Source organism: Durio zibethinus, chromosome 18 (genome assembly GCF_047325235.1).
Source record: "Durio zibethinus cultivar Kanyao isolate XHJ-2024 chromosome 18, ASM4732523v1, whole genome shotgun sequence".
NCBI classification, from domain to species: Eukaryota; Viridiplantae; Streptophyta; class Magnoliopsida; order Malvales; family Malvaceae; genus Durio; species Durio zibethinus.
Genome location: NC_143179.1, coordinates 1,304,418 through 1,448,596, shown reverse-complemented (window position 1 = coordinate 1,448,596; position 144,179 = coordinate 1,304,418). Strand labels below are relative to the sequence as shown.

Genomic DNA, 144,179 nt, shown 5'->3' with positions numbered 1-144,179 from the left:
CCTTACGGTGTTATCCCAATCGATTCTGTAAGACCTTCAGACATGATTTGTAAGACCTCCGGGCATAAATTTGATTTACGATATTATCTCGATCGATTCATTATTTTTCGACTTATGGTGTCATCCCAATCGTTTTGTCTTTTTAAAAAAAAAATCACGATTTACTTTCGGATAAAATCATTGTCTTTGTCTTTGCCCTATTTCTAATTCTCAGTAATGTGCAAAGAGAAGCAACTGTAGATATCGATTTTGTTCGGGTCTACTATTTTCATTTCACTATAATATTAATAATAATAATAAGTACATATATATTTTTTAAAAAATAATTATTAATTATTATTAAAAAAAAGAGAAAATAAGAAAAAGACAAAAAAAATAAAAGTAGGGTGGCTGGTGGGGTACGGTGCTACTGCTGCCCCCGACCAGCCCCCTGACCAGCTCCCTGGTCAGCCCACCTACAACCACCCTATAGCCACCAAAATCCCTTTTTGAACTCCTTAAAAACTCCCTACTTCTTTCCCACGAAGCTCTCTCAGACCCCCTTCCCAAAAAGCTCTCTCGGACTCCCTTTTTCGAAGCTCTTTCGGACACATGGCCCCTCATTTCAACAAGCTTTTGAATACCCAAAATCCTAGCCTCCCACACTCAGAAAAACTCAAGCCTCTCACGAAAACCTATACCCAAACAGCAAACCAAAAAATAGAAACAAAAAAAACAAAGACAAACAATCCTCCTCGTATGGAAGAATCTCAGCGCCGAGCTCCTTGCAATAACAAAAAAAATCAGATCAGCCTTCGTTTTACAAAAAAAAAAAGAAAACAGCAAACTCAAAAAAGTTCAAACCCTGATCTACACCGATCGGGGCTTATTCTCTCGAAAAAGATCTCGGATCTGAACTTAGGAGGTTGAGAAAAGCATCGCGATGAATTTTGGTAATTTTTCAGCGATCGACGACCACCGACAGTGATCGCAGGCAATGACCCAGACGGCGGCCGGCGCGATGGTTCGGCGACCGGACGGCGAGAGCTTTGGAGCTCTCCCCATTTTTTCTGAAAACAGAAACCAAATGAACAAAAAATTTTTTTTTCAGTTATATATAAAGGACTAAGGAGCAAAACGACGTCATTTTAGGTGAGGAGGATCCGCGCGTTGACCCGAATCTGACCCGAGATCTGCGTAAATTGACCTGCCAACCCGCTTCAGCCAACTTTGAACCGGTCCAAAAAAATCGTCAATGAATCGGTTTGAATCGATCCGAACCACTGGACCGCTGACTGAACCGCAGAATCGGTCAGACCGGTCCAAACCAGCATTGACCGGACTGTTGACCGTCCGATTTAGGTAAAAAAATTTTTTTTTTTGAATTTTCTAATTTTTTATATTATTATTTTTGTTATTTTAAGTATATTTTTATATTTATGCATGATAAATTTTTAAATTTGTTAGAATAAATGTTTAATTGTTTTAATAATAATAAAATTGAAAACAATTAATAACTAAAAATATGTATTAAAAATACACAAAGAAGTAATAATAATTTTTATTATTTTTTCTGTCTAGATGTTGGAGGGAACAAAAAAATATTTTTTTAAAAGATAATTTCGCCTAGATGTTGGAGAATTATTATGAATAAATTTTCATAAAAAAAAAACACATAAGAAATTTTTAATTAGTTTTAAAAAATTATAAAAAATTGAACATGCTCCAAAAGTCCGCCTAGATGATCGAGATTTTTAGAGATGTTCGCGTTTTACTTAAACCTTAAATACTATTTTTTAATTTTCAAATCCTAAAATTCGAAACCTTTAAAAATTCAAAACCCTTAAAATCAAACCGCCTAAAATCCAAAATCCCCCAAAATTTGAAATTTCAAACCTTTAAACTCTTAAATCTAAAATCCCTAAAATCCAAACCCTTAAATCAAAACCCCAAACCCCAAAACCCAAACCCTAAAATCTCCAAACTCTAAAATCAAAACCCTAAACCTTCCATATCCTAAAATTCAAGCCTTAAAACCCTTTAAACCTTAAAATCAAACCATCAAAACCTCTACTCAAGCCTTTACTCAAAACCTCCTAAAAATCCTAAAGACACTTGTGAAATTTTCATTTGAAGCAATTCGTTCCCGAATGCCACCTAGATGATGAGGTATTTAGAAAATTTTACTTCGTTAAGTCTTTTCACACGATTTCTTAATTCACATTAATAATAAGATTAATAAATAAAAATATAACAGTCGCACCTAAGCTCTACCTAGATATTGAAGAGTCGGGGTGGTCTCATTATACTTAAGAATCCAACTCTTAAATTACATTTCATGTTACATGACATTCATTAGCATACATACGTTAGCATGTTATCATCGATAATTGTCTACATTATTCTCTCTTTAATTTACTGTTCGATGACAAAATATTTTATAGTAAAAAAAATTAATACTTTTTTTTAAAAAATCTTTTTGTGATATTATAAAATAAAATAAAAATAACATTTCGAAAAAAATAATTCTTGGTACTCTGCCTAGATGTTGGAGAGTCACTAACAATTATTTTCTATAAAGATTGTTATTTCATTTTAAGGATTATTGTGCTAAATCTTAAGCAAAAAAAATTATTTTAAATTCTGCCTAGATGTTGGAGAATTTTAAGATAATTCTTTAACTTAAATATTTTCACAATATTTTTAAATAAAAATTTTAGCAAAAATATTTTTAAAACGAAAGGAATTAATATTAAATTTCAAGTCAAAATCATTTTTATCCAACACCGAAAATAACGCATAGTTGAATGGTACCAATTTATGGGCGTTGTGGGGGTGCTAATCCTTCCTCACGCGTAACCGACTCCCGGACCCAACCTGATTTTTCGTAGATCAAAATTTATCTTTTTGATAAACTTTAAACTTGTTTTTATAAGTTTTATTAAAAGGATAAATTTTTAGGTGGTCAATCACACCCTAACAAAGATTGGTGGTGACTCATTTTATTTTTCTCGATTTTAAAACTTTATTACATCTGACAGTCCTAAAACCATTACGACATTTGATAAAATATGTCTTTTAAGAAAAATCTAAACAACAAGGATTAAAACATACTTAGAAATGAAAAGTAATGGTAAAAAAAAAATTGAATGAAAAACAAATTAAGGAGCATCTAATGACTCATACATTCTAGAACAAACAAATTATTCAAAATTTTCATAAAAATTTTAAAAATAAAAAAGTATTGATTTTAATTTCTTAACATGTGGATGCACATATTATAAAAATATAATAAAAGAAATTATGCATTTTATATATAAAAATTATAAAAATATAATAAAAAATTTTGTGTATCTCACATATTAAAAAATCATTTTTTTTGTAAAATAAAGGTTAAAAAATAGAGAAATAAAATTAACATTGAGAATATAAGTAAAGAATAAATTTTCTAATTTATATGTTCTAATTTATATGATAATTGGTCATTTTAAATTTAAAAGCAATCAAATAATAAAGAATTCTTATAGAATCTCTAAAATATATATATTTAAAAATTTAAAATTTAAAATGACATATATTTATATTATTAAAAAATTTATTTTATAATATCATTACAGTTGAGATTTTTAGATTTAAAAAATATATATTTATATTGTTAAGAAACTTTTTTTAAAAAATAATATATCACTATATTTGAAAATTTTAAATTGAAAAAATTATATATTTAGATTATTTGGAAATATATTTTTTTAAAAAAATAATATATTTAAATAAAATTTTGTTACTAATACTTTAAAAATAATTAAATTGACTTTTTATTTAAATTTGAAAGTTTTAGATAATTATATAATTTTTAAATATATATATTTTTAATAAATATCTTAAAATTAAAAATTAACTTACATATCATTATGAAAATAGAAATTTTTAGAAATTTTTTTACGTATAAAAAAAATCTATCTAAATTTTCACGCAAGTAAATTTTATAAATTTTTATATTTGTTATAATATAATATTATATATAATTACTATAAAGTTGAAAAAGGTTAGGTTGTAAGATATTGATTAAAATAAAAATAAATTAGAAGGAAAAGGCATGAAAATGGAGATATGAGAATAAAGAAAAAAATAAATGTACTTTATTTTTCTTTTTTTTTTAATTCCAAAAGACCATTATTTTTGTATTTAGAATAAATTTCTACCAAATATTAGGAAGATTGTACATTGTATTTTTTAAAATGAAGAAATATTTGTATTATCGAGCATTATTAGGGATGACAATTGTTTTTGCTATTTTTTAATTTTTAATTCACTTTTCACTCAAGATTTTACAACTGCTGAAATCCCGACAAAAAAAAAAAGGAAGACAGCTGCGGAAATCACTGTCAAAATTAATACTGACAAGGTCAGGACTCAGTCGAGGAGGCAGGGCTTAGAAAGAAACAAAGCAAGAGCATAGTATATCAGCAAGGTGTAGTTTCTACAACATTATTCTCTTCAATATCCCAATTCATTTGGAGAAATTAGAGCAATATATTTAATTTTCTTCATTATCTTTCTTTGGATAGGTAGATCTAATAATCTATTTCAGATAGATCTAATAATCTATATATTAGTCTTATTTTATGATAAAATTATATGTTATAATTTATATTAATAAAAAAATATAAAATATTTTTTATTTTATTAAATTTATATATTTTTTATTAAAAATTTAAATTGTATTATTTTTATATTATTTATATTACTTTTTGTAATATTATTATATTATATTTTAAATTGTCATGCGAGCTTTCTATTAACTGAGCCATCAGTGTTAAATTTGACAGTCAAAAGCAATATTTACGGTGAACCCTCTACGTGGGGAATTTTCAAAGGGTGACGAAGGCCAATTTACTAATGTACTGGACATATGAATAGAAGTCATTAAATGTGGGTGGAAATTTGGGGTATGTTTTTGTTAGGAATTTTCTCCATTCATGTGGAAACTTTATATCATAGTTTTATATATATATATATATTTAAAATTGTTATATTTTAAATTTTAATATTTTATTAATAAATATGTAAATATTAACAACATAATTTCTTCTCATAAAAACTAGAATGATTCCCGCTTTGCATGAGATTTTTTAAAAAATTATTTATTAAAAATGTTTAAATTAAAATTTATTATAAATAATAATATTATAAAATAATAATAGCAATAATAAAATAAAAATAAACCCACGCATGCAAATAGAGAAAAAATAAAGAAAGATTTATCTACCAAGAATCTACATTGAATTGCTATATATTGAGTTCTCCATATCTTTCTTGTTCTAATTTTCGAAGTAATCTAATTTTACTGCTTGTTTGACTTTGCTAAATCTAGGAGTACTGTTGAAATGTAGATCGATTGGCAGTAATTCAACCTACTTACCCTTTAATCAACCCATATTATTTAACCCTAAATTGAAGTTAATTTGTTTTTCTATTTTTGAACGCTAGCATATGCTTTGTAATTGCATATGCTAAATCTAGGAGCACTGTTGAAATGTAGATCAATTGGCAGTAATTCAACCTACTTACCCTTTAATCAACCCATATTATTTAACCCTAAATTGAAGTTAATTTTTTTTTCTATTTTTGAACGCTAGCATATGCTTTGTAATTGCATGCATATGTTTGCGCTGACTTCTTTTATTTTAATCTATGCAGTAGCAGAAATTTGTACATGTACAAAGTATCAATATAGATAAAATCATATCGAAATGCACTTGAAACTTATAACATGAAGGAAAAAAATTATTATGTACTTAAAAGCCGACTATACAGTAATTTGCAGAGAATGCAGCAGAAATCACAATGATAATCAACAACATATAGGGAGAACCATATATATATATATTTATATATTATTGATAAAATAGTATGTCTTCTAAGAAAATCCAAACAATAAGGATTAAAACATATTTAGAAATGAAAAATAATGGTAACAGAAATTGAATGAAAAACAAATTAAGGAGCATCTCATAACTCATGAGTAATTCAAGTTCTTTGTCGATGAGGATGGTCCTAGAATTTTAGGTTTCAATTAGTTTAAGTTCCATCACATTTGAATTTCATCTAATTTTATGTTAATTTTAAATACTATAATTTTTTTTTTTTTGCTCAGCCAATATTTGATTTCATTCATAAAGAGAGAATCACAAAAAGTAGCCTTTGATTTTAAATATTATAAATATTCATTTGGTAGTAAAGAATAATGCCATGACGACAAGTTTTTGTAACTTATATTCCTAAAATATAAAATAAATATGAAAATATATCATTTGACTGCAATATTTTAATGTAGCATTATCTATTATCCAAAAGTTTATTAAACAATATAAATATTACGAAGTCGAAAAAAGATTAGCAGTTAACAAAGTAGAGAATAAAATGCTACAACAAATAGAAAAACAAATTGGCCAAAAAAAAAAAGGTAAAGGAAAAAATAAAGACAAACACTAAAAAAGCTATAGATAACTGTGGATAGGACATGCTCGGACTACATTTTTTTTCCATAATTTCTCAGGGTCCATATTTTTGTACGTAAGATATCCATAAAGTTACATTTTAGCACGAGATTATCTTTTATCATATTATTTGCGATAAAAAAAGAAAAATGCAATAATTTAAAATTTTAATAAAAATTATATATAAATTTGATAAAAAATATATTTTTTATGTTTGGTATATAAACATCAATTATCGAATAATAATTTGTATATTTTATACATATTTAATATAAAATGAATATAACATAAATATAAAAATTACTAAATTTACTTAAAAGAACATGAAAGAAAATAAAATCAACTAAACTCCATGGAAAATCTTTTGGCTTGACTGTAATAGCTACTTTTAACAAAGAAGAAGAATCCTCCAATTTCTACAAGGCAGGTAGTGAAATTCATTGGATTGGTATTTCTTGGATTCCAAATTTTTTTTGCAAAGCCATGTCAATGAAATACTTCAAATAATAAGTGATACCAATACCATATATATATATATAGAAGAACTATAATCTGTCATTAATTCATCGAAGTCAAGAGTTAAAAGTTGAACCTAGTTACTAAGGTATATTATATAAATATATATATATATATATATATGTATTCTATTCTTAACGCAGCCACCAGGTTTCGCGGTGGCTGGAATCATCAAAAGAACAATAGTTGAAAAGTATGACTTCCATCCCGGCGACAAGACTCCGAGGAGTTAGAGAACTGCGACAAATAGGACACGTAGAACGCCGGTACCCAATCCATCTATCCAAACAAACTTTATGGAAAAGATGGTCACATCTCAGCTCTCGAATCTCTTCATCTTCACCAATCTTGCATAAACAAATAGCACATTCTACATCATCCTCGCCCGACTGATTGTAGCAGTTCCTGCACCTCCCCTGCTTAAAATCTTCACCAATTCCTGGCATGTGATAAGGGAACAGAGAGTAATGAAGCAAGAAGTTCCAGGCCCATTTAAGTGGAGAAACGATTCTAAGAATAGAAAAGAAGTACTTCTGAAGCTTGTAAATCGCCATGGTCGAGAGAGAGTGATGAAACAAAGATTAGATATGGTTTAATTCATCAAAAGGCTAATACATGGGAATATTTATAGAGTTATTCTAGAGAAAGGTAAATGGAGGTGTGCGGTAATTGGTGCTGAATCCTCCCATTCAAAAGGAAGACTTTTAATCAAAGATTAGCACACAGAAAATTTTATCCTTTTCTTTCTTGTAATTAAATGTTTTACTGTTCCAAAGGTTGATTATATACAGTAACATGTTGTGATAAGTTGTGCATAGTTTAATTATTATATAATAACTATCAGAAAAAATACATGAATCGATTCAATATTAAGCAAGTATATTTTAAAATTTTCGTACATGTAATTTTGGTTACCTCATATATACTTATAAACCTTTGTTTTTAGTAAAAAAATTTTGAAGAACTGCAAACGAGTGAATTACAATAAATATCGTGTGTTTAATTTTTTTACACTTATTTTATTATCATTTTTGAAAAATAAGATATTAATCTTAACATTCCCTAATTAAAAGAAACCCAACGTCTGCCATCAGCAAATTCAAACCTCAGTACTTTTTGGATTATGATACAATTATATGTATATTTTTTTTTGAAGATGAGAATTTTTTTGAAATTCCAACCAACGAGCGGCGTTCCGTGGTGAGAAAACTGACTATTGGAAAAGTTTTATTTAGACCGGACTATTTGAGTAAGACATACATGAACCTGAGCCAAATATTTTCATATAGTATTGGCCAAAAAAATATATTTTGTCATATAGCGGATAAGCCTTTTTAATACATTGCAGTTTAGGTTTTATTTAATTGTTTTTAGTGGGAAATTTTATGAATTTGATTTAAAGAATTTGATTTAAATTTTTTTTTATAAAATTTTTGAAAGAAAAGAATTGAAGTCGTGATTACCTTAAAGTTTTCGAATTTTAATATTTATAATTCTTTCTATTGATATTAAATTACAATCTCTTAGGTATAATAAAAAAAGTACCTTAAGAAAATGTTTGATACATAAATTTTTAAATTTTAGGAGGAAAAGTGATTTTGAAAAAATGTGATACTAAAGGTAAATGTATAATTTTTTTGTTTAATTGACTTAGAAAATATAAAATTTTTGTGTTTGATTTAAAGAAATGTAAGATTATCTAATAAACTCTTTTATTATATTATTTTTTATGACACATAGATAACATGCAACATCCATAATATGATACATGTAAATAACAAGTTTGTTTTCGTTGGAATTGAAGAATTTAAAATTTTTTTTCATATTTTCAACAAGAATAATTTTGCAATTCTAATTGCTATCCTTTGTGTAAAGAAAATACACAAATCGACCTTCTTGATAAGGTCGAAATGAGGTTGGAAGGGTGGTAAATCCCGTCCTGGGACTTTCAACATCAAGAACAAATTTTATAAATAATAATACTAGGTAAATATATTTTAGATTTTATATATGATAATATTAAGTAAAGGTATTTTGTGTTTTTTTTTAATTTTGTTATGAATAACAATATTCACTGCATTTTTATCTTAAAAGTGTGGTCTTTTTAAAATTTTAAAATTTAAAAAAGAAAATTTTAATATCCACTACTTTTTTTGTTCAAAATGTGGTTTTTTTTTTAAATTTGAGAATTTCAAAAAAAATTTTAACATTTACTACGTTTTTAATGCTCAAAACGGGATCTTTGCTAAAATTTCATAATTGCAAAAATAAAATTTCAATATTCACTATGTTTGTTATGCTTAAAAATAAAGTTTCAACATTCATTACATTTTTATACTTAAAATGTAGTTTTTGTTAAAATTTTAGAATTTCAAAAAAAAATTACTATGCACTATGTTTGTTAAAATTCCAAAATTTTGAAAACATAGTTTATCTTTCAAATCTCAATACAATTAATATTTAAAATAATTTTAATTTCAAATAATTTAATATTATTTAAAATAAACATATATTAACAATTATTATATTTTTATTAAATAAATTCAAATAAATTGTACAAACTAAATAAGAATTGAATTCTAATGAATAAAAGCTCAATACAAATAAAAATTAAATTAATTTTATATTTTCTAAAAAATAAAATTTAAATATGATCATTTATGTCTCAGTTTATCATGTAATTCTTTTTTTTAAAATTGAAAGATAAAATAAATCATAACACCATTTATTTAGAGTAAAAATGAGATAAATTTTGGACTTTGTCAGAAATTCTAGAAAACCTCATAGAGATGAGGGTTTATGATTTAGGTTATTATCCCTCTTCTTGATATTACTGAAAAGTTTAAAAAACCTCAAAAAATCACTTTATGAGAACAAAATATAAAGATTACATTATGAAAAGTAAGACTTTGAGAAAGAATCTTAATTTTTTTCAAACCAAACATTCTTTAAAAGTTTTCAGCTAAAAAAAAACTTAAATTGGAGCGACAATTTACTTAATAAAGTTTTAGCTTAATAACAAAAAGAAGACTTTAAAATCCTAAGATCTTAGATTTAAGTCTTATTTTATATAAATTTGATTTAATTTTATGTTAATTTATTAATAATTCGTGATTTATTGATAAAATATTAAAATATTAATTTTAATAATTAAAATTTAAATTTCGATAATTTTAAATATAAAAGGTGGGCTTCATCGATTGTGCTGGTCATGGCGGGTCGTAGCAAACACTAGTCAAAGTACGCTTTTGTTCAATTCTTGTGCATTAAATTCCAAAAATTCATTTAGGCACATGTAAAAGGTGGGCTCCGCTGATTGTGGTGGTCATGGCGATTCGTACCAAACACTAGACAAACTATGCTTTTGTTCAATTCTTGTGCTTCCAATTCCATGATTATGATATAATGGAGGAAAGTAGCTCACCCTCTTCATCTTCTGTCACTGTTTTTCTAGAAATGTTTTATATTAAAAATGCAATTATTAGATACAGTTAAGCGGAAATTATTAACATAATCATTAAATGGATTATAAGTTAATACGTGATAATCCTATAATCAAGTCAATTTATCCATGAACTTCAAAAACTTTACAACCAGTATAAAAATAATAATCTATTTAATAAATGAAAATTTATGAATTTTGTTTTTTAATAATATAGCAGGAATGTTTTTAGGTTTTGATTAAGTATAATCTCCTAGATAGATGATTTTAAGGATGCATTCTCCTACATTAGTATGATACATATATAATTTAAAAATTTTACAATTAATATATAATATATTAATTTTTATTTATTGATTTTCATAAATATATACCTCAAACATGTGTCAACTTTTAAATTTCATTAATGAAATTTATTTCACTTTTGTTGTATAAGATTTTTTTTTTTTTTTAAATATCAATATTTGAGACAAAGCCCATAACCACATTTTACATTGATATTAAATTAATAATAATATATAATATTATAAATTGATAGCTTTTACATTCATCCACTGTTAGAATATACTTGATATCAGTCTTAAATATATTTACAATTCGTTTTTTTGCATGAAACCTGAATTTTACGTGAAAGTTCATATTTATAAAACTTACATCAAATAATAATAATAATAATATTAATAATAATCATAATAAAAGTTTAAGGTTTCAAAATTTGAGGTTAGAAAAGTATTTTCGGAAGATTAAAAGCAGGTGAGCTAACAAGTCAAGCATACGTAATGGTACGAGGAAGGGGGCACTAACTTTCCATTTCAGCAAAAGAAAATAGAATAATCAACTAAGTCTTCATTAAATTTCCACGAACCCAAACAATACGTATATACTTATTTATTCCCCTACATACGTCACAATCAACTAAATTTTTTCCGCCACAATAAATTAATCATAACCTTCCGTTGCGTTTGCTAATTCTCTATGTTATGATTCTAATGCAGCGTGATTATTGAAAATATAATTATTGAAAAGAAAACATCATAACTTTTGATGCATACATAAAATATTAATTAAAATTATGAAAAAAAAAAAATTGTTTTACTTTTTCTTAATACTAAGATGTAAATTTTTCACCTTTCTCTTTCTCTAAAAATATATTATTATATTTTGTGAATATGTAAAAAAAAATTACATTCTTAAAAAGACTTCATATTAAATATGAAAATCTGCTTCCTACCAAATAAAGTTTCAAAAACATCATCAGTAGTTGCATGATTTATTAATTAAATGTTAGATTCTTAACAATTTCAATGACTAAAATCATATCTTGGCAACCAAGTAAAAAAAAATTCTTAATTATCAACGCATTCCACCAAGCATCCTCTTCGTTCAAAGTGAATTTCAAAATTTAGACGTAAACATTAGCCATAATAACTCTCCTTCAATTAAAAAAAAGAGCCAAAAATTATGATTTTGGCACATCAAAAGTCAGAAGTAATAATCATTTGCATCAGTGATATTCACTAACTTGGATCGTTTTTAGTAATGTGATCATGAAATTGATTTTTTTTTCTTTTAATATTATTGTGATGCTAAATTTAATCTTAATATGTAATATATAGCTGCTATGGGATTCATTCTTTTGATCTCAAATAGGTCGATTATGATTATTGTGTTTTTTTTTTCTTGATTAGGTGTTTTGTATTGTTTTTATTGATTGTACCGAAACTTTGTTTACTAACTATTGTTGGCTTTGTAATCTTTAATAAATTTGACTTAAAAAGGTTAAAAGGATAAAAAAAAGAAAAAAACTTCTAAACTTTATCTAAAAATCTTAAGAAGCCCCTATTCATTCATTCCATCTAAATAAATCTTTAAATTATTAATTTTCTTTATAGCTCTTTTTGGATAGAATATGTTAATTAACATAGGCACCAATTAATCCATTGACATGTTGGTTTTTATATGATATGTAAAAATCTGATGTTGCAAAAAATAAACAAGTGGCATGAGAGATCCAAAAGAAAAAGATCTATCATTTTTTTTAACAGGAGAAAATATTAAAGTAAATTATATCCAATTAATCATCAAACACTAAAAACCCTAGAATGAAAAATGCAAAAAAAAAAAAAAAAAAAAACCCTAAAGACCTTAACTCTTTATCTCTCTCTTGCTAAAACTGATATCCAAGAAAAAAAAAAGGAAAACTCTACTATGAAAGAAAAATCTTGAACGAATAAGAATGAAAAATCATAATTGAAGAACTCCAAAGCTCCATAAAAAAAAAAAAGAAGAAAATAATTGAGAGCTTACGTTGTTTGCTATAGGAAAGAAAATAATTGATAAAGATACTTAGTAAGAATAAGAAAAATAAAAAATAAAAAAGAAGAAGAAAAAGGGTGTTTAAAAATAAAACCTTCCTTAACTTCACCATTTGTGATTAGCTCTCTCTCAATTTCGTTGTATTGGCTAAGTTAATTATTATTAATTTATTATATTAATTATTAAATTAAATGACAAGTTTCAAGAAAATGTTTGCACAATTTTGTGGACCAATTCATGCAACAAAAGAACATAGAAAACTAAGCACACACTCATATATAATAAAAGATATCACTTTCGTTACTAAATACAAAAGCATAAAATGAATAAAGGTTAAACTTTTTTTATTAAATATTAAAACCATGAAAGAAAAAGATAAGAAATTACTTAAAAAATCCATTGCGTGTGTCACTTGAAAATCTTTTTGGTCTTCTTGTTGTTGACTTTAGATCACAACTTTTTATTTTTTGGGTAACACTTGTGATTTTTTTATTAAGCTTTAAGTTTTTTTCTTCGATTGCTTGGTTCTTCGTCATTCAAGCTTTCAGTTTTAGTAAAAGTTGAAGAGTTAAGGTTTTAAGTTTTCTTTTTTTTTTTTTTCCTTTTGGGTTTTTTGCATTTTTCATTTTGGTATAAGTTACTTTAATTTTTTTCTATTAAAAAATGAAAAAAATTTTTTTTGCTTTTTTATTAAATCTCTCTTCCCACTGTTTATTTTTTATCACATCAGATTTTTATATATCATATAAATGCTAACATGTCAATGGATTAACTAGTGTTTAAGTTAATTAACATATTTCATCCAAAAAAGAGCTTTTCTAAAGAAAAATAACAATTGAAGGACTTATTTAGATCAAATGATAAAATAGGGGCTTTTTTAGACTTTTAGATATAGTTTAGCGTTTTTTTTTTCTTTTAGCTTCTTAAAAAATGTTTACTTTTTATTTTATTTTGTAGAATTTCATCACCATAGCACCCACCCACACCATATTTCACATTTTTTTTCTTCTTTGTTTGTTATCCTTTTAGCTACTTAAAAAAAGTGTACTTTTTCTTTTTGTGGAATTTGAACACTAATAATATTTCTTTTTTAAAAATATCATTAACTTTTATAATTATTTATTTAAAATCAAAGCTTCATTTTGTGCTAAAAACAAATTAGTTTGTTAAATTTTTTTTTAATAAAATTAAATAATATCTAATTATTTGTGTGCTATAAATACTAAAATTAATTTTTAAAAAATAACAACTATCATTTTATTTATGTGATTAAGTTAATATTAAAATTATATACGATTCTAAGTTAAAACTTTAATATCCACTCATCATAATGGCTTTGAAACCGTTAGACGAATTTAAAAGAATAAAAATCAAAATAGGAAGTTGCTACAAATCCTTTTTTTCCAAGTATGATTAGCCATATAAAAAACTTATTATTTTAATAAAATTTTAAAATTAATTAAAATTTATTAAAAAAATTATTTTTTTGTCTACAAAAGCAAAACTAAATTCAAGAGTACAATTATGGAATGAAGAATGATTAGCCCTCGTAAGTCCTATTTTAAAAATGGTACTTATTAATCAAGTGTCATCCTTTAATATTGATAAATATGACCTTAATTTTAATATTTAAAATAATTTCGTTAATTTCATTTATTTTTACAATTTTTTTTAAAACCCTTTTATTTAAGAATAAAATGAAAGGTTTTAGTTTCACAACATTTCCTAAATTTTTCAATATCTAGGCAAAATTTTAAAAAATATTCCTCCAATTAGGACTTCAATAATAATTCTCAAAATCATAATGTTCTTTTATAATAATAATTGTTGTGGAACCTTCTAATATCTAAATAGAGTCACAATAATTATTTTTACTTAAAAATATTAATTTTTATTTCTAATAAAAAATAAACTTTTAAAATCACTCTTTATTAATTTATGTTTTTTGGCAATAATAACTCAGAAGTAATGTAACATTAAACAAATTAATGAAGCAAACACAAATTAAAAGATGCGAATGACCAGTTTAATCCATGTTATAAATCTTTGATTTTATCTTTTTTCATTTTTTTCAATATTGTTTTTCTTTTAAAAATAAACTTTTAAAATCACTCTTTATTAATTTATGTTTTTTGGCAATAATAACTCAGAAGTGATGTAACATTAAACAAATTAATGATGCAAACAAAAATTAAAAGATGCGAATGATCAGTTTAATCCATGTTATAAATCTTTGATTTTATCTTTTTTCATTTTTTTCAATATTGTTTTTCTTTTAAAAATTAGTGACAAAATAAATTTTATTTTATTTTTTTTGGGAAAAATTTCTTTAATTCCACAATATTTAAGTGAAATTTAAGAAAATTAGCCCCACTTAAGAAATTCTTATGTTGTAAAATCTTATTCTAAATATTTAAAATCACAAAAACCGTCTAATATGTTGGTAATGTTCTATTTTTATTTCCAAATTTATTTTTTTAAAATTTAAAATCTTCTAATATATTGGTAATGTTTTATTTTATTTTATTTTATTTTTCTTCAAACTTTATTCTTTTAAATTTTATTTTTTTTAATTTTAAAACCCTCTAATATATTGGAAATGTTTTATTTTTATATTTTTCATGCATTTTTATCTATATACAATAAATAAAATACAAAGTAAAAAAATGCCTAAAAAAACCAAAAAGTTCTGGCTCAACTTCAAAATATGGCTCGATTTTGAAGATAATTCCACTTGTGGTTCAGCTAAAAAATAGCTTAGAGTCGGCTCAGCTTGATTAAATAGCCTAAGAGATATGAGTCAAATCGCGTGTGGATCTAAATTAGATTGAAAAAATATACGGATACCAAGGGTATTCAAAATGCTGCATTTCATGTCAATAAAAAAGCTTAGCAAAATTTCATTCTTTCTTATCTCTGATACCCAACTTCTCTCTTTGAAAAACTATTTTCTCTTTTCTCTTTCTACACAACATGAACAATCTTTTTTAATAAAATAATAAAATGAATTGAAAGTTTATTAAAAAGATATTTTGGTTTGCGAAAAATAAAGCTAGGTTTGAGAGTACAATTACGTATAGAAAAAGATTAATACTTTCACAACACCCGTTTTAAAAATAATACCAATTAATCACATGTTATTCTTAATATTAATAAAAACGGTCTTAATTCTAATATTTAAAAATAATTTCTTCAAATTTTATTTTTTTGTGAAAATTTTTTTCTTTGTTTTTTTTAATCTTTTATTTAGGAATAAGATGAAAATCTTTTGTTTTAAAATATTTTCTAAATTTTCTAATATTTAGGCAGAAGGTCAAAGAATATTTCTCTACTTGAGACTTTCATAATAATTTTTTAAAATTTTACATAATATTTTTTTATAAAGAATAATTATTGAGAAGCCCTCCAATATTTAGGCAATGTCCCAAAAATTATTTTTTACTTAGGAATATTATTATTTTTATTTTTAAACAACTTTTCCAAAAACTCACCATTTGTTGATTTTTTTTAATTAATGAAATGTAGGCAAATATCATATGGAGCAGATGTATGACACGAATGTAATTTAAATGCAAACAATCAATTAAATTTATCTAACACATATTCCTTAAATTTTGGCGTAATATTTGTCTATAAAAATTAATTATTGAAAAGCTGTCTAATATCTCGACAGGGTCTTAACGATTATTTTTACATAGAATATTAACCATTATTTATAAAAAAACTAATTTTCAAAATTTATAAATCAACAATTCACATTATTATTTCAAATCATAATGTAACAAGAAATAATTAAATGACGCAAATACAAACAATCAACCAACTTCATCTATCTCATATGCATTTAAATTTACTTCTTATCATGATCTCTTTTTTGCAAGAAAATCAAGGATGTAATAATTTTTTTTTTGTAAAGGAAAATTTCTATTAATTTTTCAATATCTAGGTGGAATAAAAAAAAAATTAATCCCTCAAAATATGATTCGGACTCCTTTCAATATCTAGGTAGGATTTTCATGATCATTTTTTTTTTCATCGCCCAAAAATATATAATTTTTCTTCATTTATTCAAGTGTATTTGCTCTATAAAATGTATGACAATTAAGCTACAAGTATGCAAGTGTAACATGGGAAAGCTAAAGAAAACTTCAAAGAAGAAATAAAATAAACAAGCTTGATAAAAGGTCGAAAACCATAATTGCCATTATAGAACAGGCAACTCAATTCTTGGTATCATTTCACCCTAAAACTATTGTGTTTTTCTCTCTAAATTGAATCTAAAATAAGCCAAGAAATAGATAAGTGAAAGAAGAAAAGCTAATGAAAAAAGATGAAAGAAAAAAAAATGGATGAAAAAGCTCTTTGAAAGCTCAAATCGTTGCTACTCTAGAGAGAGTAGAACTTGTTTAGCTGGCTCCACCTAGGTCAAAAAGTGAGTACAACTCTTCCCTTCCTTTGTTTTAAAAGACATCGATTTGTTTGGAAGAAAACCTCCTTTTAACCTTGAACCTAGGAAATGTAAACACAGAGAATGAATATCAAGGATGGTAAAGAACAAAACCTAGTTTAGAAGTAGATTTTTAAGACTTTGAAAATTTTACCAACCCTATTTCTATGTTTTCAAGTAGTTCTTGGTTGCAAAAGAAGAAAAAGAACTTTCTTTAATCACATATCAAATTGGTAAAGACCAAAAAGAGAGCTTTAAGTTTTCATATGCAATAGACTAAAGTAGACCCAAAACCTTTCCTCTAAAACTAATTTTTGAACTCATAAACCTCTTTTGCTTCCCTTTTTTTCTTGTTGGAAAGCTTCTAAATTTTTACAAAATAAAAAAAAAATTCCTTTCTATAAACATAAGACATAAAGACTTAAAACTAAGCTTGAAACTTTCATGGATAAAGAAATGAAGATAGAACCTAAACTTGCTCAGAAACCAATATCATTTTTTTAGTTTAAGCTCTTTCTTTACCTAGGTTTCCAAAATGCATAAACTTTTTCAAAAAAATTTTTGTATTGCTTCAGATAAAAAAACAAACACCACAGTGAATACCTAAGCTTCATGGATGGTAAAGAGAATCAAAACTAAAACTATTGAAAAGAACATAGCTTTTTAAGCTCAAAACCTTTTAAAGCATTTGTTTGTTCCTTATAACTAGAAAGCTTTCTATTTTTTAAGTAAAGAAAAAAGCCACTTTTTTAATACAAAAATCAGTAAATTAGTCCAAAAGGGAGCTTGAAGCTCTAACATGTAGTAAAAATGAGAATTGAAACCCTTACTATATAACCATTTATGTAAACCGTTTTATAAACTTTGAAAGGACAATGCTTATATTTTTGGCCACTCAAGTCCTATATAAATAGAGAGGTAGCTATTTTATACTTAAAAACTTATATAGGGACTATGAAAGTTATTTATGCCCCAAACCTTACATGAAAAAGAACATCAAAGCTAAGGTAAGCTTGAAGGTTATTTTATGTATGTGAAATGCTAAAAAAAAAGACCAATAGAACTACCTTTTTCTCAAGTTTCCTAAAAGTTTTAGCCTTCTTCCTTTTTGGCAAAGTTTCTTCTTTTTTGTTAAGGTTTTTATTTTATTTTTGCCTTTCTTTTTTTTTAGCTAAAAGACCTCTTCTTTTTTTCGACTATTAACACCTTTCCTTCCTTTTCTTTTTCCTATTTTTTTTAAAACAAAACCCTTTCATACTGCTAAAAACCCTTCTTCTTTTTTTTTTTGCTTACATTTTTTTGTTTTTTCTTAGCTCCTGGATCTTTTTTTTCATGAATCCATATGCATAAACTACAATCACATACTAAATGAGTAATGAGATGTATGTATATGAATAATGAAACATACTTACATGAAACTCACTGACATATTATATGCATGACAAAATATGTTTACAGGAAATACAATACATGTACTATGCAAATTTAATAAAATTGACACTACCATTCAAATGTGTAAGAAATAAAAGTGTATGTATAACCTTATTATTTTAAAGTATGAGACATGATGAAAATGAATGCAAAAAGAATCAAATGAAATGCAAGGGATAAAATAACATTCAAGATCGAAACTTTTTTCTTTTCAATTTTTCCTATAAAGAAATAAAAAATTCAAGAAAACATTTCCAAAAAAAAAAAAAGTAAAATGTCTAGAATTAAAAAACTTTTTTTTTCTTTTTTCATGCTCCCACATTTTATTTGGCCAATAAAACAAAAAAAATTAAGAAAAATTTCTTTTTTGTTTGAATTTTTTGTTGGAAAATAAAAAAAAATAATTTCTTTAAAAAATATATTTTGTAACAATTCAAATCTTGGATAACCACCAAATCGAGCAATATGTCAGAAAGAAAATTTTATTAGAAGATATTTTTTTATTTTAGTTTTCTTTGTATTATTATTACCCCTAAATATAGATTGTATTAAAGTGTTCCTCACTTGTCTTAATTTAAGTAGTTTCTAAAAAAGAGTCGATATGACTCTACCTAAAACTGATCCCCTAAGGTTCATTATGTGCTGGAGTGAGATTTATACATCTAAAAATTTTCAAGTTATTTTTCATATTATCATACATTATAGATTAGTAAGGTATCATAATCCTCACCTATGATAGGTTACAAATTAAAAAAAGTTCAATATAAGTGAGAATCTTTCACTAGCTATTGTGGAGGTATTCACCCTACGAGAGCGCAAATACTTTATTTTTTAAAAAGGTAAGAGCCTAGGTATAGAGTTCATATTTGTAATGCACATGTGATTATGTTCAAAAGAACATGTTAACATTTTATAGCATTACAACCTTTTAAGAACAATATATAAAAAAATAATAAAAACATAAAATAAATGACATAATCAAAATACAAATGTGATGCAGAACTTTTAAGAAAATCAAAATTAAAGAAATCAAAGTTAAATATTAATTAATACCATTAAATCAAAACTTAGGATAACATATGATCAATCTTAGCTTGACTCTAAAAAATCATCTCCAACAAAGTCACCAAGCTATCTAATGATTTTGAAAGTGTTAAATGAATTTTTTTTTTTAATTTAAAAGAAGAAGTCGTCACTAATCTTTTTTAATTAGTTGTGATTGACCACCTAAAAACTTATCATTTTAATAAAAATTTTAAATTAATTAAAACTTATTAAAAAAATTTTTTGGTCTGTAAAAATAAAATCAGGTTTGAGAATACGGTTATGTGTTACGAAAGATTAGTATCCCATAGTGCCCATTTTAAAAATGATACCTATTAATCAAGTGTTATCCTTTAGTATTGATAAAAAATGACCTTAATTTTAATATTTAAAATAATTTTTTTAATTTCATATTTTTTATAATTAAAAAAACATTTTATTTAGAAATAAAAGGAAAGTCTTTAGTTTCAAAACATTTCTTAAATTCCCCAATGTTTAGGTGAAATTTCAAAAAATATTCCTCCACTTGAAACTTTTATAATAATCCTCAAAATTTAGCTTAATATTCTTTTATAATAATTATTATTGAGAAACCTTCTAATATCTTGATAGAATCCTAATAATTATTTTTACTTAAGAGTATTAATTTTTATTTTTAATAAAAAAAAAATTTTCAAAGTCACTATTTATTGATTTATGTTTTTTGGCAATAATAACATGTAAGTGATGAAACATAAAACAAATGAATGATACAAGCACAAATTAAAAAATACGAAAGACTAGTTTAATTTATCTTATAAATCTTTGATTTTATCTCGTCATTGTTTTCCTTATTGTTTTTTTAAATAGTGATAAAATAAATTTTATTTATTTTTTTCTAAAAAAATTTCTTTAATTCTTTAATATCTATGTAGAATTTAAGAAAATTAGCCATTCATTTAAAAGGTTCTCATAATTAATTTTCCAAATAAAGATAATATTTCTTGGTAAAAAAATAATTTGAATTCTCTCCAATATCTAAATAGGGACTTCAAATTTTTTTTTACAAAGAGATATTATCTTGTTTTATTTCTAGATTTTTTAAAAGATTATTTTGAAATTTCAAATTATTTTTTAAAATTTATACAACTTTGTATCAATCTCCATCATCCACAAATAAATTTATTTTTAAGACTAAATTGCATGTGAAAATAAATAAATAGGTAATAAATTAATAAACAAAGAGAAAAATAGAATTAAAAATTTACCTAAAAAGGGTTGGATTAAACTCACAATAGAGCCCAAGGCAAAGCTAGTGGATTAACTGGGTATAGTTCTGATGGGCTTAAAATCTAAGATGCGCCAGGTCGGCTCGAGTCGGGTCAGGTCAAGTCGATTTAGGTTTGTTCTGACCTAGTTTTTTCTTTCTCATTTTTTATCTTTTCTTTTCTTTCCTTTTTCTTTTCCTTTTACTTTCCTCTCCATTCTTATTCCCTCCCGCTCTCTCTACCCAGAGCCCATCTTTAAGCCGATTTTTGGTTGCTGCTTTGGTCGCTGGCACTAGTCGTTGTTGGTAAGTCTCCTCCTCTTCCCAAGTTTTCACCAAATGTCATTCTCAACGCCCTCATCATGGATCCAAGCTTGGATTTCTAATAATCATCCCCTAAAGTCCTAGATCTAAGATTAAAGCCCCGAGGTTTCAAACTATCAAAAATCTTTCCTACGCCGAGCTCTCCAAAACTAAAGTATGTCCCTCTCCTTCCCTTGATTTACCTTTTCACCGTTCAAGTGTCCGAAACTACCTCATCGTCGTGAGCCACTGCTAGCGCCACAAGTCTTCATCACTATTTAAACCCCGAGCTGACCTTCCTCTCTCCTTTGCTAACTCGAACAAAGTCCTCCCAAAATACCTCTGATCTCTAAAAATTTCGTATACCCAAGAGATTCAGCGTCTGCATTTTTGTGTGTTTTTTTTTATTTGATTTTTGCGTGGTTGGGTTCCTCGTCTGGTGAAGACTCTGGTTGTTGTATTTTTGGTGGTCTCAATTTTTCAGGTTGGGTTTATTTGGGGTGTTAAACTATCAGGGGTGCTTGTGGTAGTGATTTGAAATGGGGTTTCGGTAGTGGGAAATTGAGATGTTATTTGGTGGTGATTGATGTTTCGGAAATGGATTTTCGATGATGGATGAGCAGTTTAGGCTGGGGAGGTTAATGGGGGATGGTTTCAGGTTTGATGGAGATGATGGTGTAGGCTTGGTTTCGGTTGAGGTGTTAGTTGTTGCCGGTGATTGTATAGGTGGGATGTGAAAATGGTGAGGATGGGATCGTGTTTGGTCATTGAAGGGAGAGGGTAGGGCTCTTAGTTCTAGCTGGAGCTTGTGGTGATTTTTGGTCTGTGTCTTCCTCCTCCATGAACCCTCTTTTACTGGTCAGTTGTGGTATTTTTATTGACAAAATCACTGCTTCATGCTACCATTAGGATCAAGAAAGTGGATTTGGGGTCTAAAAATGTAATCGAGGTTTTTCGATTATTGTGGTACTGGAAGCAGAAATGTTGTTTCTTGGGTTTTGAATTGCTGGCCACTTTTAGATCATCAAGCTCTTGATCAAGTTGTGCTAGAGGCGCTTGTGTAAATTTTAGGAGTTAAAAAGTGAGAGCTGTAATTGAGATAGCAGTTTGGAGGAAGGGTTCCGGCATTTGGGGAGGGCAGGCTGCCATTGTAGCCAACCCTCTCCCACTTTTTCGGTAAAATTTTTTAATTAATTTAATTAATTCTAATAAAATGAAGTTGGGCTTTAAAATATAATTTGATATCAGAATTGGATTTTAGAATTGGATTTTAGAATTGGATTTTTATTGGGATTTTAAGCCCAAGTGACTAACTGTTGAATCAATCAAAAATTGTGAATTGAACTTTGGTCGCGCAAAATGATTCAAAAACATTAATCCGAAACGAACTCAAACTAGTTTAATCCAATTAGAACGTTTAACTTGGCTCCAAGCAAAACTTTTAAATCAAACATAAAAATCAAACGAAATCAAGTCATTTCGAACAAAATTAAGTGTTTATACCCATTTTAAATCAACAAAAAATTTCACACACTTGAATCTATTCGATAGAATATATTTCAATTTATTGATATTAATTAGCAAAAAAATAATTATTATCCAAGTCAAATTGTGTTTAAGCTAGGCTTAAACACGGTCTTAACAGTTCATGTACTTGTCCACACCTGACTCGACCTAAACATTTCAACCTCAAGTCTCGTACAAGCCTACTGAACGATGACAAGTCTGTCCAAGAAAGCTTATGCTAATCTGAATAAAAAAAAAATTAATTTATTTTTTTATTAAAAATAGATATCTCCATTTAAATAAAAAAAAATACTTATATCAAATGTACATCACCTTCGAATTGAAGATTAAGAAAACTCCAAAACAAGTCATCAATAATAAAATCTCAAGAAAATATAAATCAATTGCAAAAACAAATCAATCTATGAGTTTTTTTTTGAATTTGAATTTGAATGCAAACAGAAGATCAAAAATTACTAAGCATATGGGAATACAAATGGGATAGAAATGAAGAAATTGCTTCAATTGAATCCTTCAAAGCAAAGTAAGGAGAAGCAAAGTGGGATACAGGTTCAAACTTCAATTCCTAACTTTGGATCTAATATTTGAATCTTAACCTTTGCAAGTGTTGATTCTTTTATAATATATTTTTTAATTAAAAATTTAAGTTAATATCCATGTGACAGGTCAGGTAAGTTACGACATGAAATTATGTCAATACTTAAAAAAATTTAGTTGAAAGGACTAAAATGAAAGGTTAGATATTGTAATAAAGTAATATATAAATTAAAATTAAAATAAAAAAAATTAAGAACCGTCGTTGAATTCTATTTTAAATTAAACTTGAATATAAAAATTAAAATTTAATCTAACTCAAACGAACATAGAATTTCGAATAAAAAATTTTGAATAAAACTCGTATTTCAGCATATGAATCCGGCTCACTCGATTTCAACCCAAAGGTCAGACATAGCCACGTTGAAACGCAATTAGTCGGTGATTTGGGGGGAGCTCGACCTAGACGCCAAACTAAACCGCACCTGTCTCGACATGGTCTAGTGGGCAGTGGCCACTAGGCCCACCACCTACATTCCACCAAAATTTCAAACCCCACAGCCCACTCATTTACAAAGTCCAATCAATGAGTAAAGAGAATCAGAATAATAAAATCCCCGTCTTAAGCTTCCGCTAATCACAAAGACAATTATCATTTCCTGGAAACGCTGCCTCACATTTTGTCTTTCTTTTTGTTTCTTATCAATTCTTTTTTTAAAGAATCATTTTCTGTTCCATCTATACTCAATAGTAGATTAATCAGATCGGAAAAACTGGGTGGCGGGGGAGGGGAAGGTGAATATGGCAACGGCGTCGTTTAACAAGATCGAAAGGGCCCATCAGATGTATAGAGAAGGGAGTTACGAGGAAGCGCTGGCTTACTACACGGAGGCGCTGGCGGTTGCCAAAACGAAGCCTCAAAAAATCGCTCTGCACAGTAACAGAGCTGCTTGTTACTTGAAATTACATCATTTCAAAAAGGTTTCTCTTTCTCTCTCTTTTTCTTTTTTCTTTTATTATTATTCCTTTAAATTAACTTTGATTTTACTTTTTTTTAAGAGTAGTTTTTAGTAATTATCTAGCTTCAGATTGGATTTTACTGACTTTTGGAATATCAAAAAAGTTTATTTTTACTGTTTTATTCGACATTCTTTTGGGTTTAATATAATATTTTCATGGACGAAATTGGTCTTATGAGAGTTTACTTAATCTTTTTGATTGACGAATATGAAAATAGTAAAGCAAATTTGAATTTTTCTCTTTATTTTATTTGGGATATTATGTATTCTATTTTCAATGTTTTTGAATGGATATTCTTTTCCCTTTTTTAAAGGAAAAAAGATTTTTTTTTTTTTTTGTTTTTAGTAGAAAGTGAAAATTTCTTTCACTTTGTCAACTGTTGTTTGCGAACAGTAACCTGTCTGTTAGTCTATTGGTTGGTAAAGGATTGAACTCTTCGTTTCAGTGATCACGGATCAATTCCTGGCGTCTAAGAATAGAATTATTTAATGATTTTAATGTTAGTAAAGTTTAGAAATTTATTTAATTCATAATAAAATTATTTAATGACTTTGAGATTTAGAATAGAGGGAAAAAAAAAAGGGACGAAACAGTGATGTAGATAACAAGGGTTCCTTGTTTGATTAGATTATCTCAGTAGAAATGATGTTGAAGCTATTAATTTAAAAATTCAGGATTCTAATTTGTGACGAAATTTCTTATTTAACATAGATAGTTTTGTTTTCACTCTCGATTCTAGTGAGAATCATCATATGTTCCTTTTTAAGCAATCAAAATAGGTATGATTCAATAGCCTATATGATGATGCAAGATTCAAATCTGAACAATAAGAAGTATGATGTTGTATTTTACAACTTTTATTAGTGGTTTTGACGTTTGATGAAGGTTATGCATAACCTGCACACGTACACAGACTCACTTTCCTGCATCTATGCATTTGCCCCGCGTGCTCTCACACACACATGCGCACACGCTCTATAGAAAGTTTTAAAATTTTTTTTGGATATCCCAAAAAATGTCTGGAACAGCAGCAACAATAACAAATTTCCCAACATGTGAAATTGGCTCTGTGGATTAAAGTTTTACCATTATCCTCTACTTGGGATCATATCTTGAGTAAATTCTGTTTGCTTCTACGTTTTTCTTTTATCCATGTGGCATCTTAGTGTGCTTTTGTTATTCATGGAATGCATAAAAACCGGGTTATCCATTTTACTTTAATGAATGGAAACTGTTGTCTGCAAACTGATGTTGTTACTTCAACCAGGCAGCACAAGAATGTACCTCAGTTCTTGAGCTTGACCATAAGCACACTGGAGCTTTGATGTTGCGAGCACAAACACTAGTCACACTAAAGGAGTACAATTCAGCCCTCTTTGATGTCAACCAGCTCATAGAGTTGAATCCCTCTTCAGAAGTTTATCATAATCTTCAGGCTCGCTTGAGGACACAAGTGGTATATTCTCTTGTCTCTATTAGGCTGTAGATCTTTCTCTACTATTTTACATGGTGTCTTGATTGTTAAAGGAGTACTTTGTCTTTTTTATTTCACATAGACTTTATGATTGTCTGCTGTTGACTCATACAAAATCCTTTGTTTGTTCATGGGCATTGGGAAAGCTATTACCACAAGTCCACCATTGGTTCCAATAGTTCTGTCTTAAGCTGAATTTTACTTGATCTTCTGGATGTCAGTAAGAAACTGGATTTTGTTTTCTTTGCTTAAGTAAAGGCACTTGCTCCAATACCTGAATCTGAAGCAGAGTTGGAAGAAGAGGAAGAACATGGGCAACCCTGTACAATGGAGAAAGAAGTAGAACAAGATAACAAAAAAAAAGACATAGTAGTGCCAGCTGTTCGGAAAGATCTAAATGCTGAGCTTAATGAGAATCCGGAAAAAGCAGGAATGATTGCCTCTGAGAAACCTGATGTCAAAGAATCTCCTGAGCACAAAACAGATTCTAAGAATGTGCCTGAAATAAATCCTGGAGTTGCTGCTCCTCAAGAACTGAATAACAAGGACTCCAAAGGATGTCTAGGGATCCCTAAACCCAAAGGACATTCAGGTCTGAAGAATGTGCCTCAAAGAATTGGAGTTGCTGCTCCTTTAGAACAGGGCATCAAAGATTCCAAGGGATGGCAGGCGATCCCTAAGCCAAAGGGACACTCAGCTCTGGACTATGCACGGTGGGACAGAGTTGAAGATGACTCTAGTGAAGATGATGATGACGACGATGATGAGTCTCAGCCTCAGTATCGATTCCGGCTAAGAACTGTTGGCATGCGACCAGTGAAGTGAAATGGGATGAAGTAAAAATTATAATGATGTGAATAGCGTTTCTGATTCCTAGAATCTTCACAAATAGTCTCCTATGTTGAGGAAAGTGTAGTTTGAGAAGCTGTGTTTGATCTATCATGTTTAAACATCCAAAGCCAGGAGCATCGTATTTTACAGTTGCCTTCCTGGTTTGAATTCCTATCAAACTGCCATTCAAAAATTTCAGGCTGCCTTCAATATTTTGGACACAGCTGCACACATTAACAGATGATCCTCATCGATTTCAGAGTCAGGTAATCATCATTTCTGGGCATGTAATTTGTCTGCCTCTTGTTTGTCTTGTCTGCCTCTTGAAGTAAACATCAAAGTCTGACTCTCTTCTGATTGCTTAAACTGCATCAAGGGAGATGAGAACTTTGAATCTGTGAGCTTGTTTGCATTGGAGGAACAATTTTATACACCAATAATCTCTAGTTTTCTGGAAATTAATACATAATTTTTATTCTGTTTATTTTGTTTATTTATTACTATATATTGAATTCTTGGTTATATTTTATATATTATCTTCTTCAGGTCAAGTCAATAATGACTGAACAGGGTGTAATCGTTGTTGTTGATTTGAATAAAATTTTTTGATTTCCAGATATCGTTTGGAAATGGGTTTTATGATGGTCTTCTTCGCATCAAGCATTAACTCAAATGACATGTATGTTGGATAGATTCTCGGAAGTTAGGGGTTCGAAAGGATTTAGGTACGAAATATCTTTTTTATACGACAGATTCTCTGAAGTTTGAGGTTAGAAAGGACTTAGGTGCAAAATATTTTTTTCATGTAAGTAGATAGAAGTTGGAGTTAAAGATAAATTAAAAATTAAAAAAATAATTATTTTTTAGCATAAAAGAAGAGTACTACTTGAATTTAAGATTTGTATTAAAATCTCATTTTACTCTTACCGCCTGCGTTGAGCTTGATCAGTGACATCCGAAAGTAACACTTGCATGTGCTTATATATTAAGGGCAAAAAACTGATGTCAAAATTCAGCTTTTGACGTTCAATGTATCGCGGTTTTGACGTGAATCAGGTGCTCTAAGACAAGTTGGTTATGTATGTTTCATTAAAAACTAGCGCAAAACTTACTCAATTAATGCCGGGGAAATTTTAGTTGATTGCTTGTGTTATATGTTTTTATTAGGAGTATAATTAAATCGAGTCAAATTGATATAATGAAAAGCTCGAATTCGATTGAAAATTTATTATTCAAAATTTGATTTGAATTCAATTGAATTTGAATTTTTAAACTCGAGTTTGATTCGAGATAATTAGATTCATTTATTAAATAAAAAATAAGCTTAACTCTTACGTTCGATTTTAAATTTAATTATTTATGTTTAAATTCGAATTTAATCTCAAATTCATATATATAAGAGTAAAAAAATAATTTTTTAATTAAAATAATTAAAATATATATTAAAATATAAAAATTCGATTAAATTTGTGAGTTGATTGAATTAAAAATTACGATATTTGAACTCGATAAATCGAAGAGTTTGAGTTTGGTTTGACAATGATTAACTCGGATTCAAATTTATCTTAATTAAATTCAAGTGATTTGTTAATATTAATATATAATTTACATTCCTAATTTTTATATTATTATACAAAAATTGGTAGTATTGGAATTCTTGCCCTTGAAAATATTTGATGAATATTGTGCAATCTCTAATAAGGTCAAACAATTTTCTTTCAACCCTCTAATCCATGCTATAAACTTATTATTTCATTTTTAATCGTGTAAATTTTTTTATTATAATCTTGCAATTATCATTTTTATTATAAAAATATTTTATAATTACTCAACTACAATAAAAAAAAATTGTGCCTTTAAAGTTGCCCATAGAGGATTAGGTCGTAATAAATTTGAAAACATTTTTAATTGTATCATAAAAAAAATGCAAGAATCTATAACTTATAAGAGTCGAGTTTTATATAATATTTTAATTAATTTTACATAATTTATGATAACGATTGGCTAATTATAGTTAAATACTTATATGAAATATGTTTTTTTTTTTTTTAATATTTTTTGTTTGTAAGAAAATTAATTAACAACTTTTCTTTAAAATTCCACAATTTTAATATAACAATTTTTAGAAGATGAAGTGTTTTTTTTTAAGAAAAAAATCTTGTCAAATTAAATATGGATATCTAAGTTGAGAAGGATGATGTTCAACATAATCTTTTTGTCTTTTTGGTACAAAAAATATAAAAATAGCAAAAAAAAATTGTAAGTCCTGTGAATTGAATTTTTAAATTTATTAATACGAATTATCTGATCTAAATTACGATTTCAAATTCAAGTTTAACTTATGTAGCATCATTATAATTCATGTAACATGTATTTTGTGTGGAGGAAAGTTGTCAATGCAAAGGCTTTGCTATGATATTCTTCAATTTCAGCCTCCATATATTAGTGATGCATATCCTAGAAGACTTTAAAATTTAGCTTAATACCTTTCAAGATACTTTGATTGCCAATATTTCGAAGTGATCTTAAAGAAGCAAAAGTATAAAGCAAAAGGAGATTTTCTTTCTTTTCTTTCTTTCAAACTCACTATTTAAGTCTCTGGATATCATTTCACAATTATATCTTCACAGATTCTTACAAATGTTTGTTTCATTGTCTGGTTGTGAACTTGCATATATTCATGTTTATATAGATATATCTCAACAATATGAATGGCATCTGGTTTCCTGCATTTTTGTATGCTACCAATCAAAAGCAGGAGGGGGATTCTTTTGGTGAGCCCACCTTCTTCATTGCTAACTTTGTTCTCCGTGCTCGCTTTTACTGAAAAGACACATGCACGCATGCACTAACATGTCCCAAATTCCCCATCGAAGGTGATGAGATGCTTTTATGCTTATAAGGTCTATTTTACCCATTGTAGTTTTTTTTTTTTTTTTTTTTTTTTTAAATTTTGATTAATTAATTGAAGAAAATTGATCACAAAATATAAAACTTATCGGTGGTGCCAAAGTTATTAAAATTTCTTTATTTAGGTAGATTTATCTATTTTAATAAGAAAATTCATTTACTAAAAGTTATTTTTTTTTATAGAAATGATAATATTATTAATAGCTATAAAACATATATAAGAGGAACAATGCAAAACAGGCGCTAAGCCATCCCCCGATATTTAATCAAAATAAAGAAACAGTAATCCTAAACTAAAAAAATTAGATCTTGAAATGAAATTTCTGGAAATATAATCTAAATGGCTTTAAAATAATTTAAATTATACAAATCTTGATTAAACATTTGGAAGTTACGAATTCGATAAGATTTATATGCATGTATTCTTCTAACGGGAGTTAAGTATAGACTAAGGGATTAAAGATTGATTTAAAATTAAAAACAAGATTAAAATAATAAAAAAATTCATTGAAATTTATAACTCTCTTTATATAAATATTTATATTTTTATTACATTCAAATAAATTTTTAATTTTTAATTTGCACCTAAATAAATTTTTAACCTTTAATTTATATGGAAATAAACTTTTAAAATTTTAATTTGTACCTAAATAAATAACATAGATCATTCTTTCACTTGAAATAAAAGTTTATTTGGATATAAATAAAAGTACAAGAATTTATTTGAATATAATAAAAATATGGAGATTTATTTTAAAAAAATGAAATAGTCTAGGAGGTTTTTTTTTCGTATTTTAGCAAAAAAAAAAAAAACTATAATCTTTGATTTTGTTTGAGTTTGAATGGATGATAATCATCTTTAATATTCCAAGCAAATTATTGGGGGTTAGGAAGTATTTAGTGGTCTTCTAGTTTGAACATATCTTTTTCATTAAGATTGGGGAAGGAGGCAAAGGTTGATTGCAACAAAGCCAGTGAAGGTGTAAATGAAAAGCATGACGAATCATTGAATAAGAATCTCTCAGCTTGCTAAGAGAAACAAAACAAATGTACTATACATACAACACATAATACTTTCTAAAATAAACTAAAAGAAAAAAAAAGTGCTGTAGTGATCTTATGTTAACAAAATCAGCTAAGATGCCACTTTGAGCAACTTGCACCAACGAGTATGTTGGAACACACACATGTACGTACGTACATATATATATATATATATATATATATATATATAAAGGAGGGATCTATTTATATTAGTGTAAGAATTACACTTTTTTTTTTATCTTTGAAACAAAAATAGTTAATTATAAGTGTTATGAATTTAATTTTTATCCAAATATTAAAAAAATATGTAACTTTTATATTAGTATAAGTGGATTTTTACTCTCTCTCTCTCGCTTTCTATACATATATATATATATATATATATATAAACAAAAGAAAGATTATATATAGGGAATTATCATGTCATTTGAGATGTAAGCTGATATTGAGGATGTAAGCTTATGTCCCAAATTGTCATCCTTAAAAATCCATTTCAATCATCTCCACCTTTCTTAATAGCTATTTAAGATTTTTTTCTTATAAAAATATCTGAAAAAGACTTAAGTGAATTTTTAATAGCGAATTTGTGAAAAATTTTATTAAAAATAATTAAATGAAAATTAAAAAAAAATTTTAAATCGATAAAATTAAAGATCTTATTATATATCAATTGTATAAAATTTAAAAAGATTTTAATAACCTTTGATTTTTTTTAGATATGCTGTTTGACTAAAAATTTGATAGAGTTTTCACCATTGAATAAATATTGATTAAAATTTGACTATAAATGTAATTTTTAATAATTATTTGTACATATTATTAATCTAACATTATTGTAACGATAATATTGTTTTGATATTTTTGAACCCAATTAGTTTATATAATCACCTTTAAGAGATAGTATCTAATAGGTTTGGCAATCCCTTTCCTTATTCATAAATTACGATATCTTTTATACTAAAAAGGAATTCAATATTTATGAAAAACATTATTTCAAGAGTAAAATCTTAAAATGTACTAAATTGATATAAAAGATTACATCTTAAAATTGATCTAAAATAAGATTAAATTCAAATAAAATTTAAAAATACTCTTATTATATTATAAAAAAATTATACAAATGAGTTAAACTTAATTGTTTCATGCAATCACCATTAAAAAGTGAGATTTAGTAGGTTTATAATTCAAATCCCAACATTTAAATCTATTTTCTCATCCTTAGCGTACAACTTCCTTTATAAAAAAAAAAAACAAATATAAATATTTTGAAGTTATTGTATTAATGAAAAATATGGATTTGTATACGTTCTTGTATGACAATTTTTAAGTAGGCATCAAATATTTATTACTGGTTGAACCAATGATCCAAACCTATATTGCTAATTAAGAAAATGTAGAATCCAAGCTTGCTATCGTAATTTGCATTATTATGCAGGGTTTAATGGAAAAATAAAATAAGGAAAGCTAGGAATCATGTTGAACTAGATACCTTTTTGTTTGTGTCGAGCTCCCAGGTGAAGGTCAAAACCCCGAAATCATAGAAAAAAAAAAGAAAAGAGCAGTTAAGAGCAAAGGTATGGAGTGTTTCCTGCATTTGCATTATGACGTTCAAGTTAGAGATCGGTATAAGGGAAGTCGAAAGGAAAGAAAAGTAAGAATTTATTAGTTGAGTGGGAATGAAATGATAGTACTTGAATATCTTTATTTATAAATAAAAGGTGAGGGGTCTGTGAGATAAAAAGGTGACGTGGTTGAGCTAACGTGGCATTGTACATGTCAAGTTAGCCTAAAAGTCTAAAATGTCTTTGGTTTCTTGCAAATAATCCTTAATAAAGAGAATGACCATAAATTCCTTTGGACCTAAAAATACCCTTAATATTTTGTCTCCCTATTAAACAATTTGAGTATCAAATAGTGGGTGGTTGGTTGACCCATTTTGGTACATATATTTGTTGATCCCATCTCCGTCTTAGTAAATGTAGGCTTTTGAAAGTTGTTTAAAATTTGACCTTACCTTGTCGAGATTAAATGTCGCCAAGGTTGAGGTGAAGGTTAAGTGAAAAATGCTTGTATCCGTTATCCAATTCAACCTATACTAACTTGGTATATGGACTTAACGTGTTAGCTTGATGTTGGGTTTGATCTTGAGTGAGTGTTTTAGGTTATACATTTAATCGGTCTGTTATGGAGTTACCAAGGTGAGCAATGCATTCAAAGGCCCAAAGTAAGGATAAGCGGGGTTGAGTAAATTGACAAGGTTTACTTTTTCAACATGGGATTTAGTGTCTTTTTTTAAAATTTGATCCCCGTACCTAGCTTAAGGTTGACATGGCCATTAGTCCGCCCAATTGGTTCGACTTGGGCTCTACAATCGATCTGGTTGGTTCAAATGGGTGAGATGATCGAGTTGCCCTTTAAATGTTTAAAAACTACATTTAATGAAAATAAAAGTTTTTAGACAGTAAAATCTAGAGTTGGAAAGATGAAAAGACATTCTCTAATGATGATTTGACAAATGGTATAATCTAAATTGTTTATTTGACCTGAAGCTTGGCTATATAAAAAGCCTACAAGGGTTTTCATTTTTCACGTTTATGCTTTTTTACTCTCGATCTGACTTACTTTTACAGACTTAAAAGCTTTCCATTTATTTTTGACTTAAAAGTTCTAATTTTTTTCCAACCATTTTTCCTTCTTTTACTTTGATACATTTTTACTTCTCTCATTATATCTACTAGCATATGTTTTGAGGGTTCAGGGAATTTCAGGGTAGTTTTTAAATGAGGTTGGCTCAAGCTTGGGAACAACATTGATGATAAGGTTCCTCTCATTATTGCTAGCATGGACTACAATAGAATGGCCTATTAGATAAATCTAACTTCAGAAGAAGATTAAAAAAAAATGAAAGACAATGCCTATATTTGGGGAGAACGGATATTCTAAGACATGGACGAGTTATGTGCTACTATCGATTTTGACTTTGAAAATCCTCTTATTCTATTTCCCCTTTTTCGGGTTAGTAAGGTTTTTCTGATTTACCTTTTTTTTTTTGTTGTTTCTTCTTTTAGGGTTTAACTTTCTTAGCTTTTTACTTCTTCCTCTGTTCCTTAAATTTTTGTTGTTAATCTTTTCTTTGTTCTTTTTTCCTTTGCTCTTCCTAAGTCAGCTTTGATTGACGTCCTTTACTACTCTTTTCTCTCTAAAAAATCTGTTTATCCATTTTCTTCTTTTAATGTTGTGGTGCTCTCCACCACTACACCAGCTTGGAATCCTAGTCTTGCTTAGGAGCTTGAGTCTTCTAACAATAAAGACTCTGATATGATAAGAGGTCCGATGAAGAGCCCGAGAGAGAAAATGACCAAGACAAGAAATACGAGTATAAGGAAAAGTCTTTTTTAGATTCAAAAGGCTTGGCTCAAGTCTTATTTTTCATCCTTTGTTCTTTAGGTATTAGTCTCTAGGGACATGATGAAGAACTTAAAGGGCAAGGTTAACCCTAACTACCCTACTATGTGTTTTGTTTATCACATCTGTTCTCTAAGAATTAACTTTCATTTTCCAAAAAAAAGGTATAGTACATTAATGTCAACCACCAAAGACTGGATCACTAATAACCTAGAGAGCCATCTACTCTGGGCGTTCTAGGATTCCATAGTGGCTAACCTGAAGTTCCCATTACATGTTTTGTTTGTTGAAAATTTTCTTTCTTACAATTTAACAATTATTCAACTTATCCCTAATTTATTTTAGTACATAGTAGCATTTATTATTTTTTGTAAACACTTAGGTGTTTTTTCTATTCTCCATCTATTCAGAGAGTTTTTATCAATCAAAAGGCATCCACAAAATAAAAGATTATTTTATGTAATAGCCCATTCCTCTAAAAAACTGTTCGTGGATTGCTTAAACTCAATAATAAAATTAGAAGCTGCTCTTTTTTTGCATCCAGAAAGAGAAAAAAAAAGAATATTGAATTCGAGGTATGGGAGATTTTTAATGAGCTCAAGATTTTTAATGATGTGCCCATTGCTCTATCTGTATCTGACCTCACAAATCAAGATAAAATAATGGAATTTACATAGAAAAAAGAGTTGGTCATAGATGTAAATGAGTTAACCTCTCTTAAAATAGTGAACGAGTCTAAATACTGAGATAGGTGTAAGGTAACCTTTTAGGGTGTTTAATTTTGTTGATTTTTTTAACTCTTAGCTCATCTTTATAGACATGTCTTCTCAACCATCGAAAAACTTTGACTTTCGCTTGTATGCTCATAAGTTGAAGACCAAGAAAGGCCAAAAGAAACGAGCCATGCAATTAAGGGCCCCATCCTAGGGAGAACTAAGCTAATAAATCCCTCTTTGCTAATAAGTCAAGCTTTTCAGCTACTTTCTTTATCGTTGCCAAAGGCAAATAAAAAGTAACAGTAAGTTGGGACATCTTAGCTCATTTACAAAGAAGCATAAGTTGAGGTCTTCCTATCTCTAGTGGACTTTGAAGTCTAGATTATAAGGACAAGCTCAAAGAAATTCATCATTGGCCTGGAGTACATTCTAGTGAGAACTTGCTAGAATATGTGACGTGGCTCGAAAGTTTGCTAAAGTCGTGGTCCTTCTAAACTATAAGTCATCCTTTAGTTTGATTTTCACATTATTTAGATTGATTCCATTATTTTTTACGTCTAAGCCTTGTTCTCTTTTGTAGTCTATGACAAACCCCTAGCTCACCCCAACATCTGCACCAATCAGGTTTTGAACCATGCCTACATGGCCATGGCCTGTATCTTGAAGGTTGAGAAAGACCTAAAGGTATGCGGCCAAAAAAATTATAAAAATAATGGCGTCATTGCTAATCTATGGTCTAGCCTAACCTTCTCACATAAGAAAAAGCTAGACTAAGAAAATAAGGTAGATGAGCTATCGCTAAACTTAAAGGGGTGCATGTGGAAAAAGTCTTTGCTGAGTCAATTAAAAAACAAGTCGAGCTTAGGCTTAATGAAGCTCAGGCTAAGATTGCTAAGCTAAGGTCTCAATTGAAGGTTAAGTTAAAGGAAAAAGAGGAGGCTAGGGTCAAGGCCAATGAGGAATGCAGGGAAGATATGTTCAAAGAGTTCATGGCTTTTGAGAGATACATCGAGCTTCTGATGAAGTTCTCAAGGAAAAATGTCCTTGGTGTATTTGAGCTTTGTAAAGATGAAGTGAATTTTAAATATGCTGACCTTAACCTCGACCTCTCAGACATCAACTGGAACAATTTGAAAACCAAATCTCAACTACAATCTGAGGTTGAAAAGGATGAGGATGATATAGCCATGGGTGTTGACTGGACACTGCTTTTGCATCTGAGCTAAGGAGAGGCCTGCCATTACTACTACTGTTGATCAAAGGGATGACTAAAGAGCTCTTTTTTTGTTATTTTTTTAATTTTTTTTGTAATTTTTTATAAAGGTTAAAATTGAGTTTTTTATGGTAACCTCAGTTAAATCAATCTGCTAACTTTTGTCAAGTAATTTTTTATATTCACTTAGTGGTGATTTTATCAATGAACATAGATATTTTTTGTCCAAGTTTTAACTTATTTTTTATGTGTTAGCTCAGACAAATCAATCAATTAATTAGCAAAACACATACAAGTTTCAACTCGGATACTATGATTGATCAAACTTAAGCAACTTGACTTAAACCAATCAATTAATCGAAGTAACTTTAGCTTAGATCAGATGAGCTTATCAACATTTAATCTGTTATTTAAGGATTCATTAAATTAACTTGAGAATTTGAATTAATACAAGTCTTAGCTCAACTAACACCGAAGCTCGATATTCTTATAATAAATATAATCAGAATGCAAGCTTTATTCCATCTCATAAATTATAATGGTTTTTAAATTATAAGTGTGAGCTCAACTTGTCTAAGCTATTGATAGTAAACTTTAAAGTTATCCATATTCTACGTCATCAAGATGAGATTACCATTCATATCTTGTAACCTACAAGTTGCGTCATAGATAACTTGTTTAACCATATAGGGGCCTTTTAGGTTACGGCTAGCTTGCCACCTTAGTCATCAATTCCTAAAGCTTTAACTTTTTTAAGTATCAGATCTCCCTTATTTATGTTTTTACATCAAACTCTGTTGTTGTAGTAGCTAGATACATGCTGCTAATATATTTATATTCTAATCAAAGCTATGTCTCTTTATTCTTCTACTAAGTCTAGGTCCACTTTGAGGGTATCCTAATTTTTCTCTTCTGATATAAACTTAACTCTTAGGCTTGGGAGGCTAATCTTTATAGGTATCATAGCTTCTATCCCAAATGCTAGGTGAAAAGAGGTTTCTCTAGAGGAACCTTCATGGTCATCATTAAAGCTCACAAGACTTCAGGGAGCTCATTGGCCTATTTACTTTTTGCTTCGTCTAATATCTTTTTCAGAGCTTCCAGTATTATTTTGTTGGCCGCATGACCTAGCTATTGAACTGAAGGTAAGAGACTAACATGAACTTCAGGCTAATGTGAATATTAGAGCACCATTCTTTGAACCTAAAAATTTTCAACTTGATTCTATTGTCATAGCCAAGGCTTTGGCCTCAATACATTTTGTAAAATAATCAAGCACTACCAACATAAATCTTTTTTATCTTGTAGTTAGGGTGAATTGGCTGAGAACGTCTATCCCCTATTACATAAAGGGCCAAGGATTAATGATAGTGGTTAGTTCTATTGATGGAAGATATTGTATGTAGGTAAATCTATGGTATTTATTACATTTTTTACCAGATCGATTGTATCTTTCTTGATAGTTGGCCAATATTAGCTTTGTCTATGTACCTTGTAAGTAAATGGCTAAGGTTCAAAGTGATTTCACATATCACTTCATATATTTTCCTTAAGACGTAGTTTACCTATTTGTCATCTATATATCTTAGGTAGGGCAGACTAAAGATCTTTATATAGCATCCTATTAATCATAGTGTATCAAGAAGCTTTTCTCATTAAGGCTTTAGCTCGGACTTTATCTTTAGTTAGTTCCCCTATTGTCAAGTATACCTTGATTAAGGTCATCCATGATTTTTTCTCCTTAATCTATTCGACCAAACTTTCTTCAATGCTCTTTTGTGCTAGCTCTTCCATTAGGACATAAGCTGGGTTTTCCATTATTACGTTTGAGGCTAGCTTGGACAAAGCATTTACCAAAGTGTTTTTTTACTTTAGTATTTTTCTAACCTTTACCTTAGGAAATGTGGTAATAAGAGTCAATGATTGTCTAAGTACTTCTTTATCCACTTTTTTTTAGCTCTAATTCACCATTTATTTGGTTAAGTACCAATTGCAAATCACTGTACACCATGATATTTTTTACATTCAACTTGATCGTCATCCTCAAGCTAGCTATTAATGCTTCATATTCGACCTTATTGTTTAAAGCTCTGAGTCTAAACTTAAGAGAGTATTAGAATTGTAGGCCCTCCAGGTTGATCAAGATTAGGTTGATCCTATTTTCATGGCTAGTGGCTAATACATCAACAAAAAGTTTCCAAATTCTTTTTTTGATTTCTTTATTTTTTTCAAGTTGCTGGTTGGTCATAGTCGAGGTACATTCCAAAATAAAGTTTGTTAAAACTTAAAATTTTAAAGCCAACTTAGGAAGCATGTGTAGATAGTAGTCACTAAGTTTTATTACCTATTTGATTAATCTTCTTGATAGTTCTAGTTTTTGCAATACTTGCCCAAGCGACTAGTCGATCATCACATGGATTATGTGAGCTTAAAAATATAGTTTGAGCTTCCTAACTGATGTGATTACTACATAGGCCAGTTTTTTTTATCTTAGAGTAGTTCATCTTCTCCTCTATCAATACTCTACTTAAAATATATCAACTTTTTTCCTCTTTTTGAACCAATACTAAGCTGATAGCCTGGCTAGTTGTGGTCAAATACAAATATAGTATCTCATTAGGCATTGGCTTAAAGAGAATAGGAAGAAAGAAAAGAAACTCTTTAAGCTCTTCAAATGCATTTTGACATTGGGATGTCTATTTGAAATTAGAAATGTTTTTAAAGATTTTGAAGAATGACAAGTAACACTATGTCGACCTAGACATGAATCTGCTTAAACCAGCTATTCTACCTAATAACTTTTGTAGCTCTTTTACAGAAGTTGATGCCTTCATATCTAAGATTACCTAAATATTTTTTAGATTTACCTTTATACCATTTCTATTGATCATATAACCAAAGAACTTGCTCGACGTGACTCTAAAAGCTCATTTGCTAGGATTAAGTCTCATATTGTATTTTTTTCAAGGTGTCAAGGTCTTTTCCAAGTCTTTTACTTACTTGGTTGAGCTTTTACTCTTCATTATCATGTCGTCTATATACACTTTCATGTTTCGATTGATCTAATTTTTGAAGATCTTATTAACCAACCTCTGGTAGGTCGCTTATACGTTTTTTTGGTCAAAAGGCATGACTTTATACCAAATAGGCCTTGTTTTATTATAATGGCTATTATAGCTAAAGTAGGCATCTATGAAACTGAGAAGATCTGCTCAAGACTATTATCAATGAGTCAATCTATATTGTGAAGAGAAAAATTATCCTTCGGGTAGACTTTTTTAAAGTTGGTAAAATTGATGCACATCTTCTATTTTTCATTGTGCTTCTTTACTATGAGCATGTTAGCTATCCATTTTGGGTAATATACTTCCCTAATGAAACATGCTTGTAATAGTTTGTTGATCTCTTCTTCTATGGCTTTTTGTCTTTCCAAGGTGAAAATCATCTTTTTTTTGTCAAATTAGTTTCATAGTTAGGTTCATGTGTAATCTGTAGACTACCACCTCGGGTTGTATTGACTAGTTAACACAATAATCTGGTTTACCAAACATATTTTTTATAGGAAACTCAAACTTGATGATTATAAAATTGGCCATTACAAACATTTTTTTTTTATAGCAAATCCAAGTTAGAGTTAGAAACCCAAAAATCAATATGCATAGCTATACACACTAAATTTAAATAAAGAATTCTATATAAGAAAATAAAATGTGTAGCATTAAGCTAAAAATAAGGTTGAGAACAAGAGTTAATTTACCAAAAATATCCCCTCAACCCTTAAAACAAATGCATGACATGAAAAAAACAAACCCCTAAAGTTAGCTAAACACTTAAACAACCTTATAATGTTGGAACATTGATCATTTTTTCAGATATAACATTCCTTATCTTCATGCTCTACAACTGCAAGCTTAGTACTGTTTCTTACTTAGGTTTAGTTATAGAGAAGCACTGCAAAATAACCATAGTTCAAATAAAGTCCATCAAAAAATGAATTGTATAAGATGAAAGAAACCAACTCAATATGATGAAGAATATGAAGCACTTAAAAAAAATTAATGTGTCATGTAATAATAGTAAATAAAATTTTTATACATTTCTACTTCATAACATTTTCAACTATTTTATATTTATATGTATAATATTATGATATGAAGCATCGATTTATTGTATGTTCAATGAAACCCTGATTCAACCAATAGTTAATGATTAAGCCAATTTAATTAAGCATGTAAAGCATATCAACAAATCCATATAAAAAAGTAAGGAAGGGTTCAGATCCAATACCAAATGCATTTTTTTAGTTAAGAAAAATTAAAACAAGTGGGATAAGTGAATACTTGCTTAATATAACAGCTAGTACAATAAAGGCAAATTTACAAAATAAAAATTTTTAATGAACTTTAACTTACTCCCCAACAATATTCAACAATACTTGCATAAAAAAACACTAATTAAAAAAAAAACACAAACCAATCCATAAAAAAGCCCAATCCAATTACCATTCATGCCACATACAACAAATATTTGAAATAAATATTTTAGAAAAAAAACAACATGTAAACCTAACAACAAATATTTTAAACAAATTAAAGATAAAAACAACATAACATTGACAAAAAGTTGTTCAATAACAAAATTGTCCCAAGAAATTGAAGTATGAAACATAAAATCATCCCAATAAAAAAAAATCCACATTCAATTAAAGAATCAAAAAAATAAAAATAAAATTATCCAAAAATACACAAAAGAAAAAGAAAACCAAAAGCAAAAAGAAAGAACCAAAGCATATGCCAACTGCCCAAAAACATTAAAAAAAAAAAAAAAAGTAAAAGCAAAAATAAAAGAAAATAAGCAAAACACATACTAAATTTGTATGTTTTGTGCCATCATTCCTTTCTTCAAAAACATAAAACAAAGCCAAAATGAATGCACCTGTCAATAGAAACATGTTAAGAAATAAGAAAACACTATCATTTCTCAAAAAACCATTTCCACAGTGTTTATTGGAAACCAAATAGAAAACTAGTTTCAACCTAAAACACTGGAATCAAAACAAAAATTTATCCCATCATTTCCCAATTAAAGAATTAAGTAATGGAAACAAAAAAAAATATTAATAGAGAAAAAAATAAAGAAATAACTAAACCTCTTCTTTGGATTTGATGCTGTAAAATTCAAGTGTGAAGTTGTAAAGAAAAAGAGTGAGAACATGACAAAAGAAAAAGAGATAGAAAGGATAAAGATAGTAGAGCTATTGAAACATATTAGGCAAAACAAAGATGAGCCAAACAAAAGTTACACCTATAGAAGCTACTGAATGCCACATATTATTTTTTTATGTACTTTTATTTTTATTAAGGTTTACCTTGAATCTCATAATCTCACATCAAAAGTTAAGTGAAGTTATAAGAGTTTGAATATGTCTTATATCTCACATCAGGAGTTTAGTAAAGGTATAAGGGGTTTCACTTTTATAAATAAGATATTTTGACTTTGGTTTGGTAATCTCAGATAGTTAGACATAAAGATAATAGCTAAGTGAGTATACTATTAAAAAGGTACAATTAGGTTTTGGATTAAGTTTTAAGTAAAGAGTTTTTTGGTGACTTTTTTCATTTTAAAAGTCTTACAATTGTAAAAATTTATTTGTTAGTGGATTAGGTTTGGAGTAGGTTATTTTGAATTAGGCTGAAACAAATATATGTGTGTATTTTTATTCTTGTTTTGAGCTTATTATTTTGTGTGTGGGTGTTACGCATACATGTTAATTTTTTAACAAATGATATTAGAGCGAGGTTCATGGAAAGAAGAAGCAGGCCTAAGAGATCGTGAAAAAAATATTTAAAAATGTCTAAAGAAGGTATGTTAGTATTCCTATGCCCAAGTTTGAGATTTTGTTATTTGATGAAAAAAGTAATTTTATGTTATGGCAAAGCATGATTCAAGATCGGTTAGGACAAAAAAGGTTGGGTCAGACATTAGAGTGTAATAAGCTTGAAAGAATATCTGACAATAATTAGAATAGAATTCAAGAGAAAGCTATTATTACTATTAGAATGGCACTAGTCTTAGAGGTAAAGCATAATTTGTTGAGTAAAAGTACTTCAAAGAGTTTATAGGATAAGTTTGAGGGTATTTATGCATCGAATTCATTGACAAACATATTATGTTTGAATATGGATCTATATTTTTTGAAAATGAAAGAAGGTATGAGTCTTAATAATCACTTGGATGAGTTTAGTAGGTTAGTTATTTAATTGTTAGCTATTTTTATTAATGAGTTAGAAAATGAAGAGAATGCTTTAATTTTGTTATCATTTTTGTCCAAGTCTTATAGATTTCTAGTTCATACTTTGTTGATAGGTAGGTCAACTTTGAAGTTGAATGATATGACTGTCCTGTTGCATAAGAACAAAAGGTTTATACACAAACTCATTATATGGAAGAAATACACTAGTTATAAAGGGTTATGATCAAAAGATGACTCAAAAGAAGGCTGATAGATAAAAAAAGAGACTCAAGTTAAGAGACAAAGATTATAGTGGTATAGAATATTATTATTATAGTGAAAAAGATATATCCAAGTACATTACAAGAAGCTGATAAGAGATATGACTACTTTAAAAAATGTGAATGATGAAAAATAAATAAATAAAATAAAAAGTGATACTAATATTGTTATATCTGATGATGATGTCATTTTGATAACTTGTGTGGATGAGACTTAGATTTTGAAAAGTGATAAATGTTAGATTTTCGATTTCGTTGCTACTGTTCATGTCTGTAATGATAGGAGTTACTTTATGAAGTTAGATGAGAATGAAAAGTATGGCGATATTTTAGATGATAACAACGAAATGGTGTAGATTCAAGGTATTATGAGTGTTTGCCTTAGGTCTCACAATGGTGTTGTTATGACACTTTGTCATATAAGGTATGTATAGATTTGTAGCTATAATTTAATTGCTTTGAGTTAGTTAGCTTCTCAATAGTACATATACTATGATAGTAATAAATGCTTGAAAGTGTACAAGAATGATAGTGTGATTCTATGTGAGAATAGGATCAAAAATTACTTGTAAATGCTTGATGGAGGCTTAATTGTTGAGATTCATACGATGAAAGATAAGAAGAAGGCCAAGTGTGTCAACTTTGGAGATATTATTAAAGTGTTTAGAGATCAATTCAAGGAAAAAATTTTTAGGGTTTGCCTTGAATTTCATAACCCATAAACATTGAGAGTTTAGTAAAGGCATAAGAGTTTTCACCTTTATAAATAAGATGTTTTGGTTTTAGTTTAGTAATCCTAGATAATTAGACATCAAGAGAATAGCTAAGTGAGTAGCCTATTAAAAGGGTGTAATTAAATTTTAGGTTAAATTTTGAATGAAGAGTTTTTTTATGACTTTTCTCATTCTAAAAGACTCACAGTTGTAAAGATTTATTTGTTAGTGGATTGGGTTTAGAGTAGGCCATTTTGAGTTAGGTCAAAACAAATATATTTATGTATTTTTATTATTGTTTTGAGCTTTTTATTTTATGTGAGTGCTACATGTGTATGTTAATTTTTAACAAGTGGTATCAAAGCAAGGTTCATGGAAAGAAGTGGCAAACTTAATCGATCATAAAACAAGTATTTTAAAATGACTAAAGAATGTATCTTTAGTATGCCTATGCCTAACTTTGAGATTCTGTTATTTAATGAAAAGAGTAATTTTATATTATGGTAAAGTATAATTCAAAATTTGCTAGTATAATAAAAGTTGGATCAGACATTAAAGAATAGTAAGCTTGAGGAAATGTCTGACAATAATTAGAATAGAATTCATAAGAAAGCTATTAGTACTATTAGATTAGCGTAAGCCTCAAAGGTAAAGTATAATGTGTTGATTGAAAGTACTTCGAAGAGTTTATGGGATAAACTTAAGGGTATTTATGCATTGAGGTCATTGATTAACAAATTATGTTTGAAGATGGATCTATATTCTTTGAAGATAAAAGAAGGTACGAGTCTTCATAATCATTTGAATGAGTTTAATATGTTAGTTTCTCAATTGCTAGCAATTTCTATTGATAAGTTAGAAGATGAAGATAAGACTTTAATTTTGTTGTCATCTTTGCCTAAGTCTTATAAATTTTTAGTTCAGACTTTATTAATGGGTAGGTCTACTTTGAAGTTGGATGATATGATTATCTTATTGCGTGATAACGAAAGATTTATAGAAACATAAAACTCATCACTTGGAAAGAGTACATTAGCTATAGAGGGTTTTAATCAAAAGATGACTCAAAAAAAGGTTGATAGGTTAAGAGAGAGATCCAAGTCAAGAGATAGAGATTACAATGGTAAAGAATTTTATTATTGTGGTGAAAAAAGACATATTCAAGTGAAGTTTAGAAAGTCTTTCAAAAAGATAAATGATGAGAAAAAATCAGATGAAGAAAAGAATGATACTGCTACTATTGTGTCTAATGATGATGATATCGTTTTAATAACTTATGTGGATGAGACTCAAACTTTGAAAAATAATAAAGGTTGGGTTTTAGATTTCACTGCTATTGTCTATGTCTATAATAATGAGTTATTTTATGAAATTGGATAAAAATGAGAAGTATGGGGATATTATGGTTGCTAATAATAAAAAAATATAGATTTAAGGCATTGAGAGTTCACATTAGATCTCAAAATGATGTTGTTAGGATGTTTTATCATGAAAGGTATATACCGAGTTGTAGCGACAATTTGATTGCTTTAGGTGAGTTAGCTTCTTGGGGGTACACATACTATAGTAATAATAATTGATTAAAAGTGTACAAAATGGTAATGTGATTCTACAAGGGAATAGGGTCAAAAATCACTTGTACATGCTTGATGAAAGCTCATCCACTGAGATTCTTGTAATGAAAGAAAAGAAAAAGGGCAAACATGTCAACTTTACATATATTATTGAAGTGTTTGAAGATCAAGTCAATGGTGGATTTGTTAGGGTTTGTCTTGAATTTCATAATCCTACATCAAAAGTTAAATGAAGTTATAAGAGTGTGAATTTATTTTATATTCCACATTGAGAGTTTAGTAAAGGTATAAGGGGTTTCACCTTTATAAATAAGATATGTTTATTTTGGTTTGGTAATCCTAAATAGTTAGACATAAGAGAATAGCTAAGTAAGTAGGCTATTAAAAAGATGCAATTGGGTATTGGGTTAAGTTTTGAGTAAGAAGTTTTTTTATGACTTTTCTCATCCTAAAAGTCTCACAGTTGTAAAAATTTATTTGGCAGTGGATTGAGTTTGGAATAGGCCAGTTTAAGTTAAGCCTAAATAAATATATTTGTATATTTTTATTCTTATTTTGAGCTTACTATTTTATATGTGGGTACTACATGTGCGTGTTAATTTTCAAAAAGTGGTAACTGAGTGAGCTTTGTAGAAAGAAAAAGCAAACTTAAGAGATCGTGAAGCAAGTATTTTAAAATGTCTAAAAAAGGCATGTCTAGTATGCCTATGCCTAAGTTTGAGATTTCATTATTTGATGAAAAGAGTAATTTTACGTTATGACAAAGTATGATTCAAGATCTGTTAGTACAATAAAGATTTGATCAGGCATTATAAAGTAGTAAGCCTGAGAAAATATCTTACAATAATTAGAATAGAATTTAGAAGAAAGTTAGTATTCTTAGATTGGCACTAGCCCCCAAAGGTAAAGTATAGTATGTTAACTGAAAGTACTCCAAAGATTTGTAGGATAAGCTTAAGGGTATTTATGCATCAAAGTCATTGATTCACAGATTATATTTTAAGATGAATTGTATTCTTTGAAGATGAAAAAAGGTACGAGTCTTTATAATCACTTGAATGAGTTTAATAGATTAGTTGCTCAATTGCTGGCTGTTTTTGTTGATGAGTTAGACGACGAAGAGAAAGCTTTAATTTTGTTGTCATCTTTGCCTAAGTCTTATAAATCTCTAGTTCAAACTTTGTTTGTAGGTAGGTTTACTTTGAAGTATAATGATATGACTGCCTTATTGTATGAGAATAAAATATTTATAAGAACATAAAACTCATCACTTGGAGGGAGTACACTAGCTATAGAGGATTTTGATCGAATAAAGACTCAAAAAAGATTGATAGATGAAGAGAAAGATCTAAGTCAAAAGACAGAAATTACAGTAGTATAGAATGTTATTGTTGTGGCAAAAAAAGACATATCCAAGTATACTACAAGAAGTTAAAAGGAGATATGACTGCTTCCAAAAGGGTGAATGATAAAAAAAATTAGATGAAAAAAAGAGTGATATTATTATTATTATGTTTGATGATGATGATGTCATTTTGACGACTTGTGTGGATGAGACATAGACTTTAAAAAATGATAAAAGTTGGGTTTATATTTCACTATTATTGTCTATTCTGTAATGATAGGAATTACTTTATGGAGTTAGATGAAAATGAAAAGTATGAGGATATTGTAGTTGCTAACAATGAAAATGTGTATATTCAAGGCATTGAGAGTGTTCACCTTAGATTTCACAGTAGTGTTGTTAAGATGCTTCGTTATATAAGGTATGTACCATGTTGTAGCTAAAATTTGATTGCTTTGGGTGAGTTAGCTTCTTGGGGGTACACATACTATAGTAATAATAATTGGTTGAAAGTGTATAAGAGTGGTAATGTGATTCTACAAGGAAATAGGATAAAAAATCACTTGTACATGCTTGATAGAAGCTCAATTGTTGAGATTTCTATAATGAAAAAAAATAAAAATGGTAAACATGTCAGCTTTGTAGATATTATTGAAGTATTTGGAGATCAAGTCAATGGAAGATATGTTGGAGTTTGCCTTAAATTTTATAATCTCACATTAAAAGTTAAGTGAAGTTATAAGAATTTGAATTTATCTTGTATCTCGCATCGAAAGTTTAGTAAAGGTATAGGGGTTTCACCTTTATAAATAAGATATTTTGATTTGGTTTTATAATCCTAAATAGTTAAACATCAAGAGAACAACTAAGTGTATAGGCTATTAAATGGGTGTAATTAGGTTTTTGGTTAAGGTTTAAGTAAAGAGTTTTTTTGTGACTTTTTTCATTCTAAAAGTCTCACAGTTGTAATAATTTATTTGTTAATGGATTAAGTTTAGAGTAGGTCATTTTAAGTTGAGCCGAAATAAATATATTTATGTGTTTTTATTCTTATTTTAAGCTTGCTATTTTGGGTGTAGGTACTATGTGTGCGTGTTAATTTCTCAACAAGTGATATCAAAACAAGATTCATAAGAATAAGAGGCAAGCCTAAGAGATCATAAAGCAAGTATTTTAAATTGTTTGAAAAAAGTTTGTCTAATATGCCTATGTAAGATTTTGTTATTTAATGAAAAGAATAATTTTGTGTTATGACAAAGTATAATTCAAGATTTATTAGTATAACAAGGGTTGGATCAGGTATTAGAAAATAGTAAGCCTGACGACTATTTGACAGTAATTAGAATAGAATTTAGAAGAAAGCTGTTAATACTATTAGATTGGCATTAGCTCCAGAAGTAAAGTATAATGTATTGACCGAGAGTACTCTGAAGAATTTGTAGGATAAGCTTGAGGGAATTTATGTATTGAAGTCATTAACTATCATATTAAGTTTGAAGATAGATTTGTATTCTCTGAAAATGAAAGAAGGTGTGAGTCTTCATAATCACCTGAATGAGTTTAATAGGTTATTTCTTAATTGCTAGTGATTTCTATTGATGAGTTAGAAGATGAAGATAAAGCTTTAAATTTTTTACCATTTTTGCTCAAGTCTTATAGATCTCTAGTTCAAACTATATTGATGGGTAGGTTTACTTTGACGTTGGATGATGTGATAGCCCCTATTGTGTGAGAATGAAAGGTTTATTGGAATACAAAACTTATCACTTAGAGGGAGTACATTAGCTGTAGAGGGTTTTTATTGAGGGAGGACTTAAAAGAGGGTTGATGGATCAAGAAAGAGATGTAAGTCAAGAGATAGAGATTACAGTGATATAAAATGTTATTATGGTGAAAAATGACATATTCAAGTGCACTGTAAGAAGCTGAAATGGGATATAGCTGCTTTCAAAAGGGAGGATGATGAAAAAAAATTAGATGAAGGAAATAGTGATAATATTGTTGTTGTGTCTGATGATGATGATGTCATTTTAACGACTTATGTGAACAAGACTCAAACTTTGAAAAGTAATAAAGTTTGGGTTTTAGATTTCGCTGCTACTGTTCATGTCTGCAATTATAGGAATTGCTTTGTGGAGTTGGATGAGAATGAGAAGTATGGGGATATTGTAGTTGCTAACAACGAAAAGGTGTAGATTCAAGATATTAAGAGTGTTCACCTTATATCTCACAATAGTGTTGTTAGAATGCTTCATCATATAAGGTATGTACTGAGTTGTAGCTACAATTTGATTGCTTTAGGTTAGTTAACTTCTCGAGGATACACATACTATGATAGTAACAATCAATTGAAAGTGTACAAGAATAGTAGTATGATTCTACAAGGAAATAGGGTCAAAAATCACTTGTACATACTTGATAGAGGCTAAGTTGTTGATATTCTTGCAATGAAGGAAAAAAAGAAGGGCAAGCAGCTTTATAGATATAGTTAAAGTGTTTGGAGATCAAGTCAAGGGAGGATTGGTTGGGATTTGCCTTGAATTTCATATTCGCACATCGAAAGTTAAGTGAAGTTATGAGAGTTTGAATTTACTTTGTATCTCACATAAAAAATTTAGTGAAGGTGTAAGGGGTTTCACATTTATAAATAAAATGTTTAAGTTGTGATTTGATAATCCCAAATAGTTAGACATCAAAAGAATAGTTAAGTGAGTAGGATATTAAAATTGTGTAATTGGTTTTTGGGTTAAGATTTGAGTAAAAAAAATTTTTGTGACTTTTCTCATTTTAAAAGTCTCACAGTTATAAAAATTTATTTGTTACTGAATTGGGTTTATAGTAGGCTATTTTAAGTTAAGTTGAAATAAATATATTTGTATTTTTATTTTTATTTTGAATTTATTATTTTGTATGTAGATACTGCGTGTACGTGTTGATTTTTCAACGGTTTTATCTTTGCCGACGATACACACCAATAAAAAAGGTATGCTCAAATATAAAATTGTTAATAGAGAAAGCCAACTGTCATCACAAGGATCCTCAAGGAATCCTTTTTGTGCAGGGAAGTATTGATTTATGTTAAAAGGCCTTTCTCCTAGTACAGCAACAATTAGGATATCAATCCGTTTCTCTTTCAGCATCGAATGTCATTATATTTCAATCGCTACCAATACCCTTCAAGCTAAGAACTAGTGTCACGAATCCCATATCAATTGGATGTTATATGCAAACCATGAGACTGATTAGAAACTTTAGTTTTACAATTTTGAATATTTTGCCATACTTGTAAGAATCTCAATACCATTAATGTTCTTCTAGAGTTTTCATGTCATTTTCTACGTAGCAGTAAAATTGTGAAAATGAAGGTAGTATGCCATGAGTTTATGACTCTTTTTATATAAGAATAAGTTCATTTGAGAAGAATAATCAATTTGAAAGCAATTGTTATAACACACACCAACATTAGCTAGTGACTAAATTTTAACCTCGAGATTAACTTAAAGTGGCATTTAATAGAATCAGATTCAAATTTTAAAAGCTGTAATTCTCTTTCTTATTCTCATTCTCATGTTACTTAATTACAATTTTTGTACTTTTGTCCTCTGCTTTTAATTTTGCAATAGTTAAACAGCACTTGTCCCGGACAGCAACTTGACCAGGAATTTTTGGACAAAACTAAAGAAAAGAGAAAAAAAATATATACATCAATTAGAGAGCTTTAATTCAAGTGGTTGGAACTCAATGAAAACCTTTTCTCTTTAAATTGGACTGGTGAATGATCAATAGAACATGTTCCATCCAAAAACTTGTCATTTCAAAAGCATCTCAAGAAGACTTTGCTCGATAGGAATCTTAATCTTATTTATGTATATATTTTAGGCATAAAAGAGCCAATAGTACGTAATAGTAGTTCATTCTATATACCAACAAAAAAGAGTGTAAATTTTACCGTACTGAGATTTGGGAAGACATATAAACAAATTCACTTCATGGGTTGTGGCTATAAAAAGTTTAGGCCACGTTTGGATTGGATTGTAAGGCACCACAAGTGGCAATGCAGTTATCATGAAAATTATGCTTAATTGTAACTTTTAAATCCAAGCCACTGGTAAGATTAACAACTAGTCAATACCAACTAGTATTCGAATTGGCGACCGCTAAGTGAATTTTTTTTTTTTTTTGTTATCCTTTAAGTTTTATCATTATACCAAAAATGCCTTTAAATTGATTTTTTTATTTGAAAATTATGAAATAATTTTATTAATTTAATATAATATATAAATTTTATTATTTAATAAATTGATAAATAATTTGAATAAATTTCATTATTTATTAACAAATTTTGTATAATAAATAAATTTTATAAATATTAAATATTTAAAATTTTATTAAATAAAACTTTTAATAATGTTCTTAATGATAAATTTCTTCTCACTATAATTCACATCGTCATCATTATTATTTTTGTATTTAAACATATATTTTATTATTGATTTTGATTTTATCGTTATAATAATTAATTATATCTTCATCGATGTATTTGAATCTATCTATTTAATTATTTCTTTATTTTTAATAAATTATAGTCTTATCCGCATTTGCATGCTTAATTACTTTTTTATTTTAAGAAGTAAAAAACAAAGAGCAAAAGGCAAATTCACTAGCTCGATTTGTTATCATATTTACGCGTTTACAGATATAGAAAACAGTTACTAAAACAACTAGTGTTTAGTGAAAGTTAGAGAGTTAATTAGTTATGATTAGCTGCTTGAGCTGCTCATATTATCCTATCTTGAGTTGCACAGCCACAACAACTTGCGAGAAAACAGTGCACTTTCACAATGACTATATATATAGGAAGCCTTAAAGGCCTTTAAGAGACTCAAAATATAAAAAGAAAAATCAAGAAATCTCACCCCCACATTATTTTAATTCCCTTTCGACCAGCTTTCCTATTCCATTTTTGTTCTCTTTTTCCAATGGCTTCTATTCCTCATTTATATTATAATTATTCATTTTCCAATGACTTTTCTCAGTTTCCAAATTCATTGCTAATTTCTCAAGAAAACTGCATCGGTAGTGGGGCAATTCCTGGTGCAACATGGGGTGAAGAAATTAGTTTTCCAATGTTTTTGGACAACGGTGGACTTGATGGTTTTCAACAAGAATCAGCGGCATTGTTGCCGGAGCTAATTGGGATTTCATCAGACTTTGCCGTTCCAACAGCATTGCCTGACAATAACGTTGCAGGCTTCTGCGGCAATGGAACCATTCAAAATTTTGGTGACAGATATCAATTGCAAGATGTCAGTGAGTTTGGGGAGGATTGCAGTGGATATGTTCATCAGGATTTCAAGCCGGTTGATCCAACCGTGGGAGAAAACTGGGTATAAATTTTTTTTTCTCTATTTTCTTTATTGCATGGTTTTGTACAATTTCATGAAACGGTATAAAGCAAGAGTTACAGAAAATAAATGTTTTGGGGCACTTATTTTTGTTATATTTATTTATTTTCAAAAGGGAATTCAAGGGAATCGACTGCCGCCAGCTATGGATGACAGCAATCTTAAGGTTAGCCGGTATTCAGTAGAAGAAAGGAAAGAAAGAATTCTTAGATACTTGAAGAAGAGAAATCAAAGGAACTTTAACAAGACAATTAAGGTATCTTCCTTTTCCCTCATCTCTCTCTTTCTCAAGACGTTGTATACAAAAAGGAATGTGCATTGACTCTATTTCATTGCATTTATATATATATATATATATAGTATGCTTGCCGGAAAACCTTAGCTGACAGAAGAGTTAGAGTCCGGGGAAGATTTGCAAGGAACACTGAACAATGTGAAGAAGAAATGGTAATGAAAAAGGAAGATGACAATTCACCCAATGACAAAAACTTGTATGATGCAGTTCAGGTACTTCATATATATTAATGCATAATTCCATAATTGGAAGAAGAAGATACACCTAGGATATATACATATATATATATATATATTACATATGTAAGGTGTTGAGTTGATCATCAGATCATGTCAGAACATATTCAATTATTTACCATTTAGATGGAAGTTTTCACTCTGCAGGTAGTGATGTATGGTCATATTTTTTGCTTTGCAGATCAAGGATGATGAGGATGAATGGCTGCAACAGGCTATGGCAAATCTTATGTATTTACCATATATTGCTGGTTAATATATATATATATATATATATATATAATTAGAGAACTAGCTTGTATCTAATGGAAAGTTTGAAGAAGGGGGTATCGCCTTCTTTTTTCTTTTCTTTTTTAATTTTGTAAAAGTACTCTAACCAAGCTAATGTTGGTGTGTGTTATATCAATTGCTTTCAAATTGATTGTTGTTCTCAAATGAACTTTATTCTTATATAGAAGTACTAGCAAAGAGAGTCATAAACTCATGGCATACTACTTCCATTTTCATAATTTTACCGCTACTTAGAAAATGACATGAAAGCTCTAGAAGAACATTATTGGTATTGTGATTCTTAAAAGCATGGCAAAATATCTAATACTGTTAAACTAAAGTTTCTAATTAGTCTATGGCTTGCATATAACATCCTATCGATATGGGATCAATGACACTAGCTTTTGTCTTGAAGGGTATTGATAGCGATTCAAATGTAATGGCATTCAACGCTGAAAGGGAAAATGGATTGATATCCTAGTTGGTGCTATACTCGGAGAAAAGCCTTTAAACATTAATGTAAATTAAGGTCCTAAGATTATGAAATGAAAGGGGAATATTTGACTAGCTAAGTCTTTGCCTTGTGCTACTTGTTAAAGTTGTGGTTCATCTCTCCTTCAAAATTCCAATCACTTTAATTTTATTTGATGCCAACATGATCCCATCTTTTCTAAACCTCCCCACATGATCAGCCGCCGCAATGAGCAACTTATCTTGAAAGTCATACTTTATCTTTGAAGAAGCTAATTATGAATGTGATCCATTTTTTATCCCGTTGGACTTATTCTAGTTTCATATTCATCTAATTAACTTATCCCACCATTATTTAATTTCATAAGCAATTCCATTTGCTTGCTTATTTGCTGGAAAAATATCCTTTTCTGAATTATGCAATATTTTAATTCCGTTTATGAACTGATGACATATAGAATAAAAGTTCATATATATATATATATATCATTAAATTAACTTAAATTAAAAACTCAAAATTTAATTTAATTAAATCATACAACTACATTTAAGAAATGATATCGATTCAACAAGTTTGGATTCAAATTCTAGCAACTCAATCGATTATTTTATCTCCAAACTGCGTTTTCTTTTGTAAAAAATAAAATTAAGTTCAATTATGGAGGACTGGAACAAACAGTTAGAAGAGACAACAGCCTAAGCTGGAGATCCAATAACTATACCTAGTAGCTTCATTGCAGTTTCTATATATACAACTTGATAAAGCCTCAGTTTTATACTGTTCGTATACAGCTTGATTAAACAAGGGCTTGGGTTTTACGCTAGCAAATTTGTGAGAGTCAACATGAACATTAGAAAGCAATGAGAGAAAAATACTGAATCTTTTCTTTTGTTTAGATTTTGCTGCTTAAAAGGGGTAGGGATAAAGAAAAAAAAAAAAAAGAAGCAAATGGGAGTCACAAACTAGTCTTCTTACAGTCGTAAGACACCACTATCCCCAAAGTGAAGTGAAGTGACCCCATTAATAATTTAATTCTTTTATATGTTTTTTATTCTCATTTCTCACTCATGTACAATGTGGAAACTAATTTTTTTTCTCATTAATAACTTTGACTTCGAGGGTTAGGTTATGTTTATTTTTTTAGATAATAAAAAGCAAATAATAATTGAGGAAGAGTTATGATATGTGAGCAGTGAGTATTAGTTATATAAAATTTATACCTTTTAAAATAAATTGCATCATTTTATTAGATAATGCTGATAAGAAATGTGATTAAAATATAATAAATAATTAATAAAGGTCTTAATTTTTTTTTTTTTGTTATCTTTACTTAAAATGTAGGGATTCGAGACTAGAATGATGGCATGATGGATTGCAACCCTTATTAATTTAACAAAAATAATAATGTGATCTATGTCACTCAGCTTCAAGGGGAATGTTGGATACGAAGATATGTCCAATACGGGTACGGCCAACTTTTTTATTTTTTTATTTTTATATATTTGGAAGGTTAGATTTTTATACTCATATCTCTCAAATATATGTCCAACACATATTTAAAGAAAAATAAAGAATTAGAGCAATATAGATAATTTTGATTACAAAAATTGATATTAAATATTATTGTTGTGGTATATTATTTGAATATATGTAGGACCTTCTAATTGATGCCATTCCAAACATCAAATCTCTCATCAATTGAAAGTTGACTTGGACTAAGACACATAGGACCATCACCCTACTGATCTTGATAGTAAAATTCTAGAACTCAAGTAGTTGACAATGGGACTTTGGTGGAACAAACTTCTTTTGCCAGATCCAACCAGAAGAGAGCTCAACCTGGACTCTGCTGCTTTCTAGTTCATATACTACCAAAAAGGAAAACTAAATAGGTCTATAAGCTTGATGCAAGAATGTGCTGGTGGTTGATTAGTCTTTTTCTTCTATGAAATCCACTTGAAATTGTTCGAGTTCCTCCTTGTATTCAGCAGCAAAATTGAAGTCCTTTTCAATGGAAATTGACAAGGGATCATGTAATTGTGTATCAGACAAAAGAAGCACCACATAACAGATATCAAGAACTGTGTCCTTTGAAGGAGAGGGAGAGCTACAATGTGTTAGTGGATTCAAGCCAAGTACAAATTCAAGAAATGAATAATTTTCCAACTGTTCCTGAATTGCAAGGCTAATGAATCAAGCAGAAACTTAGATCAATCAAAGGATCATTCTGACAGATTTGTCGGTTGATAAAATGCTTATCCTGCAGCATTTGATGTCCCACAACTAGAAATTTTTGTAGCTTTCTTTTGGTGGAGCTAGATTGACAGCACTGTTGATTAATTAAGCCACTGCAGTCAAATGGATCATTAGATTATACCACCGGAACCAAAAAAAAAAAAAAAAGTCTAGTTCTTCATGTACCAATCAAAAGGAGGAAAACTCTGCCTATAAAACAATGATGATTAACAAGGAAATTTCGTCATACAATCAACAATCTTTTAATTACCAGAAGTGAAGTTTTGTTTACTATTTGTAATGATATTTGTCCCTTCAACACCAGTTTATTTCTACCCTCCACATATATAAGCCTTGATTTCTAGTAGTATTGGAGTATAAGCCTTGATTAGACATTAGATTTCATTTGCAAAATGGTACTAAATTGTTAAGAATAGACAAGATTACTTAACATGCATACAAAATTCAATGCTATAATCAAATTAACTGGTTGAGTACTTATCATCTTAAGTTGAAGTTGAATAACATAGATTTTGTGCTCAGTGTGTTAAACTTATGACAGAAAAGTGAAACAAAGTGAGACCAAAGGAGTAAAAAATAAATAATTTGCAATGGATTTAGTATAGCGAATTACCAATAGAAAGTTAATGAAAAAGCCATTTTTACAACCAAAATTCAACTACTGATCAATATGTCTAATAGTTATAGATTTGTTATTCACCAAAAAAAGGGAAAGAAATTATTGTCTTCATCTCTAGGGCAATCTAGGGGGAAGTGGAAGGGGGGTTCGTACGAACTTGGCCTTTCTTCATTTTAATTAGTTCGATGAAAGATGGTTGGCAAAAGTCTTTGTAGAGGAAGAGATCAGATATTTGTCGATGCATTGCTTCAGTGAGATGAATGCCATCCCAATGGACGTGAGAATCTGGGTTTTTGCAGGCTGTGGTACCCAACATTCCACATAAACTTTCTAAGTTAAAGTTGAGAGGTCCATTTCCAGCACCACAACATGCATTGAATGCATCTTCAAGCCCAAATTTTCCAAGGTTTGTCGTGATTTCCTTGTATGCATTGAAGTAATCAGCATATAAAATCATACACTTTCCACCTTGCTTCTTTCGAAATCCTTCCAATATGGTTTGGAGAAGGTCATTATGGGCTATTATTGCTTTATTGATACCAGCTGCACAACCCATATCATCCTTGACAAAATTTGGACTCAACTTGGCAAATGGATAGCACCCTAGGGGTGGTAGCCCTTGAACCACAATGTATTTTGCACCCGTGTCAAACAATGTCTGCAACAAAAAAAAAAAGAAAAAAGGAACGTCCACGTTAGCTGGCACCAAAAGGTTTTCAAAAAACTTCTTAACCATTAAAATTTATAACTCAGATACTAATTCAATTAGTTCATGTAATATTTTTTAAAAAATAATATTCAATAAATTTAAAAATCAAAATTTAATTACTGCAATATTTTTTCTCAATCCCCAAATTATGACTTTTTTTATAAAAAAAATATTAAATTTAGAGAAATATTTTTATTAATATTTGTTTCGAGAGCCTCTCACCACATAGGGCAAAGCCAAGAAACTCTTCAAGGAACTAAATAGTAGATCAAACTGGAAATGGGACCAAGAATTATATTAAGTGAAATCCAAAGCTGTAGTATAATGTTATCCCAAAATTTTGGGGAGTCAGGGTCCCTGTCTGCCCCTTAGATTCGTCTTTGCATCGAACCACCAATTTCTCACTAGATCATTTTTAAGAGTCTAGTTGAAAATTGGAGGGTCATTTCGATCCCTTAGAAATCTTGGATTCAACTCTTTAGAAATGATTTCATATCGTAGATTTAACTGACTTTCACATATGTACTTGTAGAAGGATTTTCATGGAAGACATGCTTACCGTAAGGAGATTGGAGGTGTAAGCAATAGTCATATCTTTAAGCCATCGTAATGAAATAGTAGACCCTAAAACACGAGCATAGTCACCTATACCCATTTGTCCAAGCCAAAAGAGGCTGCTTCCCATATCTGCCTTGCATCCCTCCTCTGATTTTCCCTTGCAAGCTATATCTGAAAGAAACTTGTTGAACCATTCTATTTGGGTATGGAAACTCTGGGGAGTGCCTTGCCACATTAGGGTGTTATTGATTTTGTAATGGGCAAAAAATTTTCTTGTAAAAACTGTTGCCCCAGCAGTTGCAAAGTTCACTCCTAAACTCAAGTTTGCAGCGGAGTTTGCAGAAATGGATTTATATGGTCGCAATGATGATATGTTGAGAGCATCACAAAGGAAATCAACGACCAACCGACCATCACATGATCTTTGGCCAAAGTTTGAACCTTTTGATAAAAAACCACTTTCGAAGTTCTTCAATCCACCCAACAATTGAGCATTTCCGGTGTCAGTATATGAGTCTCCAAACGCATAAACCTTATCAAAGCAGCCACTAAAGTAGGTTCCATCAGTTTTGTTGCCTTCTACGTTAATTGTATTAAAATTTGACGAAGAGGAAGAGCTAGAATGCACGACATTGGATTCATTTAAAGGCGTAACAGCATGAAAAGCCACAGAGGAAAATGGAAATGAAACGAAGACAAGAAAGAATAGAAGATGAAAAAAATGTTTGGAAACCATCTTGATTGTCGTTGCTTTTAGCTCAAATTGTAGGCTTTAATTTATACTTGTCCGGTTGTCCCTCCCTCTTAAGATAAACGCGCAAGTGCCAATGGAAATGTATGAACCACCATGGTCTTAGGAGAATGTATGCAGAGGTTGTCAAGGCTTTGCATTTTACTTGGTCGTGGCCGAAGGTTTTGCAATTACAATTATAGCTACTTGATTGACCTTGTTTTACTTATAGATGTGATGGACATTATTTTAACTTACAAACCATAGCTTATTCATCATTGTAAATTCATAATTTTAGACACAATTTAATGATATAATATATAAAAAAAAAAAGACCCGAAAACAATATAATTTAAATTTTTATAAAAACAATATATCTTTGATAAAATCCAAAAATATATTTTATGTTTGACAAAAATAAAAAAATATCTTTTTTATTTGGCATGTGAACACAAATTATAACATAAAAATTTTTATGTTTATATATATTTGATATGAAATAGATATGATACAAATATACGAATTATTAAATCTGCAATGTTACATGAACTCATAATAGAATTTTAGACACTAATATATGTAATAACTTTTCTTTTTTTTTAACAATTTTTTTATACTAATTTTGAGAATTCGAAATCATATTTGTATAAATTTAAAGTGTACGTCTTCAGTTATTTGGTCTAATAACCAAAATAACCTTAAAGAAAACATTAAGGTTGGGGTTTCAACCTCAACTTTTTCATTCCCCCTTAATGTAGAGCTATATCTCCCTTGAATGACAAAAGAAAAAAAGTGTACAAAAAAAAATCAAACATAAATGCTGTAAGATAAAACAAAAAAGTTCATGTAGCATAAGTCACGCAAAATGTAATTAAAATGGGGGAAAAAAAAAGCCCATTGTCATTTGGGAAAAAGACCACCATAGAAAGAATTGACATGTAAATAAGTTGAGAGTTAATATTTGGTGCATCGATAGTGTACAAATGTTATATATTGTCAACCAATTATAATAGGACATTTTATTAATGGGTAAAATTAAAAATAATTAAATTTTTAAAAATAAATATTAATAATTTTTTTAAGTTTAATTAATTGCTAAAAGTATTTATAATTGGACTACTTTTAGTTTTATTTATTATTAATGTGTCATTGTATAATTAATTGATAATATATAACACGTAATTACTGTCAATATATTAAAAATTAATTCATAAATTAAGATATTGTTTATTTATTTGTTTTTCGCATTCTGTAAACAGTAAAGTTTGAAATTAGCTATCTAAGTCGAGTTGGGTTATACTACCAAGGCAAATCCTTATGCATCCCATGTCTAAGCTTAGCCCAAGTTGTGCTGGGGCCTATATGTGATACCAAGTTGACTTTATAAAGGTGCCCGAGTATTGGGTTTACACTAGGGTGAGAAAAAAATTAAGGACATAAAACTTATTTAAATTTTTAGTGTTTGATTGGTTAGAAATATTTTTTATTTTATTTAGATTAAATTTAAATATTAAGTTTGAATCGAATTTTGGATCAAAAATAAAAATCAATCTAAACTAAATTATATATTTTTCTTAGTTTATATATTTTAAATTTTTATAAAATAAAAATAATTATTTTACTTAAATATAATTAGATATATATTAAATATTATATTAAAATACTATCAAAAAATTTAAAATGTAATTTTTAAAATTTAATGAACCAAATTGAACTAATATAATTCAGTTTAAATTGAATTGGTTCTAAAATAAATCATTTCGAATTCGAATCAAATTTTAAAAATTTATAATGTTATGCATTAACTGAAATATCAAAGCATCATCATCCATAGTTTATACATATATTTTAAGGTATAAGTAGATTAGGGGTTGGGTTTTTTTTTTCTTCTAAACCAAGTCATAATTTCATATTAATGAGAAAAGTAAAAAGCAATTATAGACATCATATTTAATCTAAGATCCAAAATTTGTTGAGTTCAGATTCGATCTACACTTAATTGTTAAATTTTTTTTTTTTTATGATATTTATCTATATATATTATTTATCTTTTTTACTTCATTTTATTTTATTTTTTATTTGATTTAGTTGTGGTTTATCTTTAATTATATTTATTTAATTGGTTTATATTTATCTAATTTTTTAATTATTTGGTTGTTTAAAAAAAAGAGAAAGAGAAAATTGACAAAAAGGAAAAAATTTAAATGGTCGAAAATCAATTGGGTGGAGTGAGGATGATAAATTTGGTTTTATCATAATTGAATTTAAATTTAAACTTTTCAAGATTTTTTTTTCATGATAATCCTTAGCTTTGGAATTGAAATTGATTTAAAACTCTGTCAATTTATCCCTATAAAAAAGCCTATATTCAACCCAACAATCACACAACAAACAGAGAGCAATCAGAGTAGTACAAAAAATTTGAGAGAAGGAAAGCAAAAAAAAATTCAATAAAAAGTTTTTTTGAGAAATTTTAGAAAGTAGTAAGTTTAATTCAACAATTGAAAGATTTAGGGAGTCTAATTGGTGTTTTTTATGTTTTTGGAAATTTTTAGAAATTTTTTAGAAATTTCATATTTTCATTTGAATTTTCGTTTTTCAAAATTTCTAAGCCACAAGCTGAGTCGTCCATTTTTTGGTAAAATTTTTTATTTGTTTTATTGTATTTTATTTATTTAAATTTTTTTATTTGATTTTAATTGGTACTTTTTATTTTATTTTATTTTTATTTATTTTATTTGTGTAAATTTTATCTATTTAAAATTTTTTAAAAGAATTTTTCAAAATAAACTTACGATTCCTACCAATCTATTAGAGGAATTTTATAGGTTTAGAAATTTTAAATTATGGATTCTGCTAAACTATTAGAAAATTTCATAATGAAATTTTATGAAAAAAAGTTTTTGAATCCTACCAAATGATTAAAGGATTTAAATTTTGAATTAAATCTTACCAAACTATTGGAAGATTTAATGACTTTTTTTAAAATTTTATTAAAAGGTTTTCAAATAAAAATCCCACTAAATTATTGGGAGATATGCATCGAAATAAAACCATACCAAACTATTGAAAGATTTTATTGATTGTTTTCTAATAATTAATTTTTTGAAAAACATATTAATGAATCTAACGACAAAACCTCTTTAGAGTGGGATACTAGTCTCCATGAATACTACTAAGATGAAAAAATTATCTTAAATTACTACCAAACTATTGGATTAATTTTAAGATCAATTTTTAATAATTAAATTATTGGGTAAATTATAAACATATTTTAAGGCTTAGATAACATGAAATCAAACTAATAGCATTTTTTTATGAGCATTATAAGGGTTTTATAATCTTCTTCACACGTAACCATACTCTCAAACTTAGCTTGGTTTCATGGATTAAAATATATCTTTTAAGATACCCAAGTCAAGCTTGGGACATCTTTTTAAAGTATGATAGATTCAGTTAATAACCAATCGCACCTAAACAAAAATTATTAGTAGTGACTTATTTAAGTCAATTTTTAGTAATTGGTCCACAGATCTATACGTTATGATAATTTGGTAAGTCCACTGAGGATAGCCGAGAGTTAGGCCAGTAAATGAATTTGTGTTACCCAAGCCTAATGTTTTCTTTAAAAATATTTTTTTTCTTTTCTTAATTTATTTTTCAAGTTTCTAATGTTCTATCATTCATATGCATATACATAACATGAGCTATACTCTCGAATTTCATCTTTTAAGATAAAGTAAAATACCTAAGTTTTCATAAGGTTTCATGTAATTTGTATATATTTGTATCCCTAAAATTATGTATTTATATTCCTAGAATTAAGGATAAAAAAAATTAGAATAAACAATCTCTTAATTATAATGATCAATTTTAGGAAATTTTAGTTTTTTATTTTACCCTCTAGTTGGTTGTATATAAACTTATGGTGCTTGTATAATTCTACAAAGAAGTTTTCTATATACTCTCAGTTTTTTTCACATGATATCAGAGCTTTAGACTCTTCTTAGGAAGAAAATTTTTTCAGCCTTCATTGTTGAATTCTATTTCAGGCCTTTATAGCCAAATCCTATTAAGTTTTTAATAATCTTATTTTTTTTCCTTTTTGGCCTTCATTGCCTAAAATTATCATTGGTTAAACCTTTACTATCAAGACTCATTTCAATCTTGAAAAAGATAACCATGTTAGAGATGACAGAATTTGCCGCTACTACATGATATGAAGAAGTAACAACTGGTCAAACCATAGAAAAACTACAAAATATCCAAGCTGCACATAGATTGAATCGAAAAAACTACTTGAAGTGGTATTAGTTGGTTCAAACCTCTCTAAAAGGGAAGAAAAATTTGAACCATCTTTTTGGTACTGGTCTTGAAAGAGTAGATCCAAAACTTGAGGCTTGAGATGAAGAGGATTTCATGGTTATGTCATGGTTATAGAATTCTATGACACTAGATATTAGTGACACTTACATGTTTTTATCCACAGTTAAAGACATTTGAGAATCAATTTGACAAACCTACTCTAAAGTTAAGGATGCTGCTTAAGTTTATAACATAAAGATCAAGATTGCAGCTCTCAAACAAGGGAATAAGTTAGTCACAGAGTATGTTATTCTTCTAAAAAAAATCTTTGGCAAAGATGGACCACTACCAATGCATAAAAATGAAGTGCAATGAAGATACATCAACTTTTAAAAAATTTATTAAAAAAATCAAGTCTAAGATTTTCTTACTGGACTTAATGTTGAATTTGATCAAGTCAAGGTCTAAATTTTGGGAAAAGAAGATTTGTCTTCTTTAAATGAGGTGACCTTCATGGTTAAAGCAAAAGAGAGCAAAAAAGGAGTAATGCTTGACAATCTACATATAGAAAGATCTACTATGGTGTCTAATTGTGGGAAAAACCAAAAATTGAAATAATTATCGGTTAGTAAGAAAGGAAATGTGACTTGGCTAAAACCTCAAGTCGTGACAATCTTTAGTGCATCTACTGTAAGAAGTCGAGGCACACGAGAGATCGTTGTTGGAAACTAAATGAAAAACTTTCAACTTCAAGCAAATAATGGGGTTATAAAAGAAGACAACCAAGAAAACAAAGGCAAGCTCATATAACTGTAATTGAGTCAAACCAGGACAAGTCTTGGGAATGAGAAGAGTTAGACAAATAAGAGATTGAGAAATTGATAAGCTTATTGGGAAACCTTCAAAAAACTACTGGTGTATGTTCTTTGGCATATTCAGCTAAGGTCTCTAATTCATGTAAAGTTTCTAATTCTTATGGATTAAGTATCTTGGATAAGTCTATTAAGAGTTTTTTGGTTATTGACTTAGGAGTCACAAACCACATAACACACTATTCATAGAACTTTAGTATACATACATTGTGTCTTAGTAATAAAAAAATTATTGTTACAAATATTTCACTTACTATAATGACAGGATTATGAGATGTTTAAATTAATCCCTTATTTGTTTTTAAAATTGTTCTTCATGTTTTTAGATTGTCTACTAATCTGACATTTATACAAAAATTTACAAGAGACATAAACTGTAATGTGACTTTTTATCCTTTCTATTGTGAATTTTAAGATCAAGATTTGCGAAAAAAAATTAGATTACTAAGAAAAAGGATGAACTATACTATCTTGAAACAACCAACAACGTAAGTAATATCAATAATAGTTTACCTTTGTTATTTCTTTATGAAAAATCTTCAATAAAGACAAAATCTGGCTTTATCATTTTCGTCTCGAACATCCATCTTTTAAAAATTTGAAAAACATATTTCCTTCTTTGTTCAAAGGATTAAATGTTGACAATTTTCATTATAATGTTTGTGAACTTGCAAAGCATAAATGTGTGTCTTTTTCAATTAGTAACAAAAAAAGTTCTACTCTTTTTTACTTGATTCATAGTGACATATAGGGTTCCTATACAATTTCTAATAATTTTGGTACAAGGTGGTTTATTTGTTTCATAAATGATTATATTAAAGTCTCTTGGATATTTTTACTTAAATCTAAACCAGATGTGAATAGTATATTTTTAAGCTTTCAAAATATGATTTAAAATCAATTTAGAGTGAAAATCAAAAGATCTAGGTTTGATAATGTAAGAGATATTTTAACCAGAAACTATCTACCTATTTTCAAAAATAGGTAATTATTCATTAGTCATCTTGTGTTAATACTCTACAGTAAACTAGAGTGACAAAGAGGAAAAACAGTCATTTACTAGTCATAACCCGAGCTTTACTTTTTCAAGTAAACATACACAAATCTTACTGGAAGGAAGTTGTTCTCATTATCATACACATTATAAATAGGTTACCTTCAAGGGTTTTGGGATTTAAAACTCATATGGAACTACTCTGATAATTCTATTCTAATTTTAATATCACAAATAACCTCACACCATTTGTTATGCATCATTTGTTCTTATTTACAGTCATAATAGGGGGAAATTAGATTCTAAAGTAGTTAGGTGTATCTTTCTGGGGTATTCATCAACTTAGAAAGTGTATAAATGCTATCATTTTCTTACCAAAAAATTATATGTGTTTGCAGATGTCATTTTTTAAGAAAGTAAACTATTTTTTACTTAACCTTATCTTCAGGGGGAGCTTTTATTCATGAAAATTAAGGATAAAGACTTATTTTTGCCTGACTTATCCTTCTTTAAAAAGATTTCTCCTATTAATTCTTCTGAGTCTAAACTTGTTTTTTTATTAGTCCAAGTCAAACATTGAATCTAAGTCTGAACTCATTTCAAACACAAAAACTGTGACTAAAGGTAATACTATTCTTGATTTTATGAAAGAATTATAGGTGTACTCAAGAAAAAAAGTTTCAACTCCTAAACCAATGCAAGTCTAAGAACTTGATCCTAACTTTGAAAATAAAGTAACTGTGACTAAAGGTAATACTATTCTTGATTTTATGAAGGAATTATAGGTGTATTCAAGAAAAAAAGTTTCAACTCCTAAACCAATGCAAGTCCAAGAACTTGATCCTAACTTTGAAAATAAAGTAACTACAATCTCTAACTCTATTTCTCAAAATGAATCTCCTAAAACTAAAACTAGTGATTATGATTTACCTATTGCCATTAAAAAAGGAACCAAAAAATGTACTAAATATCCATTATACCCAATCTCTAATTTTGTCATTTAAAAAATTCTCACTATCCCACAAAAATTTTCTTATGAGCCTAAACACTATTTTTATTCCAACTACATTATCTGAGGCATTATCCAATGAAAAATGGATACAAGTCATGAAAATAAAAATTGAGGCCTTAGAGAAAAATAAAACCTAGGAACTAGTAAAATTATGAAAAAATCCAATTTTGTCTAAATAAATTTTCACTGTAAAATACAAGACAAATAGTACTGTTGAAAGATATAATGCCATGTTAGTAGCTAAGGGCTACATTCAAACATATGGAGTAGATTATCAAGAAACTTTTGCTACAGTTGCCAATATGAATATAGTTAAGATTTTGTTATCCTTGGCTGCAAATTACAATTGACAGCTTTAATAATTTGATGTAAAGAATGTTTTTTCTACGTGATGATTTGGCAGAAAAAATATATATGAAGGCTTCACGAGGATCTAAAGGTCATCTAAAAGCAAACAAAGTATGCAAGCTGAAAAAGATTTTATACGACCTTAAACAGTCTTCAGGGCCTAATTCGAAAGATTTATCAAAATGATGCTAGTAATGGGATATAAGCAGAGTCAAGGGGATCATACATTGTTTATCAAGCACTTAGATTTAAGGAGAGTCACAATTCTGTTAATATATGTTGATGATATAATTATAACCAAAGATGATGAAAAAGTGAGAGAATCTCTAAAATAATGTTTGGCCAGAGAATTTGAGGTAAAAGAGTTAGAAATATTGAAATACTTCTTAGGAATTGAAGTAGCTCACTCATGGCATGGTATTTTCATCTCATAATAGAAATATGTAATGGATCTTTTGAAGAAAATCGATAAGCTCACATGTAAACTTACAAATACTTCTATAGATCCTAATTATTAACTTGAAAAAGCTAATGAAGATACTACTATAGATAAAGAGATGTACCAAAGGTTAGTTAGAAGACTCATTTATTTCTTACACTCTAAACCTAACATATCATATGTTGTGAGTGTGATAAGTCAATTTATACATAATCCCAAAAAAGTGCACCTATAGGCTATCTACTATGTACTGTGCTATTTAAAGGTCAATTTTGGAAGAGATATCTTGTTCAAAAAAAATTTGGGACGGTACTAGAGGCATATACAAATGCTGATTATACAAATTTAATAACTAATAAAAGATCTACCTCAGGCTGTATTTCCTAGATGGTAATCTTGTAACTTGGAATAGTAAAAAATAGAATGTAGTGGCAAAATCAAGTGCTGAAACAAAGTTTAGAACAATGGCTCAAGGATTTTGTGAACTATTATAGTTAAAAATTATCCTAGAAGACTTAAAGATCAAGTGAAATGAACTAATAAAACTCTACTATGATAACAAGTCGACAATAAGTATTGCACACAATCCTGTGCAACATAACAAAATAAAATACATTGAAGTAGACTGATACTTCATAAATGAGAAACTAAATAATGGGTTGATTTGCATACTGTATGTATCAACCAAGGGTCATGTAGATATATTGACTAAAGGTCTCGACAATACAACATTTCAAGAAATTATTTTCAAGCTGAAAATAGAAAGTACATATTCACCTGCTTGAGGGAGAGTGTGGGAAAATACCTAGTTGACCATCTAGTTGTAATTTGTATGTATTTGTATCTCTAGAATTAAGGACAAAAAATTATGATAGACAATTCCTTAATTACAAAGATCAGTTTTAAAAAGATTTTAATTTTCTATTTTACCCTTTAGTTAACTACATAAAACTTACAAAGATCAGTTTTAGAAAGATTTTAATTTTCTATTTTACCCTTTAGTTAACTATATAAAAACTTATAATGCTTGTATAATTCTACATAAAGTTTTCTATATGCTCTCAGTTTTTTCCACAATATCTCTAGTGAAATATTCAAATAATACACAAGTTTTTTGTGTCCAACTGTAATTACACGTCTCTCTTGCTTATTGTTACTTCAAATATGCCTTCACCCTGATTGTTTCAGTTACAAGAGTTAAAGGCAAATCCTGATCGAAATGCAAAAGGCACTGTAATGGAGGCAGGTCTTCATAAATCCAAGGGACCTGTAGCTACTTTTATTGTGCTAATGGAACCCTTAAAAGAGGGACATAGTTGTTTGTGGAGAACCCTTTGGAAAGGTTGGTAAACTAGAGTCAAACTCTAGATTGTTCTAATATGAAAATTCTCTGCTTACTATATGGCATAAATTCTTAATATTATGAACCTATCTCTGAGGGGGATTTTCCACTATGTCCATGGTCAGGTACGTGGTTTATTTGATGATAGTGGAAACCGGGTTGATGAGGCTGCACCCTACATATCCGTACAGGTTAGCAAATTATTATGTTTCCCTTTTTATTTACCTATATGTCTTGTGATCTTTTGACTATTTCCGATTAGAGTTTTGAAACCTAGCAATAAAATTGCTGTTCCTTTTTTGGCTGTAGTAATTGGAAATTGGTTACACTTGTGTGAGATTGTTAAAAGTTACCTGTATTTGGGGCTGTCAATACCAAAAAATAAATTAATTAATAAAGAGAGAGAAACAACATTGTTATGTGCTCCCTTTTAGAATTGCCCTTTTATCTTCGATAAGAATCACAGAATCACCTTTTTTTATTTTTTTTGGAAAAAAAAATTAGTTGCTGTTTGTTTTATTGATCAGATTCCACACTCCAAATTTATCTTGAGCGTCTAAGGTCATCCTCATGAGGCTATAGGGAGGACTTGGACTTCATGATCTCATGTATAGCCTTTAATTAAATGTGGTTGGTTTAGTGATACTAAGTGCATTTGTGAAGCATAACAATTGCAGCCTCCTTGAAATTGGTGGATAAACAAGCACAACAACCTCAGCTTAATTGAACTGATGTTGGATGAAGATGGGAAATCTCCCATCCTCTTCCCTACCTCTGCGCCAGCCATCATAAGCCTTTAAAAAGGTCATAAACATAGAGTCTAATGATTATGGGCCTTCTAACTTGAAAAGCTTTTGTATATTCTCTTTCAATTTCCTATATTTATCTGCAGAAGTCAGCTATAATACATTGAAGAAGCTTGTTAAAGAAACTAGTTACAATGACATCATTTATGGAACACCTTGGTTATCTGTTGTTGTTTAGGAAGAAAGATGATATTTCTAGTAGATCTAGATAAATGTACTTTCTTTATGCATGTATTTTATATAACTTAGTAAGTAAAATGAGCAAATTGTTCTTTAAGGTAACCTCAATCTATGCAATTGTTGTTCAGTGATGGCGACGATTTAAACATCAATTTTAGTGGATGACAAATAGCATAAACTTTAGAGATTAGCCTGTTAAGAATTCTTCTGGACAATGTGTAGACAAATCATAGTTGATCAATAATAAACTGCTTGGCTCCCCTCACTCTTTCGTTTTCTTTGAGGAAAATCTGTGTTGGAGTTCTAATTTGAGAATTGAAAGATTCACAGATTCTTGACTCAGTTGGGTACTCATCTAAAGCATTGCCTGAAGCATTTGTGTAATGACTTAGGCTATACTGTTTCTTTTGAATATGGGGGTTGATCCATAGTTTCTCTCTCTCTGTCTAACAAAATTCTAATCATCCTCAAGGCCCATGTAGAAAAGGAGAAAAATAGGAAAAGGAAAATACGTAAAAGTAGATCACCTGCTCTACCATTTGGTGAATTGCTTCCATGAAGGGACATTTTCTGAACTCAATAACTTGCAGAATGTAATATTTATGTTACCAACACATTTTGAAACTAACCAGGAGCAAGTTGAAGTATTCTTTGAATTTATGTGCCATGGTTTCCTTATATTGGCTTTGTTTGATCCAATTTTTATAGATTTACTCTAGGTTTAGAACTTCTCCTTAGGGATGTGGTGTGTATGTCTTCAGGTCATAGGTTTGAATAAAGTTCCAACTGCTGGTGATGAATTTGAGGTTGTTGCTTCCCTTGATGTTGCACGTGAAAAGGCAGAAGCTTGTACAGAGTTGTTGCGAAATGAACGCATGTCAGCCAAGGCTGGGGATGGAAAGGTCACACTTTCTTCTTAAGCTTCGGCAGTGTCAGCTGGAAAGCTTTCCGGGTTAGACTTGACAAGCTCAATGTTATCTTGAAGGTTGATTTACAGGTATGCACATCAGATTTACACAAAGAAAAACAACATGCAAGACTATCTTGTTCATAACATTGTTAATTTGAGTATAATGAAATTTGATAATGCATTTGGATGGCTTGGCCTTTCTATTGAGTACATGCTGCTGCTGCTGCTGCTGCTAACAAGTTGTTGGTCAGATCTCATCCTTTTATTAGGGGGAGAGGGGGAAGAGAATTATAAAAAATGCTGTTGTTATATGTAAATGCTGTTGGTATATGTAATAGTTATATCAAATTTCTATGTGCGGAAACAAATATGCATCATAAGCCATCTGTGTGAATTGCACAAAATTTTTGTGCCACTGTTGACCAATGTAATAAAAGGTTAATGAGACACATTGGCTGCATGTGAATTGCATGAGACTGATATGGGGCCAAAAGAGAGGCTGTTTCCCTGTGATGGTACTTAAAAGCTGAGGATAACAAGCATAGGAGAATAGGTGACAGGAGGATTGAATTATGTGGGCCAAACATTAGAATTCAGTTAATTAACTTGTCTTCTTTTATCATTTTATGTACCAAAATTATAAATTACAAAAAAAAAAAAATTGTCTTTGGCTGTTCAAACTCTATCATCCTACGAGAAAGTACCCAATATTCATCTTGGTATTGCATTTCTTACATATTAGTCTACTTCTTGGTGCTCATGCTGGTGCTGCTGATTCCGTGAAAGAAATGAACATCCTCAAACATTCTTGTTGACATTTTCTATCTATTTCCAATGAGCATCATAATTGCTAAATTGTATTTGTTTTCCACTACTAGGGATCTATAAAGGCTGTCAGACTAGCATTGCAGCTGTTACCACAAGACAATGTCACTTTGAAGTTTCTCTTGGAAGCAACAGGAGATGTAAGCACCAGTGACGTCGGTCTTGCGGTTGCTAGCAAAGCCATTATTTTTGGATTTAATGTGAAGCTACCAGGTTCTGTCAAGAGTTATGCAGAAAATAAAGGTGTTGAGATTCGGCTTTACAGAGTTATCTATGAACTTATTGATGAAGTGAGGAATGCAATGCACGGAATCCTAGAGCCTGTTGAGGTTAGTCTAATGTTTAAGTATTTGCATTTTGATATCGTGGTGTAGATGATGTGTGGGTGGACTGAGTACATCAAGCTGCTTGGCATTCCATTTGGTCCACAAGTCAAAATATACATGGATTTAGGGGAATAGGAATAATGAAGAGGAGATGGGGGAGGGAAGGGACCTGGCCCTTGCTTGGGAGAGTAGAAAACGAAAAGAGAGGGTATGGAGGGAAACCCTTTATCCCTTTCATAAGATAGACCCCTCTTGAAATCCATTTATTCTTATTTTCATTGAAGAAGCCCCTAATTCTAATTGCTCGAATCTGCTACAAGCATACTTTTGCAATACTTTTAGTTCTATCATGGCTACGTCTCTTCAAATCCATGGTAGTCATATTTTTCCTCAACTACCTTGACTGTTGTCTTCTACCTCTAAGTTGTTGAATGTCTGTAGAAGTAAGCTGAGGCATTGATCCTTCTTTTTCTCTCAGCTTCATTTTTTGATTTTTTTTTTTTTTGTTTCTTTTACACTGTTCTTGTAGTCTCTAGTACACTGCTTTAAACATTGAATGTAGTTTGATTTGTTGTAACCTTGGAACTCATTGGCTTTAAATTCTTGGGTCATGTATTTGCTTTTCCTTCAGTATGTTTAAGATTTCCGGGTTAAACATTCAGAGTGGACATTTACTGCTTCTCTGTTTATAGGATCAAGTACCAATTGGCTCTGCAGACGTTCGGGCTGTTTTCAGCAGTGGCAGTGGTCATGTTGCCGGATGTATGGTAACAGAAGGAAAGGTAGTGAATGGTTGTGGCATTCGTGTCATTCGAAATGGTCGCACAGTACATGTCGGTGTCCTTGATTCATTGAGAAGGGTAAAGGAAATTGTTAAAGAGGTATAATGTTGATTGCCAATACTGCTTCTTTCTCTTTTTGCATTCCCATCCCCAACCCTCCTCTTTAGTCTGACATTTTGGTGCATGTTCTTCCTGTATTTTGTTCCTTATTGTCTTGCTTATGTGTATCTGCTGATGTACTGGGACTTTAGATAAGTATTTGTGTAAATTATTTAATAATTGTGCTTGGGAGGATTTAATGTTCTGCCTGGTTATGTGATATATAGATGAAAAGAACTAGTCAAAACAAAAGATCAAACTGCACATAATGGGATCTGCAAGCAGAAGTTATTCTGGGTTGAATAATTAGATCCGAGATTGATTTATATTTGATTAGTAAGTTAAATTTAGCTGAGTAGTGGCATGAACAAAATATTGAATTCTATGGTTGCGCTTGTTTCCATCTTGGTCAATTCAAAATGTGGTAAACTTTATTTTTTAAAGATACTAACTTGTGTTGACAATATTCTGAGAAGATGGTGATTCTCATATGAAATTTTTAAGGATTAGAAGGATAGTACTTAGGTTGCAAATTATCTAAATGTTTGGTTGCATTTGTTATTGAAAGTGTTTTGCCTTCATAAGCACTTCTGTCTTTTTCTAGACCAAATAAAAGAGAATAAAAAGGGATTTCAGAAGTGAATTGAGTTATGTTTGGTTATGCTAGTTATTTCAGGTGCTCCTATCTTGGATGATGGATGATATGATTGACAAATTATGTCAGTGTATTTTGTTTACTTTATTTTCCATAATAGTTGGAAATTATTATTGTTTAATCTTTCAACTAAGTAGAGCCGATTTTTACATTGAATTAATTTGATGGTACTAATTTTGCAATTTCATGGGATGTTGAGGATAGTTTGTGATTATGATATATTTTAACAACAACAGATGCATCTGATTGTAGTTGGCAGAGCTTCTTTTGATTCATTTGCTTTTATTCCAATGAAATGTTTCCAAATCAATGAAATTGTAACAATATCATGATTTGCTTTTCCTTCCTTCTGCATCACATCCTGGTTTCCTTATGTCCCTCCATTTTCTAAACTTTGTCTTGTTGTCATAGTTCTTGAGTGTGGCAATTTGTATTGAAGAGGCGTAAATGATAGAAAGATATAGAGAGGATATTACACCTTGGAGCTTGATATGAATACAAGGCCTTCATAAATATTGGATTATGGTACATCTTTTTTTGATAGAATTTCACTTTTCAATGATCATATATGCATGACAGATTTTATGTCCTGATTTATCTAATGTATGATAAAGTGGCATTACCTCTTTGTTATGTTAATCCTTTTCTTTATGTTGAAATATGTTTATGGGAGGCTCTTGTGTCGAGGTATATTATTTAAGGTTTTGAATAGTTGGATTCTGGTGTTATACTTTTAGATCATGTTGTGAGATGCTTTTTTGAGACATAATAGGCCTACAACTTGATGCCATGTAGTATGGCTGTACCTACATAATTTGTCATGTTTCGAGTGCTGGAATTGTAAATTTCTTTTTTCTTCTACAATGGATGGACAACATATATCTCTCTCCTGAACAGGTAAATGCTGGGTTGGAGTGCGGTATGGGAATGGATGACTACGATGAATGGCAGGGAGGAGATATTATTGAGGCCTTCAAGTCAGTTCAAAAGAAGCGGACGCTTGGAGAGCCATCTGCTTCAATGACAGCTGCACTGGAAGTAGGAATTGAGTTATAGAGGGTCAGAGGGCTCCAAAAGTGGCTTAATGGCTTTTAATTAAATTTTCATGACAGAGGCAAACCACCATGCAGTGGAGTTTCTGGGCTTCCAGATTTTGCCTTAGGTGTGTGTAACCTATTTTTGCTGTCTATATCAACATCTCTCCAGCTTTGCTTTTGTAAGGACTGGACTGGACTGGACAATTACATTCCACAAGATTCAATGTAGAAAACACCCTGTAACATTTACCCAAAAAGGGAACAGGAATATAGTTGAAAATTTTGGGATGGTGCTTTGACACTTGCTGCGAGAATCCCTTCGCACTCATGATTAATCATAAGGTTCATATTGAGCCAGTCAAAAATTATCAGGTCTACTTGAATGCGATTTGTGATAATTCGCCTGTGAATCAAACATGAACCGCATTTATTTTGTTTCATGACAAATTAGATAACTTCTAATTTTTGTGTTGTTGGTTCAAGGACGACATTATCCTCGGTTGAGTGAAAATTAAGTGCTCACATATATATATTGTAAGGTTACATCTGAAAATAGAAATGAATGAAACCAAAGGTAACAAGACACAGGGATGGGAAAATAAGAGATTAATTCCATTACAACTACAACAGTAGAATGCTTCGTGTATTGGGGTAAAATACACAACAGAGATCGATTTTGATTCCTGGTTTTGAAATGAGAAAGCCCCGGAAAAAGAAGCTCAAGAAAACCTATTTGTACCTGGAAAAGCCTCGATCTATTGCCCGAAAACACCAAGTCATACATTTAACTCCCCACTTTCTTTTCCTTGCTTTCATCCTGGAATTTGATGAGATCGTAGGCATCTCTGCTCGACAGTAACAATATCACATACCAAAACCCCTCCTTTCTTCTTCCCTTTCTTTTGCATCCCCCTTCGTACACCTTCTCCTTTGTCAAAGAATGATAGTTTTTCTCTTTGGTTGGAAAGCAGAAATTCTTCAGAAATGCATTTCATCAAGTATTCAGGTTGAAGATCTTCGCGATTGCCTTTTGCTTTTCTTCTGAGGCAATTTAAAAGGACTCCAGCTCTTTCTGCGTTTAGAGGTTTCACAAAAAAGACCAGAGGCCAAGGCCTGCTGAAGCCACAACTCAAATTCTTCTTCATCTTCATCAATCATTTCAGCATCCAAATCCCAAGGAAATCTGCTTGAGTTGGATCTTTGTGTCTTCTCCAACCCAACCATATTCACATGGAAGCTAGGCCGATGGGTGTTCGGTCTACATGCCATTCCCTGCAACAACCATTTCTGTAAAGTTACTGGTACAAAAATGTATCACCTTCACAAGGATAAATCAGCTTGTGTTAACTCTGAGAGGCTGCCAAATCATTTAAGTAATATTCATCGTATCATGGTTGCGATGGATACTGATTATCTAGCATTTAGAGTTACATGGAAACAAGCTCAACTTAATTATGTCATATTTCAATCCATAATGAACAAGTCAAATACTAAACATAAAGATATTTCAAATAACAATATCTAAAACTTAAAAGTAATATATATATATATATATATATTACAGAACCCATTACAATGTTGAATTAAATAGATAAAGGTTTGCAATCCAACAATCATGAAATTTAAGGAGGAAGATTTTTAGTGGATAAAGAACAGACCTTTTTTTTCAAAGTTATATTTCAAAAACCTATCTGGTCTTCAGAATTTCTTTTAGAGAGGAGGATAAGATTAAGAGCCAGATGAGTAATCAACCAAGCAGGGGAGCATTCTCTTTTAAAATGATTGGATTTGAATAATTTGACAGAAACTAGTAGAGGAGTATTCAATGAAGTTCGGTTTGGATTTTGACAACATTCTGTCTCTCTTTTTACACAACCCTAAAAACTGGTTTCAGTGATACCATAAGTCCAGCTTGAACATGTCTTATTTCAAGGTAGGTTAGTTTTATAACTTTTGGTTTAGAAAATAAGGTTCCCCTTGACTTGGAGATCAAGCCAATAGCAAAACTTTCCCTTGTATTTTCAAAACTATAAGGCTATCCCTTGACAGGGACAAATGGAAGATATTTGTTCAATGAGGTCAATCTGATCAGATTAATTAAAGAATACTACAATTTCATAAAAAGAAAAATAACTTTGACTCATAAAAAAATTTGACCAATTTAATCATAAAACATGATTCCAAACACCGTAATATTACCAGTAAGAGGATTTTCTTCTTCATATATAATTGACAAGTACATAGGGTAGGCTTATATGAGTTATTACAAAACTCTATGAAGTTTTACAACCTGTCATTTCAAAATATGTAACTGAAATCATAGAATTACAAAATAAAGTAATTATAAATTCTAGAAATTTAAAAATTGCAGGGTTTTTAGTTTGTATATTGTTCTTGAAAGAGGAAATTTGTCTGCAAATTTCACCTAAACAAAAATCAGAAACCACACCGGCCAGAAACCGTCTGCATATTAGAAAAAAAAAGGCAATCTTTAAAGCAAAGAAAACCCCTACTTCACATGTAAATAAAAAATTACTTTATTATTGCATACAGTACTATTGTACATATCCATTACTCCTTTGGTACATTTCACATCCCTCCTAGAAGAGGTGCTTGGAGATGTAACAGCATTTCCTATGGGGATTAGGAGAATATAATATATATATATATGAAGTGGCAGGGAAGATCAGATAATAAAAGGGAAAAAGAAAAACATTAGAAACCACCCTTATTAGTTCTTTGCCAGCAGCAAGGGGAAAACATCCAAGAAGACAGAGTGGGAAGAAAATGAAAAGAAGAGTAAGAAAGAGAAAAGTAGAATTTGAGAGAGAGAAGTGGGGGAATCCATGACCTAGTAAAAAGCCTAATGTGTTTCGCCATCACAAGAAGAGGAGGTAGATTGATTTAAGACAAATGACAAGGTTACTAAGTCTGAAGAAAAATTCATACCTTTATAATTAAAAATGGAAAGTGTACTTTTGGTATAAAGGAGGCTGTAGCCTAGGAATAGGGAAAGGGATTGCAAGTGTTGAGACTTTAACCCCAAACTTGCTGGATATCACCTCTTAAAAGTAGCAGCATGAACCAACTAGGCTAAGCCTTGGGTTCAAAGTAAGAGTACGTTTCATATAAACTAAAAGGGCTCCAAAAATCTTCTCTTAGATCTCATCCCATATATGGTGCACTGTATTATTAGTTAAATCCTAAATAAACAGACTCTTCATTTAACTAGAACATTTCAGACACCCCCAATCTATATTCCCGGATCCTCTACTCAGTAGAAAAACTCAGAAAAAATAGTATCCATGTTGGAAAATATCGTAGTCCATGTAAGGCAGATTAAATTAAAAGTTTTAGCAAATCAATTTGGATATAGACACATAAGATTTGTAATGAATTAAATTTAATAGTATTTGTTTGAAAAAAGGAAAAACCATTTAGGGCACATTCACACAAAGTGCACATATGGAAAAGCACGTTCAATAAGTTAGGACTTAGTAAAAAGACAATAATTGCATCATCTAACCCATCATAGGGGTGAGTATGGTTCAGATCAGTTTGATTAGAAGGCATTTGAAACCAAAAAAATCTCAATTTTGCATTTCCAAACTGGATAAGGTATAAAAGCCAATCAAACATAATATTTTAATTTGGTTTAGTTTCTAACTCAATTTGGACACATTTGATATTTGAGGTATAAAATCCTCAACATACAAGCACACGCATGTGTGCACACAAAAGGAACCACTGACCTGACAAATAGCCCATTCTGAAACATCAAAGATCTTGCTCTCAGCACAAACAAAAGCACGTGGAATTTCCACCTAAAAGATAAGAAAGCTAACAAACTGGTAAGTTTAATGAATGTTAAAACCTTTTAATCAGCATAGAATTGCAAGAAAGGGATAAAACATTCCATAATTTGACAAATCTTGACAGCAGATGCTTAAGCGAACAACTAAATCACATATATAATCAAGCACAGTGCTTGAAAAGAGAGCAAATACAGCTATCAAAAGCTTACATCCTCAAAAGGGTATTTTAGCCTCATATACATCTTTGTATTCAGTTATTTTATAAAAAGCACTTATGAAGAAGGCACTGGAAAACAAATATCCTCCCTAATCAATCTTTAAATACCATCTCTTTTCTGTTTTTCCCCCACATGCCGTTATTAAGCAATTCTTATTAAATATTGTGAACACACTGCTCTTTTTTTCATATACAAGAATTAAAAACAATATTTCATACACACCGCTTTCCAAATTGTTGACAAAGTTTCAGATCTGTAAATGCATCAAGTTCTAAGGTTAAGAGCCACTCAAGAACTAGTAAGTCAATTTGCTTCCTTAAAAAGAATGAAAATATCATTTCTCAGGGGTCTTCCACTCATTAAGTAGCCATTTAACTAGAATGTGAGTTGCAAATATTAATATGGCTAAGATTAGATGGGTTTATTCATAATCAAGTGATAAAATAAGAGAGTTGTCATAACCTTGGTCTAAATAATCCTTTAGACTCATTATAACCATCTTTCTTATTCCAAAATAATAAAAAATGAGATTTAAAACTCAAATCTGATATTCTTGTTCCAGCTCCAATATTAATGTTAGCAACTGATAAGCCACTACTTTCTATTTTTAACTTCATACACCACATAAAGAATGCTATGGCTAAGAAAATTACCCATTTGATAATAAACACTGTTGATAGTGACAAAAAAATTCACAACTTGATGGTCCCACCAAAAAACAGTTGAAACAATCAATGTAGTAAATCAAACAGATCAATTTTTTTGCAACAAGGAACCTACCTTTTGAGGCCTATCAAACGCCAAGGAACCTTTGTACTCAACCCATCCATCTCCATCTTTAGCTTGGTGATATTGACAGCAATCCTGTGCAAGAACTAGTCTCAGAAATTATGAAATGCATTTAGCGCTAGTGAAGTTTGTACAAGTTTGTAGAAGTGTGTGTGTGTGTGTGTGTGTGTGTGTGTGTGTGTGTGTGTGTGTGTGTGTCTACTGTTCTCACATCTGCATGCAAGTGCTTGCATTTTTGTGCTTCCATGCAAGTATGTTTTTCTGTACAAGAAAACAATGATTGACCATATACTGTAAAAAGTGTTACTGAATCCTGCCTTGAAAGAAGCTCTAGGACAAGGTGCCATAAATCACCTTAGGGCACTACTTGGAAGAATTCCTCCTTACTCTATTTGTTTGCTTAGACATTTTGAATTTTCTTAAATAGTTTTCAGCCATTATTAATTATTGTTTGACAAGTAGCTATTGCTTTTTTGAGCTGCAAGCATTAGGTTGACCAGTTTTCACATCATTTTTCTCTAATAATAGAATAATTGTTGACCCACCACGGACAGGCATCTTTTTCCTTTTATGCATCCACTCATGTAATCACATTTCAAGCCATCAACATGTTAAAACTTTGACCACCAAAAAAAGAGCAAATTAAAGTATAGAGTAATTAATATGTATGTTAAAGATATTACATGCACATTTTAATTTAAGTTCATAAAAATAGTGATTACAATTCAATTAAAAATGTCTTCTCAAAAGGCTTACGCCTCAATGTTTCATGGTTAAGCATTATTTCATACCAAGTATCAAATGCTTAGCATTTTAAAACATTGGATTTGACAAACAGAAAGAAAAGATGTCTGACCTGACACCATCTAGCCTTGGCCTTGTTCCTATTCGTGCACACCCATATATGTGAATTACCACACTTAGTGCAGTGTATACGCCTTGATTCTTCAGAACGATGATCTGGACTAGCCTGCTGAAAGGAGAGAATGGTTAAGAGATGTTAGTTTTACATTATCCACTCAACCTCAATGAACTGGTTCAAAATCACATGGATAAGCAAAAAATAAAAAAACAAGTTTTTGCATGCAGCCACTAACCATAAGAGTACAAATGACTGAAAATTTATTGCCAGAGGCAAATATAGCAGTCATGCTGGACAAGTCTTATCCTCATTAGCCAATTGTGATATCAGGAAATCTCCACACCATACTCATAAACAGGTCATCATTCAAGAGGGCAAAGTACTTGTAGAAATATATTGACATTTTTTTTCCAATTTGCCTAAAAATCCAGAGCTTTCTACAACTAAAATAAATAAGAAACTCCTAGAGACAGTAAAACCAAGTCATAAGAACCCTGAAGCTAGATTCCAAAATTCTAAGAAAGAGTTACATATTATCTCCCTTATACATAAGCACTTCTGGATTTCATTGCTCTTTAGTATAAATTCCATTGAAAAAAAGAACTGCAAGAAAACACACCAAAGAAAATAATGCCGGAAAAATGAAAAGGAGCAATAGAAATCAAAACTACCTGCCGTGAAGAGCTATGGGACTTTTGACACACACTCCTAGTCCTGGATTCTTGCTTTCTCAATTGCTCATCATAGTCTCTCTTTTTCATGGAATCAGAAAGGACCTAAAAATCCACATCAATGCAAGCTGTGTAAAGCGAAAGCCAACATTTTCTTGAATCATTGACACAGTTCAACTTTCATTTGAGATATACATAAAATAGGAACTCAAAATAAGAAATCATATGAAGACTAAATAACAATAACAATTAGAACACAGTTGCTCACCTCATAAGCACATTGAAGCTTCTTGAATGATTCACTTGCTAAAGGACTTCCCATATTTTTGTCAGGATGTACAAGCATGGCCTGTCAAAAATAGAATTAAGAGAAAATAAATTATCAAAATTAGTAGGTGTGCCAAAAAAATTGGAAAAAAAAAAGAAGCTAAATGAAAGATCCTTATGAAAAGGAAAATAAAACAAGGATATCTTTCCTCACATCCTAGATCATTTTCTCCCCTAAAATGTTAATCTTTGATTCCAACCCATCCATTTCCTTTACACAAATCCCCAAAAATTTTCCCTAATATTAACAATGAATGTAGGAAATAATTTATAAGAAACAAAGGCCAAAATAATAAAAAATATCCTACTATCACTTGAACAGAAAAGGAGAAACGTTCCTCAGGTCTAGTTATGCTTTTACTGAAATAAGTATAGGTGACTAAGTTAGATATTTAGATACATCAAATGTAAGGCTTCTTTCAGGATAGCATTTACCTTCTTTCGATATTCCTTTTTCAGTATTCCAGTGTCAATTTTTATGTGACAAGGAAACCCCAATGCTTCGTAATGATCTGTGCTATTCAATATTCTTTTCATTTCATCAGCCGGACTGGCTTCTTCTTTGACCACCCTTTTAGCAGAAAACCCTTTTTGGCTTATAACTGATGTAGTAGCAGATTTACTGGATGACTTGCATGGATACACCTTCTCAGGTTCATCAGTGGGAATAGAGTATTCAAATTCTCCAGACAAATCATCTTCCATAACTGGTTTGGATTCTTTTTGCTCTTCAAAATGTGTGCTTTCACTCACATTATCAAAACATTGGAGCAAATAATTCAATACATCATTCGAGAAAAATGCAAGGTTTATTGATAGAAAAACACCAAGCCATCCAACTTGAACTTTGACAAAATAAACAGAGTATGTAGTTGCTATCAAGACTATCAACCGTGCATGACTTAAGGAGAACAAATAACCTGCGCAGAGAGATAACAACTTAAGAGATCTAACAAAAAAGGTAAGTAGTTAAAAAAAGATGAAATGCAAATGCATTTAAGTCCATCAAAGAAGTTTCAGAGTAAAGAATCTTCCATCCGGAATGAGATATGATTCATACCCTGTTTACCATTGAGAACAATCAAGAATGCAACAATGATAACATAAAAGAAACATGCATAAGTGAATAAAGTAAAAACACATGCTAGCCTGGTTTTAGACGATGTATAGGACTTCTATGAAGTAACACTCTTTCACATACATTAAAGGATGGACATGGGCTTTGGTTGGTCACTCAGAATTATCAAATGGATACTGGATAGTCATGGAAATTCCTCAAAATATCTATCATGAACTTTCATATTCCCTAAGGTTAATTATTTCCGCTAGTGGATGAAGTAAATAATTCAAGACACGAGAAAAACTTGACAATATTAAAGATGGATTCAATCAATCTCCAAGTTTTACTGACTTCCGGCACTGGATTTGGGCAAGGCATTCAATAGGACGGTGCACATGCCTAATAAAGCACTGGTATTAAGGGAACTTATTCCAGACAGATTGCATTCAAACTAAAGAATATGCTAACAACTTAATAAAAAATACAGAGCCTTTGTATTCGAAAGAGTAAATAACATTAAAAACAATATGAAATCAAATAATCCTATAGTTTTTACTTTTGTGGGCTTTTTACCCTTCAGCTCCTATACATATAAAATCCTAATAGGTCTGATAAAAATAATCCCACACTTAATTGTGTTTGAACTTGCTAGACATGCAAATTCTCACCATTCTTAAGCAAGGAGAACAAGAGAGCCTAAGATGGTAAACACATAGCTTATAACATAATAAAACGTCTCAATCAGAGAATTATGACAAAAAGCCTTTCATCAGTTCTTGGTCTTGTGACCTTTGTCAAAATACAAACTTTCCCTTTCAGTTTCCATCGGCAGAGCCAACATGACCAGCTTTACTTCATAGACAACCAGATCAATTCAAAAAAACAACTTTTGAAATTATCAGTGCTTTCCTTTTATCTTCTTATAGCTACCTTGGTTTATTTTCCTTGCATGCACAAACACATGTATGTGGGTATGTATATTACAAACTGGAAAAAGAAAGCCATAATCCATTTTGACACAGCATAAGGTGGATAATTTTTTAAAAACAAACATTCTCATACTTAGTTAAGCAACTATTTCTCAAAAATATAATGTATGGCAAGATAGTGTCATGGGAGTCATCAACAAATTAGATATCTCATGTGTCATGATAGATATTAACATGAAATAAGTGAAAAGCAAGAACACTGACAAGAAAAATTCATTGTCAGAGGACAAGAAACAAGCCATACCTCCAACTATAAACAGTGTTCCAGTTATCCAAAAGTTAGCATACATCCACAATATCAAAATGCCGAAAATTCCTACAATAAAGAGTCCAGGAGTGTAACCTACGTACTGAACTGCAGCTCCAGCAGCTCCCTGAAAAGTGCAAGACTAGATGTTTAATTTCATTCTTAAATTACTAATTGCAAAATTATACATCGATAAGATTGACGTCACTCAGTAAAACTAACATACCCTTAAGTTCGTTTAAGAAAGTGAAAATCCACCATAACTCCCAGTAAAACCTAAACAACACTAAGTTTAGTTGAACTTAATAGAAAAATATCCACCAATAACACCTCTTAGCAACTTTTACTCCTCTAGTTTCTTGTCCACAGTCATCAGTAGAAAGGAAATGCCATCAGTGAGAATAACATAAACTTTAGGTTAGGAAAGAAGAAAATTTAGCTTTTGATGTCACAATTGTGGAAGATGTAGTACAGCTATGGTTCATTCAAGATTAAGTATTCAAAAAACTTCAGCAGCACTAGCACTCACATTGGTATGCAGACAGTTTTAGCACAGATAGTGCAGGACAAAAAACAAGGCCAACAATTCATTGACAACAGCCTAAGGATAATATTCAAGGATAGCTGAATCAATAAAATCACCAAGCAAAAGCATTTTGACATCTCTCACAAAAACTTCAGGATTTCGATTCATAGTGCAGCAATCAGCACAACCATAAGATTTCTAGAAATCAAACTTACCAGCCAAATCCAAGCATCTTTGCTCATAGTCTAACCTCTAACACATTAATTGAGAAACAATGTTAATAACTTCAATTTCATTTTTCACTATTCAACATCAAGCAATCAAGCCACGAAACTGTACCAACGAAAACCCACTTCTTTGCTCTTCTCAAAGAAAGTTCAAAGATATAAGAAGGTTGACAAACATAAAATGCAAGTAATCAATCATCTCAACTTTATTTTAGCTCATTCCAATCAAATTAACAAACCCATCCAACAAATCAAGGCCATAATCCAATAACTTGGATCTTCAAAATGTAAAAACAAGCATGAGAAGTTTTAACAAGAACAAGAAACAAGACATACCATACTTAGAAGTACATAAAGCAAGCAAGACATGGAAGTCAAGCTGAGGAAACAACTCCACATTATCACAAGCAACGAAGCTGAACCCAATCTGATACATGACTGAAACCCTCTCATCAGACAATCTTTCCAATAAACCAAAAGCAACTTTGAAAAGTTCCAGAATTTAACACATCCACTACAAATCATAGGCCAATGCCTCTCCACTAACAACCCCATTTTATCTCTACAACAACCAACAGCTGTTATCGCCTTGGAATAAACATGTTTCTGAGATTGTATCCATTTCCAACCTTGCTTAAACAGCCCTATATCTTCCATCACCCTTTTAGCCTAGTGATCCACCCCAAAAGAAGATCAAATTTTTGCTAAGAAAATTGAGAGAGAAAAGTACCCCTTTCAGGAATTGAAGTTTGGAGGAAGCAAAACGCACCCATTAGTTAATTTATCAGAAAAAATTAATACCCATTTGCTTATTTATGAAAAATAAAAAATACCCATTTGAGGAATTGCAGTTAAAAGAGTAAACTCGATCACGCTGGGTTCGTTCAACGCTAAAATTATGCTTCACATGTAAGCTTCCAAAAAAAGTTCGTTTTTAAAAAAAAAAAAAGTCAAAAGATTGAAGCAAATTATGCCCTTTTTTGACTCTGAAAATCTGAAACTAAATCCAAAGACTAAGATCAAAGTAAAGCAGGTGACAAGGTCAGTTGAGTTGGGTGGGGTGCATAAAAGCTAAATTAAATTAAAACAAGGATAAATTTTGGGCTTTTTTTTAATGGCAAGACAAAACCCCAATAATATAACTAGATTTCCTTTCTTGTGTTTTTAACTTATTTGGTTTGTTTTCTCAGGGAGTACCTGTGAAAAAGAGGCTGAGTTGAAAAGAGTTTGAAAAAGTTACTCTAAAGATACTGAGAGAGGAGATAGTGAGCGGAAGTTGTAAAGGACATAGACATCAGACAAAAACAAGTTTCTATTGGAGATGCTTCTTTTTTTTTTTTTGCTTACAAAAAAATTACACTAGTAAAATAATTATAATTCAAAAATGATTAGTTTTGTTCTATTATTTAATTTAATGACAAATATTTTTATTTTAAGCCATTCTTCAAAATAACTATATATAATAGTTTTTAATATTTTTGGTACATTTTCAAAGTATATTTATGATTTTGTGGAATGTTAGAAATAAGTAGAGGAGAGCTTTAGTCATGTAAGATGATGTCCACAGGGATTTAGGACCCACTTGCTTTAAAGGGTCTCTGCCAACATTGCTAACATCATCAATAACAAGCCTGAAATGCTTTAGCACATCATGCCTATGTTTCATCATGGAAATGCATGTATCTTTTTCAAGATAATCTTCATTCTTCGGAAGGTATTCTAAAACCTCACTCCCTTGGAACCCAATGATTCCATCAATTTCAGCTTCAATTAAAAGTCTTTTTTTTTTTTTTAAGAAATTGCTTAGTTTTAACTTACATAATAACAAAAAGATTGAGAAACTTATCAACAGAATGTAGTATCAGATAATTTGGACTTGACATTTGCTTGATCCCCTTGGTAACTTAAACAGTTCTGTGGTAATCTTCAACTCTTCTGTTTCCAGCTCTACCTTCAAGTAAACTATAAGCTTCTCCAGAACTCTAGCACTCTTTAGGAAGTACTTAATCAATTCCATCTCATCTTCCTCCCCTCTAAACGAACACATCTCAATTTTCTTGAGTTGAGACAACAGACAATTTGGTACTTTTTCTAGGTAGATTCTTGAATAGATTTCTGAGATTCACTAGCTGAACCCAAAACAGAAAGAAATATTTGCAACTTCATCAGAGTTTAGTTGAATTTACTTGTCAAAAATAGTTAGCTGAAACTGTTGTTATGTATCAATCAATCATACCTCATGGAGCACCAGGGTTTGTAGATTAGGTGGTTTTCAAGTATGTCTGCAATACCTATCCACCCTACACACTAGTTGCGGGCAAAAACAATCTCCAGATGGATCAACTTATCAAACAAAGCCACCGGCTTGTAAGAAAACAGCTGAAATTAAGATGAAAATTTTATCTACATCACAATCGTCACTTAATAAAATAGCTTCAAATTGAGACTATCAGGATTTGAACGCTGGTCACGGAAACTAAAAATCCGGTACTTTACCATCGGGCCATGCGGCTGTTGGCAAATTTTTAACGGCATCAGTAAAATTGGTTCAATGTTACTAACTTCCGGATCTTCATTGGATAAGGTAAGGCATTGAACACTAACAATACTTCTTAAAAATCTTATTGCAGATTACTGTTGATCACTCCAGTAAGTTCCGTCTTGATGTAGATAAAAGTAAATATCAGCTTCGACCAGAGAATGTAGGTTCAGCAATGAATAGTAGTCTGCTATATAGTCCAAGCATTGGAAGTAGAAAAGACTTGGAGCATCGATCTCCATCCCAAAAGATTGTCTTGGTTCATGCCGTCCGCTCAAACAAATTATAGTCAATCTTTTGAGAGTACAATTAAGAATACTTAACTTGCTTATATTTCTGCAATTGCAGCTGTGTAGAAGCAAAGATTCAAGCACAAGACAGCCTGAGAAGAGCCTTTGTACTGAATCGTCTTCAGACTTGGAAAACAAACATTAGAAGGAACATTCAAAACAAAACATGAATCCAGTTTCAGTACCACCAGCATCTTACATGTAAAAAGACCGACAGGCAACGAAATGAACTTGTCATTACTGGAGATGCATAAATCAAGTTCTTCTAAGTTGTGCCACAATGCAGCAGATATCCAACCATACACGAGAAGAGTCGACACCATGACTGCATCTGAATCGAAATCTTTCAATTCTTGTCACCTTATGGAAGAACAGCACCCTATCGACAAAGTTCATGAAGCTGTTAACCCTCCTGTCATCCTCTGAAAATAGATATCTCCATCTGGTTGATAAAATGGAAGTTCGAACTGCTTCTTCAGTGGGAAGAAATGATAATATGCGACAGAGAACAACATATGGTAAATCACTAATCCAACATTTATCATACTTTGATTTCACTTGCTTAGCCATAAGGCATTAAGAAGTAGGCTACAGGATTTTACAAAGGATAGTGACCATTTTTCGAAGAAAGAAAGGGTTTTAGCTTTGGAAAACTGAGCTCTTTTTTGGTGGTTGAATTGCTTGGTTTTTCTGACATTAAATGTCAGCTCTTGAATCTAAGCAATTAACCAAGTGCTCCTAGAGCAAAGTGTTCCTTTATTGGCTAGGGCACAGCTTTCAAAATCTCCTATTGTTTATTGCAAATGCAGACTCTTCAAATTCCTCTGCTTTGAGAATTGAAAAGTTTTTTTTCTGTTTCCATTTCAGCACCAATAAAAGTTTTTGCAGTGTGCTAAATAAATAAAAAATGGTTGATGGCTATATTAAAAGTGGAGAATTTCAACCATCAAGTATTTCTACAGTTACAAATATAAAACCATGAGATGTTATCTACAAATATATGATATATCAACAGCGTCAACGTTGCATCATGTTAGTGTGCATGCCTGCATGTGACAGGGACTGCAGAAGAACCAAGGATCGGGAATGGGGGCAAAAAGGAACGATGATCATTGATCAACTCTGCAAAGATTTCTTTAAATTTACCAAACCTGGTACATTTACAAGAGCGTACTTACGACTATTCGACGAAGTACAAAAAAGAACACTTGTACGTTACAAAACAACAAGCTTCAAAACCCAAAAATAGAATAGAATGAATAAAATTTGACAAATTCGTTTGCTTCAATGTTTAACACTGCGGTCATTGATCAGAGCATTGAAGGTCATAGTTGCAAAAGTTGAGGTTCCTGATGACAGGGTTGAATTGTCTAGGTTGTCTGAGCTAGAGGAAGCAATATACGAATATGTATACTTGGTTTCTGGCTTGGTTTTCTCAGAACTACGCACTTTGAGGTCCATAAAATCAGAAATCAAACCCGGCTTTGTTATATTCTTCTCAGCAACATTCTTCTGGCCAATTAGCATCTTGACCACGGATGACATAGACGGCCGGAGTTTAGGAGTATCTTGGGTGCAAAGAAGACCGACCTTGAGGAACCTACAAGCCTCTTCTGCATCAAAATCACCATTCAACGATGTGTCAACCAACCCTACCAACTCCCTTCGCTCGTAAAGGTCCCATGTCTGCAACAAGAGATCAGTATATGTCATGAACCGCAAACCTTTCCGATATGTAATTTGCAGAATTTCAAAACAAGGTTTCTGACATTGAGGAGATTGACACTATCTTTCATTCATCATGGACAAGACTATAAATTGATTTTCTATATTCCAAATATTATAAACAGGCAAGATATCGACGATCTTATCCAAAATAAGGAAATAACATGCTTTAACAAGAAACTTAATGCCAATGCCCGATATTCCAAAGAAATCATCTCAGTGGTTTAATTCTTTGATCTTCTATTCACAAACATCACTTATTTCAATTCCAAGGCTGAAATAATTTCTGAAACTAAGCTCCAGCCATGTAAAAACAAGACAAGATTTAATAGAGGAGAAATCACAAATTTACTAGGATGCAGCTAAATGCAAAATTATAATATGTAACAACTAATAGTTTTTCAAGGATTTTTTTTTTAATCAAAAGATTAAGGAGTTAGATGAAATTAATAATATTTTAAGGAGTTAGAACATCTTTATCCTTGCTCATTTCATAAGTGCTTGATGATCTCTGAGCATAAACTGAAAGGAAGTGCCATAACCAGTAACTCACAGGTCAAGCTCCATTATTAAATAATTGCAGTAAACAAAATTTGCAACATAATGGAAAAGACTCAAATGCATACCCGTTCTAGGATGTATTGTTCTCCTACAGGTAACTGTGTATTTGTGTTACATCTGCCACTGACTATTTCTATGAGGAGAACGCCAAAACCGTAAATATCTGCTTTTCGTGTCAACTGCCCCCTTATTGCATACTCTGGTGCTAGATAACCTCTAAAATAGTGAATGAAATAATTAATGATAGTTAATATTTTTGAAAGCATAAAAGTTTGAGGGAGAGAGAGGCAAAATTTTGATTGATTAGCAACTATGCACAAAAATTCAATCCTATAGTATGACAGATGCTTAACTTAATAAATCTAACAACAGCTAGCCACAAAGATCATACACTTGCTAACATGACAAGAACAGCTTACTTGAAAATAGAACCTAATTTAAAGAGAGAACCGACTTCAATTGGATTTTGTTGAAGTCATATCACCATATCTAAAAGAAGCCTTAATTAACATAATCAATAAAGACCTCTTGTACTACATATCATCATAACTTTAACTAAATGATTATCGAAACAAGAGGATCTCTCCGGCCAAAAAAAAATGAGGATTTCTTGTTGCTCTTGCTGTTCCACTATTCTTCACCTATCCATTTTTTGGGATGTCTGAAATGATTGCCCAACTAGAAAAGCCAAAACATATTAGACACTAGTTGTCCAAAGTTGCCTCACTTTTTCCTTTCTCCATCCGCAAAGGATAGTTTCAGAAACCTAAAACCTTTTAAGATGAAATTGAATAATCAAATGATGTTTGTATATTCTTATTGCCATGGAGAAAATATTATCCATTAGTTACTAAACTTAGAATAATGAACCCACTCTATAATGATAAAGCAGAAATTCCAACAGCAAAAAAAACTGATAAATTTTGTTTAAGTATGCTTTTAACACCAATACTTCACCGACTTGGATGATAATATCATATTCAGTGCTAATTCAAAACTAAAAATATATTTGAAGCTATTGTTAAACTTGAACAAGTAACAGGAAGATTGGAGCCTTACATTGTTCCAGCCACACGAGTGCTGACGTGAGTCATGTTTGCTGGGATGAGCTTTGCCAGGCCAAAATCTGATATTTTGGGTGTTAGGTCTTTGTCAAGAAGAATATTGCTTGCTTTGATATCTCTGTGAACAATGTACGGCCGTACTTCCTCATGAAGAAAAGCAAGCCCACGTGCAATCCCAATGCATATTTTAGACCGTGTTTTCCAATTAAACTGGATATTACTTCGACCACTACCTGTAAAAGAAAAGGTTTTAATTGCTCTCAGCTTCAATGTGATTTAAACTGTATTAGGCAAGCACAGTTTGAATACACTTCTTCTATGGTTAAGATTTTAAATAATGCAGGATTCCTTAAAAAAGAAAAAGAAGAAAAAAAGGTACTCCTACTATCCCAAATAGCTGTCCTCTTTGAAAATATTCAAGGATCAAAAGGAAGCACATTAAATACAGTCGGACTAAACAGAATTGACAAAATAATCAAATTTTGCCTTTCATAAAAGGGATACCTTATGTTTTTCATTTTTCCTCTGTAAGTAGTTCATGTAATGAAAGGCATAGTTGGATGAAGGATGTTTGATAATATTTAGTACTTAAATTTTAGTTTTGCACAACTTTTTTGGGACATCTTGATTAAAGTGGGAACAGTCATGTCATCAAAATGCAGAGTAAAATATAATGCAAAATATATAGTTCTAGGATGGAACTACCACTCTGTGGTATGAAGAATGGCCTCAATAAACAATAAACTGAACTTCCAACATTACAACAAATTAACAAATTACCAAGAAGAGTCTGGGCAAGGCTATTATTCTCAAGGTAGTTGTAGACCAAGATTCTGTGATTATCTTCAACACAACAGCCATAGAGCCTGACTAAATTTTCATGCTCTATTTCTGAGATCACCTTAATCTCTGTCACAAATTCTCTCACTCCCTGTCTTGATTCAGCTGAAAGAACTTTTATAGCAGCAATCTTCCCATCTTTAAGCCTCCCCTGGAAATCCACAATGATAATGAAGGAGGTTCCTTTCGCAAAATGACATAAAGAAGACAATGGATCAAGTAAGCAATGCTCTATATATTGAAACAGCATACATACCTTATAGACAGAACCAAAGCCTCCTTCTCCAATTTTATTTGCAGGGCTAAAATCTTCAGTAGCAATTCTTAATTCTTTGTATGTGTAAAATTTTACATTGTGAATGTCAAATTCTGTTTATAAAAGAAGAAAAAAGTAGATTAGAAGTTTTCCTATTGATGCAGTTTTAGGCAGAATAATACATTTGGTTTAATCAAAAACTGAAACTAAGGAAAGTACTCACAAGAATCAAAGAGGTTTTTCTAACACAAGTTCAAATAAACGAGAACATAGAAATATAGAACATACCAAGGGCAAGATAGGAAGAGTAGATATTGAAGGTCAAGAAATTTCTACAAGTTAGCATTATGGTGCATAGGTTCTATCATACACAATGACACAGAGATCGGAGAAGATTTATTGACAGGATTAAAACAGCAGGAGGCATTGAAGGATCGAAACTGGAATATTCAGTGATTTTAGAAGCGTCCTAGATTCATGTTGCTGAAGAAACAATATTCGCAACATGATTGTTGCTGAAACAACAATGTTTAAATAAAAAATAATACTAATGTTTAAGTTGATATTAGAAAGGATAATTTTTTTTCTTTTAAATTAAAAAAAAAAAAAGAAAAGAGATGAAATCACTTGTAAAAGGAGCAAACAAAAACAGGACAAACCTATGTAAAATATTTGCACATGTACTACAAAGATCTAGTGATGTAACAGTTTAGACAAAGTTATTTAACATGAAGACAGTAGAGGTAGAGCAAATCACATTGATTGATGTACATATAATGGAGGAAATTATTTCGTGCAATGGACTTCAATGATAAGGCTTAGTAGTATTGGATATGAAGGATTAGCCATCCTTCATTTAATTGGACATGACAGTATAAAAGGTTTTCTAATTATAAGAAGAAGGCTTCTGACTTACCTTCATCAACCTCAAAAGACCATTTGTTTGATGAATCAATATGTCTACGGAATAAGAAAGAAAAACAAGTCATATGTTTATGATGCACCATTGACCAGTTTTCTTTTATATTCAACCAGTGCTTTGTACCAGGGCAGTTCTAAGACCTGCCAAAAAAACCATCAGAAACACTTAATTTCATACTCATAATTCTATGGAATGAAATATCAAAATCATTAAGGAAGGCATTGATGCAGTCATCCATGCTCAATTAGAACTAATCCACCAAATTTCACGGTAGCTAAGCACATTCACAAACCTGTAGATGTTCATCATTTAGGTTAATTTAGAATGTCAGTAATTATTTCACTAATATCTTCTAAATTCTCTATATATTTCTAATCAGTACCAATTAAATAAATCTAGTAAATTCATAAAAAAGCTTAAGAAACCTAGAAGTTTTGAGCAGGTAGCAATTAACATTGCCTTCTATAATGTACAATGTAGGGTTACCTTGCTGCACTTAACAAGCCATTGGTATCAAATCACAAATATTATACCTTTTAAACATAGATTAATCAATATCCCTAATTGGAAGAGTTATTGTTCCTACTTACTCCTTGCAGGCCTAGAATAGACACACTCTTGGACCTCATTCCATGAAAATAATAGAAATCAACTTCCCTCAACTAGTCTTATTCATGCCACCTCTATAGAGTACATCTATTCACCTGCATTGGTATATTATGCCATTGAATACGTCCTGCATAATGGCATGATGCCCTTTACTTCAAAATTCTAGTTTTTCACACCAAGATTCTAGAAAAGGGAAATTTTAACGAGTTTCCGTACCATCTATATCATCATATAGACAAATTCATTAACAAGAAATGCATTAATTAGTCCATACTGACTTCAGAAGTCATATATAAATTTCTAAAAGCATCTTGATTTCCTAAATTTTGGTTAATATCATGTCGTCATCAGCTATGGCACTAGCGCAACTTTACAAAGTTTGCTTCTTATGACGACAACCATTAAGGCTTGCTCCTGAAACCAGATTCTAAACAAGATCCAATTCTCATTAATCATAACTCATTGCATATTTCTAGCAATTGAGAACTAGGGTGATCATAGATAGAAGTAACAAGGGGAAATTTGACTAAATTACAGGAAGCAAAAATCTAATAAATAAGTCAAAAGAAATAATACCACTAAAAGTGGTGTATCAAATTCCTAGCCATGCAATTAGCCCCTCCTTAAATATAAATAAAGACTGCTATGAGCAAAAAACATGATGAAAATTAGAGACTAGAAGCCACCTGATAGCTCTAATTTGATCTTAAATGGATAATTTATGCTCATTTGACCATTAAAAATCAAGCAAAAAGGAAATTATGCCAGAAAATTCCCAAAATAGAAAAATAAAATGACCCATCAAAACCAGCAAAACTTATGAACCGATCAAACCAAGTTCAAGTATAATAACTACATGAATGCTTCAATAAGACAAAAAGACAAGAAACAAAACCCAGAAAGAAAACTGATAGATAATCAGCCTATTAGCTAAAGATGAAGAAAAAAAAGTAAAATAAATAAAATCCATAAAGGAAAATCCATTAACCAAACTATTAAAGTTCAAGTTCTTAATTACATGATTAAACAAGAAAAAAGGGACAACAAACAAAACCAAGAAAAACCCAGAAAGAAAACTCACAGAGATAATCAGGAAATCAGCAAAGTAACCCGTAAGAGAAAATTGAACTAACCTTAACACGGGGAAGCAAAAGGAATGGTAGTTGGAAGAAATTATCTGATCAGAGAGGGTAGCAATTAAGAAAGCAAGAAAGAAAGAATTCAAAGTCCATGAATGAATGCGTACGCAGTTTCTGAAGTGTTTTATGATGCATTGGGCATAAGTAGTTGGCCAAAACTGACTTCTCATATTTCATTTTCACTTTTTTTGGATCAAAGACGAGTTTCTTAAAATTTTCTAACAGGAAACAGAAAGGAAAGCGATGTGGTGGGAGGAGCGTCATTGTCAACTGGCTTAAAGTCTTTAACCGACTTGGTCAACTATTTGCTACGTGTCCCTCTTTGACCTTGTCTACTTTTCAACCTAAATATGCAGTTGTAGTTCCGTACAAATGCCTTTGTTTCTTTAAAGTACAATTAAGCCCCTTTTTGTATTGATTTTTTTTCATTGATTTGATGCATTTTTAAGTATTTCATAAATATTAAAAATTAATTGATAAAAATATTTTTTTTTAGATTAACATTGACAATATTAGGTTTTGTGAAATAGAATTTTTATATCAAAATTATATTTTTTAATCAAATTTTTTTTATCTATTAAATTAAAGGTAAGAGATATAAATGCTAAAATTCAAACTCGGACTTTATATTTTTTTAAAAAAATTTTAATTATTAGTTCAAAAAGCTGAAAATGTTATATAACATTTTAATTTGATTGAAAAATTTTCTCTCGCGGTAAAAATATTATCCATCAATATCAAAAATCAAATTCAAATCTTCCTCTCCATAAAGTTCTTTTACATTTCGCCTTAAATCTTTTTTTTTCACCATTTTACCTAAAAAATTATTATTTTAGATCCATTTTATCCTTCATTATCCAACAAATTAGATGTTAAACTGATGCCCAAACTGATAGGCGCAAAGATGCCCAAACTACTTCAAGTCATAAATGTGCAATTATAATTTCATACAAATGCTTTTGTTTTTTCGCTTTTTGTAAAGACTTTTTCAAACGATCTTAAATTTTTTTTTATTGACTTGATGTATTTTTAAGTATTTTTATAAAAATTAAATATTAATTAATAAAAATATATTTTTTAGATTAACATTGATATTTTAAGGATTGTCTGGTCTTGAGAGGTAGAATTTCTTGTCGAAATTTTATTCTTCATAATCTGATATTTTAGTTTGGTTGAAAATTATTTTCTTATGTCGAAAATCTTATATTTTTAATAATTTAAAAAAAAAAGAAAATAAGAGGGAATCTTTAAAATATTTTTTGTTTTTATTTTTTATTTTCATTTTTTAAAAAATCGTTTTTATTTTCTATTTTTTATTTTTTTAAAAATATATTTGATAAACGACAATAAAATTTATTCTTTAAAAATACAAAAATAAATAAATAAATAAAATATTTAATAATATTACTATTAATGGCATCTAATTATAAATATAATATATATTTATTAATTAATGACATTAAAAAATATTTTAAATATAGTAACTTGTAAAACATAAGAAAAAAATTAAGTAGATCTTTTATTTTCATAATTGAATTTATTTTTTTATTTTCATATTTCTATTTATTTTCATTTTTAATTTTTAAAAATTTATTTTCATTTTCAATTATCAAACACACCTCCACTCATATTTTTTATTTTTTAAAAAATAAAAATAAAAAATAATTATATTTTTTGAAACAAAAACACTACCTAAAAGTCTCGTCTCTATAAAATTTTCTAACATTTCGCCGACCAATTTGACAGATGCAAAGATATCCCAACCCTAATTCTTTAATGCAAAGGTATCCCAATCCCAATTCTTTAATGCTTGGCTACGCCTAAGGTTAAATTTCTTTTATTAATAGAAATTATTTTAGATTTTATTTGTATTATATTTTTGCTTCATTCGAATTTTTAGTAAAAATATAATAATTAATAGGTAAAGTATGTATATTTATAAAAAAAATTAATTATTTGAAATTAAAGTATATTTATTAATTTTTTAATAATTAAAAATTTATTGTTTTGAATAAAATACTAAAAAACCTTGAATTTTTTCATTTTTTTAAATAAATCTTATAATTTTTTTGTACTGAAAATTTTATTTATATTAAAGATATATTTAAATACAAATTAAATATTAAGTGTTCATTTTTATAAAAGTTAAAGGTTAAGAACTTATTTAAATGTAAATTAAAAATTAAGATATTCACATGTTATTCCAATTTGTATTTTTACCTTTCATTTTTTTTATTTTTTTAATTAGATAATTTTTGAAAAAAATATTCGATGAATAAAAATAAAAAATAAACAAATTTTTACCTACAGCATCACGTGGACATTTAACTGGTATACTTTTTAAAATTTTATAACAAAGGAAAGAAGTGCAAAAATTAAAATAAGAAAAAAAGGAAGCACAAACCAAACATCCAATCTTTTGCAACTGACCAATTCCAAACTCATTAAACCCACCACCCATTATTTAGGTGTAACTGATACAGTTGTGATTACAAGTTATCGGGTATAGTTTGGACAAAGTTTAAGTTTAATTCAATAATAATTGAATTAAATTTAAGTAATTTGAGTAATTCGATTTATCGAACGAATCAAATTTAAGTATATTAATGTTTTATTTGAGTAATTCATGAGTTTACTCAAAATTTTATATTTCAATATATATTATTATTATTTTAATTAGAAAGTTATGATTTTACCTTTACATATATCAATTCGAGCTTGAATTCAAACGTAAATAATCAAATTTGAAATCAAGTTCTTTTTATTCAATAAATAAGTTTAATCAAATGAATTTAAATAATTCGATTATTATCTTCAATCAAATTCAAATTTAAAAGTTAAAATTTAATCGAGTTTCAAGTAACGAGTTTTGAATTTCTCACAATATTAACTTAACTTGATTACATTCCTAGCATCACTCATGGTAATTTCCATATAACTTTTTTTCTTTAATTTTTTAGTCTACTTATGATACTTACCTATGGGGAAGCCATTATACCTTAAATCGTGACCACCTTTCAACTGTAGTAAACCTCATGCCGATTGAGCTAAGCTTAATTAGCATCATCTAATCCATGGAAAAAAGGAAGAATTTATAATACAAGTTTTTTATTTATAAAAATCAATATTACTCTATATAAAAAAAAATCCCTTAAGAGGTTCTAAGTTTACATGTATACCTTTTTTTTCTTTCGTAAAACGTTTTTAGTTGACAGGAAATTAGCCAAGCAGAAATGAAGCTACCACTTAACAATGGACCACTTAAGCAGGCTGACATGTGTATTTTTTTCAAAGCTTTTTTTTTTCTTTTTCATTATTACTGGTATTAAAGGTGGTTTGAAGGAAGGAAAGCGTGATAGATAGACTTCGCTGGTATGTTTTTGTTGTTCTTTTTTTTTTCTTTCGTTTTTTTATGCTTTTTTGAGTAAATTTTTTTTGCATTTTTTTTGTTTAATTGAATCTTTCTTTTTTTTTTTTTTTTGGTTATGTTGGGATGATTTTAGGATTATAAACTTCAATTTTGTTTAATGAAGTTGAATTGTTGAATGGGGTTTGGGTTTTTGTGGTTTTTTGTTTTTTTATTGAACAATATTTTTTTCAGTGTTATGTTTTTTTTTATTTTTAGTTCGTATAAAATATTTGTTGTGAGATTTATGTTATTTTAAATATATTTTTTTTGGAAGATTTTGTTTTTGTATGTTTTGATCTTGATGACAATCAGTTTTTAGTTTTTTATTTTGTTTGATAATGCTTTCTTTTATTGGTATTGTAATTGTTTTTTATGGAAATATAATTTTTTAATGGATATTTTATGACTTTTTTAACTTAAATTTATTTTGCATGTTATTTGAATCAAGTTCTGACTTTGTTTTTGATTGATCCTTTTTTTTCCACTAGGCCAAGGCTGGACTTTTTGCACTTCTACTTAGCCTAGAAGATCATTTTCTAGGAATTTTCTTCTAATTTGATTAGTTGTACCCCTTCATTGTCAACCATATTTAAGACTCATCAATTGTCTAAAACCTCATTTCTTTGACTCTATTATTTTCTCTAAGTTGTTTTTTTTATTTTAGGTAATCATAATATAAGAATAGTGAAAAAATTTACAAATAATAGAAAAATATTAGTACATTATTAAAGCACACTTATTTTACAAAAATAAAAAGAAAAATAAACAATCATTTTACTCTTAAATCATATTCTTCAAAATAACTTATGATAAATAATTTCTTAATTAAATTTTGCGATAGGGGATTGGAATAGAAAGTTTATGATATTTAAAACAAGATCTCAATCAAAATACATGCCTATTAATTATTTTTCATTTAAAAATTATAATAAAAATTTATTACTTCTATTTAATCAATCACTCATAAAATATGTTTCATCAAAATTATAAAATAATTTTAAATTATTATAAAAAAACATATCATGCATAATCATGAATTGAATTATTTATGATATATGGAAATAATATATGAAGACACTTCTCTAATATGGTGAAAATTTACATAATTTTTTGTAGTAATTATATAATTGTAAAATTATTATAAAAATAATTGTAAATAAAATGTTATCAAGTTTATTTTTTTAATAAAAATGACAATCTAAAGAAATAAAAAAAAAAATTACAAGCTCGGGAGATTGAATTTAACTTATACAAACACATATTTTTTATTAATATAAATCTAAAAGGAAGAATAAATATTATTTTTTAATATAAATTATATTTTTATTATATATAAATATAATATTTTATTAAATTAAAATATTTAATAATAAATTTATTAATATAATATATAATTATATAAATAATAAAATATATTATTTGTGTTTCGAAACAGAATAAAGCATTTTCATTCGTCCGTAACCCATCCCAACTTTTCCGTACGAAGCATTTTAATTGGGAGCAAAGAAGTTGCTTTCACATGGAAGTCAATAAGTAGTTTTTATTTTTATTTATTTATTTTTTCTGGCGGTTGGTGGATTGGTATTTTGGTACCGTGACTTGAAAGGTTATAAAAGGATCATTTGTCCTTTTCTTCTCAAAATTAAAAATTTTGAATTTGCAAAACTGGAAGAGGTGACCTAGTCTTGACTCAAGTGTGAGAGACGATGGCTGTTTCAACTATAGTTGTTAGAATTCATAATTTAAAATATAACATAACGATATAAATTAAAAATAATATAAAAAATATGAATGTGATATAAATTAAAATTTTAATAAAAATTATATATAAATTTAATAAAATAAAAAATTATATTTTATATTTTTATATCAATAAAAATTATATATAAAATATAATATAAATATATAAATTATTAATATTTTTTATAATATAAATATTGATGATAAAATGGAGAAATTGCCAGGGAGCAATTAATTTTAGAGCTCTATGGGAAAAGCACAAACGAGAATAAGATAAAAAAAAAAAGAGAGAGAGAGAGTGAAAGAAAAAAAGTACTGTATAAAAAAGGAAATAAAAAATTAAAAGACTATTTGGTTCTTGGAATATTTGAATGATGCATTGAATGTTGAAGAAATTTATGAACGTCTGTTTATGTTTCATAAGATATGAAGGGGTTTAATTGATTGAATTTAAATTGATAAAGTATTAAATTTGAGTTTAAATTTAATTTAAGATTTAAAGTTTGATATTTAATTTGAATTCGATTAAATTTTATTTTTTAATTTAAGTTTAATTTGAGATAAAAATTAAATTATTTGAACTCGTTCGATTAATATGTAAAAATAAATTTAATTTTTATATTTGATAAAAGTTTAATTATTTATGCTCGAACTAAAATTTGAGTTTGTGACATTTTATTAATTTAAATAATAAAAATATATTTAAATATAAAAATTTGATTAAAGTTATAAGTTATTCGAATCAGATATAAAAATACTCGAACTCGATTCGATTAATAAATTCAATTACTTAAATTCAAATTTGACTCGATAATAATTAATTTAAATTTAAATTTTATTCGAATCGTATTCGAATAACTTACTAATATTAATATATTATTTATATTTTAAATAATAAAAAATATTGCATTTTGAATTTTAAAAAATGTCATTATCTCAAGCAATCTCATTCTCACCTTCTCCTTTTGACTTTCGTGCCCTTATTATTCAATTTTTTTGAGCCATTATGGTCTTAATAATGGAAGAGACTTACAACAAAATCAAGTCAATTTTTACTCTTGTAACTCCAAAAGGACCTCAATTCAATTTTTAAAAATCGAGTTTTTTTTTTTCTTTCTATTTTACTTATCCTTTGCACCCAAACCCATATTTAAATTACTTTTAAAAAATTTTATTTTGCTAGATAATTTTTACTTAATTTTTTATTGCATATTGGAAGATAAAAATATTTTGACTATTTTGCTTAATATTTTCACTTCTAATAATTGTTTAAAAACTTTTTGTAATTGTATTTGTTGGATATTGAACTAAAAAAAATTTACTTTGATTGTAAAAGTGTTCATTCTATTAGTTTATTAATTTTGAATCGAATTACTTAAAATTAAATTAATTAAATTATGTTATTTTGTTTTGTATTACTTCTATGTTTTGTATTTAAATTTTTGCAAAATGCAAAAATTGATGTTTAAAAAAATAAAATGTAAAATTTGTATTTTAAATTTTTAAATAATGTATAATTTTAGTATAAATTTAGATATTATTAACTTAACTCACTTATATAATATCTAACTGGTAAAATTTTATTATATGTACATTATTTATTAAATAAAAGTTTTAAAAATTTTTATAAAAATTTTGTGTGGATGTCATGTGATAAAAAAATGATTGACCAATTCTAAAAAAATTTTACGATTTAAATAAAAAATATTTTTGTTTGATAATATTTGTCAAACATCATATATATATATATATTTATAGTTAATTAAGTTAATGATATTAGAATTTAGATTAACACAATACATAATTTAAAAGTTTAGGATGTGAATTTTATATTATTCAAAAGTTTAATATGTAAATTGTATATTTTATTTATTTAGATATTAATTTATATATTTTTTCAAAGTTCAAATATAAAAAATATAATTAACTATTTTATTTTTGTTAATTATATCATATTTATTAATTTTAAAAATTAACTGACTAAATTTAATTATTTCATTAATTTTTAGGTCAATGAATAATAAAATATATTTAAGTTAAATTATATTTTAAAATATTATTTTTTTTATATTTGAAATAAATTAAATTAGTTTTTTCAAAAAAATATTAAAATATTATGTTAAATACTTACAAAAAATAAATAATTTATTTCATGTGTTTTTAATTTTATAATTGATTTTTTTATATTTTATTAAAATTTTAATTGATTCGATTTTTGAATTGTATTGATCAAATTTTATAATTGGGCAAAATTAATTCAAAAGTTAATCAATGAGTCGAATTAAATCAACGATGAATTAATTGGATTAAAACTAAAATTTGAACACCGTATTTAATAGTACTTTTGTGATTTTTTTTTTTTACTTTGTAAAATTTGTGTTCTTTATAAAAAATTACCTTACAATATCTATTCTGAGTTAGAAGCAAAACTCAAAGAAAAAGAAAGGCGCAATCCACATGAACTGGAATTGATTGGCATTACAATAGTGAGACGGAATGCAAAACACTGTAACGAAGGTTGCCGTGGTGGGAAGCGGAAGTATTATACCAACCATAACCCACTTTTGTTTTTCTTTTTCTCATTTCAATATATATATATATATATATATATATATATATATATATATCATTCAAAATAGATTGCTTCTTTGAAAATTTTGAGCCGACAGTTTCAGGAGCTGTTTGTGCGGCTACTCTGGCAAGGAATGGAATTTCGGTGACCCTTTTTGACTCTGCTAGAGGTCCTGGCGGCCGCATGTCTCAAAGAAGGTTCCTTTCGTTTCTTTTCATTTAAAAAAAAATCAATTTCTTTGACAAAATTTGACTACCCTTTTTTATATTTTATTGTTTGATGGTGTTTTGGAAAGCAGAAATGAAATTTTAAGTTGATAGTTTAGTGAATTATAGTTACTATTATTTTGGGAAACTTTGAAATTGTAGAGAGATAAGTGAAGATGGGAAAGAGCTGTTATTCGACCATGGTGCTCCTTGTTTCACAGTGACAAATCCTGATGTGTTGAGTGTTGTTGCTGAGTGGGAATCAAGAGGCCTTGTTGCTGAATGGAAACTAAATTTTGGGTCTTTTGATTGTTTCTCTAACAAATTTGTCAACACTGAAAACCAGGTTCTCACAACTATTATTGTTATTATTATAAAATTCACATGCACTTTACTCTATGGGTTAGATCCACTTACTTTTTCTTTTGTTGATTTCTAATCTTTACGATTCTCTACAATGGATTTGGCTGGAATAATATAATGCAAAATAAAAAATATACATATATAATTGTCAATTCAAAAGACGGCTTATCATTATTCATTATAATAAACAAATGTTCAACTTTCTTTTTGAATCACTCTACTCTAACTCATTAGAGTAATAACTTATTAGAGTTAAATTATACAGTTTCTAATTAAATTATTATACATGTACAATTTGGTTGTTTATAACCAAAAAAAACAACACCTCTGATATCTTGATATAGACGGGAGCTCATTCGTCTCAAAATCTTAATAAAATAATCTTTATTATTTGAAGCAGTTATTTTGGGAAGTTATCAAGAGAGGGCAATTGCTTAGAATTTGATCAATTGAGATATCTGGAAACAATATAATGTATATATTTTCATTCGAACATTCGAATTCAAAGTGGATTATTATTTTCTATTTTTATATTCTTTTTAGATTCAAGGACTAAGCACTGGAGAATATTTTCATGGCCCCTACCTTATAATTTACAATATAATGAAAGTCATGCTTGATAGAAAGATTAGATCACATTTGTTCTTTTACTCCACTACCTTGTACTAGTATTTGTTTATTTGCATGTTATATCTTAACTTGTGTAGGGGAGGGCAGTGATATTTTTGAAGCGCTTGCGTGCTTCAGTTGTTGCATTCTTTTCTGTTTCTTGAAATTAAAGCTGTTTGTTTGATTTGAAACAGCTTGAAACTTTTTCTTTTTTCTTGATGTTAATGATCCTACTTCTGAAGTGCTTGCAACTCCTGGAATCTAGAATCTGCGCTGCTTGTTATAGTGTTTGTTTTATGTTTGTGTGTTCTTCATCTTGATTTTCTCTTGTATCTAGCTGTTGGGTCGATCACGGGTTTCTTTTATTTAACCATTCATCAGCATAGGCTGTTATGGTTGTCTTTCTTTCAATTCCAAAGTCAACTTATCCATGAAAGCTGTTGCATAGTTGGTCAACGTCCAGCTCCATTAGTGATTTGGATGTTTATTGTTGATAATTTTTTCTACACAGATTTCCAATTGATTTTTTAAAAACTGGTGATTTCTTATGACTTTGCAAGGATTCTACTGTTTGGTATCATTGCTGTTAATACACTACAGACTCCTTTCCTTGTGGTGTATATATGTTCGAGTAAGAAAAAGGAGGGGAACCATTCCAATCAGTCTTCTGTGCTCTGGCATATATGCTATAATTTCATGCCAACTGAAAAGTGTTTCAAAGTAAATATTGATTGTAAGCCTTGTTTGTAATTGGCTTTGTTCAGTAACATTTATTTCATCAGATGGAAAAACTAAATGTGCAAAACTCATTGCATTTATCACCTTTGTTCTTAAAAAGACATTGTATGCGTCCATTATGCTTTTTTTTTTTTATCAAATAATGTTTAATTCCCTTTTAGGAAAGACCAAGCAAGAAATATGTTGGTGTGCCTGGAATGAATTCCATTTGCAGAGCATTATGCCATGAACCTGGTTTGTAGCAAGATGACTGCTTTATTTTTTGAACTAATCATCAAGGTTGGATATACATCAAAATTTCCTTGTTTTCTACTTTATCTGTTCTCCAGGAGTAGAGAGTAAGTTTAATGTGGGTGTTGGGAAGTTTGAATGTATAGAACCTGAGAATTTATGGTTGTTGATGGGCTTGGATGGACAGAATCTTGGTCATTTTAACGGAGTGGTTGCATCAGACAAAAACATCTTTTCTCCAAGGTTTACAGAGATAACAGGACAATCACCCCCTCTTGGTATGGAAGTTTATCTTTAGATGTTTGTTAATTCCTTCTTGCAAATTCATATGTGCATGCTATTTCATCGTGTAGATATTCTTTATGATTTATGTGACTAAGGACCATGTGTAATTATTTAGTGCAACCATGGACTATACTCTTAGGAGACAGTCTGTTTGATGCTTCAGCAGTATTTTGGCTTAGAGCTAATGCACTATATGTCTTATTGCTTGGCAATTGTGATAAGACTGTCTCGCAGACAGACCAGACAAGTTTAATATTAAATAAGACATGTTAAAGAGGCATATGATATGCAGATTATGCTTTATCTCCCATCTTATATTCTGGAGCTTTCAGATGACTCTTTTCTATTAACTTTTTATCTTCATTTAATTTCTATTCACTTTTTATCTTCTTTTAATTCTTGGCAGTTCATTGAAAATATTATCAAACATTGTTATTAGAGTTTAGATGTAATTTTGGTTTAAATGAAAATATGCTGCAATAAATATCTTTGTAGGTGACTTAATTCATGGTTATTTTCATCCATCAATGGTTCATGTACATGCTTCGACTTTATATATTTCTTTTAAGCAATCATTTTTAGAGGGTTGCTTGGGGTTGTGGTTTTATCTTTGCTAAGCTTCATTATTTATTCTTTCCTATTCTGAATTTGAATTTTTATGTCTAGTTTTATGAACACAATTTTTTATTCCTTTTAATCTCCTTGCTTCTATCACTTTACTTATTTTTCAAGCCCCTCCTCTCTTTGTAATAACCAAATTGACAAAAGTGATCAAGACAATGCAGCTTGATAGATGATACAGAACAGAAAAGAGTTTACACATACTCATTGGCAGAATTGCATACAGAAAAGCGATAATCCTCCTAAGCATCCTAAAACCCATGCCCAAGTGGCTGAAAATGTAAACAACTAATTTCCCATATCAAGCGTTGGAGCCCCATTTTCTATATTGAAATCTGAGAACAGTTACGTCTAGAGAATCTCAGCCTCTGGATTTATCTAAAATTGATGTATGACTTTAGAATGATCTATGTATTTGGCTTGCAGTCGGTTTTGCTATTAATGGTTACAAATAAAGGTGTTGAGGATCAATAGTTCTATTGCTGTGAAATGATAGTAGTTTTTGGGAATATAGTTGCTGGAACTTGGTAAGTTAGTAGCTCAAAATTCGGGGCAGAAAACATGCTTTGATTCAAATAAAATAATTGGAGGGTCTAAGTGTTAGAAATATGTGATACAAATGGGATTTTAGGGCTTCAACTCTAAGAAAGCAGATTTTAATTGAATTGCATAAGAGGGGAAGAAACCATGTTCAAGGACATGTTTTTTGTGCTATAAACTGTATCCTGTGGATGCAATTCAAAAGTTCTCCAAGAAGTCAGCAAGAACTCAAATTATCACAAACATCTACTCTTCCAATCTTTAGGTACAAAAATATATAGGCATATACTTACTAATCCGAAATATTCCTATGAATCTAGAAGGGAAATTATGAAGGTGAATTCATTGCATCTATCAGATAACGAAATTTATCCTTTACATTAAGTAGCCTTCAAAATTGTATTTAATATATTCCCATAACTATGAAAGCATCAGATTTACTTTTTCTAAACAGTTTGGGCATCTTCATCTTCTTTAATCATATTTTGAAGGAAAAATGGGAAACACAGAAGAATGGCATGTGTTTTTGACAAGTTGTTATCCTAACCATTGTATTACATACAGACTTGAGTTTGGCTCCAGAGTTGGTGAAACTGCGCAATATTCCCGTTAATCCTTGTTTTGCTCTAATGGTAGCATTTTCTGATCCTTTGTCTTTGGTGAGATATCAGCCAACTTGACCTAAGAGTTTTTATTCTGCCAAATTAATGTGGTTGCATGATCTGAACTACTTATTTGCATGAATCCCCTCCCCCCTTTTTCTATTGTTTCTCCTTCCTTTTCCTTCTGATACATTTTCTTATTTCTAGTTCCTAGTTATTTATATTTTCTGCCTGTCCCCATTTATTTTGTGATTAACCAATAATGCGCTCTTGACATCTTTTTTAAGTTCGATAATTCAGGTACCGGCAAATGGCTTCTCATTAACCAATTCTAAGGTTTTAAGTTGGGCTTACTGTGAAAGCAGCAAGCCAGGGCGTTCTTGCACAAGGTATATTTTTGTTTATTGCAGAATGACCCAATTTCTGAGCCAAGCAATTGAAGTATTTTCTTTTTCTTATTATTATTTTTTTTTGGCATTTCTTATCTTGGTTGCTTCTTAAATGCAAAGTGAACGATGGGTATTACATTCGACAATGGAGTATGCAAAGGATGTGATTGCTCAAACTGGCCTTCAGAAACCTTCACAAGAAACATTATCAAAAGTGGGCAATGAAATGCTCCAAGAATTTCTAGGCACAGGTCTCAGTATTCCACAGCCCTTTTTCAAGAAAGCTCATAGATGGTGAGTGAGTCTCTAAACTAAAGCCATAAATTCAAACACAGAAGCGGCAGTTTATCCTCATTTTGTTTAGTGAGTAAAGCTGTAAATTTTTTTTTCTCTTCTGTTTAAAAACAAGAATAAACCTTGTAATGTGTTTAGTCCCTGACAGATGCAGTGATAACTGATTAAGATTACTTTGCATACTCATAGAATGTGGGTCTGGTGTTTTGTCTCCTAGTCTTAGTTGATTCTTAGGAAATTTTTGGCTCAATATTACGACTGATTAAGCACATTTTAGATTGCAAAGGGAAGAAATTAGACGGAGGAATGATGGAAAATTTAAAGAGATGTTTGAAAAAGGATTTTAACTTGTAATTTTTTTATATGTTATCTTTATATACATTTAGGTTGTTTTGTGAGTTCAATTGTCATCTTTAGATAGATTTGGGTTAGTAGAATTGTCATGTTTGAAATAAAGGATGATTTAAATAATATATAGTCCTGCTGATTTCAGCAGACCAGCTTGTTTCTAGTGTATTTACGTCGCTAGATCTTGTACTTGTTACCGTCTTAACCAATAAATGACCCTTACTTGTCCCCCAAATTAGCTATAGCATTCAAGTTCAGATGCATTTTTGTTGGCCTCTATTGGCCGACTAATAGAGGGCATGCTGGCAGCAGCCATCAAAAGTGTTTGAAGGGCATGCTAAGCTGGTTTTAATGACCAAGCCTTCATATGGAAGGTGTCCAATGATGGGAAGCGTAGCTGTGAACTTGATAGGCTTTAATTAGTTGACCTTGAGTTTTACTTACATATTTCTTTGAGTTAAAAGCAGTAGGATTTATTTGATTCTTTACTTCAAAACTGTATGTCTCTTCCTTTACAATTCTCATTTGATGATGGAAACAAGTCACAGAATTAAGAATCTTTTCCTTTCGTACATGTCGTGGATGTTTTATGTCATTGAGATTGAAAATTGATGAAGACATTAGAACTTGACATCGTTCAACAAATTTTATAAACAAAGTATGACCTTCATTATGTTGTTCTTATATTCTCCTTGCGGCCGTCCTAAAACATTTATATTTGCCTCATGGCGTATTTTCAGGGGAAGCGCCTTCCCAGCTGCAAGCATAGCAAAGGAAGAGAAATGCCTGTGGGATGAGAAGAAGAGACTGGCCATCTGTGGAGATTTCTGTGTTAGTCCTAATGTTGAAGGTGCAATTCTCAGCGGCTTGGCCGCAGCCTCAAAGCTTCAAAGCATGCTTAGTAGCCTATAGTAATTCTGCAGAATGCTTTCCTATCATGTTGGCTGCAACTATACCCAGTTGGAGCAATTGGATTTTAATAATACGAGAAACCATATTTGGTTCTTCCAAAGAAAAATAATATTTGAATTGCAATAAGCTGAGCTCTTTGTTGGAGCATGTGGGTTATAATTAGAACTAATTATTTTATAAGTGTTGCCTTGAGTTGGGTTTTGATGTATGAGTCTATCAACTTTTATTATTATTATTAAAATTATGGGGTTTTGAAGGTTAATTTCAATTTCTAATTAATTTGCATTTTTATAAAAAATAGGTCGCAAAAAAAAAAAATTGCAACCATTAGAATTTATATTCTAAACTACTCTAATGTCACTTCATAAAATTAATTGGGGTTAACCCTAGAATTTAAATTGCATTTTGTTTTATTTGGTTTGATCCAAACATCAAGTTTTTTTTATATATATATAAAATTATAAAAATTAAAACGTTGATGTAGCATTAACAGACAACCTTTTGATTGCTTCTTCCAAAATGTGGTAATTGAATAATTTGAAGATTTGCAGGGACAAAAAAGCAAATAATATAAGTAAGCTCATGTGGCAACAAATGGAAATGGTTATCAGCCACTGAAGATTGTGTCAGAGGAGGAGAAATAGCTGATAATGTTCGTTCATTATCCAGATATCAGCCACATATGATCGCCACGTGTCAAAATGACAATCACTATCTTCAGATTTTCCATCCTGTTATCCTCTCATTTCTATAAGCAACCATTTTTGAGTAAACACCACATTTTGGTCAGTGCGAAGAAAAATAAAAATGGCAGCCTCAGTTATGGCTTCTTCAGTTACCCTCAAACCTTCTTTAGGTGTTGAGAAATTAGTTGTTAGAGGTGTCCCATCTCTTGCCAGGGCTCCTTCTTATTTCAAAGTTCAAGCCAAGGAGCGCAAGATCAAGACTGACAAGCCTTATGGTCTGTTTTCAATCTGTTTTTCCTTACTTTTTTTTATAGCACTTTTGTTCCATTTTACATATAATTAAGAAGGTAAGCGTTTCCGACTGCATTTCAACTACAGTTTTAAAAATTTTTAATAGATATTTCAACCATCAATCAATTAATTAATTTGATAATTGAAATACATGTCTATAAATCAAATATCTCATCACATTAAATATTTTATTATAATTCAAAAATTCATTAAAAATATGAAAAAGCGAGAGAGGTTCGAATTTTGCTTCATTTGGGTTTTTTTTTTTTTTTAATTTATAAAATGATTTAACTATAAAATTTAACAATGAATTTTGAATGGGTTATACAGGAATCAGTGGTGGCATGAGCTTGAGGGATGGTCTTGATGCCTCTGGAAGGAAGGCTAAAGTTGGTTTTTTTTTTTTTTTAACTTTTTCTTTCCAACTTCACAAAACCTAATTGGATTTTGTTTTCTTCTTTGTATACTTTGGCAAAATTTGTTTGATTTGCATTAATGTTATATGTGTCATGAGCTGACAAATTGATGTTGAAAATTGATGTAGGGAAAGGGTGTTTACCAATTTGTTGACAAATACGGTGCTAACGTCGATGGGTACAGGTATATGATATTCTCCTTTTATTTCATCAATAATAATCATAATAATAATAATGCTTATGCTTGTCATAGTTCACATAGTATGCATATGCATGTTAAGACTCACATATATGGATAATACATAACATATGAATAGAAATCATATATATATATATATATATTATAACATACGTAAAATTTATTTAAATATCAAAATTATTCAAATTATAATTAAAAATCTAATGTAAAGATTAAGTTTATTCAAATCTTTCAATAATTTTTCTTTTTATTATGATATAAATCAACAAAAAATTATCAGTTTCAAAATTTTATATAAGACATTAAAAATTCAAACGATTTTTCATATTAAATCTTTAAATAATAAGATCATAAAAGGGATTTTATTAATCTCAACTCTAATTATCAAATTTATATTTCAAATATATGTAAAAAATCTTATATCATCTTTATCACTTATTATATCCCTTTTGAATTTTAAAAAATTAATTTGAAAATCATTTATTCAATCCTAATTGCTACTAAAAAGTTCTTTTACAAATTTAGGACTATAAATATAAATGTGATGTGTTATATAAATTTGTAACTTGCTTTCAAAGTATATTCTATTACAATTGTAATTTATTTTTTTTTTTATTTACAATTTCTTTTCCGAGATATATTTTATTACTATTGTAATTTACTTTGTATGAAAAGTTTTTTTTTTTTTTTGAATTTATTTCTTCTTTCACATATCTTAATATTTTTCATATTTTGTACATAAATTTGGTTAATATTACAAAAGTAAAATATATTAATATTTTTTATTATTTAATTCATCATTCAATAATATATACATTTTTGCTTTTTAAGAAAAACAAAATTTATTTTTATTTAATATAATCTTATAAATATATAATATTATTGTAGATAAAAATGGTTTAAAGTGAAAACATATAATTTTTTTCTTTCTTTTTTTAAGAAGTTTATTTTTTTTTATGAGGAGTCATAATATATGAATTTTATTTATGTTATAAATTTTAAAAATTTAAATATAATTTTGAAAAAAAACTAATTTATACCCATATAAAATAAGTAAAACCACTTTGTATACACAGTCACAATCTGGTTACAAATATAATCAAATAAGCATACCCTTTAGGTGTTTCTTTTTTGTACATACAATGCACATCGTACATATATATATATACATATATATATTTTTTATTTTTATCAAAATTTTAAATTTTTATTTTTTTATTTTTTTCTTTTTCATGTCAAGTTTAAAATTATTATGTACGGTGGAGGATACAGACTGAGAAAAAGCCACTCTCGAGTGTTTGTATAAGCAAATATTTGAATTATAATATTAAGTTAGAGCAAGTGAAGCTATAGTGCAAATGTTCTTAGGTTTTCAGTTCATTAGTTCAAGTTTGAAGTGAACTTGTTTTCAAGTCTTGGCTTATAAGTAATGACACTGGTACAAGAACTTATGTTCGTTCTGCTGAAGCTATGATTTAATACTAAAATCGCCATGGAAGGAAGTAAGTCCTGATATCTTTTTTCTGATGGTTGGAATGCAGCCCTATCTACGACACCAGAGACTGGTCTCCCAGCGGTGATGTATATGTTGGCGGTACGTATCATTAAACACCGTACTTGAGTTCTGTGATCTTATTGTTCAAATAATTGCCACACTTAAAAAGAGTGAATTTGGTTTGTACTTCGAAACTAATTATGTGATTTAAACATTGTCGTTGTTTCAGGTACCACCGGATTGGCAATCTGGGCGGTTACCCTAGCTGGTCTTCTTGCCGGCGGTGCTCTTCTCGTTTACAACACAAGTGCTTTGGTACAGTAGATTTCCCTATTGTAATCCTTGCCCTTGTTGTGTTATAGCCTGTCCAATGTAATTGTTATAATCAAAATACCTTGAAGAACTATTTTCCATATCTATGTGTAGAATGGTTTGCCTGGTTTGAATCTAGGTCTATTATAACTTTTAATGTGGTTCGTGTTGCATTTTTCAGTTCTTTTCTTTACAAAAATAAAACTGTTTCAGTCTTTTTAAGTTGGGAAGAAGATGACTATGAGCAAATAATAGTAAAATGCTTATGATCTAATAACTTTAATAATCTTAAACACGTTACGAAAATTATATTAAAAAATAAAAATATATGATTTAATAATAAAAATCATATAAAAATTTAATAAAAATAAAAAAAATATATTATATTTGGTGTATTAATTTGAATTGTAATATAATAAATTTTATATTTTATATGTATTTGATATTAAATATAAATATATAAATGGTAATAGATTCAGAAAGAGGCAAATTGTTGAATGTTAATCTTGATAGTAAAAATTGGTTCAATCCCATCATACCTCTTCATAAATATTTTCATCTTGAGGGGGCGGTGACAAGCTCTTGACATGAGTTGAGCTCAAATATTCGGTTCCATCAGTCATCATCGACCGAACTATCTGCAGATCCGAAAAGGAGAACTATGGCGACTGTGTTAACAAAAGCTGGAAGAACTTTTATCAGTACTTAGTAGTCAACCGTAATTGACAAAAGAACAGTTCATAAAAAGAGCAAAACTACAAGTGGAGCAAAACAACCAAACCAATCTCCGTTCCTCATAATATAGACTCACCTATTTTGACTATAGCCTATAGAAGGCTTTTGTCCCAAACAATTTTGGGTTAGCAGTGATGCTTCAAAATTACACTTAAAGAAATTATTCTTACAATTTGTTTGGATAACTGGAGTAGAGACAAAAGAAGTGAAATGGAGCAATGTTGCCGAAATTCTTCTGTTTTGATGGCAAAAATCAGGAGAAAGGTCAAGAGAAGAGAGTGCAAACCACTATCTCTAACAGAGCAATGGAGAAGAGAAAGCTTAAAGAGAAGAGAGGCAAAGAAGAAAACTCATATCTGAGAACTGAGATAATAGAAATTGGAAGGGGAATGGGAGAGAGAAAAAGAAACCAGAAGAACAAAAAATTAGGAAATGGGGTTATTAATTGCTATTTTAAAATTTATTTCCTCCTCGACTAGTCATATTACAAAAGAATAAGCAGTTTGGAGCTTCATTTACCATCAGTAGATTAAAGTGGACTAAGTTTCAATTAACAGCATAACAGAACACAGATATGTAGTGTGGATGTAACCGAACCTTCTCTATTTCGTCACGAAGAACAGGGTTGTCTCTCAAGTATTGTAGTGCTCTATCTCTCCCTTGCCCCAACCTTTAAAATGTATAGAAAAGAGGACCATAGTAAGTCTAACTTCTAGAACTTTGAGACAGAACAGAACATTCATGATGCGCTAGTTCAAACAGACAAGTGAAATCTCTGTAAAATTGTGAAATAATTGAACATGAGAAATCGCTCAGAGATTATGATACTGTAAATAACTCACCCAACACCAAAAATAGCCTCATACAGTAGCTAAATCTACCAGCCTGACATTTCCAATTAAAGTTTCAAGAAGCAAGAATTTCCACTACTGGACAAAATTTGATGCGTCTGCATACAAGTCTAACATATTGCATCAACTGAAAAAACATGTACCAGTCAGCCTCAAAAATGCATAGAACATTCAGTAACGCAGGTCTTTTTGATGTGTCAATGTCAGCAGTCCATGAGTTAGCTTATGCAGAAAACGCCACATGCTAACATGGACTCAAAATTAAAATCATCTTTAGCAGATTGCACCAGACGTAAGGAGTGAAAAACATGTAAGACATGTTAATGAAAAGCTTTTTGATCGACATGAAACCTAGTGGCCTTCAAATTGGAAAAATATGAAATAATTTTAAAACTATTGGCCTCAATCATAAATACTTGCTTTTCGAATTTGAGGAGTATAATGCCAAGTTCACTAATTTTGTTTTCACCATGGCAGGTCATACTATAGAAAGGTTGTGATAGAACAGTCAACATACTCTTTCAAGGTCCCAACTTGGGGACTCCAAATGGTGCTCATTCTCCTATTCTGGGACAGGACATTCAATTTCCAACATTACCTTTCTTGAGAGGAAAAGTTGTGTTTTGCCACAACATATCACCCTTAGCATGAGGAATGATAAATGTTTCTTTCCTATTGGCTACACGATGACATTAGTGCTGGCTTTCTTCTCTCTCTCTCTCTCTCTCTAAACGACCAGATAAAGTTTAGTTTAGTGACATATTTCTTAACAGTCTTGGTGAACAAAACTTTGGACAGAACCAATTTCTTTACAAGGTAACTAATACTAATTAATACTCTGAAAAAAATAAGGTTAAAAGCAAATGCCTCAATTTAAAGCAATGAAGAGAACTCCACAGCAATTCTATTGGCAATTTGCTTATGTACGAGGCCTACAAACATGTATTGTCAACAAGTTGATAACAGCTTCACAGGCTTAATTTCTAGCAAATTTGCAAATACTTAAGAGTAGTTCAAATAATTTGATACAGTAATATTTTAAAACTTTGGACCTTGAAGAAGACCAACAAAAAAAAAAAAAAAACCAACTTAGTTATTTATGAGGAAATTTACTCAAATAGTAACTACCCTACTGCCACTCAGTATTAGTAAGTTAAAACAAAGTAATGTCAAGTGTATATATTAATAAGTCAAACTCTTAGGGATCAGCTTTTAAATTCTAAACAATAGAAAACAGAAAAAAAAAAATTCTAAATTGCTCTTAACAGTTGAGGTAGCAAAGACAAGCTTGAAAGCAAACCTACGGTCCCCATGGCTGTACCAAGAGCCCTTCTTTACAACAGCATCCATCATTTCAGAACAATCCAAAATGCATCCCTGTAGATTCTTTCAATTTCAAAACAAAGAGAAAGTTTGCAAATTTGGATGAATGTAAATATTTGATTGCATTACCAACCAGTTTGCTCACTCCCTCTCCAAATATGATTTCAAATTCTGCTTGCTTGTATGGCCTTGAGACCTGCAACAACAATCAATTTGGGTAGGGCCACACATGTTCACTAGAAATATGAAGTACCATCACGTCATTATGACCATGGATATGGTTTGACTTCTATTCTAATGGTATAGCAGCTTGAAACATACTCGAGTTATTCCATTCATAAACAACTGATTTACTGAAAGTTTACCAGAAAATAGAATAACGAGAATAGTTTAAAGAATATTTGTTAATTGTCCCAAGATAAATTTATTTTTTTCCCCCAAAAAACTTGATTCCTGCATGATATTATAATTAACATAAAAGGCATCAAATTTTATTATTTATGTTCCTTCCCTTTTCCTGTTTTTTGGGCTATCATTCATATCTTCCCCTTTTGCTCAGGATCCTAGGATTTAGAGTCTCCCTTGTATTTTGTGATGAAAGCGGTACTATAAGCCACAAGGGCCACATCTAGGCTACCTGAAATCAATAAAACAGTTTCTAATGGCCTTTTGGCAGGCATTACCAACTTTTAGTTTTCAGCCTAATAAATAGAATCAAGTTTATTAACTTCCTAATATCTTCAAATTTGCTGATATAATTCTTATGTACCTTACTCTCTGCACTCTTACACGAACACAAAGCCCAATATTCTCATCACCTTTAACCTAGAATAACATGAATTATGTTATAACGATGATTACATATTGTGTAATAAAACAGAAATCTGTAGTGAACAATCAAGTATCTACTGTGCTTACAGATTTTATCTTCCCAGTAGTACATATTTCAAGATGAACTGAGGCAAAGAACTTTAATGCAATTCCTCCACTAGTCACTTCTGGCTTCCCATGATTTAATGCAATTCCTCCACTAGTCACTTCTGGCTTCCCATGATATACTCCAATCTTGCAAAACCAGCAAAACAATACTATCAACAGGTAGAAAGGGAGAAAAAAGAAAGCAAAAAAGCAGAAAAAATTGAAAAAATGCCATGTTAATCTAGTCTAAAAACATAGAGAGATGCAATAAAAGATGTTCCAAACAAATAGTATGGATTAGACACATCAGTTCCCTCTCAATTCGAACTGCAATTGCTTTTACTTGATCTATAAAAAAACAACTTATACTTAATCCAAAGTACCTTATATCTTATTTGATTAAGAAAAATTAGTGCACCACCAGCTTTAGAGGCATTTCCTGACATCTTACATAGGGCCTGGCTCATAAGACGTGCTTGCAATCCCATTTGCTACATCCCTATCTCACCCTATGCAATAAAATGCAACAAGAAAGAACTTAGACATGGGAGAGCTCATAGATCTGATCAAAGAACATACAACAAGAAAAAGCAAAAGAGGTATACAAAAATAAAAGAGAAAAAAAGAATGGGGTATATTCCATATTGATTCTTAATGGTTTTTACCCAAAATTACAGTTTAGGATAATATATTTTAAAAATGGCATGTAGCCTTTAACTATTGCATCAAACTCAACAATCTAGTCCATAATGTTAATGTCTAATATAGAATCTAATAGAGATGGCAGTGTGCCATGAATTAGGAGTCTAACATTCCTAAAATATTGCAACAAAAAGATGGGTATCTACTTGGAGTTAGATGCTATAAAAATAAAAAGAAAGGAATATCAGTCCGCTACTCTTATTCTTCACTTTTACAGCATTGCTGGCAAATCTTTATGTCAGAAATAATCTAGCTCTCATTTTTCGACACTTCCTCTCTTTCTCTCTTCCTAATTTCTACCCTTTCTTACTAATTATCTCATTCAAATTACTAATTTGAGTTGACAAATTCTTTATCAACTGAAGGAAATATCTAGAAACTCCAAAGTAGGAACCAATTTCTAGAGGAAGATATCAAATGGAGAGTCTTTTTTCCATTTTTATCCTCCTTCAAATCCATGCCATATCGACCATTCATTCCAAACTCAAGAATTCAAGATTGGTTCAAACACAAAGTTAGACAAGTCACAAACATTTCAATGCTTTTTCAACATGTTTAATCCCCTTTCAAACCAAGGTCTCTTTGATGGATTCTATTTCAGTTTATTCGAATGTTGTGATTTTTCATCATAGTATTTTTGGTAGCAGTTGTTATGAGTCATGGACTTGTTCTATTTATCTTTAGGTTATAGTTTTCATCTTCAATCAGTTGCACGTTAGTTGTTAAATCACACTTGTTCTTAAGTTCCTTCTAAGGTGCTCCGTTTGTTAGCTAGGTGTTAACTTCCCTTCTAGGTATGTATTGTCCATTTATTACACTACTTGATCTGTATGTCTCATTATTCTTCAATCAAATCAAAGATTCATAGCAGACAAAAAAATATTGAATAAATAAAGACATGTTTGGATGCTATTGGGAAGGGAGCGTCTTTTGACTTGAACTAATGGATGATAAGGATTATGTGGGGACAATTATTGTAGTTTTGTGATCAGTAAACCACACGGATAGAAATGTAATTTACTTTCAATAGTGAAAAAGGGGAAAAAGAAAAATGTGAGCATACTTCAATCTCTGCTCATGGAGTAAGAGCTGACACTGAATCAACGCAAATTAAATCTATGCTACCAGATCTGCACATATGATCCGCAACTGAAATATAACAACTTCATTAGTCACATTAGTTGAGCTTATAAGTATAGCAAAATTTTCGTAAGCATCATAAATGTGCTGCCTCAGTTACAGCCTTCCTAAATCATGACCACTTTCAACACAACTGCATAAAAAGGGACAGGATATTTTACTTTCTAATGCCATTTCCCCATTATCCGGCTGGCAAACAATCAAATTCTCGACATCCACTCCCAATGCTTTTGAATATGCTGGATCAAAAGCATGCTCTGCATCAACAAGCTTTGCATTGCCACCAAGCTTCGGCATAATTAGCATAAGAACACTGCATATAGTATTTCATTCAGTTTACCTTTTTGTAACATAATCAATCAGAAACCAAACAGCCCAAGAATGGCCAGAAAACTATTGACCTGCACTTCAACAATGGCGTGGAGTGCTAAGGTGGTTTTTCCACTACTTTTTGGTCCATATACCTGCCAAGAAATATAGAACATACTATGAAGCCACTCAAAGCAGATGATGTTGAAATTAAAACATGGTAAATCCAATGTCATGAAACACCAAACTGGAAGACATTGAGAAGCACAGGGGTACTAAAGGAAATAAATTTAGAACCGTAATTTACAAAAAACATTGTAATTTTGTCAATTTTGTATGTTCTCTTATTTCCTATGTGAATAGAATGGTTTTTTTTTTATAAAAAATTTGTTTCCAAAATGTTTTAACATCAAGATAATATGCTTCATTTTTTAGATGTAATACTTACAGTTGAGTCAAAATAAAAAATGAAGAGATTTGAGGAAAATTAGAGGTAGTCCGAATTGAGAAAAAGATGAGAGAGGATCGTTTGAGATGGTTTGGATATGTCAAATATAGGCCTATCTATGCACCGGTTAGGAGAAATGAGTTTCTAGATTTAGGAGAGACCAAAACGTCTAGATGTAGACCACGAAAGACGAGGATGCAAGTAATAAAAAGATGATATGATTGTTAAGGAAGTAGATGAAAAGGTTGTTGTTAATAGAAATGAGTGGCACAAGAAGATTCAAAACTACGACCTAATATGATTACCTTTTTTGGCCTTTCATACAGTCAACCCTAGAGTTATGGGATACAAGGCTTAGTCTATTGTTGTTGTATACTTGTGGATAAGTCACCAGTTTTCTACAAATCACATAATAAGGTCCAATCACCAATTCTAGCTGGCAGAGGGGTCCAAAACTCCCAAATCCACTGCATGGATCCATGACTAATTAATGCTGGTCGTAAGTCTGCAACTTACTTGACAAGAAGCACCAAAATAATCAAACCATGCAAGCATTAGAATAAAATCTCTCTTTACTACTGTTATTATTATTATTATTATTATTTCAGTCAAATAAATTTTAGGCTACCAAAGTGTGGGGCACACCAATGAAACCATGTGGAACCAAGGGTCACTTGTCATCAAAGGTTGCATCATACTGGTTCTTGGCTAGACAGTTAGACCTTTAGTTTCAATGTAAAATGCTGTACTGGAACAGCAATCTCCTAAAATATGCACAAATTTTCTTTTAGAGGTACATTCTTTAGTTTCAAGTCTCAAGTCTCAACTCTAAACACGGGTTTGGAACCTTGCTTAAAAGTTTTACACTTATTCTTTTGAGCTTTAAGTCTCTAAACTAATTCCCGAATTTGCACATTGAATTAGCTGTTTTGCTGCTTCAACCACAACCCCTAATTTCAGATGTTCTAAGCAGTAAGCACTACTCAATCGTAGCATAGATGTAAACAAAATTCAAAGAAGAGGGAAACTGGAAGGACTTGTTTAATATCTATTCCACTTCAATATGTGTCCAATATGGGTTTAAAAAAAAGAAAAGTTGCAGCAACATATTTATGGCCTAAGGGCCTTTGTTGCCATGAAATAAGATGAAGAACAGAAACTTTTAGGAATAATGTTGACCATAGTTTGTCAAATATCATTCTATTTTTATTTCATTAATGAAATAAATGATGCTTTAACAATTTTTTAATTTATATTGTTTATTTAATTCAAGTAACAACACAATGAATGGCACTTTTTAAGTTCAGTTCTTCAGTTTCTCATAATTGATAATTTAAGTGCAAGAAACTTATTGACAGATACAAGGTGTTAGAGAAGCTGACATTGAAAGAGCAAGAAGGACATCGCTAAGTAAAAACTCTGAATTGTCCTTAAGACAACTAAGCATATCACAGCTTACTATTTAAGGTTTAAAGTGTTTCCAGATTGCTTCCTTTTTCAGTTAAATGTTTCTGAACCCTACTCCACAATTTCTACTATGCATATAGTGTCAAATAAAAAATCCGACATTAGTTATAAGTTATTTTATCCTCTTCACTATTGTTAAATAAAAAGGAACATCAAACTGTTAAAAACTACCAAATAGACATCCAAAAGGCCAAACAGCAAAACAAGATAATGTTCATTAAATAATTAATTAAAATCAAATAGATGAAGAAGAAGAAGAAGAAGAAGAAGAAGAAGCATGATATAGGAAGAGAAAACTGATAACTCCACAATTCTTCCTTGGGAGGACCACCACCTAAGGCTAAATCTATCGTCAAACAACCCCTAGGAAAAGTTTCACTGTAATGGAAAAATTGTTACCAAATGAAGTCAGGATAAATATAATTCCAGTTAAAACTCTATAACAAAGTGGTCCCCAAGAAAGCCGAAGCAGTAACTTTCGAAGTAACAGAAAGAAAAGCAATGACTGGAGTGGGAGAGTCAGAGTCGAAAAGAGGATTCCTCATTTCTTTCTCTCACTCAAAACCGTGCATGAGACTTTTATCTCGCACAAATACTTAAACCCATAGCAAGCAGAAAACATTTTCCCCCATCTTAACAAGATCTTAAATAAGGAACAAAATCAAAACTCAACATATTGAAGTAAATGAGTAAGAGAGCTTGTTAACAACAAATACAATGTTAAGTTAGAACACATACACCAGTGCTCCACCTGCGCTCCCCAATCTCGTAACACTTCCTCTTCCAAATGAACTGTTTATATCATTCATTGCAGCATCCAATGCTTTTCGCTGGAATCCAAAACATAATAAATGTCGACTAATACATTCAACAAAATAAAACACAAGTGGGTGAACAGTGTAGGCCAAAGTATACTCATTAAGCCTAACTTTTGCTCTTGCATTTTGCAACTAAAATTCCCTATAAAGCAAAAGCAGATGGCATAGAAACCAAACTCAAAATCGATTAATAATGAATCAAACCAATAAAAAAAAACCCACAAAAAGGAATTGATCTCAACAACCAAACCCTTTGAAATGAGAGTCTTCAATGTATACCCAGAAGCATAACCATGAAAAAGAAGACCTTGAAATTGAAATAAAAGGTAAGAAGAAAGCATAAAAAAAGAAAAAAAAAAGTTACCAGTTCGAGGAAACGAGAGTCAGAGTCCGGGGAGCGAGCACCATTAACTTTGGGTTCGAATTGACAGTGAACTTTTTTGAGTGGTTTCTTGGCGGCTGCATGGTGCAAATGGGAGGAAGTGTGAGGCTGGCGTCGTCGAAAATGGTTTCGAAGAGGCAAATAGTGGTGGTGGAGTCTCAGTTTAAAGGGGAAGACTAAAGAAGAATCCATGTAAATGCAATTCATTGCTGACAAAATTGAAAGACTGAATAAGCCGCCGGCTGCTTCTTAAGCTCTGCTCCGGTTTATAAATATAACATGAAATAAATCTGGGTCACGTGCACAAGTCATTCAGCATATTTTTCACAAAATTATCTAACAAAAAAATTAAAAAAATAATATTTTAAATTAATAATATCAAATGAGTTCCATCGTACCTCTAAAAAAATATTATTTATTAAATATGAAAAGAAGAAAAAATGTAAAAAAAAATGAAAAAGAAAATTTTAAAAAATAAAAAAAAGTGAATTTAAAAAAGCACACAAAAGTTAAAATATGTAAAATTTATATTATAAATATTAAAATATATATTTTTATATATATCACAAGGTGAGTTGAGATAAAACATCTTTTAACTCGGTCGCCAATCAATTATGTTTCTCTGTTAAAAAATTCAATTTGTCTTACTCTAATCTCAGTCTAAAAAAAATTTCTTATATCGATTGGTTTGAATTGTAGCTTATTGTGTACAAATTATTTTGTTATTTTTATCTATTTACAAAATTTATCTAATTAACATTAAAAAAATTGAAGTGTCATGTTGGTATTTTTATTGGCTTTTTTTTAAAAGAAAAATTTTAAAAAACCTTAAAAAGTTATTAAAAAAAACAAAAAAAGTAAAAAATGGCATGGGATGCCACATGGCACCTGAAATGAAAGTCAACAAAAAATCCAAATGACCAAAATTAATATATAGGATTTTAAGAATAAAATACTTTATAAAAATAGAGAGTATATTATCTGTAATTAATTAATAATAATTTAATATTATGTATGTGTATAAAATATTATATAAAATTTATACTTTTAAATGGTGGATCAACCCACACTTTGAAATGTTGGACCTTTGCATAATATTTTTTTTATTATAATTGACTAATTATAAGATTGTATTAAATAGAATTGTAAGTGAAATGTAAATAAATTAAAATAATTTTGATAATTTTGGCTAATGTATACATAATATAAAAAATGTCTCCAACCTCTCAACTCAACAATTTGGTGACCATATTATTGTTATCATAAAAAATAATTTAAAAGGTAATTTGGGAAGAAATTACCAAAGAAGTTAACTATCTAATATTTACTAAAACACAAGTAGGAGGAGTCTAAAAGCTTCATTTTTTAAGTTCACAATTTAGCAAAAAAAAAAAAAAGAAACAAAGTAGATAACTTACATATAGGTTATGTGATTAATGTCTTGACCATGGCTTAATAGAACTTTTATAGAAAGGTGAAAATATTATTATGTATTTATGATGTTTTAAAAGAACAGTTGCTTTATCAAACTAAATGAATGTCTATCTTTCTTTTTTTTTTTTTACTTAGTGATTTGCTACTAAGAAAGTGTTTAATTTTGAATTTACACAGACGATTCAAGATCCTTTTATTCATATTATGTGTTTTACATAAAAACTTTAAATTATTCTTTTATTCATATTATGTGTTTTACATAAATTTCAAATAAATAATAAAATAGCTATAGTTGCTCCAATTCTTGAAAATCTTAGAACTTTTATGAATAGTGCAATTGAATTTAAGGATATAATAGTTCATTTAGTTGGAGTTTTGCAAATTAAAAAATTATTCAATGTTGAATATCCTAAGCAAGAAATACCTCAAAATTTGAGGACTATAGAACATTCTCATTTAAGATTTCTATTTAGTTATGCATTTTAATCTTAATCATCATATGTAAATGATAAATTCGCTGTGAAACATGAAAATATTTCTAGTTGTATATAAAAAACTAACATAGTTTCACTTTTTAAAACCATTTTTATTTATTTTAAATACAATTAAAAATAGTAAAATATTAATTGACTAAAATTAGACTTATCCACTGATTGGATTCGTCCATGAATAAGTTTACTTTTCATGCACGCACATGTTATTTTTATTTTCTTTAAAATTTTTAATAACGTTGGAAATCATATATAAATTGCAGTTGAGGTAAAATCTACATATTGAAATGTAATGTAGTCAAGATTTTTAGTAAGTATCTATTTAACACCCCAAACATGTAAACATGAACAATCTAATTGAAACCTTTTGTTTTCTGCCTAAATTAAGAAACTAGATAAAGTTAATGGTTGAAAGTTAAAGCAAAAGATTTCAATGGCTGCAATTCTAATTAAACTAGATAGATATAAGAATTTAACAAACTAATGCTCAATAGATATAGCTCAAGTTGAACCAGCTAGAATTTCAACAGAAAACTATGTCAAAATTCACATACAAAAGCTTAATAGTTGCAACTTTGCATCGAACCAATTTGAGTTTCAAAAGAGAACTACATTGGAATTGGAACTCACTAACAAAAAACTCAATGGTTGCAGCTTTTAAATACAAATTAATGTATGCTTAAAATATGCAATACTCATTTATGAGTTCTCCTCTATAATAAAAAAACTTTTAAAACTTAGCCAACAATTACATATTCTGTTAGCAAAATACTAAATTATTAGTTTTAGTAATCAAGATTTAAATCTTGATAACCTTAAATATAAAAAAAATTTAAGGCTTGGTCTAGAAATCATAAATTGATGGCACTTCACTTGTTAAGTTGAAAGTATGTACGTTAGAAGAGTTATTAAGCAAAAGAGTTGTTACCACAAAATTCATGAATTTTCCTTCTTTTCATCACTCTATTCCAAGTATTCCACAAATTCAGGTTTATGAGTTGATGTCCATAAGAATTCTCATCTATTTTATAATACATTTGTTCTAACAATATCTTTATTTTACAAATTTACACTTTAGGATAATGCTAAAAAAAGGAAAATTGATATACTCCAAATTAATATATTAATTTTTTATAATAACTGACTTTCGAATTTAGTTTTATTGATGTAAACCAAAACTTATTCTTTCTTAAAGACTTTTAGTTTAAGTTTATAACAACCTTAAAAAAATAGATCCACTTAAGTGATTAATCATACCAAAATAAAAAAGATTAATGATGACTTCATATGTTTTTATATCTAATGATCAAGTTCTTAGACTTGAGCATCGGGACAATCCTTACTTACTGCACTTGCATCTAAGTTATGCATACTTATAACTTTCAATTAATTTGAAACACAAGGCTTGTAAGTTTTGTTTCTGATTTTAGCTGTTTTGCTTTCTTACATTAGTTGTATTGTATGTTTTTCTAATATTACAAAGTATCTGAGGTGGATTATGCTATCTTGGTTGCACAGAAAGTTGTATTTAAAGTTGAATATGAGTGAAAACAAGCTCATACTCTCAAGAAGAAACTTAAGCTTAACTCTTGATTTTTTACTTTCAAGGGTTGGATTTGGTCTACTAGAATTGTGAAAATACTTAGCCTTTTTTATTTTTTCTCTTTATTTATGTTGAAAAACTTTAACTTAAATTTTTTATGCATATTTGTGCACATGAATACAAATAAATACTTAAATATACAATCATGCATAGGTTTGTATGTTATCTTTTCATGTCGTTACATAACATTTTGCTACATGCAATACATACATGTGTTCATTTATAAAGTGTATTACGGTCATACATGCCATTAGTTTTATTTTTTTTGGCCTTTTTTCTTTATACATAAACAATAACAAGTTTTTACATCTATTCATGTTGAAAATCTCCTCTAGGACATTACACATACCTTTAGATGAAGCTAGCTACTTTTGTTTTGTTAGGAGACTTATTTATTATGCTACACCTAATTATGTTCATGTTAAAGATTGTATTTCATAAGTTTTTCTTTCTAGTTTCCTTTAAGGTTTGTTTTTCTTTCTTTTTTTACAAGTTTGTCACTAATTTTGTATTTGATCAAGTTTTACAAACACTTTTTGCCTAAATCACCATGAAAAGTATGCTTAAGCTTTATGATTTTCATAGTTTCAGTAGAACATGAATAATATAACAATAACAAAAGTAATAAACTAAGCTTTATATCTCATAATTTTGCAGTCGACTATATGAAAGGATGAAAAAAGAAATAATGTTAGATTGTAGTTTTGAATCTTCTTATACCATTCATTTCTATAAAAAAAAAATAGTTTCATCTATTTTCTTAGCCATCATATTATATTTTATTACTTGCATCAATGTCTTTGTTAGTTTACCTCTAAAAGTTTTGATTTTTTTCAAATCTAGAAACTCATTTCTCCTAATTGGTACATTTTATATGTCAAAATCATTTCAAACGATCTTTTCTTATCTTTTTCTTAATTTGGACTATCCTTAATTTTTTTCAAATATCTTCATTTCTAATTTTATCTCTCTAATTTTACCACACATCTATCTAAGCATCATCATCTCATGTTATTTTTTAATAGTTCAATGCTCAATGCGGCTCTCACATTTGTTTTATACAATTTCGCCTTTAACTTTAAAGGCATGTTGCGATTATACAACACACTCAATGTATTTCATCACCTCACCTATTTTTTAATTTAATTAATTTTGCATGGTTGTCTTTTCGCTATTGAGACAATGATCAATCAATTCAAATGAAGATATCCTATAAAAACTTTGCATACGATAATTTTTAAGTTTTTTAAGACAAATGCCTTGTTTAACATAAAAATGACAAAGATAGGACTTCACTAACTTTTGGTTAATATGTTTCCCTACTTGTAGTCACTAAAAAGTAAAACTCCTGCGGAGTAACACAAGTTAAAATCTAGTCTATGTTAAACTAATCATGGAAAATGCTAAAAACAACTTTAAAAATGTTACATGCAATCCAATGATTTGTGTCTTTTAAATTGACATTGTTTACTTTTTAGAGATAGGAAGAGGGATTATAGGTATTGAAATTTATACTTGCTAAATCTAATTTTTAAAATTAATTATACGAATTATCTTAATTAAATTTCAGATTTGACAATATTTATTGTTTTAAGACCTATCATTTGATTTGTTAGATGCAATATGAGTGCAATGAAGATTCTTCATATACATATTATTAAAATAAATAAAAATATTATAAAAATATTAAAATTAAAAATACATAATATCTCATATACCAATTACATTTTTTGTTATTTTTTATGCTATTTTATGAGTATTGTATTTTTTTTATTAATTATTTGATCAAAATTGATGATTTTTGATAGATTATAAACTCTTTTTACAAAAATATTTAAAGAAAAAGAAAGAATAAAAGAAAAGTATTTTTTTTATATTTATATCTTCATTATTTTATTTTATTGTAGATAATAAAACATAAAAACTCTAAACCTATAAAAAAAAAAAACACATTCAATTATAATCTAAATCAGACAAACATCCATATTTTTTAAATCCAATTAAAACTCAACTTATTATATCTCAATTAAATTAAAACCAAATGCTCCCTAACCTACAAAACACAATAACTAACTAAATTTTTTTATTGATCAATAATTATCTAACAAATAAAAAATAATTTGATAGCTCAATTGTGAGGTATACTTCAATTGAGAGTTACCCTCATTTGAAGACCAATTTTTTTTATATGTTATTAATTAATTTATGTATGAAAAAGATATTTTTATCTAAAAATGATATCAATTAATTTTATATTATCCAAAAAAAATTCATCTTGGAGCATTGATTTGAAATCAATACAAAAATGACACTTCATTGCAATGGAAATTTTCATTCAACTGACTTTAAGTAGCATTATCCAATTATAATAATATATTTCTAATGTTAACTACAATATGATTTGTTCATAGATTGCTCCACTTTTAATTTTAATAGTTTTAAATATAAAAAATTAATATATTTTTCATTTATGATAAAATAAATAAAATAAAAGAAGCATTAAGTAGATCTTATAATTCTTATATTCATATCATATAAAAATATTAATAATTTATTATTTATATTATATTTTCATAAAATTATATATTATAATTCATATCAATAAAAAAATTATTTTTTTAATTTTTTATTAAATCCATATATATATATTTAAAATTTAACTCATATTATTTTTATATCATATCCTAATATAGTATTCTTTTTTTTTGCTCTAGTGGCAAGTTAAATTAGGTCGAATTTGGTTTATAGTTTGGGACATTGAAAATACATATGGGATGAGAGACCACAATTGTAGTTAACTTTTACAGGCACTGAACGTAATTAGAAATGTTATTTTTATTTGTATTTAAAATTTTAATTTTTTATTCTAATAAAAATAAAAGTAAAAATAATATTATAAATATGAAAATAAAAATAGATATTATTTTAAATTTTTATTAAATATAAAAATGAAAATGAAAAATATAATATTCATTTTGTTTTTATACTTTATATATATTATACATATTTAGTATATAAATTTTTTATTAAATAATATAAATTATTATTTTAAATTACTTAAAATTAATATATATATTTAAAATAGATTAATATATATTTATAAAAAATTACTTAAATATATAAAATAAGATAAAAAAATAAAAAATAAAATTTTGATTTTTTTAAAAATTATAAATATAAAAATTATCCATATCATTAAATATATATATAAAAATAAAAATAAATTTAAACTTAAAGTATTCATTAAATATAAATATAAAAATAATATAAAAATTCAAAAATAAAAGACATTTTACCCTATTTATAGTCTATCTATTCCCTACTACTTACATCCTTAGACGTCATTAGTTCAATCAACAAATCAAACGTCACGTCACGGGAAAAGAAAGGATATACATACAATACAGATCACGAACATAAAAGAGACAAGTCTAACAAGAAAAACAGTCAAAAAAGCAAAACTGACCAGAACCAACTTTGTTTGACGTGTAAAGAAACGACAAGGAAATAAAAAAATAATAAAAAATATCACTTAGTATAATTTATCCATTATGATTTAAGATTTTATAAAAACAAAAGTTAATATGTAAAAAGATCTACCTTTCCTTCCCCCTTCCCCTTCTCCTTGTATCCCTTATCTTTCTCCTCTTTCCTCCCATTCTTATCTTTATCTGCCTGATTCTTTTCCTTTATTTATTAATTTTAAATAAAAAGTACATATTTTTAAAATTTTTTGTTTAAATATTAGCGTGACAATAAATTACATGATAATAATTCAATATTTATAACATGTATTATAATTTTATTAGATATTAATATTATATAAACAATTAGATTAATTTATTAATTCGAAGTAGTAAAGTATTTAATAAAATTAAAATTTATGTATGTAAATGTGAATTTTATTTTTTTAAATTATTAAATTAATAAAAAAATATATAATAAATTTATACTTTTATATTGAACTCTAAAAATTATATAGAATCTAAATTTTTAAGTAATAAATCTCTAATTTTTTATTATAATTAATAATTATAAAATTATAACAAAATTATAATAAAAAAATTATAAGTGATATATTTCTAAAAGAATTCATAAAATAAAAAAAAATGTGTCACGTGACCCTACCCAAATACCATAACCTTCACCCTTTTCCACAGTTTTTCACTCTCATGTAATCGTCCCCCCCCCCCCCCCCCCCCAACAAACCCTAATAAAGCCAAACCAAAACCCAAAACCAAAGCCAAAGCTGCTGCAAACAAAAACGCTTCCCTTTCGGCTTTGCTTTAGATTTCAACTCTTATATCATTTTATCAGCCCAAATGTAAATATAATTCCCTTTCTTTTATTGCTTTGTTTTTCTTCATGGCTTCAGCTTGTGTTAACAACATCGGCGTCTCGCCGGAGAGTTTCCAGCCTACAACAAGTTACTCTACATACAGTTGGTTGAGTCCTAGGATTTCCCTCAGCCAAGAAGAGGAGTCATCTAAGTCTAGACCCAAGTCCCCGGCTGATCCGTCTTCCAAAGATCCTCTTCCTGATTCTGATCCGCCAGAGATCCAAGATACAGTAGCTGGTGACTTTGAGTTCAGGCTTGATGAAGATCCTGTCACCATGCTTCCAGCTGATGAGCTTTTTTCTGATGGTAAGCTCGTGCCTTTACATTTCTCAACTCTGAAACAGCATCCTCCTGTGAATGCTTTGTCTGAAATCAGGTCCCCCGAAACAGCCAAATCTTGCCATAGAATAGGAATGGAGATTTCTGGCACGGATCCTTACTTGTTTTCTCCTAAAGCTCCAAGGTGTTCAAGCAGGTGGAGGGAACTTCTGGGTCTTAAAAAGTTTTCCCATTACACTAATCAACCTCCGAAATCCGACTCTCAAAGCAAAATCTCATTATTATCTAATAATAACCCGAAATCTCTCAAGCATTTCCTTAATAGAAACTCCAAATCCTCCTCTTCCACTGCTTCCTGGGCAGACTCTACATTGAGTCTTCCCTTGTTGAAAGACTCAGATTGTGAGTCACTCTCTATATCTTCATCAAGGTTATCGCTTTCTTCTTCATCTTCCGGCCATGAACATGAGGATCTTCCAAGGCTATCACTTGATACCGACAAGCCAAGTTTAAACAACCCCAGCCCCAATCCATTTGCTCCTTGTAGAAACATAAACCCAAACCCACCAAGAATGAGGATTTTTAAACCAAGACCAGGTTCATCAGTGTCGGACACCAATCAAACAGCAGCTGGTGGGACTCGAATGGAACGGAGTCCGATCCGGATGGATTCATCAGGTGGAGTAACAATCAGGGGAGTTTCAGTAGATAGTCCAAGAATGAATTCTTCAGGGAAAATCGTGTTTCATAACCTGGAAAGAAGTTCAAGTAGTCCAAGTAGCTTTAATGGTGGTCCCAGGTTTAAACAAAGAGGAATGGAAAGGTCATATTCAGGTAATGTTAGAATCAACCCAGTTCTTAACGTCCCTGTTTGTTCCTTGATAGGATCATCAAAATCAGGCTCAGTTTTTGGATTCGGACAGTTCCTTTCAACTTCTTCTCCACAAAAGACTGCAAATGGAGGAAGCAGCAAAGGGCATCAGGGTAACAGCAGAAACAAAACAACGGATCGAAATCATTAAAAAAGAACCAAAAAAAAAAGAAACGAGATTTGGTAACAAATTAGTACCAAGTATTAATTGTAGTAATGGTAACATTTTTAACATTTTCATGTACTGTTTTTGAGATTTAATGTCATGCGTTCTTTTTTTTTTTTTTTTAATTCCCTTCGAGGGTTCTCAAGTGATTCAAGTTTGCTATTCCCACGTTTCTTGTAGCTGTCCTTCTCTTTTGGAAACAAAAAAATTGTAGAATTTTGATGTGTATACCCTTTTTTTTCCTTGTTCATGGTTGTTTTAAGTTTTTTAAAAATTTGTCAGCATTTTGCTGATTTTCAATGGAAAAAGAAATGAAAATCCGAGAGTTTGGAAGAAGTTCGTTTATGTTTTTTTTTTTTTTTTTTTTTTGAGATTGTAAGGTTTTTTTTAATCTGATCTGAAAGGTATGGAATCTCTGTTTTCGCCGTTCTTGATAGAGTTGAGAATTTGGTGGGCTGACTGAATTTTGGGTTGCACGCGCTCGAAATCGCGTCTGTCAGGATTGTTCTGTTTTTATAATAGTCATGTACTACTGGAGCTTATCTAATCTGTCTCTTTCATTAAATTTTCATTTAATATTTTAATATTTTTTGAGATTTGATGTTTACTATGGAGAGGTTTTTTGGGAAATGATGCCCCTTTCTTTTTTTTTGGTAAACAATGATGCCTTTTTTTTTGGATGGTATCAGACTCCCCAGTCAATTTTAGATGATTTAAAACAGGATAATTAATCAAATATATAATAAAAATACGAAAATGATTTAAAATTTAGTTAAAATTATATATATTTACTAAAAATAAAAAAAATATTTTGTGTCCATATAAATTAAAACATTATTATTTATATAAAATATAATAAAAATATATAAATTATTAATTTTTTAATATAAATGTACGAATTATTAAATTTAATTCACTTTATTAAAATTTTTTATTTTTATATTTTTTTCCTTTTCTATATATATATATATATATATATATATTCATGTTTTGTACTTTTGAGACCTCCTTGCCCTGATCTGTTTAAATTTAGGAGTGGCAATTGGACCACATTCAATCAACATTTGCTAAGAGGAGCAAACATGTTGGATATTTTCAACTATTACTTAAATTATTCAGATGCTGATGTTGTTTGCATCTTAATGTCATTTTATTTGTTCTATTGGCCTACTTTTTTTTTTCTTCTCCTTAATTTATCCAAAAATACTATTGACATCCATATCAGATTAGTTGAACCTTACTTTGTTCATTATTATCTTTATAAGATTTAAGGAACAAATTTTGTATGAAAAAAGGAAAACTAATAATAAATTGCATTCAAATATATTTTGATATGATACTATTCTTGTTATATGTATATGTATTTAATATGTTTAACATGTGTAAAATATGAAAAATATATATAAGTAGCATGAAATACATTAAACATGTTTATAAACTTTAACCCTAAAAAATTATATTTTTTTACTTATATTTTGAAAAAATATATAAATTAATATTTTAAAAAATAAAAATGTATAACTTTGCACTTGAACTTTCAAATTAGATATCATATTAATTTCAATTCTAATTTCATTAATCATATCAACTTATATATGAGGTAATTAACAAAAATTATCGAGCTATGTGTTTATCATTCATATTATCAATATATTTTTTTTAATATAAATTAAAAAATATAATTTTTACTTGAAATGTAAAAATGTCTAGGATCAATCATTTTTTTTTTTTGTTATATAACGTCTACGCGAAGGTTTTTACAAAATATTTAATATTTTTATTTAATAAATAATATTCATATAATAAAATTATATTGATTACATATTATATAAACGAATTAAATTAATAATATTAAAAATTTTAAAAATAATATATTATTTAAAAATTCAAAATATAAATTATACATTTCATTTCTTTAAGGACTAATTTATACATTTTTTTAAAAATTCACTTAACAAAGTTGTAATTAACTCTTCTCATTTCTCATTCATCGAACTCACAATTTCACCTTGTTTGTCGTCTCTAAAAGCTGCTTCCTTCGAATGCTGCCTCTATCATCATCTAACTAGTCCTTGCGTCGTCTTCTGGTCTTCTCCTTTCATTTTCTTTATTATTGGTATAGTGATTTGGTCTCAAGATATTCTTGAAAAAAATAAAAGAGTAAGGCGGATAGATACAAAGGTAGAGAATGATCCTTGTGTTTACATTTTAATGCGTAAGTAAAAAAGAAGGAGATTGAAAGGAGAGTAATAAAGAGAAGATGGAATGGTGTGTGTCTCTTTATGATACTTGAATTTTCATATTTATAAATAAGTGGTAGGGAATTATTAAAGAACAATAAAAACACTATAAAATTGATGTTATAGCTGAGAATGTCAGATCAATCTGATAAATCAAATTGATACAAATGTTAAAATTATTTTTGATTGTCTACTGAAAGCTTTTAATATAAAAAAAAATTATTATACATTTTTTACTACTAAATGTCCCCAACACTTATTTATTTGAGAATCTAAAAAAAATTCTTAAAATCCAAAGCTTAATCCTTCCATCGTTGCTATTTTCGCTGTTCAATTGCCTCTCTTATCAATCCAAAACACCAAAACTAAACCCTATTCCTTTCTCCAATTGAAATCTCAAAAAACAACTTGAAGATGTAAAAAGATATCGAACCTTAAAATTGAAATCCCTAAAATAAAAACTCTCTTCTGGTTATTATTTTTTTATTATGTGTTTATTGTTGGGTATTTTGGTATTTAGTAATAATTTTTAGAAATAAAAGATTTTTGGATGGTAATTTTTTGATAATGTTTATGAATCATTTATATCGTGTCATGTTAAATATATTAATTGTGTTTTAATAAGTGTGTGAGTTTAATAGTAAGATTTCAAAATTATGGTATATTTGGATGGTAATGAAATTAAAAATTAAAAATAGTTATAAAAGTAAAATTGGTTATTATAGTAATGAGATTAAAATTAATAATAAAATATATATTTGGATATAAAATAATAATTACAGTATGATGTAAAATAGCAATGTTGATAAGGTAAATTATATATTAAAGATTATTAAAGATATTAAATTAAAAGTTGTATATATTAAAAATTTTAAATTATTTAATATTTATAAAATTTATTTTTATATAAAATTTGCTAATAAATAATAAAATTTATTAATAAATGATAAAGTTTATTCAATTTATTTATTATCTTTGTAATATTTGAATGTAGTAGGAACTAATCGGTTCAATTGATAACATGAAAATTTTAGGATCCAAAAGTAGAAATTAATTCAGATTACTCTATTGGAAAAGTTGAAAAAAAAAAAAAAAAAAAAAAAAAAAAACTTACAGGTTGCTTGGTGGATTGTATAATTCTAATCTTATCAAAGCCGGGAGGGTTTCATTACGAAAGTACTGTACCAAAGCAGTGTAAAACTTAAATTTCGGCATGATGTACACGTGTCATATAAAATATTAATAATTTATATTTATGTTATATTTTATAAAAAAATTAAAAATTATGTTATCAATATTATTAAATTTATATATAATTTCAAGCAAAGTAAACAAATGAAATAGTAAAAATAGTAAATGAAAAGGGTAAGAGTTGCAGCTAAGCTAGCTGCTCCTTTTGATTTGACATTAGGTCGATGATAGCCACAGCATAGAATCTTTTTTCTTGGGAATGGTCTCGCATCTACGGCTCACCTGCCTCTATATTTTCGCCACCCTACTTCCATAGCCCTTGGATCAATCTCCGATTTTTCTTCTTTTAAAAGCCTATGAGTTTTGGTTTGACCTGGTCTCCCCGCCTCCCTCCTGGGGACCACGTCTTTGTCCCATTAGAAGTCTTACCTCTTGTGACAAATCACAAGTTCATGTCCTTTTCCCTTTTTTTTTTTTTAACCGAAGCAATTATACAGCAAATTTGTTGTTTGTGTATGGTTTTTAATCACTTTGGATCCCATAATTTTAGATTGAAAAAATTGAGTCCTGAAGTTCAAATTATTTTGAATTTAAATTTTTAAAATTTTAAAATTAAATTAATTAATTTTAAATTAATCTTTTTATTTGGGTTTAAATATTTTGAATTCAAATTAGTTTAAATTTAAATAAAATAAATTTGGGTTATTGATATTTTTATTAAATTAGATTTGATTGAGTTCAAATTCAAAAAAATTTCTAATTGAGGTCAATTTTACGAGCTCTAATTTTACGTACAAGATAAAAACTTTTAATTTTACTTTGTGCTCGTGGATACATGGTACTTGAAGTGTTTGGTACGTCATCTAATTATTAACTGGAAAGCTGAAAGTAGCAATAGTGGGAATTGGGGCTTAAGCTTGTTTGGCTTTTCAACATGCAAATGCTTAGTACAAGAAGGAGAGGTTGGGAAAAATACATGTATGATTAAAAGATGAAAACAATTCATTGAATGCGGTCATGGCCTTTAATTTTGGTTGACAAGAAAGTGAGCACTCACAAAGTCATAGCAATGGCGTGACTCGTTAAAACTCTTGTAGAGGCCGGCAAGCCATTGTTTTAGGTCGAGTTTGGTGGGGTTGTGAGTTAAATCACTTGAAAATGAGAGGATGGACGGATGAAATTTATAAGAGTAAGCACTGTTTTTGCCTTACATAATTAAACGAGAAATGATTATATTAGTGAAAATTTTAAATTTTATTATTATAATTAATAAAATGATATAGATATTATAATTTGCATATATATCTTATTTTATATCATATCAAATTTATATAAAATATAAAATATTATTTATTAAATTTATGTCGATATATAAATATAAAATATATTTTTAATTTTTATCATATCAATATATAATTTTATTAAAATTTTAAATTATATTATTTCCATATTTTTTTATCATTTTTCATGTTCACTACAATAGGCAGCTTCTATGATAAAATAAGATGCATTTCATATTTATTTCATTTGTATTTCCAAATAAATTAGTAAATATTAGTAGTAAACAAATAAATATATAATAGAGACCTGCCTGCATGTGAACCCTATGATAAATTTGATAATTTAAAATATGATATAAAAATATTATATAAATATTATATAAAAAATATATAATTTAAAATTTTAATAACAATTATATATGAGATTAATAAAATTAAAAAAAATATATTTTATATTTTCGTATTGATACGAATTATGATATACAATATTTATATAAAACATAATATAAATATATAAATTTTAATATTTTATATGATATAATTACACGAATTATTAAATTAAAGTTAAGGTATCAATGAATGAAACAACATGATTTTCTGCATAGATTCCCAGCCTTCCAATCTCTCTCTTGTGCAAGATTTGTCTCTCAACTTTTTCTAATTGTACGTTTAGCAGCTTCAAAATGCCTTTGCTTAAAGTTAATCAGATTTATATTGAGCTGATGAGTGCTGACTTTGTTTTTTGGTCGACAATAAAAGACAAGTAACTCAGTTCAAAATTCAAATATGTAGTTGTGAATTTTTAAATATTAGATACTAAATTGAGAATTTAACTATTACCAAACGTGTAATTAACCTTAAAACTCAGTTCAAAAGTTTAAAGAAAAACTAATATTAATATTTATATTAGGTTTTGTAATTTGAAATACAAAAATAAAAAAATTATTTTAAAGAAAGAAAATAAGTTAGGGAAGAGGAAATGAAATTTATTTATATAAGAAAGAGTCACATTTGCAAATGAATAAATTAATAAAATTTGATGGTTATTGGTAGAGAAAAGGGGGCATGTGAATTATTTAGGTCACATCCTTGAATTTACTGAAACCTAAGTGAGCTGGATTAGATAGTTGTTTTAGAAATGCTCTTTTTTTTTTCTCAAAATATCTCTAAAATCTACTAGTATAATTGAAAAAAAATTTGATCAATAATTCATGAATATATTTAATTTTTGTTTGTTAATATTTGTTATTAAATTTAACTAAAGATTATAAATAATATTTTAAAATCATTAATTAAAACAACAGATCACGAATATAATAAAAACTGTTTATATTTAAAACGAATATAATGTTTGACAATTATCTTGTGAACATATTTAATTTCTATTCATTCATGTTTGTTTATTAAATTTAATAAGAGATCACAAACAATATTGTATGGTTTCATTAATTAAAAAAATAAATCACAAATATAACAAAATTCATTATGTTTGATTAGTTTATATTTCGGAGTTATATCTCTATCCGAACCCTTACTACATGTGAATTATTTTTTATTTTTTTATTTTACATGAAATGATTATTTTTCTTTATTTTCCTTTATTTTTTTGAATTTTCAAAAATTAAAAAATTAATTTAGTTTTTAAATTTTTATAAAATTAAAAAAATTAATTTTTAATGGAAATAAATTAAAAATGACAACAATAAATTTAAAGTATAAAAAGCATAACTATATTAGGTGTTTAGACATAGTTTTGAAATATTTATGAAAAGATTGAAAAAAAAAAGTTATAGAAAGAATATTTATTTTTTACATTATATATTAAAATATTTTATAACTTAAATCTATTCAATAAAATATAGTTTTTAAAATTTTTCAACATAGTTAACCATTCAAGTAGTTTGTGTCATGAATTTTTCAAATACAATAATTTTAAATATGATAGAGTGATACTATACAAAAATGATACGAAAAAATAAAAGCAATATGGTATTCACTATAAGAAATTGAATTTTAGTGGCATTTTAAAAAATTATTTAGCAGTATTTATAAACATCACTAAAAAGTTAATGGTGTTTGTAAAAAATGTCACCAAAAATGTAAAAAAATGCTGTTAATGTTAGTGATAATTTTTTTTTACATTTAGTGGTGTTTCTTAAAAGTAATGATATGAAATCCAAGAATGATATTTTTGAAAAGCTAATGGCATTTTTTAGGATAAAATATTTAGCGGTGTTTTAGGTCTACAAATGCTATTCAATATTTCAATTTAGTAGCGTTTATCCCAAAAATGCTACTAAATTTTGAATATTAATTTTTTTATATATAGCTAAAAGAATAACATTTGTTATAATGATTTTGAGATTACTAGATAAAAATTAAAAAAAAAATCAAAATATGAAAGTGGCTATCAATTTTTTTTGTTAGATGCAATTAGTCATTTAAAAAATTTATCCTTTTAAAAAAAATTTAAAACTAATTTAAAATTTATCAGATAGACAATTGTAAAATATTAACTAGTAGTTATCAAATTTATTACCTTTCCTTAGTTAGCTATGTATATTTTGACCAAATTAAAACAAATTCTAACAAGAATTCAAAATTAATGTATGCTCTATCAATCATCAATTTCATTCCAAAACTTTGCTTTTAATTCCCATCTATAAATTCAGGCTGGCTTTCTTCCTTGGACCACGAAATTACCAAACCAGTAAGCCTTACTTCAGTATTGCAGTATATTTTTGTCTCAACCATGTCTAAAACAGCTCAAGCTGTAGCTTTTCTTCTCCTAACAGTGACCACATTTTTGGCGTAGCCAGGGCTAGCCCAGGTGCTGCCATCACCATCTGGAACCACACCATAAATTCCAGGCCTATTCCCACCTGGAATTGCAGTCAATGTCATCCGATGCTGGTCATCAATAATGAGCATCCAAGGATGTGCATGAGAAATTTACAAGTCTATTTTTAGCGGCCAATTTGGCAACATTGGCCCTGCTTGTTGCCAGGCAATTCTTTCCGTACCGGAAGACTGTTGGCCTAAAATGATCCCATCAAATCCTACTTTCACACCAACTCTCAAGGATAGTTGCTCCCATAGTGGGGCGTTGCTCCACCTGCCTGGTAGCTGTTTCCTGGTGCTGGCCAGAGCAGTTAGGTTTAATAAAGTTGTAATGGTTTGTTTAGTTTACAGGGTAAGCAAGAAGATGATTAATTTAGTTGATGTCTTGATTTTGAGGCTGTGTTCTCTACTTTTAGCAAATAAAGATACATCTACCTATACAATAAAGATTGGTAATTGATCTTTGCTTCATTTTGAGAAGGATACTGTTATGCACTAAAATATTATACTCAAATAATGCACTCATATATCCTATATATTTCTTATTTTAGAGATTTAAGTGCAGAATACTAAAATCTTTATGAAGTTATAATAAAAATTTGAAAACTTATCTTTTATACGAGTGTGTGAAATGTGTGTGTCAGATGAGTGCATATGGCATTTTCCTTTTGAAAACTATGAACAATTTTCAAGAGAGATGGTTTGGATTTGTTTTTATTCTAAGCAAGAACAGTGCTACATGGACTGAAATATTGCACTCAAATAATACATTTAGATATCTATTTCTTTTCTCTTCATGAAGCACATGCTTACAATAGATTCATTTCTAACATTGCTTTATAAAATGGGTTTTTGAAAACAAAAGCTAAGCGACCCAATAATTCTGAAAAAGTTAAATTACTCAAAAATTGTCAATTTTAACTTTGTAAAGTATTTAAGATCTAACTTCTCCACAACCTTTAGAAATATTGGTATGCAAGGAATTCATATCAGTATATATTAATATTTCATATCCGAAAATTCTAGGATATATATATATATATAAATATATATTCTCTTATAAAAATGTTAAATCAACAAATATATCTTCAAACATATATATATATATATATATGTTTGATAAAATAGCTAGATGCTTCCATTAATCTAAAATGACGTTGACATTAGGAATAGACCCTGGGAGATGCTACCACACATGGACCTGACCCTTAATACAACTAAACCTAGCAATATTATGAGCTAATTTGTTCGCAGATCTATTGACATGTAAGAAACGATAGACCCTGTACTGTGTTGTGGCATTCAAAACATCCATTGTTATCCCTATTCCTTCCTATTTTGAGTCCCCAGCCTTAACAATCTCCTGTAACACCATTGCTGCTTTAGTTTCCACACTTTCCCAAAACCCCATTCCTTAGCAATGTCGACTCCAAAAAGAACTGATTTCATCTCTGCATGAAGAAGGCGCTTCACGTTCAATGTGCTCGTTGCTGCACATAATACGACCCTGCCCCTCTTATCCCGAACCACCATTCCTAACCTTGCTTTCCCATTTGTGGATTCAAAGGATGCTTCCACATTTATTTTGAAATCAGCATCCACAGGCGGTGTCCACCTCATCATTGTCTTCCTGCAATATTCCTCCATTACCAAAACCTACAGCTCCCCCTCCTGCAGCATTTGTTCCACCTTGAAAACCACCTCTCCTACAGACCCGCACATAACTTCATGGAGGCATCTTTCCTATTCGACCATTGCATCCACAGCACATACATGCACGTTTCCAAGTTCCCTTCTTGCTTCGCCTTAATCAAGAAACCAGTCCAAAAATCTGGAGACGTGGACCATGTTTCCATCCATCCCTGTACCCAGTTACAAAACCTACCCCATAAATAGCAGCTGAATATACATTCAAAAAATATGTTGTCATAGGATTATCCCATATCTCCACATACACAGCATATGTCTTCAACTAGAATTCTACGAGCTTTAATAGCACTCTTAACTAGTAATATACTCCATATCTGCCTTCAAATAAAGAGTTTCACTTTTGGGATAACTTTGGCTGTCCATACCAGCTTCCATACTGGAGATCGGGTCTCCCTCTCCTCTACCTCTTTGCCCAGCAACAATCTGGCAACATGATAAGCAGACTTTATCAAAAAATTTTGCAGCATTGAATCAATCCATATCAACTTCTCTGGTATTGGGTTCCTGTTCAAGGGTGTTTGGAGAATTAAACCAATATCCTCTTTGCAGAACAAACCAGTCAGCATGTCCAGGTTCTATATTCATCTGCTGTTATCCATCAACTTTGCGACTTTTAAATGTTGGCATTTTTCCCTTGTGGCATTACAGGTCTGAAAGTGGATGGCTTAGTTAACCACTTGTCATGCCAAACCTCAATACTCCTTCCATCACCTACCCGCCACCTTGAACCTGCCACCAAGGCTGATCTCCAAGCTAATAGACTTCGCCATGCATATGGGGGATTATTCCCCAAGTCTACTTTAAAAAACAAGCTGTATGGAAAATATTTCACTTTTAATACTGTGTGACATAAAGAAGATTCATCATACACTAAACGTCACCCTTGTTTGCTAGTAACGCCAAGTTAAATGCTTCAAAATCCCTAAAACCCAGTCCCCCATCCATTTTAGCAACACACAGAGTGTCCTAGTTTTTCCAATGAATCATTTTTTGTCCATTCCCACTATTCCACCAAAACCCAGCCATAATCATATCTAAGTCATGCAACAGATTTTTTAAGAGTAAAAAACAGCTCATGCAGTACATAGGCACCGCCTGAGCCACTGATTGAATCAAGATTGCCTTCCCTGCATGGGATAGAAGTCTTCCCTTCCACCCTTGAATTCTCTGCCATATTCTCTCTTTTAACCTTCGAAAAGCTGCCCTCTTGGATCTACTAATCATAATAGGTAAACTAAGGTAGATGTCCTGTGTCAAATTTTTCGTTACACCCAATCTTGTCTTGACTTCCTCCCTGACACCCACATTTGTATTCGAGCTGAAAAAGACAGCAGATTTTGCTATGTTTGTCATTTGTCCCGAGGCATTTTCATATGTCACACTAGCTCTCAAGAATAATATGTAGTCATCAGCAAATAGCAGATGAGAAATTCTTGGAGCCCTTCTCGTCACTTGCCACGCTGTGGATATTTTCTGTCACCTCGGCTTGTTGCAACAAACAAGATAGCCTCTCAATGCAGAATAGAAAAATGTATGGTGATAATGGATCTCCCTACCCGAGTCCCCTAGTCGGACGAATCCTTCCAAATTGGTTGCCATTAACCACTACCAAATAAGAAACACTATGTACACACGTCATTATCCATGAGACCCATTTTGCCGAGAATCCCATCCTGTACATCACCCTTTCTAAATAATCCCATTCAACCTTATCATATGCCTTGCTCAAATCTAACTTTAGTGCCATCGCCCATTCTTACCACAACTCCTGTTGAGCATTGCATGAATTGTTTCGTGAGCCACCATCGTATTGTCGAAGATCATTTGTCTTGGCACAAACGCACTCTGATTCTGTCCAACAATCTTTGGCAGTAGGTTTTTCAATCTATTAAATAGCATTTTGGAAATAATTTTATACAATACATTACACAGACTAATGGGTCGAAAATCCCTTATAGACTTTGGTCTCCTGCTTTTGATATTAAGACAATATTGGCATGATCAAGCTCCCTGACTGATCCCCCATTATTTAGAAAATCCAAAACAGCATTTGATATTCTAACCCCTACTACATGCCAATATTTTTTTATAAAAAACATTCATACCATCTGGTCTCGGTGCTTTGCTAGGGTTTATCTGAAACATTGCTTCTTTTACCTCCGTTATTGTAAAATCCTTCTCAAGCTGCATATCCATCTCGGTTGGGATCTGTCCATCCAATCTGTCAGTTACCCTCTCAATTTGTGTAGGCTGGGATGTGGTGAAAACATCCTGGAAGTACTCCATTAAGGTTCATTCTATCTTCTCCCCCTTCAGTATCCACACTCCTATATCATCTTGAAACTTTACTATATCGAGTTATTCCTCTTTCTGTGGGAAGCCGTCGCATGGAAAAAACCCGTATTTCTATCACCTCCTTAAGCCAGAATGCCTTCAATCTTTGTCTTCACATCGTTTCTTCCCCTAACAACAGGTTCATCAATTCTTTTCTGTATTCCTGAATCCTATCAGTTAGTACCCCAGTTTGTTACCGTTCCAGTAATGCACGCAACTCTTGTTGTTTTTGGTTTATCCTATTTTGAACATTACCAAAGACTTCTTTGTTCCAACGTCTTAGACTGCTACCACATGCCTTTAGCAAGTCCACCACATCTTCAAGTGTTTTTTATTGCAATCTACTCCAGTAATCTTTGATTACACCCTCACAATCCTCATGTTGAGCCTACATATTCTCAATATTGAATGCTCTCCTCTTGTTCGCATGGCATGGATATGGCCTGTCTTGTATATGCAACAAATAGGCAGATGATCTGACATTGTCGAGACCAAATGATCTTTCTAGGAAAAAGGAAAAAGGTCCCACTATGACGTTGTCGCAAAGCAACGATCCAACCTCTCGTACACAGTATCATCTCCATTCCCCTTTTGCCACGTTAATGATGGTCCTCTTACTGGTACCTCATTCAGTCCACAATCATCCACCGCATCTCAGAAGTCTTTAATCTACCATGCTGGATGAGTTGCTCCTCTTGACTTCTCGTAAGTTAATAACAGTTCATTGAAATCTCCTGCACATATCCAAGGTAAGCTTGACATATCATGCAATGATAGTAGGAGGCGCCACAATTCCTTCCTTTTGTGTGTTTCTGGATTACCATAAAACCCCGTGAACCTCCATTGGTGTAGTCCCCTTACCTTTAACCTCGCGTTAACGTGCCACTCGAGTAAAACATTAAGAAGACATCCAGGACAGGCTCTGCATTGTTTCCTTTCCTAATGTTTCTTGCGACCCGTTTCCACTTTTTATGGGCTCTTGTGTGAGTTGGCCCATTTCAGTTTCATCTGGCCCAATACAACCTCCATTTCCTTTCAGCCCATCATTGTTCTTCTTTTGACTAAGAACTGTAGGCCCTTCATTTTTCTCCGCCGATTTCTCCCCCGTTGACGTTTTTATATCCTTATTGTCGAAATTTTAGCCTCTTCAACCATAACTCCATTATAGTCCATTACGCCATTTTCTGCTTCAATCTCGGCTGGACATTAGTTCTTATCCTCAGTCTTCAATTGGCTCAAATCTTTTCTGCCACATGCACCTTCTTGTTTTGTAGAGCCTTAGCCTGACTGGGACTGCTCTCAGGCCTACCCCCATTGACTGGCTCTATTATTGTTTTAAAATTTTCATGGATATGAACATACCTTTGTGAACTAGAAGAGAAATTAGGATTGCCATCAGTTACGCCTGAACTTTCCATCCTTGTAGACCGTATCCTCAGGACTTTGCACGTAACCATCTCCCATATTCTTTCCTTTTTGACCCCCCTTTATCTTTTCATCATCATTTCAATATTGCACTCGGTCTCTTGATGGTCAAATTTACCACGCACAGCAAAAGTTGGGAAGTCTTTCATATTTGAACGTAACTAAAGCCTTGCCACCATCTTTAATTGCTACCCTTGTCCCTCTCTTCAATGGTGTATTAACATTCAAGTTAACCCTACTCCTTAAAAATTTTGAACATGCAGTGTCATCCCCGTCTGCCTCCACTTCTTCTACGTCTCCCATTGATTCACCAGTAACCATTCCAACTTGTTTGTTCATCATATTCAAAGGTAATCCGTACACATGGAACCAAAAGAGGCACCAGTTCATACCTATAGACTCGGGAGGCACCGAGCCTTCAAATTCTTGAAGCACCAGTAGTGATTTATTAAACATCCATGGCTGTGTCATTGATAATTCTATTTTTTATAGAATTATCATGAACTTATTTGATTAATTATGGCCATTGCTTGATTAATTTTGCTTGATTCTTAGCAATTTAATTTAGTTACCACTTAATTTTATTTAATTATCCATTTTGTAGGTTACTTAAGTAACCATGGTGATTTGGCATGTGTGTGACCAAATTAGAAGTGTACGTGGCATAATTTGAAGAAGCATCCTAGCTGCCTAGACACGGTTTATGTGCTACAATTACAAGCTATGTGTGCGTGAAGAATGTATGGAGCTATTGCCAAAATGATTTGTGAATTTAAGCCATGATTTAAGTCATCAAATCGAGTTATGAAGCAAGATAGATTTAGTGAGCTCATTCACGAAGGAAGCATGACACAAGATTGCAAAAGGATGAGCTGTCATTTATGGAAGGTAATGGGTTGAATTTTGAGACTAGGAGCGTCACATTTTCAGCTTTGCAAAAGAGAAGAAACAGCTAGCAAAAATATAATTGGCTGTTGATGACGTCTCACAAATCGATAAAGCAGCTCCTCCAAATGACGTTGAGTGCTCTCCCAAGAAATGGACATCTTAGCTGCTAACTTGTCATGATTTTGCCTGTTGATTAGCTCATGAAGTGGACTTCAAATGCTATATTTGCTGCCGAAAGGAGAAGCTATCAGTGTTGCAAGCTGTCAACATCTGCATCTAATTTGTCTTCACTATATGCAGTCGTATACTCTCCAAAATAGGGCACTAAAGTAGTTGCTGACTTGGACGTAAACTACACTCCAATCGGCTGTTGCACGAAGTATTAAATAAAATACCTCGCATTTTCTGCACGGCAAGGGAACAAAATCAGCTATTGCCTTGGTGGATAGAACCTGAAAATGACGCATAAAGAGAAGAAAATTCTGGGCTCCTTACTTGGCATTTTGGTGCACCCTTATTGGCCATTGGATGATAGTTGGATGAGGAGAAAAAACCCACATTTTCTGCATTGCATGAAAGGAAGCCATCTGCCCCAAATGTGGTCGAGAGTGTTTGAAAGAAGAACCCAGTTGGGACGCCGTTGCCTGCTATCACGAGTTGCTGATTTGCTACCACCTTTGCTGCTGACTTGGCCCTACAGTGCAAGGCCATTTGTCAATTAGAAGAAAAACCAAGGAAGCTGTTATAAAGAGATCATTTTGCTGCTGAAGAAAGGAGAGCCCCCCAGCTGCCTATCATTGTTTTTATTTTCTTTTGGACGCCCCAAGCCTTTAAATTCCATTTTTATGTCTTTTACTTGCCTTTGTCTTAGCTAATTTTCCATTACAATTTGTAAGACATTAATCCTTTTATTTTCAAGGCAAAGTTCTCTATTTTCTATTCAAGTTTCTGTTTTAATTTTCAGCAGCTGTTTACTTTCGGTTTTTATGCACTTTGAGCTTGTTTTCTTTAAGTTTTCAAGAGCTATTTCATTGCTTTGATCCTTTACTTTGTTGTTTAAGTTCCCTTTTTAGTTTTCAAGGATTAATCCCTTGTTTTCCCATGCAAAATCGAATTCCTTCTATTCGATTCCTACTCTGTTCCAGCACTGATTTGGCTATTGTTTTTACACTTTTTTTTTCAAGGCTATTTGGGGGTTGATAAGGATGGTACAACGTTGCTATTAGATTAAGCATTCACCTAGGAGGCACCTTGTTACTTGAGTCAATTGTTTTCAATTTTTGTTTGATTTATTTTCACGCAATTGCTTTACTGCCTTGTTAATTTTCTGTTTTAGTTCGCTTGTTTGGTTATTTGAGCTTGGTTTTTGCGTTGAATTGCTTGTTATTTAATTTCATTTTCATGCTATTTTAGGATGTTCGAATGTTCTACTCATGCTTTTAATTTTCCAAGTCTTGATGCCATTTTATTTTCCATTTTCCTAGCTTTTAATTGTTCATTGTAACTTCATTTTTCTGCCCCTGTTTCAGTTGTCTTTATTCAGTTTTTCAACGTGCTTTCTTACATGTTTTCGTTTCATTTTCAAGTCTACTTTAAGCCTATAACCCAGTTTTTACAGTTTCTTAGGTTAAATCACATTTGCATAGCATTTTAGGCCATAGATTGCATGTAGTTTGCATTTTCTTGTTTGGTTTTACATTGCATTTTTTCTTGCATTTTGGTTCTGTTTTTATTTTGTTTTTTGGGATTTTCTATTGGTTAGATGTTGCATTGTAAGTCTATTTTGCGTTTATACAGTTTATTTTGATGTTCATTTACAATTCATGCATGTTAAGATAGTAAATAGTCACATAGGTCATGTAGGAGATTAAATTAGTCCACTTATAAGTTTAATTTTCTGTTTTTATTTTAATTTTTGCATTTAAATTGTTAAGCTTTCATGTGTAGTTTCTTGCTTAATTGTGTTTAATTTGTGTTTTTATGCCCTGTTAATTTTTGCATAGTTGTTTAAATTTTCTATTTTTAGTTAGTTTAGGTATAATTTACTTAATTGCATAATTTGTAGTAAGTAATTTTAAGGTTAATTTAATAATTTTAGCTTAATCAACTTCCTTTCAAACCGAATATAGCTTAGATGTCCGATTTAAGTACTTAGCTTTAGGTTAATTATAAATTCAAATACTTCTCATTTATATTATTATTATTTGAGTGACTTGTATACTTGTGGAAGAGAAACAATTTATCCCTAGCCTCGCTTATCTGCAAGCCTTTAGACAATTTCCTCACTCTGTGAAAAACCGTTTTCATTGCATTCACGTTCACCCCTTGTTTGATCATATAATCTTCCCCAAGGGACAAGCTTTCCCTTCAGCTTCGGTAGACTCAATCCAACCTTTCTCGATGAGAACCTTGCTTTTCTCTTCTTCAGTTAATGAAAACTTTGCCCATAAATCCTCTAACTCCTCTGCCATCAGCGTTTCTGTGACAATACTACCTTATCCTTCAAAACTGAAATAGAAACCCAACCCAAAAGTC

At 29.7% G+C, this 144,179-nt stretch overlaps 9 protein-coding genes and 3 pseudogenes across 21 annotated transcripts; 6 read left to right on the top strand and 6 right to left on the bottom strand.

Annotated features, from left to right (window-relative positions):
* Nucleotides 1-6,853: 6,853 nt before the first annotated feature.
* LOC149513597 (RING-H2 finger protein ATL34-like) lies at nucleotides 6,854-7,743 on the bottom strand. The gene has a single exon (XM_089746790.1). It carries the CDS (start codon nucleotides 7,547-7,549, stop codon nucleotides 7,130-7,132), a length of 420 nt encoding a protein of 139 aa, XP_089602916.1. The 5' UTR covers nucleotides 7,550-7,743; the 3' UTR covers nucleotides 6,854-7,129.
* Nucleotides 7,744-23,904: 16,161 nt separating this feature from the next.
* LOC111298910 (uncharacterized) lies at nucleotides 23,905-27,558 on the top strand. 2 transcript variants are annotated; one of them, XR_016329567.1, is made up of 4 exons: nucleotides 23,905-24,266; nucleotides 25,573-25,761; nucleotides 26,038-26,876; nucleotides 27,227-27,558. XR_016329567.1 is itself a non-coding variant. In XM_022893659.2 (3 exons), the coding sequence occupies exons 1-3, from the start codon at nucleotides 24,087-24,089 to the stop codon at nucleotides 26,602-26,604; spliced, it is 936 nt and encodes a 311-aa protein (XP_022749394.2). In that variant the 5' UTR covers nucleotides 23,905-24,086; the 3' UTR covers nucleotides 26,605-27,141. The 2 variants fall into 2 exon arrangements, 1 of the variants encoding a protein (XP_022749394.2); XM_022893659.2 differs by lacking the exon at nucleotides 27,227-27,558 and having other exon boundaries at nucleotides 26,038-27,141.
* Nucleotides 27,559-50,908: 23,350 nt separating this feature from the next.
* LOC111300170 (zinc finger protein CONSTANS-LIKE 3-like) lies at nucleotides 50,909-52,414 on the top strand. The gene is made up of 4 exons (XM_022895823.2): nucleotides 50,909-51,430; nucleotides 51,564-51,704; nucleotides 51,809-51,955; nucleotides 52,161-52,414. Exons 1-4 carry the CDS (start codon nucleotides 51,023-51,025, stop codon nucleotides 52,233-52,235), a joined length of 771 nt encoding a protein of 256 aa, XP_022751558.1. The 5' UTR covers nucleotides 50,909-51,022; the 3' UTR covers nucleotides 52,236-52,414.
* A 3,200-nt stretch (nucleotides 52,415-55,614) lies between these two features.
* LOC111300169 (GDSL esterase/lipase At3g48460-like) lies at nucleotides 55,615-57,599 on the bottom strand. Its single transcript, XM_089746789.1, has 2 exons — nucleotides 56,865-57,599; nucleotides 55,615-56,254 (listed from the first exon to the last, which is right to left on the bottom strand). The coding sequence occupies exons 1-2, from the start codon at nucleotides 57,597-57,599 to the stop codon at nucleotides 55,721-55,723; spliced, it is 1,269 nt and encodes a 422-aa protein (XP_089602915.1). The 3' UTR covers nucleotides 55,615-55,720.
* Nucleotides 57,600-66,586: 8,987 nt separating this feature from the next.
* LOC111300168 (translation initiation factor IF-2, chloroplastic-like) lies at nucleotides 66,587-72,932 on the top strand (annotated as a pseudogene). Its single transcript, XR_016329956.1, has 7 exons — nucleotides 66,587-66,592; nucleotides 66,752-66,905; nucleotides 67,031-67,096; nucleotides 68,653-68,888; nucleotides 69,680-69,955; nucleotides 70,645-70,833; nucleotides 72,386-72,932. The product of XR_016329956.1 is annotated as a translation initiation factor IF-2, chloroplastic-like (transcript).
* A 93-nt stretch (nucleotides 72,933-73,025) lies between these two features.
* Nucleotides 73,026-83,590, bottom strand: LOC111298908 (uncharacterized). Of its 9 annotated transcripts, none has more exons than XM_022893658.2 (9): nucleotides 82,593-83,575; nucleotides 81,501-81,630; nucleotides 79,643-80,127; nucleotides 79,149-79,229; nucleotides 78,881-78,985; nucleotides 78,204-78,320; nucleotides 77,339-77,422; nucleotides 76,278-76,365; nucleotides 73,026-73,797 (listed from the first exon to the last, which is right to left on the bottom strand). In XM_022893658.2, the coding sequence occupies exons 1-8, from the start codon at nucleotides 82,911-82,913 to the stop codon at nucleotides 76,318-76,320; spliced, it is 1,371 nt and encodes a 456-aa protein (XP_022749393.2). In that variant the 5' UTR covers nucleotides 82,914-83,575; the 3' UTR covers nucleotides 73,026-73,797; nucleotides 76,278-76,317. The 9 variants fall into 9 exon arrangements, 8 of the variants coding, with proteins under 8 accessions (XP_022749393.2, XP_022749390.2, XP_022749389.2 ...); XM_022893655.2 differs by having other exon boundaries at nucleotides 76,278-76,349; nucleotides 78,204-78,317; nucleotides 82,593-83,550; XM_022893654.2 differs by having other exon boundaries at nucleotides 76,278-76,349; nucleotides 82,593-83,536.
* Nucleotides 83,591-84,312: 722 nt separating this feature from the next.
* On the bottom strand, nucleotides 84,313-86,077 carry LOC111300232 (F-box protein At4g22280-like; annotated as a pseudogene).
* Nucleotides 86,078-86,197: 120 nt separating this feature from the next.
* LOC111298906 (cold-responsive protein kinase 1-like) lies at nucleotides 86,198-92,384 on the bottom strand. The gene is made up of 7 exons (XM_022893653.2): nucleotides 92,196-92,384; nucleotides 90,448-90,593; nucleotides 89,532-89,644; nucleotides 89,216-89,426; nucleotides 88,431-88,668; nucleotides 87,437-87,587; nucleotides 86,198-86,771 (listed from the first exon to the last, which is right to left on the bottom strand). Exons 2-7 carry the CDS (start codon nucleotides 90,536-90,538, stop codon nucleotides 86,370-86,372), a joined length of 1,206 nt encoding a protein of 401 aa, XP_022749388.2. The 5' UTR covers nucleotides 90,539-90,593; nucleotides 92,196-92,384; the 3' UTR covers nucleotides 86,198-86,369.
* Nucleotides 92,385-99,743: 7,359 nt separating this feature from the next.
* LOC111298905 (FAD/NAD(P)-binding oxidoreductase family protein) lies at nucleotides 99,744-106,322 on the top strand. 2 transcript variants are annotated; one of them, XM_022893651.2, is made up of 9 exons: nucleotides 99,744-99,889; nucleotides 100,020-100,119; nucleotides 100,291-100,474; nucleotides 102,000-102,072; nucleotides 102,168-102,347; nucleotides 104,080-104,174; nucleotides 104,418-104,506; nucleotides 104,627-104,800; nucleotides 105,889-106,322. In XM_022893651.2, the coding sequence occupies exons 1-9, from the start codon at nucleotides 99,847-99,849 to the stop codon at nucleotides 106,058-106,060; spliced, it is 1,110 nt and encodes a 369-aa protein (XP_022749386.2). In that variant the 5' UTR covers nucleotides 99,744-99,846; the 3' UTR covers nucleotides 106,061-106,322. The 2 variants fall into 2 exon arrangements, with proteins under 2 accessions (XP_022749386.2, XP_022749385.2); XM_022893650.2 differs by having other exon boundaries at nucleotides 99,774-99,889; nucleotides 99,990-100,119.
* Nucleotides 106,323-106,817: 495 nt separating this feature from the next.
* On the top strand, nucleotides 106,818-109,616 carry PSBR (photosystem II subunit R). The gene is made up of 5 exons (XM_022895871.2): nucleotides 106,818-107,021; nucleotides 107,368-107,426; nucleotides 107,582-107,637; nucleotides 109,194-109,246; nucleotides 109,377-109,616. The coding sequence occupies exons 1-5, from the start codon at nucleotides 106,868-106,870 to the stop codon at nucleotides 109,469-109,471; spliced, it is 417 nt and encodes a 138-aa protein (XP_022751606.1). The 5' UTR covers nucleotides 106,818-106,867; the 3' UTR covers nucleotides 109,472-109,616.
* Nucleotides 108,950-118,800, bottom strand: LOC111298904 (DNA repair protein recA homolog 1, chloroplastic-like; annotated as a pseudogene). The gene is made up of 14 exons (XR_016329955.1): nucleotides 118,535-118,800; nucleotides 118,091-118,182; nucleotides 117,524-117,730; nucleotides 116,262-116,352; nucleotides 115,530-115,592; nucleotides 115,290-115,416; nucleotides 115,052-115,137; nucleotides 113,670-113,795; nucleotides 113,287-113,433; nucleotides 113,143-113,193; nucleotides 112,502-112,564; nucleotides 112,346-112,422; nucleotides 110,792-110,864; nucleotides 108,950-110,097 (listed from the first exon to the last, which is right to left on the bottom strand). The product of XR_016329955.1 is annotated as a DNA repair protein recA homolog 1, chloroplastic-like (transcript).
* A 7,487-nt stretch (nucleotides 118,801-126,287) lies between these two features.
* LOC111300229 (uncharacterized) lies at nucleotides 126,288-127,743 on the top strand. Its single transcript, XM_022895869.2, has one exon. It carries the CDS (start codon nucleotides 126,446-126,448, stop codon nucleotides 127,718-127,720), a length of 1,275 nt encoding a protein of 424 aa, XP_022751604.1. The 5' UTR covers nucleotides 126,288-126,445; the 3' UTR covers nucleotides 127,721-127,743.
* The last annotated feature ends 16,436 nt before the right edge of the window (nucleotides 127,744-144,179 follow it).

Excerpts from the sequence above, each read along its gene's own strand:
- LOC149513597 (XM_089746790.1), bottom strand. The coding sequence starts at position 7,549 with ATGGCGATTTACAAGCTTCAGAAGTACTTCTTTTCTATTCTTAGAATC.
- LOC111298910 (XM_022893659.2), top strand. The coding sequence starts at position 24,087 with ATGGCAACGGCGTCGTTTAACAAGATCGAAAGGGCCCATCAGATGTAT. Across the intron at positions 24,267-25,572 it reads AATTACATCATTTCAAAAAG|GCAGCACAAGAATGTACCTC; the intron begins GTTTCTCTTTCT and ends TACTTCAACCAG. Across the intron at positions 25,762-26,037 it reads CTCGCTTGAGGACACAAGTG|GCACTTGCTCCAATACCTGA; the intron begins GTATATTCTCTT and ends GCTTAAGTAAAG.
- LOC111300170 (XM_022895823.2), top strand. The coding sequence starts at position 51,023 with ATGGCTTCTATTCCTCATTTATATTATAATTATTCATTTTCCAATGAC. Across the intron at positions 51,431-51,563 it reads CAACCGTGGGAGAAAACTGG|GGAATTCAAGGGAATCGACT; the intron begins GTATAAATTTTT and ends TATTTTCAAAAG. Across the intron at positions 51,956-52,160 it reads ACTTGTATGATGCAGTTCAG|ATCAAGGATGATGAGGATGA; the intron begins GTACTTCATATA and ends TTTGCTTTGCAG.
- LOC111300169 (XM_089746789.1), bottom strand. The coding sequence starts at position 57,599 with ATGGTTTCCAAACATTTTTTTCATCTTCTATTCTTTCTTGTCTTCGTT. Across the intron at positions 56,255-56,864 it reads ACACCTCCAATCTCCTTACG|ACATTGTTTGACACGGGTGC; the intron begins GTAAGCATGTCT and ends TTTTTGTTGCAG.
- LOC111298908 (XM_022893654.2), bottom strand. The coding sequence starts at position 82,913 with ATGGAAGATATAGGGCTGTTTAAGCAAGGTTGGAAATGGATACAATCT. Across the intron at positions 81,631-82,592 it reads TTTATGTACTTCTAAGTATG|GGAGCTGCTGGAGCTGCAGT; the intron begins GTATGTCTTGTT and ends TGCACTTTTCAG. Across the intron at positions 78,321-78,880 it reads CCCATAGCTCTTCACGGCAG|CAGGCTAGTCCAGATCATCG; the intron begins GTAGTTTTGATT and ends CTCTCCTTTCAG.
- LOC111298906 (XM_022893653.2), bottom strand. The coding sequence starts at position 90,538 with ATGGTGCATCATAAACATATGACTTGTTTTTCTTTCTTATTCCGTAGA. Across the intron at positions 88,669-89,215 it reads CCTTGCCCAGACTCTTCTTG|GTAGTGGTCGAAGTAATATC; the intron begins GTAATTTGTTAA and ends TTTCTTTTACAG. Across the intron at positions 86,772-87,436 it reads AACAATACATCCTAGAACGG|ACATGGGACCTTTACGAGCG; the intron begins GTATGCATTTGA and ends CTCTTGTTGCAG.
- LOC111298905 (XM_022893650.2), top strand. The coding sequence starts at position 99,847 with ATGCAAAACACTGTAACGAAGGTTGCCGTGGTGGGAAGCGGAA. Across the intron at positions 102,073-102,167 it reads AGCATTATGCCATGAACCTG|GAGTAGAGAGTAAGTTTAAT; the intron begins GTTTGTAGCAAG and ends TCTGTTCTCCAG. Across the intron at positions 104,801-105,888 it reads TTCAAGAAAGCTCATAGATG|GGGAAGCGCCTTCCCAGCTG; the intron begins GTGAGTGAGTCT and ends GCGTATTTTCAG.
- PSBR (XM_022895871.2), top strand. The coding sequence starts at position 106,868 with ATGGCAGCCTCAGTTATGGCTTCTTCAGTTACCCTCAAACCTTCTTTA. Across the intron at positions 107,022-107,367 it reads CAAGACTGACAAGCCTTATG|GAATCAGTGGTGGCATGAGC; the intron begins GTCTGTTTTCAA and ends TGGGTTATACAG. Across the intron at positions 107,427-107,581 it reads CCTCTGGAAGGAAGGCTAAA|GGAAAGGGTGTTTACCAATT; the intron begins GTTGGTTTTTTT and ends AAATTGATGTAG.
- LOC111300229 (XM_022895869.2), top strand. The coding sequence starts at position 126,446 with ATGGCTTCAGCTTGTGTTAACAACATCGGCGTCTCGCCGGAGAGTTTC.